This window comes from Anabrus simplex, chromosome 5 (assembly GCF_040414725.1).
Source record: "Anabrus simplex isolate iqAnaSimp1 chromosome 5, ASM4041472v1, whole genome shotgun sequence".
Lineage (NCBI taxonomy): Eukaryota > Metazoa > Arthropoda > Insecta > Orthoptera > Tettigoniidae > Anabrus > Anabrus simplex.
Genome location: NC_090269.1, coordinates 347,039,547 through 347,183,725, shown reverse-complemented (window position 1 = coordinate 347,183,725; position 144,179 = coordinate 347,039,547). Strand labels below are relative to the sequence as shown.

Here is a 144,179-nt window from a genome sequence, read left to right as displayed (position 1 = left end):
GAACTGATAATCAACTGTATATTTTCATTGAAAATGATCAGTTAAAGCTTGTGTAATTGCACAAAATTTTCAAAACCTGATGCAATATATGGTAGAAGAACGTATTTACACTTGGGTCCCTTGGACCCATGGGTGTAAGCAACGTAATACTTTTTCACCATGCAAGCTACAGGTTAACAATAGCACAGTAATATTAGCAGCATTGTCACTTACTACTGCTTGCTTGATGATGATACTTGTAGTTTAAAGGGGCGTAACATCGAAGGTCATCGGACCCTCACTTACTACTATCAACACTTTGTTACTTAAGCCCCATTCATCAACTACACATTTAATTTCCTGAGCTAAATTTACACTAGTATGTGGCGTATCGAATCCACAGCATTCAAGTAGTGCCGAATCAAGATAAAACTCCTCGTTACTTTAGTGAGGCGTTATAGAAGCCAAGAATAACGGCCGAGACGATTTTTCGTGCTGACCACACGACACCTCGTAATCTGCAGGTATTCGGGCTGAGTAGCGGTCGCTTGGTAGACCAAGGCCCTTCAAGGGCTGTAGTGCCATGGGGGTTGGTTTGGTTTGGTAGAGCGTTATGGTTCACTTTTCTACTTCTAGAAATGAATGATGATATGTTGGATTGCTGGAGGTGATAAGATGTGTGTACCGGTACTTTAGGTGAGGCAGCCTGGGTAACAATATCATGTCATGTAGGTGGATCTGAAACAGGTACCACCATACGTATTACTTTGCAATGACAGAAAGAAAGAAAGAAAGAAAGAAAGAAAGAAAGAAAGAAAGAAAGAAAGTGATGGGTGGGGGCAACGTGGTCTTTTAGTAAAATGTCTTCCTCTCACAATAAATAATACTAGAACTTATCTTCCATTGTAGCTTTAGGAATATCCACGTCATGGACTCGTGTTGATACGGGAACGTTATCTGCCTTAGGTACAACTGCAGGTTCCGACAAATTCATTGTTATAATCGGATGCTTTCTGTCCACGTGTTTCCTTAAATTAGAGGTTGATGTACTGTGCGAATTTTTTTGCTGGCACATATCGCACTTCGCCACATTTGCTTGTTTTAGTCTTCGCACTCTTTTACATGTTACACGAGTTTTACACCAATAAGCCACTTCAAAACCAATAACTAAGAGTTAAAACACCATGAAGTAAACTTTGAAAATGATCACAGAACTAAAATATTCAAAATATCCACTGTCAGTCACAAGAGTAATAACACGAGGGCACGCTTTCGTTGAGCGTGACGCGTGACAAAAACAGATCGGAATGTCGTGACCAAGCCGTGACTGCGAATACAGTGACAGCAAGAAACAAGAACCAGTGCTGCAACTCGTTCCAGTACCTAACACACCAAGTGAAATCGTTACTAGTTACATGTTCGCGACAAAATACTGAAAACTGTTACTTTCAGAATCCAGTCACTGCCCGTGACGGTGACAGCAGTGTCACCATGCTAGAGTAACAGTGCCATTTCTTTCTCCCCACCTGTATTTATGACAGTTAAGTCAAAGAGGATATATAATGGGACAGAGATGAAACCCTCTTTGTTACATTCCAATGTTCGGATACAGTTGCACATGGACCAAACCAAAACCAAACCAAATCCCATGGCACTACAGCCCTTGAAGGGCCTTGGCCTACCAAGCGACCGCTGCTCAGCCCGAAGGCCTGCAGATTACGAGGTGTCGTGCGGTCAGCACGGCGAATCCTCTCGGCCGTTATTCTTGGCTTTCTGGACCGGGGCCGCTATCTCACCGTCAGATAGCTCCTCAATTCTAATCACGTAGGCTGAGTGGACCTCGAACCAGCCCTCAGGTCCAGGTAAAAGTCCCTGACCTGGCCTGGAATCGAACCCGGGGCCTCCGGGTAAGAGGCAGGCACCGGACGTTCTGTAATTTACTTTACTGAAGGGTTGAAACGCTTGTAATAAAATACACCAATTTCAAATTTTCTTTTAATCAGCTACCAGTTCTCTTTTGTGGAAACTTCAAGAAAATTGAGCATTTTTGTCGTTCTTTTACCGAGCGTTTTTACCGTAAGAGCAGTGTCCGCTATCTGGATTAAGTAAAGTCATACTTCACAGTCAAATGCATCATTTTGTTGCAAGTGTTGGGGCTTCACATCATTGTTCAAATCGTTTTATCATCGTTGCTTCGGTCTGCCTCTTGTTCGCTGTCCGGTAACTTGGGAATGACAATCAGCACAAGCACGTATGAGGTAACCGTACCACTGGAAGCGTTTCTCATACGTTTTCTTAGTAACTGGAGAGGTGCAAACTCCTCGTCTGGTAACCGCATTTGGAATACGATCTTAACATTCTGATCAATACTGTATGTGAACAACACTCGCTACACAAGGCTTCTGAGTGAAATAATGTGGGGTAGATATTTGATTTATGACGTATCGGCATTCACCTGTCAGCTACAACCGCTGTGATTTCCCTCCAGGTAAATACATCCACCATTCACTCCTGTTCACACATCATCCTTGACATCTACACAGACCAGATTCCAAGTACTTGAAGATGAATTTTCACCGTTGATACGCACGTTTAGTACTGAACTAGGCACACGTTGGTTCTGTACCAAATACTTCAAAATGGATTAAATATCAGAAATAGGACTATATTGGTCATACTAAGTGAGGAAAAGAATACCATCCCTTACAACTTATAGTCTATTAACTGGAAAATCTAATATAACTGAGATGGGCGCAGAAGGAAGTTGTGGGTAGGTGAACAAGTATCCACAACGGACAAGGCATAAGAGAGAAAGACGTATGCGGTAGAGACCGCCAACGACTGGGAGACCATACGCGGCATGTAAATAGGAATAAGGAGGATGAGAAGAAGAGTACTAAATACTTTCATGCCTTATCATCCAACTAACATTGCCTGTCTAAAAGTTACTGGTTTCTTGTAGAAATAAATAATTGGATCAAGAACATTTTACAACATAATAGACTGCTATTTGGCCTTTGCTGGCAGGACCTAGTGTTTATAGTGCACTATGTCTTCTGGTATGGGCTAGAGCAATTTTGTTACTTTCATTGACCTGTCTCAGTCTTATCCTTGGCTTTGACAATATCAAAGTGACTGAGGTATGAACGATGCTAGCAATGCCTTTCCTTGTGCAGCCAGTCCTTGCTATGAATGGTGTGAAAATGTTGCTCGTAGAGTCGGTTGATACAAGCATTTCAGACTGATATAAAATAGAAACTTCTGGCTCGTTGAGGAAGGCAACGGGAAACTACCTCACTCATTTCCCTAGTACGCCTCTTCAGTGATGCCTAGGCCATCTATGACAGCTGATGCATCCAGCCTTAGGGCTGAGGACTGAACATACACACAGACTGCTATTAGTAAAATTTTTGGCTACCTGACGCTAAATGAAAATCTAGTTGTCGTTTCCCTTGTATCACAAATTCAAGTCATGCTGATATAATTGGACACGAGCTCATTGAGCAGTAACAGTTTAGGATACAATTATCTTCAGCGACCTTTCTGAGGTCATCAACTCACTCTAAATAACTTATTACATAAACCGCAAGAGCATATCTCTATAATATTGCCTACGGACACGAACAATAACACCATGAGACTGCAACCTGTATCTAACGGCTATCTACAGTAGTTCAGTACCACACGTGGTTCTTCTAAGAAAACATGGTAAATGTAAAGACATTCAGACATGTCAAGGAGTGGGATGGAATCGGCCGTGACCTTAATTAAGGTACATTTGCCTTGTGTGAAAATAGGAAACCCCGGAAAACCATCTTCAGGGTTGCTGACAGTGGGGTTCGTATCCACTATCCCCCGGATGCAAGTTCATAGCTGCACACCCCTAACCGCACGGCCAACTCGCTCGGTAATCCACCATGTTGAAAACGTTCACAACCTGCTAGATTTCTGTGTGAGAATTTCTTCCTGAACGCCGCACGTAACACTATGACCTGAAGTATAACAGGTTCTTGTCCAAACAAAATTGCTAGTTCTTCCTGCATAAACGTATCGGATCATCCGTCTCTAAAGTACTGTACACTGAGTATTTGAATAAGTAACTTAAGAACATGTACGCTGTCCAAAATGAAAGAAATAAACCATCACGTGTTGTGTAATAACTATGGGGGGTGGGGGGTAGAAAGAGTAACTATACGACCATCTTTCTTGTCAATAGAACCTTCGTCTGATGAGTTGAATGAATTTACCTTACAACCACATGGAAGATAGACTTGATTTCATGATACACCTGTCTTCAAAAGAGCTACCTTTAAAAATTTCGCTCTTTGTTACCACAGTGAGTTTCTTCTTCTTCTATCATAATAGCTATCAATGCGACGGTGGTGAATCGACCCCCTTCAATCCTTTGACACCATAAATTAAAAATTCCACACAACTATATATATATATATGAATTTAGAACCTGGCATACGGATAGTATTAATATATATCCATGACATCATAGTGGATGCTACATTTCTCATTACATGACGCTGTAAATTATGACGGTGTACTCGTGGGCTCATGGCTCCTTTATAAGTTACCAAACAAAATTTCATTCTAGCTGTTTCCAACAAATATTGTCTGAGCAGCCGAACAAATATGAAGAAATTCAAAGTACCGAGATTTCTGTATGTTAGACACTATTTAGCATGGAATATAATTAATTTATCTTGTCTTTGCTAGCCTTTTCTCTCTCTGTTCTAGTATAATCCAAAGTCAAACACATACAAGTTTATAATAATAATAATAATAATAATAATAATAATAATAATAATAATAATAATAATAATAATAATAATAATAACAGAAGTTCATAATCATCCTCTACTAAAGGCAGTGCCTTATTGCTGTAGCCACATCTGACGACCTTCTGTTAGCCTCTTCATGTTGGTATGTGAACCATACGCCAGTTCTTGATGTATGACGTCCTTGGTCGTACCCTGAGTCGCTTTCCCAGTAACTGACCTTCAATGATGGTTTTGAGAAGAGGGTCATGTTTCGGTACGTGTCCAAGAAACTTTGTTTTCCTCCTTTCTATAGTATTTAAAAACTTCGATACTCTTTTACGTTCTTTAAAACAAGGTCATTTTTTATCCATCCAACTTGTTTTTGTAATTCTTCTCCAAAACCACATTTCTGCAGCCTCAAGCTTTGTTTCTTCCTGTTTCCTTAATGACCAGGTTTCGCATCCATATAGTAGCACACTCCAAGGAAAGGTCTTGAGAAATGATTTCCTGGTTTCAAAACTGAGATGGTGTTTAGCAATAAGTTTTCCTTATTTCCGAAGGCTTGTTTTTCTACCACTATTGTTTTCTTGATTTCTGAAAGGGACCTTTTATCATAGGTAATTACACTACCCTAATAGGAGAATTCTGTGACGTGTTCTATTGGAGTGTTATTTAATTTGAAGTATTTTCTGCCTGAATACTTCATTTTGTCTACTATAATTAATTGTTATTCCTTTAAATTTTTTTTTATTTTAAAATTTTCTAAGGATTTGTTGAATGTTCTTAGCATCTCAGTCAAATCCTTTTCAGAATTGGCTAAGATAGCAATCTCTTCTGCAAAGCGAATACTGTGCACACGAATTCCATTAAAAATACCATTTAGTATGAAATTTCATTTCTCTAACTGTATTTTCTATGAACAGTTAAAGTGAAATGGTGACAGTGGGCAGCCTTGTCGTACTCCTCTTTTGATTAATACTAATTTCCCTGGTTTGAGATTTATATATATATATATAATCAGCATAAGGCGACGACTCCGTGGCTCCGGCTGTAGCGCATCGGCCTCTCACCGTTGGGTTCCGTGGTTCAAATCCCCGTCATTCCATGTCAGAATTGTGCTCGACAAGGCGGAGGCGGGACAGTTTTTTCTCCAAGAACTCTGGCTTTCCCTGCCATCTTTCATTCCAGCAACACTCTCTATTATCATTTCATTTCATCTGTTAGTCAATAATTGACCCAGAGGAGTGCTACAGGCCTCTGCAGCCGACACAATTCATATCTCACCGCAAGATGGGGGCTTCGTTCATTCCATCCCTGACCCATCAATGACTGGAAAACAGGTTGTAGGTTTTTCATTCAGAAAAAGACTACTGTATTTCCAGTCAAGTCCCATATTCAATTCCTCATCAATTTACAAAAATCCTGGAATAGTCTTTTCATTTCTGTATACCTAAAACTTAGTAAATTACCATGATATCTTTTGACTGATAACTTTAGTGGTAAGTGTGGCATTTTCAACGAGTAGCTTATTGAATAATAGTATCCTGTTATGTACTTACTAAGGATTTTTGGAATCAGTGATCTCCAAAATAATATGTACAGCAATATGTGTGAAATGCGAAGCACAGCTATTGAAGACTTCAGTGATATTGTATGTCAGTCACTGGTTTATATTCGAAGAGTAGTATGTTCTCTCCTTATTCAGGCCAGTGGCTTTCAAGGGGCTTTTAATACGACATCTCCATGCCACTGCTATCCAGGATATTAAACATTTCTATGAGAAATATAGCCGACACTCATTGCCTATGGAGGCTGTTAGCATTTAGAACAGTTGAACAAATATTTGGCAAGTAATATTATCAAAACTTTTCCTCAGCTACATTTTTTAAATCACTCGTCGTAACATACAATGCATAGTGGACTAGATACCCAAAAACCTTCACCAGAACCTCTCTACTTGTTTTAGTAAATTTCTTACGGTTTTCGGGGTAAGAATTGTTTAGAGTACTGCCCCACCCCCTTTTGCTCATCACACTTCTTTTTCTCATCACACTTTACATTAATTCAAAATAAACGTGAAGCAGTCCAAGAAAAAATCAATAGTTCTAACCTTCAGGCAAGCAACCCAATTTTGAAAACATCCTAAGGATATGATCTGGGAATTTTAGGTAATTAAAATATAATAAATTATGGGAACATATCATTTATCTATTCCTAAAACTTACAATACTTTTCTTAATCGCCGATATTCGGTCGATTAGATTAGCAGTTTGCTTTTTTCTACCACTACGAGCGCTAATGGGAGTCAATGCATTGTTTCACTTAAGCACCACTACGAGCGCTAAGTAAACTCGTGTCCTCATCCCGAGGTAGTGCAGCTCTTTTCAGGCACACCCCCATTGGAGGTGAGCTGCTTGTACCATTTCAACCACATACCAGCACCCCTGCCATTCTTAAATTTCTGGCAGTACCAGGAATCGAACTCGGGCCCCCGAGGACGGCAGCTAATAACACTAACCGTTACGCTACGGAGGCGGACCAATGCGGGTCAATGCATTGTTTCACTTAAGCACCGCTACGAGCGCTAATGCGAGTCAATGCATTGTTTCACTTAAGCACCACTACGACCGCTAATGTGAGTCAATGCATTGTTTCACTTAAGCACCGCTACGAGCGCTAATGCGAGTCAATGCATTGTTTCACTTAAGCACCACTACGACCGCTAATGTGAGTCAATGCATTGTTTCACTTAAGCACCGCTACGAGCGCTAATGCGAGTCAATGCATTGTTTCACTTAAGCACCAGTACGACCGCTAATGTGAGTCAATGCATTGTTTCACTTAAGGACCACTACGACCGCTAATGTGAGTCAATGCATTGTTTCAATTAAGCACCGCTACGAGCGCTAATGCGAGTCAATGCATTGTTTAACTTAAGCACCACTACGACCGCTAATGTGAGTCAATGCATTGTTTCAGTTAAGCAACGCTACGAGCGCTAATGCGAGTCAATGCATTGTTTAACTTAAGCACCACTACGACCGCTGATGTGAGTCCAGAGTTTCACTTAAATTCTTATAACTACATTCGGTGTGGATATCTATAAAATATCAGAAATCACCTAAGGGTATTTAACCAAGGTAAACATTACAGAAAAAATGTAAATAAGTTAATTTGGCTAGGATCTGAATTAAAAAGAAAAAGAGTGGAGAAACAAGCCATTTCAGGTTGTTTTATCCGGAACTGCATTTAGGGCCGGAAGTGATTTTCGAAATTTGTATTTTTAGTGTGATAGAGTTATCCAAGACTCACAATTTTAAACCTTTCCGGGTTTCGGCACAACTGAGAAAATTGATTAATTTTACGTTTTCCGTAGTATAGGGAGCCCTACAGTGCTAGGAAATGTTTGAACATTAGAAAGAAATGTGGCATACTGTCAGATAAATATAGAATTCCCTGAGCTGAATCTAGCATGTACATGGAGCACACTTAAATATTACATATTTTAAAAGATTACGAAATAAATTTCTCTGAAAGGAAAGACTCACGAAAGGCGTGAACAAGAAAGACCGATGGTGAGTTTTAAGAGGAAGGGGCGATAAAATGAAAGAATTCCCAGGACTCGCAAAGCAAATACTGACGGGTTGGAAAGAAAATATTAGTTGACCAACGGAGGTCGGATAGGAAAGATTAAAGAGAAGAGCTTAAGAAAAGTGGAAACAACGTAAGACTCAGCTATGGCTCCTTGGTTGCCACCCATACTTCCAATATGGCAACCCCTGAGGCCACTTTTATTTGCCTCTTACAACAGGCAGAGGACACCCTGGATTTATTCTACCACCCCCACCCACTCGGAGATATCTGGTTCATTCTCCGGTCTCTGAGAGGATATTCATCCTGGTCTGAGGATTGGAAAGTGGTTCATTCAGTTTCGTCAGAGCCAGGGCGGAACGATTGACGGGAGAGGCAATAGTCTGGTCAAGAAGTCAGGTGATACGGCTGAGGAAGTTGTCACACTGCAACATCTCCAGGTCGTCAGAATGAGCGGTAGTTGTTTTGGCAGGCCAAGGATCTCAATGAGCTGACTGTTCAGAAGATTTTTTTAAAGAAAACAAAATACTACCATGTCCAAAAGTGTGTCTTCCGATTGAGATAGCTGAATGAAATTAAGGAAACTCAATCGTCAAAAGTTACCAGTGTTTCGCCCCAGTGAGGTATGAGTTCATATTTTCCGTCATGCTAACCCGGGAGGGCACATATAGCAAGTGGAGATGCAGTTCTCCCCTAGTACGTCGACACTGCATTGTGCTTATCACATGCATTGCTTGCAGTGCTGTCACTACCGACATGCTAGCCGCCCAGTGTCTTCGGAAGGTGCGGTATCCAACTGATGAGCCCATGCCTCACTGGGGCAAAACATTGGTAATTTTTGACGATTGAGTTTCCTGAATTTTATTTAAATTACTACCATAACTTATTTAATTCAATTATGATGCAGTGTGTTCATTATTGACACACTGTAGTTCACTACTCTGACACTCTCTGGGTAGTGCAGATACATATAAATGCTGATTTCTGTCGCTTGGCTCCCTTCAATTTCCATGCGTTGATGGGATAACCTAGTCCGAGATCAAAATCACCAGAACAATTTCCTGTGAAGAGAACAATGTAAATGAAAATCAAGAGATTATCGACAATATTGTAGACGGCTCGTACAGTATTATCTCGTTTTACAGTTACCGCTGCCGATGACGGAATAAACACTGGTCAAGTGACAAATAATCGAAAACAACTCTCATGCCTAATAACTGGAATCCTGTCCTAATAATTTCTGAAAACACTCATTAGTTCCACAATCTGTGTGTCTATCACTTAGTCCCGTTTCTTGATCAGGTGATATGATATTTTGGCATTTTTACGGTTGGATACCCTTCCTGACATCAACCTCAGTTGAGAATCTAATGAAGATGAAATGAATGATTAAGAATGAAATTGGGTAAGGAAGTTGAAGGAATCAGCTGTGACCTATAAATGGGAAACTGTCCTGACGTTTTGCTGGAAGTGAAAAAGGAAAATCGCAGAACACCATCTTCAAGGCAGGGATTCGAATCCATTATCTCCCGAAGCAAGTTGATGGCTACGTGACCCAAACCAGGCAGCCATTTTCTCCGCCCATTATTTATGATCATTATTCTCCGTGTCTCGGGCAAGCGCGCAGGTCTCTCACCTTTCGGTTCCGTGGTTCAAATCCTGATGACTCCATGTGAGATTTGTGCTGGATAAAGCGGAGAAGGGACAGGTTTTTCTCCGGGTACTCCAATTTTCCCTGTCATCTTTCGTTCTAGCAACACTCTCCACTATCATTTCATTTTATTTGTTAGTCATTAATCATTGCCCCAGAGGAGCGCAACTGGCTTCGGCAGCTGGCACAATTCGCCCCTAGATGTGGGCTTCATCCTTTTCATTCCTGAACCGGTCGAATGACTGGAACAGGCTGTGGATAATAATAATAATAATAATAATAATAATAATAATAATAATAATAATAATAATAATAATAATAATAATAATAATAATAATTAGGTGGTATGTTTTTCCTTGCATTTCAGTGAACGTATCAGACTGTCGTGTAACAGCACCGAATCATTGCAAAAAGTAATTTCACTCTTGGGTTCCCTATTTCGTTTCTCGCTGAGTCTATCTGCGACAATTGCTGACGGAGTAGGTATTTAGGATCCAGTCAGCTTTCCGGCTAAAGAACTATTTTAAAAGTTTGCTGTTGAAGCACTAGGAGAAACTGCACTCAAAGTACTTATGGTCAGAGCCGGGATTCGAACTCCGAATCTTCGTAGACTTCAGATTTTCGGACATGTTTGGCATATGAGTTATATTTAGTATTGTCTTAACTTGTAATGTGATTTTTGAATTAATCTCGTATATATCAAGAGCTATTGTTTTTCACTTCAGCCTCGCTATTGAATACCTCTCTTGTAGCGACACAGTCCAATTAACTGCGCTCCCTTTGTAGGTTCGGTACGCTATTGGCTGACTGATCTTGCGTGTTGTGTATGTTTGTGTGTGCACAGAGCCAATCTGAACACATTTATAGCTAGTGTAAGTGAACTATCTGAAATACACTGTAATAATAATAATAATAATAATAATAATAATAATAATAATAATAATAATAATAATAATAATAATAATCAAAATCATCACCATCTGAAGATGTAGAAGACCAGTTTCAGTGGCTAAGCTCTTACAGAAAGTCACAACTTGAGAACATTGCTGGTGATCACGAGGTTTGAACTGAGTCTACATTGGTTTCTTAACAACCTGCACAAACTAACGCCGTACACCCGAGTGGTTCAGGTAGGCACTTTGCGGATAACTGACCTGGTCTGAGCATTTCGGCGGCAGAATAAACAGCGCTAGGCTTCAGCTCATACGAAACACATCGATATGGTTGTCATTGGAACGGAGGAATTTCCTTTCAAGGTCACAAAGCTCCCACTCCCCGGAAGAAATGAGCCCCATTACTAAAAGGAGCGCCGATTAATAGTAGTAATATTGAAAGATGCGTTATGACTGTTTTTGGAGGGAGGTGGGTTTACTGCCTGCCTGGGTGGGGAGAAGGGAGTATGGTTGACATGGAAGCGTGGGGGTCACTACAGTTACCATGGAGATAAGCCTGCTTGCCTCCTCGTCTTGCTTGGAGTTGCCAAACCTCTCACTTCTGAGTTACGTACATCAGAACAAAGCGGTTGAACGAACGAGTGAGCTGGAAGCGAAGGGAGGGAGAAAGGAATGTAGGAATGTGGCAACACCGTGCAATGGCGCGTACAATGCTCCTCCCTCCAGTCCTCCCTGTCATAACGCTTTTCTTCATACTACGGGATACAGAAATGCAGTAGGACATCAGAGAGCAACTTGCTTCCTGGCATACGCTTTCCATACTCCCAGTATAGAGCGTTCCCGATCAACTTCCCAATTTTTTCCCCTAACTCATTTTTTCGGTGTATCACATGCCTTACTAAAGCGTCAATAACCTGAAAGCATTTTCCGAATTGACTTTACCGACAATTATTTTCCAGAAAATGTTTTTCTTCGGAGCAGACCTTTTCCAGAACAGAGATTTTACTGGAAAATTTATTTTCCCGAATTGATTATAAAATATTGTGCTGTTTGAAACTATGTCATATAATTGCTTAGTTTCAAATTCATTCCATAATTGTAATTTTCAGTGGTTTAATGGCCTAACTATCTTTCGATGTAAGCAGAGGAGGACTAAAAGTACCGTATCACAGGTACGGCACTTGAAAAATAAATGCATATTAGATCAAATACTTATTGAGAATTTGCCTGGCTGCAGTCTAAAGTGTGCTTCGCTAGAACAATAACTACTGGTCGTGGAAACCTTATTCTGAGAAGTCACTATATTGACATCCTCCTAACAGAGAGGAGACCGAGAAAGTCAGATACAACTGAAAATAGATAGCAAGAAATCACCCACAAATGGGAGCAATACAGATGCTGACAGCGCAGCGAACTTCCTCAAATAGCCTCTGGCGTGTTCGCTTGTCTGCCGTAAAGCGGTCCATAAGGAGAGAGCGCCGTCAAGACCTGCCTACTGATACTTCAGCTGAAGATATTGCCGACTTACCAGAGAGGTACAAGAAGACAGTGACAGGAGAGATGTTACTCTCCTATCATGTATACGTAACACAAGGTAATTAGGACAGTCAGTGAGACAGTACAATGATAAAGTTCACTGAAATTATTGATATTAACGCCTTAAAATTACACTTTGTCTCCCATGTTCTCCGCACTGTAAACTTTTGTTTCCCTATTTGTTCCTTGCTATCACAAACATATCTCAACTACATAGAATGTGTATCTTTTTCACTTTCATTGTTAAGACTCGCAATCCTGTTTATAAGAACGAAACTAAATCTGCGATTTTGAACTAACTGGATATGCTTGCCCTGAGGAGCCGTTTACAATTCTCCGATCTATGTTGCCTTCATAAAATAATCCATGGATATACCAAATGTAATACTCTTCCTACGTACTTCTTTATACACGTAGACCTCCCGCGCCCAACGAGCAACCGGCATACTCACCATGTGTCCCGTCTGCGTCTAACCTTAGAAGATCGCTCTTACCTTCCACCGCACCGCTACCCTTGGCAACTGCCCGATATTGACATATTCACACCTTTCGCATCCTTCAAACACAAAATTAAAATATTCCTTCGAAGTCCTCTCCAGGTTTCCATTTTGTTTCGTCCATCCAACCCACGACCTTTTTTCCTCCTAACTCTGTAACGGAGCCCTGCCAGTTATCGTTGTCATTGTTGTTGTTGTTGTTTGAGTCATCAGTCCATAGACTGGTTTGATGCAGCTCTCCACCCTATCCTGTGCTAACCTTTTCATTTCTATGTAACTATTGCATCCTACATCTGCTCTAATCTGCTTGTCATATTCATACCTTGGTCTACCCCTACCGTTCTTACCACCTACACTTCCTTCAAAAACCAACTGAACAAGTCCTGGGTGTCTTAAGATGTGTCCTATCATTCTATCTCTTCTTCTCGTCAAATTTAGCCAAATCGATTTCCTCTCGCCAATTCGATTCAGTATCTCTCCATTCGTGATTCGATCTATCCATCTAACCTTCAGCATTCTTCTGTAACACCACATTTCAAAATATTATATTCTCTTTCTTTCTGAGCTAGTTATCGTCCATGTTTCATTTCCATACAATGCCACGCTCCACACGAAAGTCTTCAAAAACATCTTTCTAATTCCGACATCAATGTTCGAAGTGAGGAAATTTCTTTTCTTAAGAAAGCTCTTCCTTGCTTGTGCTAGTCTGCATTTTATGTCCTCCTTACTTCTGCCATCGTTAGTTATTTTACTACCCAAGAAACAATATTCATCTACTTCCTTTAAGACTTCATTTCCCAATCTAATATTTCCTACATCACCTGCCTTCGTTCGACTGCATTCCATTAATTTTGTTTTGGACTTGTTTATTTTCATCTTGTATTCCTTACCCAAGACTTCATCCGTACCATTCAGCAACTTCTCGAGATCTTCTGCAGTCTCAGATAAAATAACAATATCATCAGAAAATCTCAAGGTTTTGATTTCCTATCCTTGGACTGTGATTCCCTTTCCAAATTTCTCTTTGATTTCCTTTACTGCCTGTTCTATGTAAACAGTGAAAAGGAGAGGGGACAAACTGCACCCTTGCCTCACTCCTTTCTGGATTGTTGCTTCTTTTTCACAGCCCTCGATTCTTATCACTGCAGACTGATTTTATACAGATTGTAGATAATTCTTCGTTCTCGGTATCTGATCCCAATCATCTTCAGAATCATAAATAGCTTGGTCCAATCAACATTATCGAATGCCTTTTCTAGATCTACGAATGCCATGTACGTGGGCTTGTCCTTCTTGATTCGATCCTCTAAGATCAGACGTAAAGTCAGGATTGCTTCACGTGTTCCTACATTTCTTCTGAAGCCGAATTGATCTTCTCCCAACTCAGCTTCAACTTGTTTTTCCATTCTTCTGTAAATAATACGTGTTAAAATTTTGCAGGCATGAGATACTAAACTAATGGTGCGGTAGTTTTCACACCTGTCAGCACCGGCTTTCTTGGGAATAGGTATAACAACATTCTTCCGAACATCGGATGGGACTTCTCCTGTCTCATACATCTTGCACACTAAATGAAATAACCTTGCCATGCTGGTTTCTCCTAAGGCAGTCAGTAATTCAGAGGGAATGTCATCAATTCCAGGTGCCTTGTTCCTATTGAGGTCACTCACAGCTCTGTCAAACTCTGACCTCAAAATTGGGTCTCCTATTTCATCAGCATTAACAGCCTCTTCATGTTCCAGAACCAAATTATCTACATCTTTACCTTGATACAACTGTTGCATATGCTCCTGCCATCTTTCTGCTTTGTCTTCTTTCCCTAGAAGTGGCTTTCCATCTGAGCTCTTAATATTCATACACCTAGATTTCCTTTCTCCAAAGGCTTCCTTGATTTTCCTGTATGCAGCATCTACCTTTCCCAGGACCATACAGCCTTCGACATCCTTGCACTTCTCCTTCAGCCATTCTTCCTTAGCTACCTTGCACTTTCTATCCACTTCATTCTTTAATCGCCTGTATTCCCTTCTGCCCTCTTCATTTCTAGCATTCTTGTATTTTCGTCGTTCATCAATGAAGTATAGTATCTCCTGAGTTATCCACTGATTCTTAGTTGATCTTTTCTTCCTTCCTAACATTTCTTCAGCAGCCCTACTGACTTCATTTTTCATGACTCTGTTGTTAATAATTTATTAATATATTGATACTTAATATTGTTGTTCATACCTATTGCTATCTTTTATACTTATTTAAACTTTCTTTAATAAGTGTAAAATGACGCTTCATTGGACGTATCAACTAAAATAAATTTTAGGAAATACCAAACCCTTCTTCCTTGCCAGGAATATCGTAGTTCACTTGATGCCAATAAATAAAAAAGTGTGAGAATTTCAGGAGAAGAATATCCTCTATAAAATATCTTTAAATTAATTATAAAGATATATTTCATCAGTGAGTGACATTCTGAACTGTTTCAGTACTTGAAGAAGCCTCCATTCATTATATTTAAACTTACCTATGAACTGAAATTAATTTAAGAAATAATAATCGGCCATGTGCCACAGAATATTGGCGGCACTAGTACGTTGCATTATATAGGGTAGTAGAAAATACATACGTATGTTTTATGGACATTGGTCCGGAAACGCTTTATTTGTATGTTAGAATTCATTTTGGACAACGTTGCACAGTAAATTAATCATGGGAGACACACAGGAACAGAAAGTACCAGCATATCACAAGAAACTCTTTCCTAGATGTAATGTTCAAAATACCTGCCCTTGGCGGTGATACATGCTTTAACTCGCCATCAGCGCATCCGAGATTCAATTCAACGGCAGTTTGATGCAGTAAGCGGCTGCAGTAAAATACCTGCTAACTCTTGCTCAGTCAGTGTAAGTTAGAGTTTTAAGTTTGAAAAAAGGTAAGTCCCAGTACATTTCTGTGGAAACCTTGACTGTACGATCACCATCATCATGGTCTCTTAAGAACGGGGAGTCTGCTAGCATGACGTAGCTTCCAAATCAATCATCGTTAGTGCTCATGGATTCCGGAGCTTCTCTCCTGCATTGTAGCGGCTCTGAGGCTTGCTAGATATTGCATCCCTAGAGGCACAGCCGATATCCATCAGTTGCATATTAGCGTAATGATGGAACCCCGGCACTAATTGAATTGAATTGTTTTCCAAACTCGTGACCATTTGTGTTCCCTGCAGTTTGTTATATCAGTTCCACTCTAATTGGTTTGACCGAGCAGAAAACGAACTCGGAACAGAAAACAAGTGACAGCACAAATCAGCGCAGCATGTGTTTGCAATGAGCTGGAAATTATAACATGCTAACCAATCACTGTAATGTAAATACTCATAGATTTTTTCTTTCCTAGGGAACAAAGGGAATGAAATATTCGTTAACTCATGGGCGGTTTTGTAGAGACTCGGCGAAGGATCTCACGTCTACCGCTGAGTCAGGGGGAAAACCAATCCTGGAGTGTAAACATATTAAATAAATAATTAACTGGACTCTTATTGCATTCAAACATGAGGGTCAGCAGTGTTAATTAGTACAATGACTAGATGGTTATCTTGAAGTTAAAAACACGAGTTTCAAATCCAGTAGGCTTAAATTTATTTTATTTTTACTGTAAGAAAATTATTTCTGTGTACTATTGGCATAGACTCGTGGTAGGCCTGTTGCGCCATGTGGTATGGTTTGGTTTATTGGCATAGACTGAAAATAAGTTCAACAATTTTAATACGTAGGTAGGACAATTCTTCACGCTTAAAATTTCGAACACTTCCTGCTTGTCAGGAACATCATAGTTCACTTGATGCTAATAACCTCACGTAACTGCAATTTCTATTATGTACATACAACATTATAAATATCCTAGTAAATGTATTCTCTCTTCGCTACGGTATTCCACATTGTATACGGATCTGTACGTAAATTGCTGTACACGCAGTGAGTAAGATTATATTAAATTGCATGTCTCTTAGAGTTATATTAGAAACATCACTGGGAGAATCCCACAAGTTATTTGCGATTTACATTGTTGTGAGTGAAGGAGTACACAATCGTGGAGCGGCAGCGTTGCATCTTCGAGCATATTAAATACCGGTAATAAAATATTATTGCGACCAACAGACGAAAGGAGAAACGATCTGGTGAATTCCTTGACTGACAAGTGTGTCTTAATCACAATGCGTTCTTGTGCTGTGTGTGCAGTTACAGCTGTTTAATAAACGAACTCTGGATATTGCCTGAAGGAGACAAGGGCAATCCTGAGCGAGTCGAACGATGAAACTTGCGCATACGCGCGGAACGTAATCACTGTCTCTATAATATACCCCTATTCCCCACCCTCCTCCCAATCGCTTCCCTGATGCACGGTAGCGACTTTTGATCTGGCATAGCAAATACGGCGAGTTCGTCAATTAGAATAGCGCAGCTGGAAGGAACTAAGTAACTTCGTTTTCTCGAAAAGAGAAGTTTTATCCTCCATTCATAGGTCAGAACCCAACACGAAGAGCATCCCTGGTTTTTGTCGGTATAGTTATTTATTTATTTATTTATTTAATCGTGTCAGAAACATACATTATATCTTACAATAATATCAGGACAATAATAAATCTGGTAATATAACCATTAATTATTTCTGATGATGGCAGGGAACAATGTGATTAAGCTCTACATAAATACAAATTTATGATACACCATGTACACTCGACACGGCCTGGAAGTCTATTAAAAGAGACACGCAGTTTCCTTCCCAAAGCAAACGCTGCGCACACACTTGAAATTAGACGTAGAATACATCTATACTTTCGGTTCCGTACTTTGGGCGACGCACATTACAAAAACATGAAAATCTTAAGTTGAAATAATTTAGGAACAACACGGGCATACAATACATGTGTATCCAGCAACAAGTCTCTCTCCTGGGCATAACGTCATCGGCAATTCAATAGCGCCACCACCTTGATGGTAGCAATTAGTTGTTCCTGCCTATTAGCACGTCGTCTCGGGTGTCTACAAGAATACAGCAAAACGCATTTGTACAAAGACCCTCGAAATATTTTCCCCCATAAAATGTTGCCTAAAGTGGACAAGAAATGGATTCAAAATGATCTAAAGTACTGCTACCTACCAGCCCTGTGGTTATCCCTTTCGGTACTTCCTGGAAGGGGCTAGTTAGTTAGTATTTGACCATGTGAGCTGACCTGGAGGACGGGGCAAGACATTCCGTGCATTGTTCTCGTTGGCTGATTTATTTGCGAGTTTCTGGGAGATGCAATCAGAATGTTCCGCCTCTACCCACATCGTGAATATTCTGGTTCACTTCACCCGAGCTATAAAACGGTACGCTAGCCGCGGAGAGTCAGTCAATGTTGGTGCTGGGCTCGGAGTCAATATGGGACTCAGTGTTACAGTCAGTGTTGAGACTCAGTGTGTTGGGGTTCAGTGACTGGGTTGAGGGCGACAGAAGTGTTGGGTGTCGCTGGTGTCTTGCCAAGGGCTGAACGAGGAGTTATGGTTGTGGTGTCGGAGTGACCAGTGAGTAGCTGGACTAGAAACGGCTTGCGGGGCAGAAGAATGTGTACTGCCTTAGACTACTGGGTGTGTGTACTTCTGTGGACTGAGAGTCTTCGTAGAGTGAGTGTAATTGCAACAGCACTAATGGTCGTTTTGTGAGTACTACGCTGCTCGTTCAATTGTACTGTAGCTGTTTATTTGCTCGCTGTGTTAGACTGTGCGAATTACAGGACTGTATCTGGAGTCGAACCAAGGAACAGTCATGGCGTGTTCTGTAGGCAGTAACACTGTGTTCGAATTTAGCGGTCTGCACTTGCTGCTGCGTGGGTTGAATAGACTTGGAAATGTGAAAGTAAGGGGAATTTGTGAATGGGATTAAAGTCCTCTCAGGTAATTCCTACAAACGTGGACTCCCTGCTGTGAGTAAAGAAGAGAGACTTGTAAATAGACAGCAATTAGTAAGTGTGGTCATTCATGGCTGAATAGAATTGTGTGTATTTATTTGTGTGTTTATCCTGAAGGTACGTATTTTTTTAGAATTTAAAATGTCAAGCCCATACTGATAAAATATTTATTTAATTTCGACAATATCCACAACGCCGTACGTATTTCACGTGATTAATTTTAGGGGATTCGTGACTGAAATTCTGCGACTTTTGATCAAAAATGGAATTTTCAATTATAACCTTAAAAAATCCCGCAATTCCTTCTGTTACAAATCCAGTTATTAGTTTTAACTAACGCCATTAATAAAACTCTAAATGCTGGATTTCAAGGGGTACCTGCTCGGCGATAAATAACAAGCCCACGCCACTTTATCTCTCGCTGTCAGACAAAATTAGCCTCACAGTTCTTTCGGACTACCATTTCAATGAAATGTCGTATGGCTTTTTTAGTGCCGGGAGATCCCAGGGCGGGTTCGGCTCGCCAGGTGCAGGTCTTTCTATTTGACCCCCGTAGGCGACCTGCGCGTCTTGATGAGGATGAAATGATGATGAAGACAACACATACACCCAGCCCCCGTGCCATTGGAATTAACCAATTAAGGTTAAAATTCCCGACCCGGCCGGGTATCGAACCCGGGACCCTCTGAACCGAAGGTCAGTACGCTGACCGTTCAGCCAACGAGTCGGACTACCATTTCAATAATACCGTTGTAATGTAGTGTAAATATTATTTACGTTGTAGTAGGCCTACGCTGTGTGTAAAAGGAGAAAGACATATGAGGAAGTAATTTACAGTCCAGATAAAGTAAAGGGTAGTCTGAGAAGCCTTGGATTCGCTCCCGATGAAGAACCTTAGGTACAGACTCTTCGGAAGAAACTGAGAGATCAGCAGTTTGAATCACGGAAAAAGCTATCACACTGTGGAAAAGGTGTCTCACATTTTTCAGTATGGACAAAATCAAACACCTGGATTACGACAAAGAAAGGACTTTCAACTTCCCAATTAAATAATAATTTCGTGTGGCTATTTCTAGCCGAGTGCAGCCCTTGTAAGGCAGACCCTCCGATGAGGTTGGGCGGCATCTGCCATGTGTAGGTGATTGCGTGTTATTGTGGTGGAGGATAGTGTTATGTGTGGTGTGTGAGGTGCAGGGATGTCGGGGACAGCACAAACACCCAGCCCCCGGGCCATTTGAATTAACCAATGAAGGTTAAAATCCCCGACCCGGCCAGGATTCGAATCCGGGACCCTCTGAACCGAAGGCCAGTACGCTGACCATTCATCCAACGAGTCGGACAACTTCCCAATGGATTAATGCCATTAAAATGAACTGCAATGTGATAGCAGTCCGAAGCGTTCCGGTAGAACCCATGAAAACCGTTGCCTTCACTGCAGCGAGATAGAAACCCTTCCTCATGTTCTTGGTTTCTGCTCGAAAGGGGAACTATTGAGAAATAACAGGCACCATAGGTCAGGAGCAGTACTGCAGAACTTCTGAAAAAAACTGGCAGATTTGAAGTCTTTGAAGAAGTGCTCTGTATCTCTAGTGATGGATCCAGTAAACGTGCAGACATTGTCGCGATTGACAGGGAGAGAAACATCGGGCTTGTTATTGATTCAACAATAAGGTTTGAGCGTAACAGTTCACAGGCCAAAGAAGTTGATTCTGAAAAGAAGAGACACTCACCAGTTGCTGGTAATGATTGGGTTACTCTTCGGTGCGCGAGGATCTGTCAAAAAAATTTCAGTGAATTTCTTCATTCGTTTTCGTATTCCTGTTTCGTATCTAAAAGATATTTGTTTAGATGTTTTACGAGATTCATTGGCAATGGTAAATCATCATTGTACGGTATGTGTAATGAAAAATAAAGTGTTCCTGGTCGGGGATAGCTGCAGGGCTACAGCAGGGGAAATTCAAAATTTTGAAAGAAATTTATATAAGCTCATTTTATCCTAAGAGAAATAGTGCGAAAATTATTATCTATTTGATGCTGTTCCCGTACGTCACCCCTTGTTCTAGGGCAGCTATCCCCTCTGGATTTTCTCAATCACTCTCTCTTAAAACTTCCAATTGGTTTTTACCTACGCTGAAACGTTTTCATCCCTTTGCTATTCATAAAATGATCCTTGCGATAGAGTTCGTATCGGGTTCACCTGAAATTTTCAGATAATGTTTGAATATTACAGGAATATTACAGTTCTGAACTTTATTATCAGTTGAATATTGCCTCCATATTTTTACTCCTGAAATAGCACGAAACTAGAATTTTGCTTATTGAATATTTTTTTTTTAAATATCTCAAATAGTTTATACCTTACAGAAAAACCCGGAGCTGATCTTAAATATATGAATATTTTTGAATATTCTGCCAAATTATAGCCCAAACAAATGAAAATTGTGCACAAAAAGCATTTTCCATGCAACATATGCAAATAATATTTATTTGTCAATAACTTTACAACCAGTCAGCTAATCAGCTTCAAATTTTGTGTGCAGTTATATCTTATTTATATGCGAAAATTGTAGAAGTGCAACATTTTAGTTAGACTCCCCTTAAAAATCACGAGGTGTGAATATTTAAATTTGAAATTCCTGTTAGTCTCTTACATCAGGATGCGTGCATCTGGACGTATAATCCAATCACATTGTTCTCTTCTCTTTTAAATTTTGTTGTATTTAACGGTTTCCTTGGATCAGTTTACCAGTCTTAGACAGAACTTTGCTCCTCCTATATTCATGCCATGCAGCAGCAGACAGTAGGCGCTAAGTGGAGAAACGTAACGACTGACAGCCACGCAACGCTCGAACAATAGGCCTGCTTGTTGTCATCTGTAACAACTTCCGCTATTGTCCGGTGAGGTGCACAGAAATCTGTTACAAACTCTAGGGAAGTAAACAGAGTCATAGTTCTATCAGACAATTTCCAAGCTAATTTCTCTCAACAATAATGGCCATTTATGAGGCGAGTGGTCAAGTCAAAGGGCGTCCAAAACCGAATAATCGGAGATTCAATAAGAGTTACTTCGGTTGGGATTTGAAACGAGACCGGTGTACAATGACAGGAAGAGCATCCTGTCAGTTAAGTCTTGTAACATAGACGTGTGAACGTACCCCTGAAGAAGAAGAAAAAATGGCAATATATTATTATTATTATTATTATTATTATTATTATTATTATTATTATTATTATTGCTAGTTACTTTACCTCGCACTGACACAGATAGGTCTTATGGCGACGATGGGACAGGGAAGGCCCAGGAATGGGAAGGAAGCGGCCTTTAACCTTAATTAAGGTACAGCCCCAGCATTTCCCTGGTGTGAAAATGGGAAATAACGGAAAACCAACTTCAGGGCTGCCGACAGTGGGGTTAAAACCCACTATCCCCCGGATGTGAACTCACAGCGGCACGCTCCTAATCGCACGGCCAACTCGCCCGGTAATATGATATTATAGCAACTATAGAAAGTATACGCAAAAAATGAGAAAGTTTGACGTTTAGTTGCTGATTAAGTCCATCTCTGTAGTGTAGTGGTTAGTTTGATTAGCTGGCACTCCCGGAGAACCGGGTCCGATGCCCTTCTCAGTCATCCACGAAGTGGTTTGCCGTGGTTTCACACTTCTCTTCCAGGCAAATGTCGGGATGGTACTTAACTTAAGGCAATGGTTGCTTCCTTGCCCGTCCCTTCCAATGCTCCCATCCCCCATAAGGCCCCTGTTCATCACAGCAAGTCGAGTCATCTGGGTGAGTTACTGGTCCTCTTTTCTAGTTGTATTCACCCAACCAAATGGCTCACTCTCCACGACACTGCCCTTGAGGTGGTAGAGGTGCAATCCCTCGCTCTGTCCGCGTGAAAATCCAACCGTGGAGGATAAACGATCAAATAATAATAATAAAAAATCAAACAGGGGAAACGCAGGAGTTGGTTTAATAATGAATAAGAAAATAGGGCAGCGGGTAAGCTACTACGATCAGCATAGTGAAAGAATTATTGTCGTCAAGATAGACACCAAACCAATGCCCACCACAATAGTGCAGGTCTATATGCCTACTAGTTCAGCGGATGATGAAGAAATCGAAAGAATATATGAGGAGATAGAAGATTTAATACAATATGTAAAAGGTGACGAAAATCTAATTGTGATGGGAGACTGGAATGCAGTGGTAGGCCAAGGAAGAGAAGGTAGTACAGTAGGAGAATTTGCATTGGGACAAAGGAACGAAAGAGGAAGCCGGCTGGTTGAATTCTGCACTGATCATAATTTAGACCTTGCCAATACTTGGTTCAAACACCACAAACGACGGCTGTATACGTGGACGAGACCTGGAGACAATGGAAGGTATCAAATAGACTTCATTATGATTAGCAGAGATTCAGAAACCAGGTGTTGGATTGCAAAACTTCCCAGGAGCAGACGTGGACTCTGACCACAACTTGTTGGTTATGAAATGCCATTTGAAGCTGAAGAAATTGAAGAAAGGAAAGAATGCAAAAAGATGGGATATAGACAAGTTGAAAGAAAATAGTGTGAGGGATTGTTTCAAGGAACATGTTGCAAAAGGACTAAATGAAATGGCTGAAGGAAACACTATAGAGGAAGAGTGGAGAGTCATGAGAAATGAAGTCAGTAGGGCTGCTGAAGAGAGGTTAGGAAGGAAGAAAACATCAACTAAGAATCAGTGGATAACTCAGGATACACTAGACCTGATTGATGAACGACGAAAATACAAGAATGCTAGAAATGAAGAGGGCAGAAAAGAATATAGGCGATTAAAGAATCAAGTAGATAGAAAGTGCAAGGTAGCTAAGGAAGAATGGCTGAAGGAGAAGTGCAAGGATGTCGAAGGCTGTATGGCCCTGGTAAAGGTATATGCTGCATAAAGGAAAATCAAGGAAACCTTTGGAGAAAGGAAATCTAGGTGTATGAATATTAAGAGCTCAGATGGAAAGCCACTTCTATCGAAAGAAGACAAAGCAGAAAAATGGCAGGAGCATATCCAACAGTTGTATCAAGGTAAAGAGGTAAAGATGTAGATAATTTGGCTCTGGAATAAGAAGAGGCTGTTGATGCTGATGAAATGGGAGACCCAATTTTGAGGTCAGAGTTTGACAGAGCTGTGAGCGATCTACATAGGAACAATGCACCTGGAATTGATGACATTCCCTCTGAGTTACTGACCTCCTTAGGAGAAACCAGCATGGCAAGGTTATTTCATTTAGTGTGCAAGATATATGAGACAGGAGAAGTCCCATCTGATTTCGGTAGAATGTTGTTATACCTATTCCCAAGAAAGCCGGTGCTGACAGGTGTGAAAACTACCGCACCATTAGTTTAGTATCTCATGCCTGGAAAATTTTAACAAGTATTATTTACAGAAGAATGGAAAAACAAGTTGAAGCTGAGTTGGCAGAAGATCAAATTGGCTTCAGAAGAAATGTAGGAACACGTGAAGCAATCCTGACTTTACGTCTGATCTTAGAGGATCGAATCAAGGAGGACAAGTCCACGTACATGGCATTCGTAGATCTAGAAAAGGCATTCGATAATGTTGATTGGACCAAGCTATTTATGATTCTGAAGATGATAGGGATCAGATACCGAGAACGAAGAATTATCTACAATCTGTATAAAAATCAGTCTGCAGTGGTAAGAATCGAGGGCTTTGAAAAAGAAGCAGCAATCCAGAAAGGAGTGAGGCAAGGCTGCAGTTTGTCCCCTCTCCTTTTCAATGTTTACATAGAACAAGCAGTAAAGGAAATCAAAGAGAAATTTGGATAGGGAATCACAGTCCAAGAAGAGGAAATCAAAACCTTGAGATTTGCCGATGATATTGTTATTTTATCTGAGACTGCAGAAGATCTCGAGAAGTTGCTGAATGGTATGGATGAATTCTTGGGTAAGGAGTACAAGATGAAAATAAATAAGTCCAAAACAAAAGTAATGGAGTGCAGTCGAACGAAGGCAGGTGATGTAGGAAATATTAGATTAGGAAATGTCTTAAAGGAAGTGGATGAATATTGTTACTTGGGTAGTAAAATAACTAACAATGGCAGAAGTAAGGAGGACATAAAATGCAGACTAGCACAAGCAAGGGAGAGGTTTCTTAAGAAAAGAAATTTGCTCACTTTAAACATTGATATCGGAATTAGAAAGATGTTTTTGAAGACTTTCGTGTGGAGCGTGGCATTGTATGGAAGTGAAACATGAACGATAACTAGCTCAGAAAGAAAGAGAATAGAAGCTTTTGAAATGTGGTGTTACAGAAGAATGCTGAAAGTGAGATGGATAGATCGAATGACGAATGAAGAGATACTGAATCGAATTGGTGAGAGGAGATCGATTTGGCTAAATTTGACGAGAAGAAGAGATAGAATGATAGGACACATCTTAAGACTCCAGGACTTGTTCAGTTGGTTTTTGAAGGAAGTGTAGATGGTAAAAACGGTAGGGGTAGACCGGGGTGTGAATATGACAATCAGATTAGAACAGATGTAGGATGCAATAGTTATGTAGAAATGAAAAGTTTAGCACAGGATAGGGTGGCATGGAGAGCTGCATCAAACCAGTCTATGGACTGATGACTCAAACACAACACACAATAATAATAATAATAATAATAATAATAATAATAATAATAATAATAATAATAATAATAATAATAATAAGATGCTGATAAAGTTAAACAATAGCTTTTCCTAGCAGGCTTCCGAAATTCCGCAGTTCAAAGCTTCCCACTAAACCACATGTACTTGATCATTATAGATTAATTTTAGCATTACCGAGCTCGATAGCTGCAGTCGCTTAAGTGCGGCCAGTATCCAGTATTCGGGAGATAGTGGGTTCGAAACCCACTGTCGGCAGCCCTGAAGATGGTTTTCCGTGGTTTCCCATTTTCACACCAGGCAAATGCTGGGGCTGTACCTTAATTAAGGCCACGGCCGCTTCCTTCCCAGTCCTAGCCCTTTCCTGTCCCATCGTCGCCATAAGACCTATCTGTGTCGGTGCGACGTAAAGCCAATAGCGAAGGACTTTAGCATTAGGCTGTAAGTCTCTGCCGTGAGATTCCACGACTGAATCGTCTGCGTAGTGACCTTCGGTTCAGAAGGCCGCTGGTTCTATTTCCGAGCTTTCAGGGATTTTTTGAGTAAACAGTGTCATTAGGCCTGAAATGGGAATTAGTTCGCTCCAGCAATATTAAAAATTTTTTATTTCAAAATTTTCATTGCATAATAATTCATTAAACGTTTTTTAGAAAAATACAGTGAGATAAAATGAAAACATGAACTTCTAGAGCTTGGGGAAATTTCAATATCCTTTTATTGGTTTTACAACGAGGCGCAAGAATGTGGTCCCATAGGAGTTAATTTAAGTGCTGGTAAATCTAAGGACTCGAAAGTGGTGTATTTGAACATCTTTAACTATCTAGTTTAGCCGGTGTTGAACCAATGATCTTAAGCTCACTAATGCTTTTACCATCTGAGACACTAATACCTACAGGGAATGTTATTATGATCGGATGATAAAAATATATCCCTTCCTTCTATGTCTTTCACTTGCATCGTTGAGAGATTGACATTATGATACAAATCCTTACAGTACAGGCACAGGTATGGAGTTAGTCCCCATGATAGTGGTTGTTTCCCTGGCGTTATTTTCCACTGAGGTGAGTGGTATTTTATATTCACTTCATAATGCTCCAATTTAATATTTAATCTTCATTATGGGTATGATTACAAAATAAACTTACCGTACGTTCATATATCTTAATTCGAACTGTATATTTCTTCATCTTTTGTTGGGCCGATGACCTCGATGTTAGGCCCCTTTAAACTACAAGCATCACCATCATCATCATCTTTTGTTATCCCAGTTATCTTGTTTCTAGTAATCCGAAGTTCGAATTCTCCTTAAATCGGAAGAAATGTACGAATCCTAAGCTTCAGTACATGATTTCATATTTCCAGGTATTTCTGGGTTCATTGGAGTCACCTTGTTTTACAGTTCTTTTTCTGGGCGGGGGTCGACCAAATATCCTCCCGAACACCCCTTATTTAACAGGTTAAAATTCCAACCTTCAGTTTTTTCAATCCGGAATCGAATATCGAGATTTCGGATAGTAAGCCAGCACCAACCACTACGCTAATCACGCCGTCCTGAATCCTGAACTCCAGCGATCTCTAGTTCTTTCTCCTCTGTGGGTGGGGACGATTGAATGCATCAACGATATCCTCTGCCTGGCGTAAGAGGCGACTAAAAGGGGTTTCAGGGGCACTTCACTTGGGAGTTACCACGGGCTCCTTGGCTAAATCTTGGCATTGCTTCCACTTACTTGCGTCACGTTCCTCTCCTGGTCAACTCTTGTTCTTTTCCGAATCCGACGGTATATAGCATTTGAGGCCTAGAGTGACTCATTTTCACGCATTTCGTGGTCCTCGTATTTCTTCGTCCGATGCCTTTATTTTTCAAAGTGTTGGATCCTTTACATTTTCACCTCTGATTAGTGTTAATGGAGGAGCGTTGCCCAGTTGCACTTCCACTTAAAACAATAATCACCAAATCACTACCACCATCTAGTTCTTTCCAACCGAGATCTTGGCTTGTTAATTTTTAAGAACTGGTCTAGGAAATATAGCAAAGAATTGAATACAATTATTCTCCATAGCTCTGATTATTCTACAATAATATTATGATTCCGAAGAAAGTTCTTGTTGAAAATCTTCAACAGAGTTGTAATGTTGTTGCAGAACTTTAATTCCAGTAACCAATAGTGCACAACCTTTGGAAGTTGTGTCATGTAATCAGTTCGACTTAAGAAGATGCATCAGATAAACAAATGTTGCTTTTACAGTATAGTGATATCTTAATTACGGCGGAAGATAATATCATATGGCTGAGATGAACAAACATTTCTAGAGGTGCTCCTGATGGCTCCACCTTCCCCGTGTCCATAGTGCACGGTGCTTCATCTTGCTTCGTGTAATTGATTAATGGCTGTGCTCCTGTCACCACACAGCCGACCGCTGCGGTTGACCTGGGCTACCGGCTTATTAGGTATTCCTCATGCCTGGACACTGCACGACAGTCACAGTATACGGTCAAATGAAGCATGATCGATGGAAGGGAGGACTTCGAGTTGTGAAGGTTTTACAGTTTACCTCTGAGTGAATGTACATCTTTACGAGTCAAAACTTTTTATATATATTTTACTTATAGAACGTATTTTCTATGGGCGTACCCAGCGATGGGGTATTTATGGGATGTATCTCTCCCTCCTACGCAAAGAATGTACTTGAATTGAAACTTAAAGCAGAGAAATAGTCGATGGATTCTTTGTTGTTGGTTATGGAATGTGTGATAAACCTCCTCGATGATAACCGTTAATAAGAGTATAATGAACAACACATTGAATATATTTAATTCCTATGAGCTATAAAAATGAAATCCTATTAAAATAGCATGATAATATAAATTTAATCCCTGCTAAAGAGAAGCAATTTTAAACGAATTTCTTTTCTTTCTTTCTTTCTTTCTTTCTTTCTTTCATGCCTGGTCCAATGTGCGTTTGTCACAATATGTGATCAAATGAAGCGTGATCGACGGAATCTGTTTACCTTCCAGGATGGTTTTACTCTCGGAGTCAGCGTGGGGTCCCACCTCTACCACCTCAGGAGCAGTGTTCTGGAGCGTAAGACTTTGCGTGGTGGGATGGAACTGGGGAAGAGGACCAGTCTGCTTTTCTGAAGAGGGGCCTTGTTGGGGGGGGGGGGGGTATGGAAAGATTGGAAGTAATAGGCAAGGGAGGGGTGGAGGAAGCTGCCGCGGCCTTAAGTTAGGATCCATCCCGGTATTTGCCTGGAGGAGAAGTGGGGAAACACGGAAAAGCACTTCGAGGATGGTGGAGGAGAGAATCGAACCCTCCTCTACACAGTTGAACTCCCGAGGCTGAGTGGGCCCCGTTCAAGCCCTCGTAGTACTTTTCGAATTTTGTGGCAGAGCCGGGAATCGGACCCGATTCTCCGGGGGTATCAGCTAATCACACTAACCACTACCCCACAGTGGCGGACTTTAAATTACTTTTGTTGCAAAATCGGCTGAATTTAGGAGTAATCATGGCAGACTACCTTACCATGAAACGACGGATAATTTCGGAAGCTCTGGGTGTGCTTTATAAATTACTTGATCCATTTATGTATGAAATGTTACGAGTTTCATTTTCATTATCTGTTTCAGCTTCGTCTAGTGAGAATTTCTTCTGGGTTTAAGGAGATTAAAGGCCTATTTAAGGGACACAATACAAAATTATCGGTTCGAGAAATTGTAGTACCAGATACTTTAGGGTGGCAAACCACCAGTTTCCTTTCGTGTCACGTGAGTGATGCTTTTAATCAAATGCTGGCTCTTACTACTATACACATTGATTACTTGTATTAAAAGTGTTATAAATGTGTTCATTTTTTCATGTTTTCTGTTTACTTAAGGTGAGTTTCATGACATAATAAAATAGCCAATCACAAGAGGCAGTCTATGTTTATATTCACTGTCTCACCTCCGGAAATTATTTTGCAGATATGCCCCTCATATTTCCATCTCAACTTTCTAAAATACAGCGGTACATGCGCTGTTTGAACTTCGGCTACACTCCTGCACTGGAGAAGCCATTCTCCAGAAAGTTCTTTAAATGGTATCTGAAACAGAATCATGTAATTATTCAAATAATGTTATTATTTAGTGTGTAAACAGCATTAAATTGAAAAAGATATTAGATGTTTACAGTCAACAATTGGGCGTCTTAAAAAACCTTAACATTGTTTCTTAAACAGCAATAAATGTGTGTTGGACACGCAGAAATTTGTTTTTAAGTACAGTTTTTATTTGATGAACACCGAATAAATTTGTATTTCATTACATTTAAAATAGCGAAGATTTACCTTCCACTTGGCTAAGATTAATCCGAAGTGTTTGTTCCGTTTCAGTTATGTTTACTAAAAATGACAAAAACAAATTCAAGGAAGATTGCGTCATCTCAGTGTGTCTTTATGAATGAAAAATGTGTGAATCCCAGTAATGACAGAAGTTATTTTGAATGTATTCCCAATCGTTTCAACCACAGTTAAAAGAACATTCAGAATTAACGTGTCATAGAGAACCTATCCCACATTATTATTATTTTTTTTTTAGGATTTGCTTTACGGCACACCAACACAGTTACAGTAGGTCTTATGACGACGATGGGATAGGAAAAGCCTAGGTAGGTACAACTCCAGCATTTGCCTGACGTAGCACCTGCACTCTACGCAGTAGCATGCTCATCAACAGGGAACGCCATGGAAACTGTTGACAACGCCTCCCGACATTTGTCAAAACGAAATAGACTTTGCGGATGACTACAATGAAGGAATGCAATGTAATTGTTCACCTAGCTCATTAAATATTGCGTTTTCCGGCTCCGTGGCTAAATGGTTAGCGTACTGTCCTTTGGTCACAGAGGTCCCGGGTTCGATTTCCGGCCGGGTCGGGAATTTTAACCATCATTGGTTTATTTCACTGGCACGGGGGCTGGGTGTATGTGTTGACTTCATCATAATTTCATCCTCATCAGGAAGCGCAAATCGCCTATTTGAGTCAAATCAAAAGACCTGCACCTGGTGAGCCGAACATGTCCCCGAACACTCCCGGAACTAAAAACCCTACGCTATTTCATTTCTAAATTGCGTTCTATCAATATTTCCACTCTCTTACTTACAGCCCTCGCAGTACCCATCAAGAATGTGTCTTTCAACCATAATGTATCGTTTAGGCTAATGTTTATGTTATATATAGGCCTACAATTTAATTGACAATTTGAGAGGTTAGTATTACGTGATATGGTATGAAAAAGAAACAATGTTAGTGCTATCATTTAGACTTTTACGGCCCGGGTAACTATTCATGAAGTATATTTTTGGGTTTATGCCATGTAATTAATTATGAAAACACACTCAACGCGTTTCGAAAGGAACCTTGCCTTTCTTCATCAGGGGACACGGAGAAAATGAAACGACGCATAACAGGTTGCTAGGAGAAAGCAACAAGGAACTTGAAATGGTGCCCTAAGATGTAAACCGGACGCCATTTTAGCCCCAGATAGAGACAACGAATGGCTACAGTAAAGCATTACTCTCTAATGGTTCTGATAATAGGTAGCCATGATTCACTAAGGTTGTAGCCTGTATCGCGGTTGAAGTTATCTGGGTGTTTACGTATTTCAACCGCCTCCCTGATAATTCTTGGGCGATATTGCTTTATACGGGCAAGAACATCCACTTCTTGGAACAAAACATCATGACCAGGTGTTAAGGCATGATCAGCAACAGCTGATTTATCAGGTCGGTTGAGTCTGATACATCGGGTATGTTCTTTGCTGCGAGTACATACCGTTCTTGAAGTCTGCCCAATATAAACCTTGCCACAATTACAGGGAACTCTGTAGATACCAGGTTGTTGCAATTTAGGCAAACTATCCTTAGCTGGTCGCAGGAGTTGCCTAATCTTAATTGATGTTCCAAAAACAGTTCGTACATGGTACCTACGTAAGATTTTAGCAATACGATCCGTCGTGTTATGTATGTAAGGTAGGTAAGCAGTTCCTTTTACATCTTTCTTCTTAACAGACGTCCGATTATGTGTCGATTTAAGAGCCGTTGAGATCAAAGCTCTGCTGTAACCGTTGTTCTCAAAGGTGGTTCTCAAGGTGTTAATTTCCTCTTGTAGAGCTGACACTTCACAAATCCTTCTCGCCCTGGTAGTCAGAGTTTTAAGGATATCATGTTTCTGGGCAGGGTGATGGTGAGAATCTGCGAGGAGATATCTATTGGCGTGTGTAGGCTTACGATAAACGCTGTGTCCTAAAGATCCATCCTCTTTCTTGGTGACGAGAACATCTAAAAGTGGTATTTTGCCGTCATATTCCATTTCCATGGTGAAAAAAAATGGAAGGGTGCTGGCAATTAAGGTGATCCAGAAAGTGACTAAGATTGTATTCACCTTCCGTCCATACGACGAACGTATCATCCACAACAATGTCAATTTCGATCAATGTCTAAATTTAGTAGATTACGACGCAAGAACGTGTGTCTTATTTCCTCTCTCACTTTTCTCCTAAGATGCCGGGACCACGATATACTCCCAAATTTTGTTATGTTTAAGCATACCTTCAGAACACCATCTATCGTCGTGCAAGCAAGGCGTTATTGATAGAGAGGATACAGCAGACGCTTAAGGAGTGGGATTTAATCTCGAAGGAGTTGCTTCAGCTGCATCTACGCCTCTTAAACTTCGTAAATGAGGAATTATGGAAGGTCTTTGATCGTATTACTGCAGTGCAAGCCAACAGCACACTAGATCAGGTAAGGGGCAGGCATATTTCCAAATATGAAATGTTATGTCAGGTGCAGAAACCACATGCCATTAGACCTGATGCCAACAAAGTTGTCGTAAATTTGTCCAGTATGCCTTCGAATGAAACCCAACAGGCAGTTCTCGCTAAAGGTCTAAACTTTGCTGTAGCGCCTAGAAGAATTCCAATTGAGGAACTTATTACTTCTATAGAATCCTAGGTACATAACCTTACACCTGAAGAAGCTGAGGAAGTTAGACAAGAATGTTCCAGAGTTCTCAAGACCGCTAATCCACCTAAGTCTAACTTAAAACAAGGTGAAATCCAGGCGCTAAAAGATCTAAGGGACAATTCTGATATAATCGTTCTCGCCGCTGACAAGGCTAACGCGACAGTGGTGATGGATAAGGATGATTATGACAAGATCTTGTCTTTGTTAGCTGGTCCCATATACAGGATTAACAGTCGTGATCCCACAACTCGCTACTAAAATGCGACCCTCAAATTGGTCAAGCAATCTTCTATTCCAGAAGATACAGCAAAGAGTCTCCTTCCAGGGGATGCTATTCCTCCGAGACTATATGGGCTTCCTAAAATACATAAGAAGTTGTTCCTCTTTGGCCTATTGTGAGTACGATTGGTTCCCCGACATATACCCTTTCTAAATACTTAGGTGGTCTACTTCAACCACACCTGGGTAACACCCCTTCCTATTTTAAGGATTTTACACATTTCATTGAGAAGTTAAAAATTATATCACTTCAGCCAGACGATATCTTGGTGAGTCTCGACGTGGTGTCTCTGTTTACGAAAGTACCTGTTGATGGGGTTATGTCTCTCATTAACGATATTTTCACGGAAGAGATCGCAAGGCTTTTCTACCACTGCTAGACCTCTTCCTACTTTCTATGGAATGGGAAATATTATGAACAGACAGATGGCGTGGCCATGGGAAGTCCTCTCTCTCCTGTTTTGGCTAATTTCTTCATGGAAAACTTCGAAGAGAAAGCTTTGTCGACGGCACCTTGCAAACCGAAGATCTGGTGGCGTTATGTGGATGATACGTTCGTCGTATGGACGGAAGGTGAAGACAATCTTAGTCACTTTCTGGATCACCTTAATCGCCAGCACCCTTCCATTTGTTTCATCATGCAAATGGAATCTGAGGGCAAAATACAATTTTTAGATGTTCTCGTCACCAAGAAAGAGGATGGATCTTTAGGACACAGCGTTTATCGTAAGCCTACACACACCAATAGATATCTCCACGCAGATTCTCACCATCACCCTGCCCAGAAACAAGGTATCCTTAAAACTCTGACTACCAGGGCGAAGAGGATTTGTGAAGTGTCAGCTCTACAAGAGGAAATTAACACCTTGAGAACCACCTTTGAGAACAACGGTTACAGCAGAGCTTTGATCTCAACGGCTCTTAAATCGACACATAATCGGACGTCTGTTAAGAAAAAAGATGTAAAAGGAACTGCTTACCTACCTTACATACATAACACGACGGATCGTATTGCTAAAATCTTACGTAGGTACCATGTACGAACTGTTTTTGGAACATCAATTAAGATTAGGCAACTCCTGCGACCAACTAAGGATAGTTTGCCTAAATTGCAACAACCTGGTATCTACAGAGTTCCCTGTAATTGTGGCAAGGTTTATATTGGGCAGACTTCAAGAACGGTATGTACTCGCAGCAAAGAACATACCCGATGTATCAGACTCAACCAACCTGATAAATCAGCTGTTGCTGATCATGCCTTAACACCTGGTCATGATGTTTTGTTCCAAGAAGTGGATGTTCTTGCCCGTATAAAGCAATATCGCCCAAGAATTATCAGGGAGGCGGTTGAAATACGTAAACACCCAGATAATTTCAATCGCGATACAGGCTACAACCTCAGTGAATCATGGCTACCTATTATCAGAACCATTAGAGAGTAATGCTTTACTGTTGCCATCCGTTGTCTCTATCTGGGGCTAACATGGCGTCAGGTTTACATCTTAGGGCACCATTTCAAGTTCCTTGTTGCTTTCTCCTAGCAACCTGTTATGCGTCGTTTCATTTTGTCCGTGTCTCCTGATGAAGAAAGGCAAGGTTCCTTTCGGAACGCGTTGAGTGTGTTTTCATAATTAATTACATGGCATAAGCCCAAAAATCTACCTCATAAATAATGTTAATGCTGTGATCTCGTAATTGCGGTCAATGGAACTCTGTAAGGAGGAAGTGAGCATTAAAACGAAATCAACTTTGCATCGGTCTGTTTTCCGACGGACGTTGCAATACGGAAGTGAATGTTAAGTGGGCAAAGGATATCTAATTCATAAGTTGGAAATAACAGAAATGAACATAGCGAGATTGATCGCAGGTTAAATAAGAGGAGCGAACAAAGGCAGGAGAGTGCTCGGAATGAATGGATGCAGGCCGTTAGAAATTAACTTGAGTATATAATAATTTCGTGTAGCTATTTTTAGCCGAGTACATCCCTTGTAAGGCAGACCCCTCTGATGAGGGTGGGCGGATTCTGCCATATGTACGTAACTGCGTGTTGCTGTGTTGGAGGATAGTGTTATGTGTGGTGTGTGAGTTTCAGGGATGTTGGGGACAGCACGAACACCCAGCCCCCGGGCCATTGCAATTAACCAATGAAGGTTGAAATCCCCGACCCGGCCGGGAATCAAACCCGGGACCCTCTGAACCGAAGGCCAGTACACTGACCATTCAGCCAACGATTCGGGCATTAACTAGAGTGATGAAGCCAGAATGAATATTGAATATAGATACATAAGAACCACTACGAACGTTTATGAATCAAACATTACTTGTAAAACGTGTTCTAGTAAAATGTGTCACACTGCTGTAAATCATTCCCAGGAACGGTATGATATTCCATATCAATCAATGAAGAGGAGGCCACATAACATAAAATAAAGAATTCTGAATATAACAATGAAAATGTAATCCGCAAAAACAAATTAGCGTACTTCTCTTAAGGCAATATAATTTCAGCTAACAAGATGAACAGCGAAAGAATAGTATGCCCTAGCTTTTATAGCTGGTGCATCTCATGGATAAAGTGTGAACCTTAATGTGTAATCTTGAACAGTGTTATCCGAGTTAGCAACACTTTGACACACATCTATTTAGTAATTGCGGTTCCTTATTGATACGAATATGTTTGTTCTTTTGGTACATAGGAACTGTATTTCAGAGGGCGTCGTAACTTCGCTGGTACTCCAGGGAGCAGTCAGATGCTGGGCTATCCCACAGTGTGAGATCGATGTCGGAACTAACACAAAGAGTTTATAACAACTTGTTGGAAGAAGATGGGAGTGTAGCACAAACAACTCTCAACTTTATCCAAGTGTCATAAAATATTTCAAAAGAACATGCCACCAAGACATTGGCCACTTTAACTCGGGATCTTCACTAATGGTTTCCTTAGTTTCTTTTAGTCGTTTCTGCCGGAAAAGAGAGTAGGATGGAGCAAGGAGGGTGCAGAAGATGTATTTATTTTTTATGATTAGGGGACCAAGTGCTCATCTAATTACAATGTTGCAAATCATTACCAGGAACGATTTCAAATATCATATCGGTGAATAGGAATAGATCTGAAAGAATAAATTGATATCTCCCTTCGCGGAGTGGTAGAATACTGGTCTCTGGATCGAAAACCGCAGGTTCAAATCTGGAAAACCTTTTGTAGGGCGGAAAGAAGTCAATCCACAATCCATGTCGTAAGGTATAGGCATGTAAAAGATCTCCGACTACACATTCGGTGATTATCGGTATAAATTTACTAAAGTGCAGCACTAGGTATTCATGCGCTGAAGTTGTATGAGAGCAGATCTTAAACACCATTCCTACCCAGCATCTCAATTCTACAATCAGAAGATGCTAATTTTATATTGTGGTGTTTCTTACTTTTAAAAACACCATTTAATCATATTTGTCTACTAATATCATTCCACGCGATCTCTCTAACGTCATATCGGAACATACCGTTTATGTTTTCCTATCTTGCCTCTTTTTCTACCTTTTATTTATAAAGTTGCTTACGTCGCACCGGTATAGATAACTTTTATGGCGACGATGGGATAGAAAAGGGCAACGGGCGTGAAGGAAGCGGCCGTGGCCTTAATTAAGGAACAGATTCAACACTAACTGGTGTGAAAATGAAGAAGTTGGTGCCCCTGTACGGACAAAGCGAAAGAGGGTATAGGCTTCTCTTGATAAACATAAGCACGATAATTGTTTACTACCGTGTGAAATATGGCAAAACGGAGACACAGTCAAATAAAGGTAACGTAGGCAATATACGCTCGCGGAGCAACAGAGCAAAGTGTGAATTGAATTTCGTACAATTAATTTCTTCAAATTCAATGAAAGGGGTTCCCTAACCTTTGAAGGAATTACAAGGATAGATAGATAGATAAAGAATGGGTGAACCCTGCCTTCGCAGGGCTCCACACGTAGGTCTGTGAAGACCCTTTGTGTCCCTTAAACGGGTTTGCCTAGTCCAGACCTAGTGCTCCTATAAAGGATACCAGTGTCCGGATGATGGCATTCCTGATGTCTTCCAGGCTCACGAAATGTGAGCCAAGGTATCGATGTCTAGTGCTTGCAAGAGCCTCACACTGACATAACACATGCGCGGAGGTCTCCTCCTCCCTACCGCATCTTCTACACATCGGATCCTGACTGATTTTCATGATGTGTAGGTGTCTCTGTAAGGTATTGTGGCCTGTCAACAGTCCAACTACCATTCGCATTCTGGTCCTATTCAAATTTATCAGGACCTTTTTATAACTTTGGCTAGGCCCTTTGATAAGTTCACGTGCCTGCCTTGCTATAGTTAACCTCTTCCAAATGTCTAAGTGAGACTGGTTTGTCCACTGGGATATTACCAGTTTCACGCTTCGGAGTGACATTCCCAGGAAGGGCTCTGGTCCTATAAAAGGACCTTTTGAGCCTTGTTTCGCTAGTTTGTCAGCTTCTTCATTTCCACTGATACCTGTGTGCCCAGGGACCCATAATAGGGTAACTGAGCTAAATTCACACAGCTGATCTAACATCCTTTGGCATTCCCATACCATTTTTGATGTTGTTTTAACTGCACATAGTGCTTTTAACGCTGCCTGGCTATCGCTGCAAATAGTGATACATCTTCTGTGTCCAGGCATTTTCCATATATATACAGCACAGGCCAGTATTGCATATACTTCGGCCTGGAAAACAGTAGCGTATTTACCCATAGGTAGGGAGAGCCTTGTCTTAGGCCCCCAGACCCCGGCGCCTGTGCCCGTCTCTGTCCGCGAGCCATCTGTGTACCATGTACAGCCCCCAGACCTAAGACGGGCCCCAGCATCCGCGGCCCACTCCTCCCTTGTGGGTATCACCACTGTGAATTTATAGTTCAAATTAAAGCTAGGCTTCATCAGGTCCCCAATCATCATTGTCATAGGGCAAGTCTGGTGAAGCCTTGTGAGAATAGAGGCATGACCTCTATTCGGATTCTTGAAGGACCATCCTCCGAGTGACCAAAGGCGGTAGGCATTCATTCCCGCTATTTCCTTAACATATAGATGTAAGGGGGGAAGACCTAGGATGGCCTCCATTGCACATAATGGTGTAGTATCCAGTGCCCCTGTTATTCCTAGACACGCAAGTCTTTGGACACTGTTTAACTTGGTGGTCACAGTTTTACTCTCCGAGCCTGGCCACCAGACTAAAGATGCATAGGTGATCGTGGGCCGTACAATAGAAATATAGAGCCACTGGACCACCTTAGGTCCTAGGCCCCAAGTCTTTCCAACGGCCCTGCGACAGGCCCACATAATCTTGCGAGCCTTATCCACCTTATGGTCTATGTGTTTCTTCCAGCTCAGTCTTGCCTCAAGGATTACCCCTAGGTACTTAACTGAGGTTGTCTTAACTAATTTTTTCCCAAATAGGAAAGGCTCTGACAGTCCGTCTAGCCTCTTCCTCCTGGTAAATACCACGAGCTCCGTCTTGTCGGGATTAACCGACAAGTCCGTGTCGTGGCACCATCTTTCCACCCTACGTAGGGAGCTCTGTACGAGCTCTGAGACCGTACTGGGGAAATTTCCAACCGCCATCAGGCTAATGTCATCTGCATAGCCTTGGGCGTAAATTCCTCCAACATTTAACCTGGTAAGTAGTTCATCCACTACCAGACACCATAATGTTGGTGATAATACTCCTCCCTGTGGACACCCCCTGTCTATATTAGCTCTCAACATAACTGCGTTGAGGGTAAACAGAACTTGACGGCCCTGCAGCGAGGCCATAATCCATTTTATGAGCATCCTGCTCACTCCTCTTCTCTCTAGACTAAGTTCTATGGAGCCCAAAGATGTGTAGTTAAAGGCCCCTTCTATATCTAGGAATACAACCATAGCAAGTTGCTGCTGATCCAAGGCACTCTCCAGCCTAGAAACTAGCTGGTGTAGTGCCGTCTCAACCGACTTCCCTGGTTGATATGCATGCTGATGAGGATGCAGGGGACAGTCTCTTAAAACTTTCTCCCTGATATGTCTATCCACTAGTCTTTCCAAGGTCTTAAGAAGAAAAGACGTTAGACTGATGGGTCTATAATCCTTAGGTCTAGTACATGAAGACCTTCCGGGTTTAGGTATATATACTACCTTCGCCTGACGCCACAAGGAGTACACGTACCCCATAGTGAGACAGGCTCTAAAAATTCTGACCAGGTATGGTATAAGGACCTCACCCGCTTCCTGAAGAAGCGCCGGGAAGATCCCATCCATTCCTGGGCTTTTGTAAGGGGCAAAAGATTCTAATGCCCACTTCACCCTTCTGTGGGTAACAATCTCTGCGGCTTCCTTCCAGCCACTTCTATCGGGTCTGAAGGATCCGCTCGATTCTACTTCACTATTTGTGACTGCTGAACCTGGAAAGTGGGCATCAAGCAGTAGGTTTAGGGTCTCCCTCTCTGTGGATGTGTATCCGCCCGAAGGTGACTCCAGTGAGCCCAGCCTTGCCCTTCCATCCAAGGTTAGAATTTTATGAAGCCTTGCCGCTTCATGTTGAATTTCAATGGAGTCACAAAACTGTCTCCAAGATTTCCTAGAAGCCTTTTTGACTTCTGACTTATACCTTCTTTGTGATTCTTTATAAGAATCTAGGCTTTCTTGATCCTGAAGTTCCCTGTATTTATTCCAGAGCCTTCGTGTGTTTCTCCTCAGGTGTTCAAGATAACTATTCCACTTGAAACTTCCTGTTGCTCTTTTTGCCTTAACAACTGGGCAGTTTAATTCATAAGAGGTAACCAGTATTTGTGTGAGAAAGCTCACACTAAGCTCCAGCTCCTCTTTGTTCTTAATTATATTTGAGGGTCCTCCATCCAGTCCCCTCCTCACGTCCTCCCTAAAAGACGTCCAGTTGGTTCGTCTAGGGTTTCTATAAGGTGGGATCTCGAAGGAGCCCTCTATATGAAACACAATGTGTCTATGGTCTGACAAGGAAGGTTCTAAAGAAACTTTCCAGTCTTTAAATTCCTGTATAATTCCCATGGAACCCAGGGTAAGATCTATGATCCCTTCACTCCTGTTATTGATGAAGGTAAGGGTATCACCTATGTTCATGATCTCAAGATCAGTTGTACATAGAAATTCTATGAAATGCTCTCCCCTTCGGTTTGTGTGTTTGCTTCCCCAAATGCTGTGATGAGCATTGGCGTCGCATCCTACTATAAGGTTTAGTCCTTGTTTCTTACAATATATCACCAGTCTCTTGAACTCCTCCGGCGGGGGTGGAGATTCAGAGTCTCCTGGGAAATATGCAGAACAGACAACCAGATCTCTTGGCTGTCCGCCCTCTTCATATCTCACTAGAACTGCTACAAGGTCTCTAGTAATGAAGCCTGGTATAGCCCAAGCGTTATGATCCTTAACTAGTATACATGCTCTAGGCTTTTCCTCTGCTATTCCACTGAATAGAGTGAAGCCTGCACATCTTAGTCCCATGATACGCCCCTGTCTAAGCCAGGGTTCTTGTATCAGGGCGACCGAAAACCTGCCTTTCTGGATACTTCTAATAAGTACCCTGGAGGCCGCTATACAATGTTGTATGTTTGCCTGTATGAAAGTAATCATTCCTTACTTTCATGCAATACTTTACCTTATGCGGTCTCCGGAACGTGCTGCTCCGTCTCCCGCGATGAATCTTGAGGCTTGGCTGGCCCCGGTTCCTGTCCGGGCTCCCGCTCTTCGCCCCTGCTAATCTCAGTGTTGTCTGTGGTGGGGTTGGTCCTCTGCTTGTCACGCTTGCCCTCCACCAAGGTGAAGGTAGCAACATGCACCCCGCAGAAGATCTTCTTCCCCACCACTTTCTCCACATCTCTGGAGTCCATGCTGACCACAAGTCGGACACCTCTCTTCTCCTCCTTGCGGTCATAGACCCTCCAGCTGTTGGGATTTAAGCCATGGTTCTGGCGTGCCATTCTTCCCAAAAGGACGTTATTGTCCTTTGGTTGTCCTGGTATCCAGACCATGACTCTCTTATAGGAAAGGAGTTTATCCATGCCCACAATTGTGAGCCTGGCTCCTTCCCACGGTTGTAGACCTGTAACAAGACTAGAAAGCCATGCTACAGTCTCATCATTCTCTGCGATAATGACGGCCGCACCTCTCGACAGATAGCAATTCAGGAACTGAGGCTTAATGGGCCCCTGCTCTGGAAGCCTGTCTATCAGATCGGTGATAGCCTCCTCCACAGATTCTACTTGTTTCTCGGTTAGCTGCTGGTCAGGATATCCTACAGGTACAATGGCCATCCTGATCCCAGCTTTAGCTATCCTAGCATACTCCACCTTGGGTTTTTTGTGGGTCGGCCGATCTTCTTCTGGGGTTGCCCCCGACAGAAGTCGTTTCCCCACTGGTGTCTTGGTGGGTGGAGTCCTCTGTGCCCTAGAAGCAGAGCCCTTTTCAGGGTCCCGCCTCTTGTGCCCATTGGATCCACCCACAGTCGTCGCTGTCATGGCAGTAGAAGGCCTCTCAGCTCCAGGAGTTTGGCCATCTTTGGCCTGCTCCCGGGCCTTTAAGGCCTTCTTGTACCTCCTCTTCTCAGCGCCGGAGCGCTGTTTCTTCTTCTTCTTCTGGACTAGTAGATTGCCCACCTCTAGAGTGAGCTCTCTTACTGCCGAGGTCGTACTATCCGAGGGTATCTCCGAAGAGTCCCCATCGGTTGTTGAACTGGTGTTTCTCTCGGAGACCCCAGAAGAGCTCTCCGGTTTATGGGTAGCTACAGTACTCATTTAGGTCCCACGAGGAGCTAGGGAAATATATGTCCGCCCAGGCAGAGCCCCGCATACCCGGGTAAGGCTACTTACTTCGAGAGGGCGCCAAGTATCTCGAAGGCTCCGTTCAGGACACATCTCCCATGTGCCATGCACCCCATCGGCACGGGTCGCGTTACACCTTAGGGTTGGGTGGTGCTTTAGCTTCCTCCTCCTTGTATACCGAATGGTTACCCAACAGGGCTCCACTCGGCATCGCAAGAAAGGAGCTACTAGTCCCCCCCACCACGAAGAGGATCTTCAATTGAAGAGGGTAACCAAGGTTAATCCCCTACAATTGTAGAAGCACACACGAGGGGGGAATTACAAGGAGAATGGAACTCGTTGTCGATTAAATACTTACACATTCCTTCATTGATATTGTTTTTCGGGGAAGAAAATCAGAACAATTTCAACACCTTTCAGTTTGGAATGACTGCATCCGGATGTTAGAATCCATATAATCACTTTATCATTTTCGTTCATCAGATTATCTTCTCAGACAGATTTATGGTACTAACCACTGCAGTAATTTTTAATACTCTGACTACATTTTTGCACTTCGTTTTGACACGAATACGTCTAGTCTTTCGGTACAAGGTATGGACTGCAGTATGAAAACGGCACGAGATGATTTTCGACACGCCATGGTCAACAGTTATACTTGTAGAATCAATAAGTTCGTGTCCGGCTCCATGGCTAAATGGTTAGCGTGCTGGCCTTGGTCAGCGGTCCCGGATTCGATTTCGGGAGGGTAGGGAATTTTAAACATCATTGGTTGATTTCGCTGGCATGGGGGCTGAATGTATGTATCGTCTTCATCATCATTTCATTCTCATCATGACACGCAGGTCGCCTACGGGAGTCAAATTAAAATACCTGCATCTGGTGAGCAGAACATGTCCTCGAACACTCCCGGCACTTAAAGCCATATGCCATTTCATTTCAACAAGTTCGTGGACTAACGCCTACAGTATAGGCAACACACCGTAAAAATCCACTAGAGTGAAGAAGTTAACGGACTAGCGCCTACAGTGAAGGAACACCTAATCCTTTGACCTGCATTTTCGTGGCATTTTCCCGTCGTTGTGATTCGGGAAATTTCGACTTCGTCATCTCCAACTTTTCGCTAGCGGGTTTTGCCTAATTTTTGGCAGAATTTGAAATTTGCCCGTTGTTCAAATTACGACATTCTCAATTTCCGCCGCTGATATTCGACTACCCTTCACAAGAGAGACCGTAGTTCGTCTTATGTTGTATACACGCAACTGCCTCTTGTCGGAACTATCGAAGAACCATCACGGCGACATCCTGTGGATCGGGCGAGTTGGCCGTGCGCGTAGAGGCGCGCGGCTGTGAGCTTGCATCCGGGAGATAGTAGGTTCGAATCCCACTATCGGCAGCCCTGAAGATGGTTTTCCGTGGTTTCCCATTTTCACACCAGGCAAATGCTGGGGCTGTACCTTAATTAAGGCCAAGGCCGCTTCCTTCCAAACCCTAGGCCTTTCCTATCCCATCGTCGCCATAAGACCTATCTGTGTCGGTGCGACGTAAAGCCCCTAGCAAAAGACATCCTGTGGTGCAAACTCTCCACTGTGGTATACCACAGCGACACCAGGCGGCTTGTCCACGAACGTAATGACTCCTCTACGTACTCCGAAACTACAGAACCTACAGCTATGTGACATATAACATAGCGTAGGGGATATATGCATGAGATAACATAACAATTTCATCCAATGTAATTGCAATCACATCGTTTTGAGTGGAAGTATTTCATTTAAGAAGTAAATTAAGAGTTCTTGAAGTATCAGCAGATGGCCATGCAGAGACGTTTGAAAAGAAATCTTTTGGTGCTACTGCAAGATGAAATTTAACTACAGAATTTCAAGACGTCGAAGATTGTCATTCAGAAAGCCAAACCAAAATTGATGAAATGTCTGCAGGACGATAGAGAATATCGAGGCGAATCGATTGATTTGCTAATAAGCAATGCTGAACCTTGTAGAGAGTACTGGGCACGAATGTCAGAATGGATTAGATGCGTACGGCACGAGTGTGAACAGTATTTCTGGGTTTTTGTACCTCATATTGACATTGAAAAGCGTCCTAAAATACAAGAACAACCTGATGATAACATTCGTGTGCCAGAAAGTAATGTAGGAAATACAGGGTATACTTGAAAACTAAGGTTCAGAGTGACGACGCTTCTACATTCAGTATCAACAAGCTTTGAAGCTAGTATTAAGCCAGGATTTGAAGAAACGAATCTCAAAGGTGCGTAGCATTTTATTTCGCTAGAACATATTGACCTACTCACGCCTTAAACAAATGCAGTTTTATCCAACGCAACCTTACCCAGATTGTTTTAGTTTCCTTTTGCATCTCCGCTACTTTATGTTTAAATAACCGAATTAGAAACAGTGGTTATTTAATTTTAACAATGCATGAATTGGCGTTATAGACATTTGTTCATTCACAATGAACTCTTGTTCTTTTAGTAGAGTTTGTATTCGCGATATAAACATCTTTTGTTACTTCTAATACGGCGAAGAAAAAGGAAAGAAGTGCATTCTTTTAAGCCGGCGTCAGTTAACGATCGAAGGTTTAGCCGGCAGGTAATGCCTCATGGGTGCTAATAACCATATAACTGCGGATATTTTCAGCTGTAATCTCCTCAGCTACCACCATGAACATAACGACTCGTAAAACGTCAGTTATAAAGTATTGAAGTAATATCCAATCTCTCCTTCCGGAATACACTGATGTTAGTGACTGCAAAATAATTAGTATGAACTCTTCGTTGGATAATTTCTTACGCAATAGAGTGAACAATTTAAATAGAACAAAATTTCATTCTACAGTTCAAAAATTCTATAACCTCTGCCGTGTTTGATCCCGTGATTTATTAATTGAAGCCGACACTTGTCTGCACATAGTATTGCACATATTAACATTATATCTCATATGATGTTCTAATTATACGGAAATTGGGCTTTTTATATCTTGCCGAGTATACCAATCCCGAAAAATATATTAATTGCTTGTGAAGGATAACGATATTATCAGTTTTCCATGTTCACATCAGGCAAATATTCGGGTTATAACTTTCTTAAGGTCACGGTTACTTCCATCTCACTACGAGCCCTATACATTCCCACTGCAGCCATGAAACCTGTCTATGTCTGTGCGACGCAAAATAGATAGGAAGAAAATGTCTCCTGAAATATTCCTTGATATGTAACTTTGTTGTGCTGGTTTGTGTCGTTAATAGGATTGCTGACCAACTAATATTTTACCAGAAGGTCCAGTCATGTTGACGCCGTATTTGATAAGGTCCATTTTTAAACCTAGTTTCAGATTTTAGAGTGAATACATACCTCAGAGCTAGAGGCTCTAAGTGGCACCCATCTTACACGTAATGATTACTGCACTTCTGTCAAGTTTACACTGGTCAGAAAAAAAATAATGCATTTTTCACTTTGAAGCAAAGGACTTCCTTGAAGTAAATGAATCACACAGTCAACTAATTTTCGACTGCTTAGGGAAGACCACGATCATCACCACTATTTGCTCTGCGCATTGCTGAGCGTCGTGAACTCATTTTCCTTAATCGTTTACCGAGCAAGCGGCCGCGCTGATTGCGTTACGTAGCTATCAGCTTGCATTCGGCAGATAGTGAGTTCGATCTTCGCTGTCGGCAGGACTGAAGATAATTTTCCCCAGTTTCCCATTTTTACATCAGTCTGTACCTTAATATGAATATTGCCATATCGAAATCAACAATGAAATTTCGCTGAGAGGATGAGGGGACTATAAGAAATCAATTTATACAAGAATCTAGCTGCCATTTCTAGCTGTAAGATCCTGAAATTGACACAGAAATACCCAATAAGATTGCACATGTTAGCATAGCTAGACGTGAACAGCCCTGGTGACTAGCCAAGGCGAGCGAGTTACCTTGAGCTTTCTGTGCAGGGCTGTTAACACATGTTCCTTGGAGAGAGAGCAGCTATGAATCCAGCTAATGTTCTACAGTATACACTACGTTATTTATGTGAAAGAAGTTTCTCTTCTTCCCGTGAAATAACTTCGGAACAAAGGGAGATGGGTCGACATGTAATCGAACTTATAGAAAATCATTCCATGGTTGCCAGCATTGGCTCGGAGTCGCGTCTGGTGAGAAATAATGATAGCAAAAGGGACAGCAACACTTTCTTTGCATCAGTACACCATTGTCAGGTACGAAAGATGTTACGGTTCCGAGTTTGAGCCCCGAGTCTTATTCCCGCCAATCCAGTGAAGCAACATCGCAGTCACCTGGCACATCTACCCGTTCAAGCTATGCTTCCAATCCACAGAATAAAATGAAACCTACTGGAGATCTTGAGTTCAAGAGGAAATATATGCATTTATGATTAAGAAGGGAGGGGGTGTTAAGAAGTGACTTTCATTAACCACTGTTCGGCAAAATTGTGTGGGGACATCACTATGACAACTGTACATGTAGAAGAACCAATTAGAATATACCTCAGTAAGTAACGTTGAAAACAGGAAATTGATGTGAAAACAATTCCTCTATTTGCAAAAAAAAAGAAGTTTCAAGCTGAAGACCTGTGAATGTGGGCCCTGGACATTTCAAGAGAGATTTCAATGGGACAAATTAATTTCAGCGCATCTACTGGTTGTTTGAGTTGCTTCAAGGAAATGTACCGAATCAGATTTTCCGAAATTTGTATCCCGTGCATAGCTGCATGAAGAGGAGGAAAAAAGTTAAAGTCGCAAGGAAATTTGTGGAAGCTGCTACAGTACGATTTTTCGATTACACCCCTTCTTGAATATACCATACAGATCAGAGCGGTTTCGTGAACGAACTGAAAGTGAAAAGGACTCTTTTGCTTGTTGCTAAGAAACATAGAGAAGTAGTTGCTCAATCAGTTAGTGCATTCACCCATTCGTGCACTTTTAGTACGGCCGGTACACTTTTTCCCGAAATTATTAATTGTACCACAGGAGGCAACTGGGAGTTTTGGTCCAAGAGTTTTCAGAGAAATGTTTCATGCCTAAAATATAATTGTAACGGTCGCAAATTCAGTGAAAATGGGAGAAAAATAATTAAATTTTTATGATGGAAAAGCCTCTTTCCCATTTCTGGAACACAAGTGTTCGCCACTGTTAGATACCTGGATTAATTACAAAGATAAATGCTGCCATGAAGACATTCCTCGCAGCAAAATTGTATAAAGTCTCCAGATTCCTCCAGGCACTAGAGGGAAAATTCAGTCCTTCAATAAGTTTTTTGCCGTTATGCCGCCTTGTGGAGACTTACGGTTTGATGTTTATCACAGAAAGAGCATAATTTATAGAAAATGCAATAATCCATTTTCAATTTTCTTCCCCGAGGTTCAGAATATGATTAAAAATTTATGGCTTGCAACCAATTACACAACGGAGAAACTAATTGAATTCGAAATGCCTTTAAACAAGTACGGAAAGCTATGAAGAATAATGTTTCTTTAAAGTGAATATTCGTTGTGCATGGTGCTAAATATATTCGTGTTTTTGTCATGCGAATAACATGCCTCGTTTCTGTTTCACATTCGTTCACTAACATTAAAGTAACCTTGGTGCACGGTAACGTGCCAGCTCGTCCTGTCCGTCTTCACAACTAAAACTCCACTCCGATGTACGCTGCGCTAGTAAGATGCAAGTGTTGTCCAGTAGCTGCATTATCACAAGGAATTTGAATGTCAGTTTCGACACCTTCCAGTCTTAAATGGCGGGTATACTTTAGTATATAGCTATTTTATGCCCCCCCCAACCCCTCAGCAAAATTGCGTCATCGGTTTCGATATGACCTTGTCTATAGTTCCCTTGTTAATGTAACTTGAAGCGATACAAAAGAGCTCTTCTTCACTTTATCTAACCATCTACTTCACTTAATTATCATTAACTAAAATATGAAAAAATATATAAACTATGCTGCATTACTCTAGTCCTAGTTTTGTCTTTCATTGCAGATTTTGCTTGATAACATTTACAGTGTTCATTGCACAATTCACACACACAATTTTCATTCGGGTGATGAAATCTCTTATTTTGGCAAAACTTGTGATGAAAACCACCTCTTGCATGTCGTGTTATTATGTGTCGAAGCTCGTAATTTGCTTGTTTCCAATCTCCCATCATTATGGCGTCTATTGAATGAAAGTCGTTCCAGATATAGGTGCGTTATTCTATGAGAATTTGGAATGCGTTCTCGGAGGCTTTAGTGTTGCCAGGTGTATCTGCATTCCGATGTATTCTATGAAGAAAGTTTCTGTTAGGAAGACATAGGTCAGTCTCGATGCTGGTGTCTTCCCTATACCCAGGATTAGTTTCATATAACGAGCTTTAACATTCTGTAAGAATATCATGTCATTAATTTTAAGTTTATCCCAGATAATAAGGATCAGATACGTTGCTATTGGTGCTATCGCTATTTCAAATAGTATATTTGCTGCTTTAGTTGAAAGTTTTTGTGATTGATGAATATTGAAATTTGCTTTCATTGCTGATGTTGCAATTTCTTTGATATAATTGTTGAAATATCGTATGTTGTTTGAAAGGAAACTCCGAGATGTTTGAATTTTGGTGCTACTTCTAGAAGTTTATTATGAAGGGCCAATGTATCTTTTTGAGAGATTTTACCACCTATTCTGGAAGTCATTTGTTTAGCTATGTCGTAATTTATTTTTAAGCCATCCTTAGGGCCCTTGAATTGAGTCTGTTTAGTACCTTCTGGAGCTCTTCTCCGTTTCTGAACCTATTACCATATCATCTGCATATAGTAGAAGTATTGCTGAACTGCTCTTAATGATATTTGTAACATCTGCTCTCATGACGTTGAACAGTGATGGGCTAATCGGATCTCCTAGTAGAACAACATTAGTTTGAACTAAACTCTTGTGTAAGGTGATATCATCGGAAATTTGGATGAAATTGTATCTTAAGATATCTGAAAGTACTGTCATTATTTGGTGTGCTTCGCCAATCAACAGACTGAGTTTCGGATGAATGTTTCCCTATTTATAAAATCGATGGCTTTTCTGTGATCTATGAAGACTACAAAATAGCTTCTCCCTAGGTGCCCTACTGAAGAGCATGTTCTAGTAAGCAGTTCACAACATAGAAAGTGTTTCTTCCCTTTCTGAGACCAAATTGGTTTTCTGGTATTAGGACATCTCCTTCAACACTAGACCTGCTGTTTACGATTTTCAGGAATATGTTGAAAGAAGCGTTTTCGAAGGCTATCCCTCTGCATGAGTCTGCGTTACAGGTTTCCACTTTCCCTTTGAAAAGAACTTTCATTGTTCATGTTCTCCATTGTTCAGGTACTTTTCGGTTACTCAAATATATTTTGAACAATTCTATCCAATAGTCTCCCATCAGATTGTCATATTCTTTGTATATATGCCGTCTGGTCATGAAGCCTTGTTGTTTTTATATTTCCTGTCTCATAATGGAGGTGATATTTTCTGTTGTTTTCGTACCATAATATGCATGTGCTGTGTCCTTATGTTCGATGTTTAGAATGGTTGCAAAATTATTTTACCATGTGTCCATTGGACATTCCTTTTTCTGTAGGTGCTCTTGGTTTCCTGTGTGCTATCAAAGGATCTTTTTGAACAAGTTCTGCTTGTCTTCTGGCATCTAGATCTATGCGGTCTGCGTTTTTCTGTTTATTTAAAATTCTGTATACATTTCTTTTTTGCATGTATAATGATAAATCTTGTTTCTGCATTGTGGTTTCGGCTTGATGTAGTGCTGACGGGGTCTTCTTCCGTTTATCATAGCATTTATTGTCAAACCATCGTTACGATTTCCTATCCTTTAATGCAAAGTTGTTGTGCATAGTTCTACAGCTTCTGTTATTTGATATTGCTGTATTAGACGTGTTGTTTCTTCTATTTTCCCCAAATGTTCTTTCAATGTTTCCACATTTAACTTCCTTGATATTCTGGTTACCACAAGGTTTATTGAAGATAATGGTTGACTAAAACAAAAAGTTGTTATAACTGGTATACACTGAATGGCCATACGTCATGGGAAGACATTGAATGTGATGTTAATAACGAGTTGCTCCTCTGCGAGCACTCAAAACGGCAGAAATACGCAGAGGCATCGACTCTATAAAGTATTGGAATCGTGAATTGCTACCCACAATCGGTCTTGTGAAATTGGTGCGGGGTTCATGGAGCGTACCCCAGCATCGGCAGCATCTCATAAGTGCTCGACTGGATTAAGATTGGGGAATCTGGAGGATTAATCCATGACCTAGAGTGCTCCTCCAACTACCTGCGTGCCACTGTAGAGCGGTGACATGGCGCATTATCCTGTTGAAACATGACTTCTCCATCAGGGTACTCTAGGACCAGAAAGAGATGCAGGTGGTTTGAAAGAATGTCCACATAACGTGCAACTGACAGCGCTCCCAGCAGCCGGACGATGGGGCCTAAATGCGACCATGAGAACGCCACACACTGACGCGCCTATCAACTGGATACAACTGGAACCGGAATTCATCGGACCATATCACACGCCACCACTGTTCCATGATCCATTGCCGATGTTCGCGGGCCCATGCATGTCGTTGAGCTCTATGTCGCGGTGTCAAGCAAACGTACACGCGTTGGTTGTCGGCTGGTGAAGCCTAAGCGAGTGCCCAGAACGATTCTGCGGAGTCGATACGATGTCCGTTCGTTAATCAACTGTGGTCTTCCCTTGCGGCAGGTTATGCGGACGGTAACATTCTCCCTGCAATATTGAAGATCCACCCTCGACACTGTCGACCTCGGAAACCCGAATTCGCGTATAATCTCCGCAATGCTATGACCCATGCGCCGTGCGCCGGTGATCATCCCACCTTCATAGTCTGTTAACTGGCGACTTGTTGTCATCTTCACGACACTGGTGTTTGTGGCAGACTGCTCAGCTACGCCGCGCCGCAGCTAGCCGCAACGCTCAGGAGTCATACACGGCACATTTCCTAATGGGACACCCCTTCCCTTGACTTTTGGCCACTCATTGGTGTTATTGATAATGTCCAAAATGCTTTCTCTTTAACTACTTCTCTGCCTTCTCCTCTGAATAATACAAGGTCTTTACGCTAGTGCCATTCCGCGCTATGTATGTTAACACGTCAGATTTTTAATGAGATTATATCCTCTTTCTTCGGGTGTATCCACGTTAAGATATTTTATGACAAGGCTCGTCTCACAAATTTGATCGATATTGATTCCACATGCGAAAGAAATAACGTGCACTTATCCATCTTTTTCTTCTTCTCAATGATTGACTAGATAATACTTAAATATTGTCAAGGTTGTCCAAGAGCAGTAAAATGGCATAACTGACAGGCCAGGGCAAGAGGCATATGTATGCATATCCTGATGCCCCTCTAATTTGAATTATTTTATTGATTTTGCAATTCATTGTGTTTACTTTCGGGAAATTAATTTCAGTATCATTCATACTCATTTAGTTCTTCTGCCGGGCTGAACCGTGTTGTTCCTTTATGTACCTTACGTACAGTTTACCGATGTTTCGAATTCGCTGCAGTACTCTTAAACAAGGCGACTGATGTTTTCCTACTCCATCCGAGGTAATTAACCTCCCCGATGAGCTAAAATTATTTATATTTTAAAAATTCGTTTTAGTAAAGGAGTCAGGAAGTTTCAAATATATATCCTTGTGCTTTCGGGAAAATGGGTTTGAGGAGACCGTATAGGGGAAAATGGTTGGGAACCTGAAAAACGTGATTTACGAATAGTTAACAATATGTTAACGTGCTTAAAAATGAAAGTAGTTTATAAGATGAGGTGTTATCCTATAACGTTTTTAAATATAATGGGTCATGGTAACAATCATTAAGCAATACGGAATTTAGATGTCAAATATGGAGACAGGGTTATGGTATCAGATGTTGCAGATCGAAATAGTTAATGCATTTCAGGTCACACATTGTTTTCAAAGCGACAATTAGAAGGAAGTATTCTGCATACCTCAATATGTATCACTTTTCCCAGACCGAAAGACTCAGATTCGTTCATCCATCTGCATAGATAAGTCCTTTAAGTTACTGGTACCACACTAGTAAGTGATACTCTGGGAACTCTCTGGGCATTTAAAAATGATTTGCCCAAAAACTGCGTGCAATTTGAAACGTCAGTTGACTTAATATAAATATAATAATAATAATCGTGATAATTTTGAATGTCCGTAATTTAGATGCCAGAATTCACCAAAGTAGATCCTTTCAGTTTAGACAGACCATGGTACATTTTCTCTTCACTTGCAGAGCATGTACATGAGGCTGTGTGCTGGTACAGTAACTATATGCTTACCTAATGCTCTCACATTGATTTAACGGATGGGAACTACGCCTACGTTCTGAAATGATGTCACGACACTAATTTGAAATAAACTATCTATATTCTGATATTAAAATGATCTGCAAAGCACACACATACAGCAAGGAAATATACCACCCTTCCAATCATTGATACATGACGAAGATTATCTCTGTATAAAACAAGAACTATATATGAACCCGACAGTCCAAGAATTGAGTCTGTGAGACCCATTTGCGTCTGTTTTATTGATTTTCTCGGATATGGAAGTAGTTGGTTCTTGGTGGTTTCTGCTAAATTATTGTCTAAACAAGTTCACCAGAAGGACACACTTGTGACAAAGTGCTTGCCTTCGCTCATGTTCTTTGGGATATTTTAGTACTCTGTGGGCCTGTCAGACGCGATCCATGGAGTGAAGTTAGTTTTTCATGTGATTCTGTTCTTTCTCTATCTGCGTGCATAATAGCATTTTATATTAGTTCTTGTAGCGAATGTGGACTGAAGAAAGAAGTAGAACATGGATATATTGGGAAGTAAAGAGGACGACGTGCGTACTGCTAATACAGAAAGATCCGTTTCTCATGCTGCCAGTGGGAAAAGTACCTATGTTTGGAGCACGCTGTATTTCTGGATAATGACTGGAAACAGGGCATGTAAATGTTCTGTTGGATTGAAATGATAGATACGATTAGATTGTATAGTGTTCAAACTTTTTGAATTCATTAGTTTTGTGTCAAATATAATATGAATATGCAAAAATTCAGCACTGAAAAGAATGAAATGGCGTATGGCGGTTAGTGCCGGGAGTATGCGAAGGCAAGTTCGGCTCGCCAGATGTAGGTCTTTTGATTTGACTCTCGTAGACGACCTGCGCGTCGCGATGAGGATGAAATGATGATGAAGACGACACATACACCCAGCCCCCGTGCCAGCGGAATTCACCAATTATGGTTAACATTCCCGACCCTGTCGGGAATCAAACCCGGGACCCTTGTGATCAAAGGCCAGCACGATAACCATTTAGCCATGGAGCCGGACAATTCAACACTAACAAAATTGCGTTGTAATATAGTATAACGGTGATTACATTTGTTGGTTTTTTGATAATAGTATGATGACAGCGCTTCATTCATAGTATAATAAGATTGACGGGAATGGAGTATTATAAAGGTATTTAGGATGGGTCTGTAAAAATCAACCTGTGCTCTCACGCAAGATATTGTGGCCTATTCACTGGCGGGTTAAACACTGTAAAAATACTTATACAACAAAAAATCAGCCAGCATTTGTTGCGAGAACTTGGGCAACGGAAAATCTGTATATCTAGAGTACCGATCATTTGTTTTTTGTATACCGAGCAAGTGGACGCGCGTCGTGGGTCACGTAGCTATCAGTTTATATTCGGGAGATAGAGGGTTCGAACCCCACTGTCGGCAGCCTTGAAGATAGATTTCCGTGGTTTCAGATTTTCACCCCAAGCAAATGGTGGGGCTGTACCTTAATTAAGGCGACGGTCCCTTCATTTTCAATCCTATCCCTTTCATATCCCATCGTCGCCATAGGATCTACCTGTGTCAGTGCGACGTAAAGCAAATAATACTTACAGCAAATAATAATAAATATTTTATGTATAATCACAAGTTCCAGAATTTAACCATCGAACTCAACATTGCATCTTGTAATTCTCACTTATTTCATCGTTGAAAAAGCCTTGGGTTAGAAAGCACGCTGATTATGGGTATATGGCTTGCAAACAGGCCATAATTATTCGAGCATACGTGTTACTGAGCATGATGTGCATGCCGTCATAGGTAACATACTGTCCACCCATGTAAGCGCGCAGTAGAAAGTTCTGCAGTAATACACATCATCTTGGAAAACGAGATATATCAGGCTCGATCTGATTACCATGCCTGTCAAGATCAGCCAAGACGAAAGACAGTCCAGATAGCATTAGACTACAAAAGGTAAAACAAATGGAGCAACAATAAGATACGCAGACTCTCATCCCCACGTACTATAGCAGGATAAGTAGGTAGATTGACATCAATCAACGATTTTAAAGTGCATGAGGTACGTTACGAGAATATGGTGGCCAAAGAAAATTTCAAAGATATTTAGGACGCCAAAAGTCAAAGTCCCGTAAAGAAACAGATAATGGGAAGAAAATAGAGTTTGATCGGCACACCCTCAGAAGACCACAAGGAAGTATCCCAAGGAAGGTATTGAGTTGGAAATAGCAAGGTAGTCGCAAGCTAGGCAGACCGACGAATATCTGGAAGAGAACAGTAGACAGGGAGGTAACTGGGGTCAACAAGACTTGGAGAGAGGTGAATGCATTGGCGGTTTGTAGTACTAGTCGAAGAAATTTCGTCGAGGCCCTATGTTCCACCTAATAATGAAAGGGAAAAAGTTTGGTCATTATGCTTAACAACCGGCATCTCAAAGCACTGCCTAGAAGCGAGTGGGTGCAGTACCGTGTTTATTTGATTCAAGTTGCTGCTCACTTCATATTTACTTTATGGTTTGATAAAATGAGTTTTACATTGAGTTCCTTCGTACACAAATCACTTCCGAACCTGTGAGAGATGCAACAACAGTACGACAAGTTATCGCAACCCCCCGCGCCACTCCACGTGGACTTGACAAGAAACTGTCATCCAGCATTTTCAGTTTTCCACTGGAAACTGCAGAGCTCTTATTGGTACGGCTTGAGTCGAAGATAATTTCCTCCTAGTCTACTGAAGCTGTTATTGGCGCGGCACAAGGCAAGGAATATCAAAGATGCACCGCATAGTAACATACTTGTGGTTCACGTCTCAAAGCCGGTGATGCCATTCCATGCCCTGCCTTGCCTCTTATAGATACACTCCCCTTCCCGGTTGTCAAGCCATACATGCTGTCCCGTTTCATGAAATGACTCTTGCGCACTTTCTGCAGAGATTACTATGAGGACAATTGTACAGACTTGCCAAACTGAAGAACTGGTGAGCAGTTGCATCCATCTGGATGCACCATGCAAATTTCCACTGTTTTAAATAAATTTGCTATCCCAAGCACTGTGCAATATATTGTATAATGTACAAAATACAATATGGCGATCTTCCAGTTGATGCACTTCAATATAAAAATAATGTATTGGCTGAATAAATGTATTAACAAATGTAATGCGGTTGTCAGTATTATCACAATGAGGAGGGAAAATGTTAGAACATCAGGAGATCGAGTACAGTACTCCCAACAACCTACTCTAGCTAAATTATAACTTACCTTCGAAGAGAACAGGATTGAACCCAGCAACTTGTGCTGAAGTGAACAGTGGTCTATCGTCTCGGCCAATCAAACTTGAGGTTGTAATTTATATTGTAAGTTACGCGATGCACAAAATGCACCAAGCTCAAGTCGGGAGAATTACCGGCACGTTGATGAACGCCTGTAGGACAAGATATCGGCACTTTAGTGCCTCTAAATACAGTAAAAGAAGTTAGTGGGACATCCATAACATTAGCTCTCGCTGTGAATCAGTGATTAGAGTATCGGCTTGCGGATCCCAAGATAATGACTTTGAATCCGGCACAGGTAGTCGGATTTTTGAAGGGTGGAAAAATGTCCATTCGACACTCCATGTGATATGACATCGGCAAGAAAAAGACCTCTGGTGACACACTTGGTCTGAATCAGAAGAAAAAAGACATTATAACTCAGCCGTGAACACCCGAGGGACATTCGGTTTACGCTGCCATATATTAAGCCTAGAGCAAAACGGAGCATCGAAGTTGACGAGCACGCAGCCAGAAGGCGTGAAATGCGCACGGTAGCTGAGGCCATTCGATTATTATTATTATTATTATTATTATTATTATTATTATTATTATTATTTACAAATAACTGTATCGATTGATATCGTATGGCCTCCAGAGAGACCTGTTAAAGGCCTTTTAAGTTCACGCTATGAGCAACTTAGGCATCTTGCTGTGTGTGTGTGTGTGTGTGTGTGTGTGTGTGTGTGTGTGTGTGTGTGTGTGTGTGTGTTAATGAGGCAAGGAGAAGGTGAGAGCCGGTGTCGGCACACGTAACCTACTCTAATCGAATAACACCAAGAGGTCTGCTCAAGGTTTTGTGGCCACGGCTGGACCGTGGCTCCACAGGTCTTTATTTGGGACACGGAGAGGGGCTGGTACCCATCGCCGGTTGTCCTGAGAACGGTTTTCCACTCTCCTGCACTAAGGCGAATTCCGGGACAGTTCCTGGTATAGGCCGCCAACCCACTCACCATATCCGAACATTTTCTTCACTCTAGGAAACTTGTGTAGTAGTTGTTGTCGTCACGGTGTCTCCATCCGACGGATGAATCGCTACCAACAGCGTCATATTACCATTACGCCTAGATAAACAGCTATATGAAATTATTTCAGCTTAGGACTCTGACCAGAAAGGTTCTGTAATCTAAGATTCAGTATTGCGTGAAATATATTGAGGAATTTTCGGTTTAAGTGATACACGTGGGGAGGGTCAGTATTTATCCCCTAAGCAATGTTACACAACGGCATGTCAAGTACACTGTGGAGAGATTTGAAATATTGAATTCAAGCTATTGGCATGCAATCCAGTGATTAGTTCCGGCCTACCAACATCCTGGTGGTGAACATGTTTCCACCAATGGGACTCGAACTGGCTATTCACAGAGTCAGACTATAGAGACTCAACGCACATTAACATATTTCGTAAACACAGCTGCAAGTCTATATTTTATAATGTTTTGTTTTTTATTTTAGAAACACGAAGATGTCCACTTGATTGGAGAAACAGGCTATTCTGGATTTAATAATGTTCAGTGCCTGACAAAAAATGAAGCACCGAAAAGGGGAGGAGGAGACGGAATGAAACTTCACGAGTTGAGAGGTTATGTGATATTATTTCAGTTAGTATAAAATCAAGTCAAATTTACAAAGTAAGAGCCCACTCATTAGTATGATGTTTCACTCCCTCTGGCCTGGATGCACACATTGATTTGGTTGGGAAATATGTCATAAAGCTGTTGTAACTGGTCTATGTATCCTGGATACCAGCACTGGGATGAAGTTGATGTCCGAACTGATCCCAAGCATGATCTATCGGGGACAGATCTGGGGATCTTGATGTCCACGGGAGTACCTCAACATTACGCAGACAATTTCTAGAGGCATCTGCCGTGTGTGGAAGAGCATTGCCATGTTTAAAAATGGCACTACAGTACTGTCACATGAGATGTAGCAGATGAGGACACAGGATGTCCGGTCCGTGACGTACCGTTTTGGCATCGGAGTTCCTTCAATCACTATCAGGCGTTATTGGGAGTCATACCCGATGACTCACCACACCACGACGCCAGGAGAAACACCAGCATGCCTCTCCAAAACTTTGGAAGATCGGGACCTTCCCCCAGGTCGCCGCCATACTCACAGACAATGGTCATCCGGGATAGTGCAGAACCGCGATTCATCGCTGAACACAGTGCGACGCCACTCATCAGCAATACATGCTTCGCGGTCACGGCACCATTCCAAACGCAGCAATTTGTGTTGTGGTGTTAATAGTAGCCTATAGAAGGGATGGTAATTCCCCAGTCCGACTGCTGATAGTCTCGGCTAATGGTGCGGGATGACACATAATGTTGCAGGGAGTCCATTACTTGTTCTTGAATGGCAGGTGTAGGAATGCTTAGAACACAATATGGCGATCCCCCTTTATGGTGGTTAGACGTAGTCGACCGGAACCTTGACGACGAGTCATGCAGTATAGTCCGCACACTTTATGTTGGTGCATTTGTGTACGGGGGTGAGGAGTAAGGAGGGAGGTGTCCCGGTATCGATAGTGCTACCAACCGAAGGAAAATGAAATCTGAATTGAATCGAGAATATGATCGATCGATACGAAGTTTCTAAACCGTTATCATCTTAAGCCAACAACTATGTTACATACACATTATATAACATTATAAAACATTTCTCGATGCGAGTCTTGTTCCTAGCATGAATTCTATACTTTGGCTTTGTTGTGTAAACAACAACAGTACTAGTACGTAAAGTGTACGCCAGATGTCGCACAACGATGCTTAAGCGATTCATAGTTTGTGTTTCAAAGGTTGCCAGTACGAATCTCGAAGATCGTCGAGGTCGACCGATTCAGCACTAGCGTGTAAATGCACCAACATAAAGTGTGCGGATAATACACACCTTGGGCTACTGTCACATCTGAATGCCCCACAAATCTGGATATTGCACGATCTGACCAGCTGAGCAAATGGAGACCCACTATGAGGCCCCTTTCAAACCAAGGTTAATAGAGAACAGTAAGGTTAGTCATTCCGCGTTACGGGCTGCCATTGGCTGTCGCTGTGACGTCACCATGGAACATCGCTGGTAGCCGCTGACGGCAGACTGTATTAGCACGCGGGTAATGTTTCTCATTTTAATAATATACCGAAGTGATATTTTAGAATTTTTGAACGTCATACAATATATTCTATAGAAACATACATTCTGTACAAGATAAAGTACGTATAACATCGTAGCGCTACAAAATAAGAGGTACTTAGAAGTGCGCGATATGTTAGGTTTAAATCAACAGATTTGGGACAAATAAGACTATTTTTATTTACTGTTATTCACTCTTACCTCAGTGAAGATGATGTTGACGAAATGCATGGAATCTGCACCTCACTCTGACTGACAGATGGGTTTTGTTTTATATCACAAACACTGTTAATTTGTTCAACACTTCACGGTGAAAACTTACAGGATACATTGCGATAGGTAATAACTTCAAGTCTTTGAACACTAGCACCAAATAAACGGGTTGTCTTTCTTTCCATTAACATACGTCTAGAAGAGTATCACAGTCTAGTATATTCACTATCTATCCGATTTTCATAAAAAGGGCTACAGTTCGAATCGTAGTCAATGAAAGCGAGACAGGGTATGAAATAAGTTCTTTTCCGAGTTCTGCGCATAAGGCAAAGGTCCCGTGGCTTTGCACGAAGTTTAAAAGAACAAATACAACGGTAACGAACATTTCTTGACATTTACTTTGTTGATAAATGCCACATTCTCGTTTTTCGCTTACGGGCAGCCTCTTTGCCGGCTGAGTGGCTCAGACGGTTGAGGCGCTGGCCTTTGACCCCAACTTGGCAGGTTCGATCCTGGCTCAGTTCGGTGGTATTTGAAGGTGTTCAAATACGTCAGCCTCGTGTCGGCAGATTTACTGGCACGTAAAAGAACTCCTGCGGGACAAAATTCGGCACCTCGGCGTCTCCGAAAACCATAAAAGTAGTTAGTGGGACGTAAGGCAAATAACATTAATTAATTAATTATTACGGGAAGCCTCTATTTTTTTTATTTCTGTTTTGCAGCCAACCAACGCAAACGGAGTAAGGTTCGGATCTTAGCACATGATTTCAAGACTTGTGGATGGACGTCAGGAAAACGGCTTTTCAACTTCACAAACATATTGTTCACAACTTCTGGTTCCCTGTTCAAATCTGTTCGTCCGTGAACTTCAGCAGCAAATATCAGTTCGAATTTAGTGATAATTTCCATAAAACTATCGGAAGGGACGAGCAAACCTCCCCGAAACAGCACGTGTACCCACCCCAGACTTGGGTCATCAGGTGGTATCAACAACTCTCCTGTAGGCGTGCCCAGGGACCTGTGAAATTTTCGGCAGCGATATGCGATGAACCCTGCAACGTATTTGAATCCCCCCACACTACAGTCAGTATTTTCCTGTAAGGATAGATCATCACTATCAACAGCTGGCAATTCAATGTCATTAATATCCTTGTCACCCTCAGTCATCGTCAGAGCTTGTCATATCAGGCAGGATGTTGCCAAACATAGCCGATGTAACAAATTCTCTTCCTTCGGCAGGAGCTACAGGTGACTCATTGGAATGAGGAATATCGCTGGAATTGGCTTCTAACAACAATAGTCTGGTGCTATTTTTCACATCAGGTGGAGATGAATGATCGTAAAAATGCCCAAAACCTCTTAGGCGCGAAAAGAAATTTTCCAGGCAATCTTGATTCAAACTTGCTGTGAGAATGTATTTAATATAATTAATGTTATTTGTTTTACGTCCCACTAACTACTCTTTTACGGTTTTCGGAGACGCCGAGGTGCCGGAATTTAGTCCCGCAGGAGTTCTTTTACGTGCCAGTAAATCTACCGACACGAGGCTGACGTATTTGAGCACCTTCAAATACCACCGGACTGAGCCAGGATCGAACCTGCCAAGTTGGGGGAGAATGTATTTAACGCCGAAAGATTTCATGTATTTGAACAGCACAAACGAAAAAAGAAACTAGGTCCTCTGACACTCTTGTAAACACCCACGAACTTTAAAGGTAAACAAATACATCCGATACATGTGATAACTGAAGAATTTGTCTCGATCTACCCTGGTTCCGCGTGGCTAGCTGTTCCACCGTGACGTCATGCGCTAAGCGAGGAAAATGCAACACCTTCTGCGCACGGCTGAGTGCACCCCCCTGTTTCAAACTATGTCAGGTACTGGTAATGCTGTCTCAGACCAGTACGTGGCATCTTCGTGTCCTTCACAGTGATTACTCAACATCTGACGCTGTTCACACTCCTTATATACCCTACTACGCCTGGTAACAACACTAAACACGAACTACACTAATGAACTCCGTTGGACGTTCTACAAGTTACAGAGAATTGCAACTGGAATAATTTACATACCCGCCAATGGTGTGTTTGTGTATGAAGTTATATTGACTCCTAGCCATTTCTTCTGAGTGCTTAATAGTTTTTCTCAGGCGGTGCATCTTACTGCAACTACACACTTCTGTGGATCAGTCATAGAAAGTCTGTCTCAAAACCCGACTATATCGGGTTCAAACCTGGTAGATGTATCGAGGCTGGGGAAAAGTCCTTTCCGCAATGTACGCCGTCCAATGTCGCCATGTCACGTAGTGTCTGTCACCTTCAGTGCTTTCCCGACATATCGTCCTACGGAAATCGCGATTATCTGTAATTTTGTGGTGTAGAAACGAACGTAAGAAAGGCTCACAGGATGCCTAAATGGCATCAGACCAAAATTTCTGCACACGGTAAATGAGACCACATGATTGTTCTTCTTAACCTCCTGTAATTATTATTATTCTCTACACAGTTTAAGTCACACAAACTCAGACAGTCCTCATAGCGACGATAGGATAGGACAGGGAAGGTAGTCACCATGATGATGGTGATTAATTTTATTATTTCCTAATCTGTTTACCGTCCAGGGCTGGTTTTCCTCTCGGACTCAGCGACGGATTCCACCTCAACCGCCTCAAGGGCAGTGTCCTGGGGCGTGAGTCTTCGAGTCAGGGGTTAAAACTGGGAAGGAGGACCAGTACCTTGTACAGGTGGCCTCACCTGCTATGCTGAACAGGAATCTTGTGGGGGATGTGAAGATTGGAAGGGATAGACAAGTAAGAGGGAAGGAAGTGGCAGTGGCTGTAGCCTTAAGTTAGGCACCATCCCGTCATTTGCCTGGAGGAGAAGTGGGAAACCACGGAAAACCACTTCGAGGATGGCTCAGGAGGGAATCGAACCTCCCTCTACTCCGCTGACATCCCAAGGCTGAGTGAACCCCGTTCCAGCCCTCCTACCAATTTTGAAATTCCATCGCAGAGTCGGGAATCGAACCCGGGCATGCAGGGGTGGCAGCTTATCATATTATTATTATTATTATTATTATCATCGAAACCGACTTTCAACCTATTAGGTCGTGTTACGTACATTCAGAATGTGTTGAAGGGATGTTAAGTACAGAACAAAAATGACCAACCAGACACCAATGGGACCCGAACCCACAACCTCCCGATTTCGCATCGGTTGCTTTACCAATTGAGCTATAGTGGCCTGGGCACTCTACGATGTGATGGCAGTTGTGCCAGACCTGTAGCTTAGATCTTTTCCAACAGAGCAAAGGTGGCCTAGGCCACCTTAGCGCAATTGGGAGAGCAACCGACGCGAAATCGGAAGGTTGTGAGTTCTGGTCCCACTGGTGTCTGGTTGTCCATTTCTGTTCTGTACTTAACATCTCTTCAACACGTACTGAATGTACGTAACACGACCTAATAGGTTGAAAGTCGGTTTTGATTACAATGCGGTCGTGAAAATTCAATATTCATTATTATTATTCTTTTAAATCCAAGTTTGGCTAACTATGGACAGCTTAGAAGCCTAAGGCTTCGTAGTCAATCTCTTCTTCTCTTCCCAGAACCTCTTCATTCATACACTTCTGATCTTTCTCGGGTCCTCGGATATTATCATTTCGGGTCTACATTTTGGTGGCTTTAATTGTAATGTTAGTTAACTTTTCGTTTATAAGGTAAATAATGCTCAACCGACAAGCGATTTTGTCTCATGGGTTGAATTTATAAGTATTAGGTCCCACTTGAAATTCTACTCTAGAACATGAATTCACTGTTTGAATAATATATCTAGATTCTTGTACCAGTACACATAGTAATACCTCTAAGTAGAGTAGTGTGAATTAAAAATATTTAATGTGCAATGGCAGTAGTTTCCGGCCATTTGAAGGGGACTCACTTTATATCAAACGAGGTTCAGTTCCCTTGTATAGAAGAAGTATGATGGGCAATATACTTTGAAAGGTGGAACATTCCACCATGTTACAAAATGTGTCTTTTATGACAGTAGTTTGAGTCTGTGGTGTTATTGTCGGTGTACTTCATATCTCTGAAGTAGTAGGTTTTATCTCTTTTTCCAATCCCCTTTACAGACGGCTGTAATTCAAGCGTAAAGCGTGAAAGACTGCGATAAGGATATCAAAGCAGCCAGTCGTAATATGAACAACAGTGCTGTACGTGCGGGACCGAAATGCTTTAGGCTTCATATACTGTGCAGCAGACTGTCATCTAATTCTGTGCAACAGTATACATTATTAAATTAATTTTGGGGCCCACGAAGATAAACTTTCGAATAATTATAAATATAATTTTACATTCGAAGTTAGTAAACACATGTCATGCTCTCTAATTAGGAAATCCAACTTCAACGGTAGGCTTTAGCTCACTCACACCTTAAAACATGTCTTCGAATAAATATTTAATTGAGAAAACAAAGACTATTGCAATGTCTAAGAGACAGTGTATACAACAGAATAACATAACATTAAATATTCATTAGATAAAATGAATTAAAATGCTATTAAGATAACTTGTAGTACAATAATAACGCTTGAAGGGTGGAAATTCATTAAGTGTAGCCTAAGATTTATAGCATTATAATAGATTTGGAGTAGTACAAATATAATGTGGAATACCTTGTAAAGGAGAGATGTGTTCACTGCGACAGCCAGGGACACGTCCACCAGCCTCAAGGAGTACATCTACTTTTATAACCTAATTTAGCACGCGCCATTCTCCATTGCTGAAGCACGCACTAGCATTGCCACTGGCTGAGATATAATCGGATATGACGTCGTTCCCAACAATCAAAACAAATACATTTTGTTTCCGCCCCGCGCACAATGAACACAGATACATTCAACCTGTAGTTGCCCCTACGAAATGCTACCACGGTAGAAACCTAAAGCCGCTTCGCGGCCCCTGCCTGGGAGCTTACGCGTTCAGACTCTCTGATTTTCTCACTTATGTATTTATTTATTGTATGATGAATCAAGTTTATTTACATATATACAAAGTTCGTGGACAAATGTGCACAGTCACAAGCTCGTACTGAACCATATGATAATATGCTTCAATTTATTTATATTAACAATGTGGAATAATTTTATTTAGCTCGCCATATAGTCGCGGAGAATGAAGGAAGGAACCCTGGATGGCCGTGCTATAGGCCGTGAGAACCCCGTATTGCTCCGGAAGGAACGAATCTCCCGAATTGAGCCGCAAGCCTTGACATCAATAAGGTAGACCCCTCCTATGCCACCTGATCCAAGCGCAGCAACCTGGAGTGGGTGAGATTTAAATGTGGGGATGTAGAGAACAATTATCACAGGTTGACAAAATTCCCTTTCCCAGTGCTGGAATCATCCGAATTTCAACAATTAATCAGCCAGTATGCTAATTTCCACACATCTGACACCGCACATAAGATCAGAATTATCTAGTACCAGGAGCCGATAATATTATTTACTTGTGCTGGACTGAGAGAGGTGTGTATTTATAGCAGCGGCTGTTGACATCTGGATGGCTGTTACAAAGGCGAACGGTTTGTTAGACGGGGTTTTACCTCGAAGCTAGCGTCCTCTTGAGGCTATAAATTCTGCGGCAAAAAAGGAAGCGCTCTCGCTTGATTGCTCACTAGTGTCTGAGTCGGCTCAATCAGTTGATACTCACTAGACGTTCGTTCATCGAGTCTCAGTAAGTCGCGCACTCAATGTCTCATTGTCTTATTAACCCACTGTTTTGAAACGCCAAGTGCGACGTGGCGTAATTCGCGAGCAAATTAGAAAGTTTATTTGTGAAGTTGTTGTCAGACTAATGTACAATTACCGCGAGTTAGCTCACAAGAGATAGTGACGATGTAAAATACTATAGATATTTTTTAACGCTTACGCGCATTGTGGTGATAACATGTGCGAGTCGTGTAAGATATAACCGCTGTCAAGGACTGACTACAACCGGGCTGGTTCCCTTTAATTAGTGCCGAACAGATAGGACTAATTTCTGCGTGGAGGTTATAGTAAATAGTAGCCAAACACTAATTTACAGTCGTGTGTACGATCACGCTAAGCGGTGAAGGAGATGTTCTGACATAACTCCACAATTCCAGACACGACCAGGATAAAGTACGTGGCAACCATGAAGTATCCAGGAGTCGAGCAGAGAATCTTCATCCCTGTGCTGTGTGCCGTCATCATGGACTAGGCACGCAGACATACCGGTCATGTGATTCGTTGCTGATGGAGAAGTTGCTGCTAAGTTCTTTTGTTCCATAAGCATGTGAAGTAATATTTTGATGACTAGTTTAGGTCACTCTTAAACAAGTAAAGCAATTTTTAAAAGTACGCCAGAGTGGCATTTGTTTTGCTGATTTTAGTAAAAGTAAATACGTTCAGGGCTGTATGCATGCTAAGGCAGTGGCCTAAGTGTTGCATATAAATTAAATGGGAACATGAGTAGAATAGGTTAGATAGAGGTTTGAGCATTAGTTATTAATATTTTATTCCTGTATGAGTTGATTTTAGATAGAGTTGTTGGGAAGATTCTTCATAATACATAATGGGCTGTACGCCATCAGCGTCGCGATATTGAACGGATTAGACTATATAAAGCATAGAATATGATGTTTCAATGCATGACGCTTGAATTTTCAGTTGCGAGGAGATGGAACGGGAGAGATTTCAACATCGAAAGTAGAATAGGGTCTTCAAATGTGGTGGCAAGCAAATTCATGAATGTAGCGGTCATCGAACCAAGGATCCTTTATATGTGAGACTAGAATCGGCGTTAGATATTTACGGGACTGAGATGATAAGAGAAAGGCAGTGAAAGATATGATGCCTTATTTGGACCCATGAGTTATATTGAAAAGCCAGCGTGTTTTCCTGCGAGAGAATGTGCTTGGCCATGAGCTATGTTTGTCAGTAAGAATTTCGTGCCGTTTTGTAGCACCAACAATTTCGGACAAGCCTCGATGAGATCATTGTTTCCCAGGTAAGAAGGATCCCTCCAATGAGCTGTAGGCTGAGGAATGAGCGTAGAGAGTGAAGGTATTTGCAATGGATACCCTTACTTGCGTAAAATTCCAACCACAAAGCCCAATTATTTAGATTATTGTTGCTAACCCGCTGATCTCTCCTGTCGTGTCGAGCTTTGTTGTAACGTTGTGTATATGTGAGACATGCAATCTTTGGAGCTTGGATATGCTGGGATCGAGTCTGACGCCTCTAGCAATATCAGTGCATATTCTGTGTGTGTTTAATTTTGCAGGTGTGATTTTTATTTTGTGCTGTTTATTATTGTGTCCACGGGGCGAGTTGGCCGTGCGGTTGGTAGCGCGCCGCTGTGAGCTTGCATCCGGGAGATAGTGGGTTCGAACCCCACCGTCGGCATCTCTGAAGAGGATTTTCCGTGGTTTCCCATTCTCATACCAGGTAAATGCTGGAGCTGTATCTTAATTAAGGCCACGGTCACTTCCTTGCTACTCCTAAGCCTATCCCATCCCGTTGTCGCCATAAGACCTATCTGTGTCGGTGCGACGTAGAGCAAATAGCAAGAAAAGTATGTTAATGTCCAGTGAAGTTATTTCTGTATTGTAATGGTGTCCTGTGTTAATTAACGGGGAGACTTTGCCCGATGGCTAATTTTGCGAAGTAAGGTCATGTCCTTATCCATTGCTCAAGGATACTGACCCATGTGATTAAAATCTGTGTTGTTTTGGACGAGTAATTTAGATGCAATCCTGAACAAGTGTTTTAAATATATTTGTGTCCGAGTGATCGGAATGTACGTATGTAAATTAGGCCAATTGCTAGTGTATCGGATAGTACTATAGCATCTCATGAGCGGTTTCAGATCGAGCCTTCGGGCAAAGAACTATGTGCTTAACGAGGCAGTCAACATAATGAAATACCCATACGTATCCCATGTAAACATGTTCCCTATCTTCTCGGGTTCATCACCCGTTTCTGTAATTTGCAAACGTTTGTTAACGATGTCATTTCATGTAATGTGCGTGTCAATTTTTTCAACCAACATAATGGTCGGTTCTTCTTTTTGTTTGATCAATTTTTTATTAATATGATTTCAATTCATGTTTTTGATTTAATAAATCTATTCTACGCGATAACCTGCGTTCTCATTCACTAGATTTTTGTGTACGTATTTCCTGTCCATATATTTTAGTATATTTTAGTAAGCAGAGATTTTATTGCCCACGTCCGGACGTACCACGCGATTTCTACACTGAGCTAGGCCGAATTTATGACAGGATACGGTACAGTACCATCTTACAATTCTAGATCTAGTTATCTGACCCATTCTATTGCTTCAAATGATGTATGATATATGTCCGTTATCGTTCATCTGAAATCACGTTGAGGACAGTCAGCGACAATGTGGTGGACAGTCTGCAAGGAGACACCACAGTCTCGATTTTCAGAGGTAGCCCATCCCCATTTGTGTAGCAGATATCCACATCTGCCTTGTCTAGTTTGAATTCTTCTGATGACGTCTGGGAAGGTTGAATCCTTGTATTCGCTTAGAAGGGTCTTCAACTAGACGTATGCTGATTACGGAAGACTGCTTACACTGGCTTATCCATGAACTGGTAACTTTGAAGGAGGATCTTTCAAGTTTAACTGATGTGCGCCACGGTGGTTTCCTTGATTTCAAGCGCTGATATTCTGTTTGTGCAATATATTGGTTAATGAGTAGCTCTGGATTTTATTGAATGATTTTCCATAATTTTGGAAGTGCTACTGATCTCCTTAGGGATGGAGGTGGAGTATTGCTGAGAATAGGTGGCCATAGTGTGTTCGTATTCCGAATACATCCCGATCGAGGTGGAATATTGCTGAGAATAGGTGGCCATAGTGTGTTCGTATTCCGAATTCGCATAGCTTGGTTGAGTTGAACATCTACTTTCTTAATGCGAGCAATATTGATCCAAGTTGGACAGCGGTATTCAACAACAGAATATAATACGGTTAAGGTTGTGGATAGTAAGATGTGAGTATTAATCAATCCATACCAAAGGTTTGGTGACTAGCCGGACCTAACCAACCCAGACCAATGATTTTGCCACCATCCAGACCTAACCTATCCAGACCAACGAATTTATCACCAACCGGACATAAGTAATCCAGATCAATGGTTTTGTCACTAGCCTAATCTAACCTATCCAGATCAATAGTTTGGTCACTATCCGGACCTAACAAATCCAGACCAATGGTTTTGTCACTGGCCCGACGTAACCAATCCAGACCAAAGTCTTTTTCTCTAGCCCGACGTAAACCAATCCGGACCAATGGCTTGGTCACTATCCGGACCTAACCAATCCAGTCCAATGGCTTGGTCACTAACCGGCATGCTTTCTCCTCACAATGTACCACTAGTTCGTAACTTCAAAAGTTGGCAGCCTTGTGCACCGTTCGGTCACGTCAACCGCGAGAAGTCCGCGAGGAAGAAACAAACAACAGTGAAATCGCGCCTAGATACTATTATAGAGTGGCATAGCAAAATTGAAGGGGTCAAACAGAAAATGTCACATTTATCCGTTAATATTAGTTTCACTAGCTCCCTCTGTGGTTCGGTGGTATTGTGTAAACCCCCGGGTCCAAGATAGCAGGTTCAAACCCGCCAGAGACCTTTAAAGGACCATTCGACATTCCATGTCGTACGATGGCGGCATGTAAAAGATCTCTGGCGACACATTTCGTGTTTTCCCGACGAAATGCATAAACACTCAGCCATAGAAACCCCAGAGAGGTGCGGTTTCCTCTGCCATCTGTGGAGCGTAGCACTGTATGGAAATGAAACATGTACGATAACTAGTTCAGATAAAAAGAGAATAAAAGCTTTTAAAATGTGGTGTTACAGAAGAATGCTGCAGATGAGATGGATAGATTGAATCACGAATGGAGACATACTGAATCGAAATGTTGAGAGAGAAGGATTTGGCCAAGAAGAAGTGTTCAAATGGTAGGGCACATCTTAAGGCATTCAGGTCTTGTTCAATTAGTTTTTGAGGGAAGTGTAGGCGGTAAGAACGGCAGAGATAGACCAAGGTATGAATTTGACAAGCAGATTAGAGCAGATGTATGATGTAATAGTTACGTAGAAATGAAAAGGTTAGCAAATGATAATTATGCTAGCATGCAGAGCTGCATCAAATCAGTCTATGAACTGATGACCCAACAGCACATTAGTTTTACGTCCCACTAACTACTTTTTGATGGTTTTGGAGACGCCGTGGTGCCGGAATTTAGTCTCGCAGGAGTTCTTTTACGTGCCTTTAAACATACCGACACGAGGCTGACGTATTCGAGCGCCTTCAAATACCACTGAACTGGGTCAGGACTGCACCTGTCAAGTTGGGGTCAGAAGGCCAGTGCTTCAACCGTCTGAGCCGCTCAGCCTGAGTCTTGTTGTTATTTGTTTTACGTCGCACCGACACAGATAGGTCTTATGGCGACGAAGGAGCAGGAAGGGGCTAGGCGTGGGAAGGAAGCGGCCGTGGCCTTAATTAAGGTACATCCCCAGCATTTCTCTGGTGTGAAAATGGGATACCACGGAAATCCATCTTCAGGGCTGCCGACAGTGGGGTTTGAACCCACGATCTCCCGAATACTCGATACTGGCCGCACTTAAGTGACAGCCTGACTCTTGGGCAAGACAGAAAAAGCATAAGCATGGAATGTATGTCACAGAGAAGAGGATGTTGCTATGGTCGCCGGGCGTCACCCTGCATAGTAAAGTGCATAATATGTATGTGCGAGGATCTTTAGAATTTGTGCCGATCAGTGACAACATGAAGGAGAAAAACAGCTCCGCTGGTATGGTGAGAACGTGATGAGCTCAATCTAGGTCAGAAAGCTCTTTCCATGGAAGAGGTGTAGAGAGGAAGAGGGCGTACTAAGACAACGTGTAAATGAAGTGCTGAGGCTGCTTTAAGGAAAGCCACTAGATTATTTCAAGAAAATTCGACTCATTGTCTGAACGGTCAGCGTACTGGCCTTCGGTTCAGAGGGTCCCGGGTTCGATTCCCGGCCGGGTCGGGGATTTTAACCTTAATTGGTTGATTCCAATGGCACGGGGGCTGGGTTTATGTGTTGTCTTCATCATCATTTCATTTCATCCTCATCAAGACGTGCAGGTCGCCTACGGGAGTCAAATAGAAAGACCTGCACCTGGCGAGCCGAACCCTTCCTGGGATCTCCCGGCACTGAAAGCCATACGACATTTCATTTCATTGCAAGAAATTCGTACATACTCCCTCCGAGTCAGACCAGCCGACCCTGAGTCAGCTCGAGTGTGTCCATTTTATTAGTACATACAGGCCTGGAAAGAGTAAGAAAAATAACAATAATAATAAGAAGTCCATCAATGCCGAACATCAATGACATAGAAATAATCTTCAATCGTCATGGTGATGAGTTTTGGCAATGATGGTCGTTATTATCGCTGTTGCATTTATAAGATTCATCAGCCAATTAAATCAGGAAGATATTTAATGTACTGTATGTATGGTCAATCCTCAGCCCGAAGGCTAGTTGGATCCTCAACATCTCCAATATTACCTGTCATATACGGCCTAGGCATGACTGAAGAGGGGTAATTGGAAAATGTGGAGTGAGGTAGTTTCCCGTTGCTTTCATCTCTGAGCTAGAAGATGCTATTAAATATTAGTCTGCAAAGCCCACAAAAAGGAATGCACCAACCGACCCTATGACAAACATTTTCACACCATTCATAGCAGGAAGTGTCTGCATAAGGAATGACATTACTAGCATAGTTTATACCCCAGTCACTAACAGGTTAATGCTGACACAGATCAATGAAAGTAAAAAATATCTCTATCCCATAATAGAAGACATAGTGCACTCTAAACACTAGGTCTCGCCAGCAAAGGCCTAGATAAGGAATATGATAAATAATCAAAATGTGAAAGAAAACGCCAAAAAGAGGAAGCACAGGAAGAAGGAAAGGGAGAGAAAATGTGGTCATGAAAGGAGGTAAAACGGAAGACTCCCATCACCTAACCGGATGAAAACTAATAATATCTTAAGCCATTGTAAAGATTACTCACACAAAGGGGGCAAAGAGTAATAATAAAAAGCGATGTTGTAAGCCTAGGCATCGAGTAGGTAATATCACTGCACCGGAAGAAAACGTTATGTGGTGACCTTCAGAACCTTAAGCCCCTAAAACTTTTCAACAATAACATTGCACCGACTGACTATTGTTGTTGTTGGTTGAAAATTGCTCTGTCCCTTCTGTTGCTACTCATATTTGCTAGATGGCATTACTGCTAGAAAGCTAGAAAAGTCGTTGCGCCTCGAAATACCGTTATTCGGGCAGAAATACCGACCCGCAGCGCACATCACTTCGAACGAAAACTCATGGATGTTCCTCATGCAATACTGAGCCTTAGATGACAGAACCTTTCTGCTCAGAGGTCTATGCTGAAATATTACCACAAAGAGACTTTTCTAGGCGCAACGACGACATCATATCCGCACCGTCTGCTGTACCTTCTTCACTGAAGCTAACCTGCGGATGCAGCTACATGAAATCCCGATTATAGTCCATACATAGGACAGGACGTTTGCAAATTCCACTGCCATTCACACCATACTTTCTACACTGACTCTACAAAAGCGAAGTTATTGTTTGTATGATGCCATATCTTGTTGACTTTAGATACATAATTTGCTTTACCTTGCACTGACGCAGATAGTTCTCACGGAGAAGGGATAGGAGCGGGAAGGTGTGAAAATGGGAATCCAAGTAAAGTCATCCTCAGGGCTGCCGACAATGGGGTCCGAGCCCACTATCTCCTGAATGCAAGTTGACAGCCCGGCACGTAAAAGAAATCCGGTTATCTTGTCTTAGTTGTATTCCTTTGCTTTGCGTAACTCTAAAACAGTTCTACGTCATTTTGGTCTCGTAATTCATCCAGGATCTCCTGCCTGGCCAAGTAACATTGCGAAACCATTGCTCGTGTGTTCTGGGATTTGCGATCACTTAAGAATATGAAATTACTATCTGCTGTAATTTCGTAGTAGCCACATTCAGGTCACCTTCTTTTATTTATTCATTATCAGTTAGAACTACTTCCCTTGTTCTGCTCCCATGATTATTCATTAATGTGCCTGGAATATCGTGCTGTACTTACTACATCTTGCATGGTGTGTTTCTTGCGTTTCCTTTCGAACTATTGGGACTCTTTCAAGACTCGTAAATGTTTCCTAATATGTGTACTGAGGGCTAGGTACTCTTTTTCTTTTGTAGATCATTACCTGCTTGCTAAGGAAATCCAGGGCAATTGCACTTTTCCCATTGGCGTGCTCGTCTTCACTGTTCACCAGTTGCAGGTTTAATTCTGGCAGGAAGTAAACTACGTTATGAGTCTTTTAGTTCTTTCCGCTAATACGGTAGTTGAAAACTCCTGCAGACATCAGGAGTTTATCTTCTTCAAACATTTCCATGACTTCTCCAAGGCTGTTAATTACACATTGTATTCTTATGTGAAGCTTAACGGATGAATCGAGTGGTTTGTGCGAATGCATTCTGAGATTTCTTAACTAGTTTTATGGGTTCAAAGTAAGTTTTAACGAAGCAGCTCAGCTAACACATTCATTCGGATATTCTCTGCCTACTTGTCTAGTAAGAATATCGACGCTCTATTTTACTCCTTTTCTTTGATTTAGAATTTTACTTTACGTCGCACCGACACAGATAGGTTCCATGGCGACGATGGGATAGGAAAGGCTTAGGGCTGGCAAGGAATCGGTCGTGGCCTTAATGAAGATACAGCCCCAGCATTTGCCAGGTATGAAAATGGGAAACTACGAAAAAACATCTTCAGGGCTGCCGACAGTGGGGTTCAAACCCATTATCTCCCGGATGCAAGCTCACAGCTTGCGAGGCTCCTAACCGCAAGGCCAACTCGCCCGCATTTTCACTTGTCCTTTGTGTTATATGCACACTGTGCCCGTTAAGTATTAGAGCAAGCCAAGCTCAGATAGATGCTAGGTGTAAAAGTATGCTCAAGTTATTCAACATTTAGTGAGTTTTGAGATTTTTGTTATATTGGAAGATTTTCCTTTTATTTTTCGACTCAGTCAATTTATAACTGTTAGTTTCTTCAGTCTATCAAAATTAAAAACCAAACCACATGGTGCAAAAGTCATGAACCGCCGTGAGGTACTGAACGACCGCTGCTCATCCCGAAGGCCTCTCTTCAGCACGACGAATCCTCTCAGCCGTTAATCAAGGTTTGTTAAACCGAGGCCGCCCTCTCACCGTCAGATAGCTCCTAAATTGTAATAACGTAGGCTGAGTGGACATCGAACCAGCCCTCAGATCCAGGTAGAAGTCCCTGACCTGGTCCGGAATCGAACCCGCGGCCTCCCGGTAAGAGACAGGCACGCTACCCGTACACCACGTGGCTGGCATGTCGAAACTAATTTATGAATAAATACAATTCAGAAAATCCCCCCCTCCCCCCAACCGAGCTCGATAGCTGCACTCGCTTAAGTGCGGCCAGTATCCAGTATTCGGGGGATAGTAGGTTCAAACCCCAATGTCGGCAGCCCTGAAGATGGTTTTCCGTGGTTTCCCATTTTCACACCAGGAAAATACTTGGGCTGTACCTTAATTAAGGCTTCGGCAGCTTTCTTCCCACTCCTACTGTAGCCATTCCCTGTCCTATCGTCGCCATAAGACCTATCTCTGTCAGTGCGACGTAAAGCCACTAGCAAGAAAAAAAAAGAAAATGCCCTCAAAAGAAAACATATAATAACAGACTGTTCGTAAAAAAACCACACAATTATTAAAGTAGAATGACGTTTCGTTCTTGAAAGAACATCATCATATTCTATCAAATTATAACCCCTTACCTCCTTTAAAACCTGTGTCCAATCTTCCAATATTTTTTAAAACTGTATCTTTTATTTTTCAGGTATTTTCTACTACAACTACTACTACTACTATTATTATTATTATTATTATTAATAATAATAATAATAATAATAATAATATTATTATTGGATTAACGTCCCACTAACGACTTTTATGGTTTTTGGAGACGCCGAGGTGCCGGAATTTTCTCCCGCACGAGTTCTTTTACGTGCCAGTAAATCTATCCTCATGCGGATGACGCACTTGACTTTCAAATACCACCGGGCTCGGCCATGTTGGGGTCAGAATGCCAGCGCTCAATCGTCCGAGCCACTCAGCCCGACTATTCACAAATTAGCTTCGACAGACTGAAGAACCCAGCAGTTGTAAATGAATTTTGAGAACAAATAATCAATTTGGCAACATCGCACCCGACCTGTATGTGGCAGTTTTGTAAACAGTCTTAGAAAATGGAAGGAGGAAAGCTACTCAGCTGCTAAATTTTTATGGACCGGGCGAGTTGGCCGTGCGTGTAGAGGCGCGCGGCTGTGAGCTTGCATCAGGGAGATAGTAGGTTCGAATCCCACTATCGGCAGCCCCGAACATGGTTTTCCGTGGTTTCCGATTTTCACACCAGGCAAATGCTGGGGCTGTACCTTAATTAAGGCCACGGCAGCTTCCTTCAAACTCCTAGGCCTTTCCTATCCCATCGTCGCCATAAGACCTATCTGTGTCCGTGCGACGTAAAGCCCCTAGCAAAAAAAAAAAAAAAAAAAAAAAGGAAAAATTATGGAATTCCAGAGATACTGTTTGGGATTGCGTGATTATTTCCTTCACTTCAAACCTCACACGATTAAGTGAGGTCAATTTGTTATCTGGAGAATATCCTATACATACGAATTTACGTACATACTATTGCTTGTCAATATTTGTTCTTACAGAATATCGTTGAAAACAATTGCGAGCTATTTGCAGTCTTCTTCTTCTTCCTCTTCTTTTTCTACCGCTTTTCCCACACCCGTGGGATCGCGGGTGCGAACTGCGACGCACATGTGGATTTGGACGTGTTTTACGGCCGGATGTCCTTCGTGACGCCAATCCTATATGGATAATATAATAATAATAATAATAATAATAATAATAATCGTATGGCCTCAGCTACCCTTTTGCAGACATTTCGATTTGACGCCATCTGGCTGTCTGCTCGTCAATTTCGACGTTCCGGTTTACTCTGTCTGCCATCTAGCGGACCTAGAGTAAACTGAATCTCTCTTGGGCGTCTATGGCTGAGATTGAATTAATTTTGCCGGGTAAATACCAAATGTATCACCAGAGATCTTTTACATGCCGACATCGTACGACATGGAGTGTCGAATGGATTTTTTTCCGCCCTTCAAAAATCCGACTACCTCTGCCGGGTTCGAACCCGCTATCTTGGGATCCGGAGGCCGACACTCTACCACAGATCCACAGAGGCAGAGATGTAATCACTATTGCGTGTTTCTGTGGTGCTTGGTTGTGTAGTGTGTTGTCTGAATATGAAGAAGAAAGTCTTGGGACAAACACAAACAACCAGTCCCCGGGCGAGAAGAAAAAATCCGAGGTGATTAAAACCCCCGACCCGTCCGGAAATCGAACCCGGGTCCCTCTGAACCTAAGGCCACAAGCTGGCCATTCAGCCAATGCGCGAGGTCATTGCAATAACTTTGAAAAATCTTGATTCGATTTAATTTAATACAATGCCATTCTCGAATATACGTATCCTAAACACGTGAAATAATCACCTCTTCCAGTTTTCTATTTTTAAATTGACATTCAATCCCGTTAAGTTTCTTCTCAATTGACATCACTTCAGTCCCTATTATGTTTGCTGCATCTATTCCCAATCTCTGAGATATTTGATTGCAGTCCTTCAGCACAGTTTGCCCAGTAATATTTATAGCATAGGACAAAAGGCTTAATAAAGTAAATTTCTAGCCATGTGAATACCATTTTATACCAATAATTAAATAATCCATATAAACGTATTTTCTTTTATTGTTTCCCTTACGTCGCACCGATACAGATAAGTCTTCTGGTGACGATGAGATGTGAAAGTTCTAGGAGTGGGAAGCAAATGTCCGTGGCTTTAATTAACGTACAGTTTCATAATTTGTCTGGTGTGGGAATAGGTAATTTAAGACTGAATAGGTCGTAACTGAGAAAAAGAACGTATGAAACCCTGGTTAGCCCACAGTTGGTAATCTTTGAGGTAGTACCTAACATATAAAATCAGAGGTTTATTTCTAAATTTTAATCCCTTCACACAACGAAATATACTTCTTCTCAGTGCCTACACAACAATAACTCAGGTTGCCATAGAGCTGGGAACTATCCTCAACCTATTGAATTACTTAACGACACGAGTGACAGGATATAATATTAATTCACTCATTAACACACTCTGACCGAGTGAGATGGCCGTGCGGTTAGGGCCGCGCAGGTGTGAGCTTGCATTCCGGAGATAGTGGGTTCGCACCCTACGGTAGGCAGCCCAAAATATGGTTGAATAGTATGGTTTTCCGTTGTTTCCCATTTGCATACCAGGAAAATTCTGGGCTGTACCTTATTTAATGCCTCGGCCACTTCCTATCTACTCATAGGCCTTTCCTATCCCATCGTCACCGTAAGACATTGTCGGTGCGACGTAAAGCACATTGTTAAAAAATCTCCCGACAGTAAGTAATTCTTAATGACGACAAATAAGTAGTTTCTGCAGAGAAGTAGCTTTTTGTGTGCTTTTTAGTGCATTTTACGTCGAAGTTTTCTAATGCCTATAATTTTCTGAACCAGCATTTCCGAACTTCTTTTATATTAGGTTCGTTGAATAAGTAACGGCGTAAGAGAAACATAGGAAATACCAGGGCAAAATGGTTCCCCGCGGCAAAACTATCATCTTTAATATCTGCTCGATTGTGTGGGCCATCGTGTTGATAATTCGACGGCTTAGTCTCCAGTTCACATCTGTGTTGTGAGAGAGATTCGTTGTGCTTTGTTTTTGAAATGCTTATACACGAAAACGTTTTTCCAAATCATCTTGATCTAAGGTTAATGATTGCTTCGCTTTCCTTTGTGTTCCACAGGCTATAACTGAATTTATTCAAGGGTATGTAAGTCTCTTGAATATTAAATTCAGATGCTTGCTGACGCTTCAATTCGTCCACACTAGATAGCATTTAGGCCTTGCATTGTGTTTTCTCTGATAGGAGCACATGGGGCAAAACGATCAGTGAAAAGGAAAATTACACACCAAGGCGATCATAATGCCACCTTATATTATTATTTTACAATTTGTTATACGTCGCATCGAAACAGATAGGTCTTATGGCGACGATAGGATAGGAAAGGCCTAGGGGTAGATAGGAAGCAGCCGCGGCTTTAATTAAGGTACAGCCCCAGCATTTACCTGGTGTGAAAATGGCTAAAACCGACAAACTCCGACAAAAGAGTAGCGTTACAAAAATGATGCAAAGTTTGGGCTGGGAAGACTTGGGAGAAAGGAGACGAGCTGCTCGATTAAGTGGTATGTTCCGAGCTGTTGGTGGAGAGATGGCGTGGGAGGACATCAGTAGACTAATAAGTTTGAGTGGTGTCTTTAAATGTAGGAAAGATCACAATATGAAGATATAGTTGGAATTTAAGAGGACAAATTGGGGCAAATATTCGTTTATAGGAAGGGGATTTAGGGATTGGAATAACTTGCCAAAGGAAATGTTCAATAACTTTCCAGTTTCTTTGCGATCATTTAAGAAAAGGCTAGGAAAACAACAGATAGGGAATCTGCCACGTGGGCGACTGCCCTAAATGCAGATCAGTAGTGACTGATTGATTTTAGGTGACCGACCAATTAATATATCCGAGAATTAGTCAGTAAGGATGAATTTAATTTTAAGCAGATGTGTTATACTCGTATAGTACTAATAGGAAAGTTCTCAGGAAGAAATCAGAATTTGGCTATGCATTCTAATCAGTGTTTAATTTTATTTACACACTGTAAAAGAAAAGTTCTCCAATTTTTGATTAGATAATAGTGTAAAATTCTCCACAATACATTTCTTTTCTCAAACCACTAGTTCTTGCTCGCAGAAGAAAGCGTAGTTGTTACGACAGTCGATGTCATCCAGAAGGCCTTCTCTGGAAATCGAACCACAGTCCTCTCCAGGGTCGATGTTACTTTTACCTGCATTGTTGGGTGCACCACGTCTCCAATTGTTGTACCCCTGTACAGCCAAAGGCTCTCCTGGAACAAGTCCACAATTTCCTGAACGTCAGTTAGTCTTTGTAATGATTTGATATTAACATCGTATTACCTCGTCCATTGAAATACAGGTCTCTTGAATTGACGCCACCTGATGACTTAATGGACTCAGCCGTGGAGAGTAAGTAAAGTGTAGTTGGAGGCAAAGGCGTCGATGATTTGACTCAGTTTTTAAAGGTTTAGAGACGAGAGGTATGGAACTAAGTTAAGCCACAGAGCTGGTATCAAATGAAGGATAATGAAGCCGTGTAGTTAAAACACGGAGTCTTGCAGACCGAACGCTATGAGGCATAATAGTCTGCATTTATGTTAACCTGTTAACCCTTTGCTGGGAACATCCGAAAATTTGTACTTGGATCTTTTCAAGACCTGCCTAGTTTACTTTAGAAAAAGAAGCATCATTCTCTATTTTGACTAAATTCACAATTAAGATTTGGAAGGATTAAACCTTGAAATTTAAATTAAACAATTAATAATTAATCCCTTTTACACGCACAAAAGTTTTTATATACCATAAGTTGGAGAATTAAAATAAACAGTTATTTTTTATCCTCTTTAGTCGGGCATAGAAAATGAAATAAGTAACAACAAAAGCATTGCTTCGTTGACCTTCAGCTGGTTTTATTTATTTATTTATTTATTTATTTATTTATTTATTTTCTAGTTATTTAGCGATGCACTATCGCGTACTCATGAAGAGGTATAGCACGATAGTGTTTGCACGACCATGGGCAGTATGAACGAGGAAATTCCCAATTGAAGGTCATAGCAACCCGTGGAAAATACGAGGGCCCACCAAGGTCAGGTGGATAAAGAATAAATAAATTACTACTAAGTAAAATAAGTTACTACTGACTAAAATAAAAACAAAGATTTAAAGGAAATTAAGAATTTAATAGAAAATGAAATTTTTAAAAGTTTTTCACTAGTATAATCCTTTTGGTCCGCCTCTGTGGTATAGTGGTTAGCGTGATTAGCTGCCACCCCCGGAGGCCCGGGTTCGATTCCCGGCTCTGCCACGAAAATTTGAAAAGTGGTACGAGGGCTGGAACGGGGTCCACTCAGCCTCGGGAGGTCAACTGAGTAGAGGTGGGTTCGATTCCCACCTCAGCCATCCTCGAAGTGGTTTTCCGTGGTTTCCCACTTCTCCTCCAGGCGAATGCCGGGATGGTACCTAACTTAAGGCCACGGCCGCTTCCTTCCCTCCTCCTTGCCTATCCCTTCCAATCTTCCCATCCCTTCACAAGGCCCCTGTTCAGCATAGCAGGTGAGGCCGCCTGGGCGAGGTACTGGCCATACTCCCCAGTTGTATCCCCCGACCAAGAGTCTGAAGCTCCAGGACACTGCCCTTGAGGCGGTAGAGGTGGGATCCCTTGCTAAGTCCGAGGGAAAAACCAAACCTGGAGGGTAAACAGATGATGATGATGATGATAATCCTTTTGGAATAATAAAAGGTAAAATGTGCTAGATCTCGTTTTAAAAAAGTAAATAAAACCCTTATTCAGACTTTGGGATCCCATAACTAAGCTAAGCAAATTACATAAAGTTAATGAATCACGAAGTAAAACTCGACTGTAGCACACGAGGAGAAAACGGTTTCTTCCGAGACTATCTCTGGTTACTTAAAGAGATAACTCCATACATTATTTCACCAGAAGAAGTTCCATACAGGATAATACTCAGAAATTAAATTAATTCAGAAATTAAGAATAAGCAATAGAGAAACATATAAGGAAATAAACATTAAACCCTTAACACAAATCTCTCGGTTGACTCAACAGTTTTCGCATTCGCATAACAAATCAACATCATATCCTTGACAACTACAAATAATGTTCACAACACAGAGAACGCCCGTCAGCTGTCAGCTCATAACAGAGAGCTCCCATCACAGCAATGTTTAGAAGTGCTGTCATGGTAACAGGGTCACATGACCCGAGAAAGAAAATGGCTGCGCATCAACAACTGAGGTAGTCAAAATAACCGCTCTCAACTCACCAACTAACTTTTCCCCATGATGAATCATTGACACACTCAAAAAATCAAAAGACATTAAGAATAAACTCACCCTTAATATAATGATTGAAAAAATGCCTTTTAGATGCCACAGTCAATGAATAACATCGGTTTTCACAATTACATCTGATTTGAATTTTAAGATGAAAAGCACAATATAACATGTTTGGAATCATTAAATAGGCTTGAACATTGCCAAAATCTTACTTTAAAGAAACCCCAATTACATAAATCATAATGTTATTACGAAGTGATAATCTGTAACATCATGTCGAAACATATCCAAATGTAAATCGTTTGATTAGAGAAAGATCATGCACAATATAATTTGGAATATTGTTTCCGCACCAAACGATCAAAAACAGTTCCACTTTCAGTTAGCATGCATTTCTTCAAGTTAATCCAGTACCCAGATCAAAATTTTGGGTTATCAGTACTTACAGACTCGCCGAACATAGAATAAGAGGGGGAAAAAGGAAACCAAGACATTTTGGCTCTCGCCGGTTGGCGAGTAATTCATCAGGTGTCGAAGACCATGACTCCTGCTTCTCCTTTACTCAATTTTCAATATATTTTTCAACAGCAGTGATGAGCTGGAATCTTTTCACGGCGACAACCTTCGCCAATCACAATAATCAAAACAAACCGGTCGGCCTATATACATAGGCACGGAGATCACGAGAACAAGTTGAGTACTGTGAATGCCGCTAGATGGCAGTCCAATGCGGATGGCGAGTTTCGCACAAGGCTAGGGCTCGCGTGAATCATGCAAACTACAAGGAGTTTGCGGGTAAATGCAAAATCTTAAGTGGCATTCCAATACAATCAACGGAGTATGACGTTGTTGGAAAGTTGACTTTGATTAGATGAGCCAATCTCCAGGTACTCAGATACCTTTAAACTCTTCAAATCTTGTCAGAGCACTAACGCATCGAATGTTTTGGAGACACTCCATAAAACATTGCTTTATGCTCAGAATCACCAAAACTATTGAAGATCTAGAAAACAATATTCTAAATAAAGACAACTCTTCCGATCAACTAATTAGAGGAACATTCCAACCATATTAAAACAGTTTCTGAGTGAACATTACAAATATATTTTCCACACTTGTTGCATTTTGTTCTTATATCTTTGTCTAAACTTCTTGACATATGGCGCTCCTTTTACTCTTCTTTTGTTCTTTTGTCTAGGAGGAATTACACGTGACAGTTCATAGTCATATCTATGGGCAAGAAGACCAATCGTCGTCACACACACCCTTCTGATTTTTTCCCAGAAGCTGACTGCCTATGTGGCAATGAACTAGTTGTCACCTAATTGCAGCATAAACCTATTACTCTTCTGGTTGGAATGCCCTGGACTTTTTGGATAGTGATAAAACCACACTATTATATCGGAAATTGCTGCCACAACTAGCAATTTTACAACGAAACAAGGGGCCAACGTTTATTATAGCACATTACACTGTATGAGTCTGCCTTCTGATTAATTATGTCAACACTTCCTTTGTTACATTGCTTGATAGATTCCATTCCGGTATCAAAACGTTCAAGGAGTATATTAGTACTAGTTTAACGTGAAAAGTAAAAGTTTTAAATGTCGGACACAAAATTTGTGATATTTTGTTGGATTTTGAATGTTAAACTAGTAGTATTTATCGTAACATTTCCTTTCCATTGGATTGCTTGCTGTGCTCATGTTGTTGTAATTGTTTTTGTTGTTGTTGGGTAATTTTTTTAACTCTACTGTATTATCACTTGTAATGTTAAGCTATTGGTAAGCTCAACCTATAGCATTGCAAGCTGTAGTGTTAAGCACTGGAAATACTTAAGTTGTGTGTGAATTTGTATATGATGATGATGGATTTAAAATGTTAAAGTAGGTAGTAGTATTTCTTGTAATATTTCCTTTCCATGGAATTGCTTGTTGTACTGTTGTTGTCTTTGTTGTTGTTGTTGAGTAATTAGATTTATTTATTTTCTCCAGTACTTACAGTTTTCCAACGTATTGATTACTACGGAGAAAATCGAAAAAAAAAACAAATAAAGAAAGCAAAACTACGAAAATAAAAACACTATAAGGATACAAATAATAATCAACGCTAATAAACAAAACTAAACTCTAACACGAAACACAAAAGCAAAAAATGTCATACATGTCAAACCCTGGTTGAATCAGCGGATCTAATCATCCAACTAAACTCGCAGGCCATGACGTAGAACAATGCATTACCTCGTCCATGAATCACATTTCACTGATTCTCGACAAGGCTGTATGCTCCAGGCCCTGACCTGCCTCTCTACCATGCTCAGATGTCCATCGTTATCTAAGACCGTTTACTGATTCAACACTCTTCCCTCCAGTGTACTTGCTGAGCCTCACTGTCATATATTTCTCATTTCATATTACTATCTTTACCCAGAACCCAAGATATCGATCAAAACCAAAAGTTATCTAAAAACACAAAACAAACATACCAAACTCCTACATACACTACCATTGTACCTAATGTTATGTCCAAGTGTCTCTTGCGCATTAATCACACGTCCACTTCCTTTATTTTATTTATGCATAATTTTCTCCTTGCACTTAAATGCAAAATTAAATTACCTACCCCCTTTCACTATTTTTGTAACGCCCATCCAATAATTTTCTGATCATTAGCAGTCTGCTTTAACAAATTCCTTTGACTCTCACTCAATATTTTCAATCTCATATTTTTCGTTTCTTTACAACTTACTATGAAATGCAGGTCTTCCTTTTTAGGGATCCATCCATTGTTCTTGTATAAGCCCAAAATCTACCGCAATAAACCTCTTCTCGCACCTCTATCTATATTAATAATACTTATTCTCGATACTTGCCTTATCCCATTAAGCATACTTAGAGTCGCTCTCCCCCGACATTCCTCCATCTGACGTTGCACTTGGATATTCTTTACCCTCTTCATAATCGGTCTCCAAAACATACTTCCCCTTTTATCCTAATCCTCATACCATATGCATGTATTCTACGTTCATTTTGACCATCACCAGCCAGCTCTCCCCATACATATTTTTGATCTGGTGCTGATAAGCAGTTTGTAGCAATATGTCACCTTCTTCTCTTTTTAATCTCATCCAGTAAGTGAGTACTCTCTCCACAATTTCCACTTCCAAATCCTCTGCACAAATTACTGTGACCCCCGCGTTCGCTGTGCACTCGGGGAGTCACATCAACGTCTTACTAAATTTACTAGTAATCTGATTTAGAGTATCCCATCCTTTCTCCAGACCCCACACTTCAGCCCCATATCGTACTCGGCTTAACACCAATGTTTTGTAAACCATCCTTTGTATACTATAATTTATTCCGGATATTTGTTCCCCAAAATCGTGACAACAGAAGGACCCGCCTTTATCTTCCATTTGCCTCTCTTAATATGACCTTCCCACCCCCGTTTCTTGTTTATAAGAAACCCCAGATATTCCAACTCAGTGTCATATATTTCTCATTTCATATTACTTTCTTTACCCAGAACCCCTTGACCGCCAATTTCCTCCTTTCCTTTCTCGTTCTCTTTTTAGGACATACCATTATCTCCGTCTTATTACAATTAATTTTCAGGGACCACTTACTTGCATACTCCGAGACTGCATATAAACTTCGCTGTAAACCCCACCATGTTAGAGTCATTAATAACACATCGTCATCAAAAATCAATTCTGGGATCTCTTGATCGCCTAAAACCTGGCATGCAGAATTATCCCCCCTGTGACCTTGGAAAATATCATTGATAAATAATAAAATTAGAATCGGAGATATTTTACAACCCTGCTTCAAGCCAGTCTTCCATTCAGGTCGCTTACTGTACCTTCTTCTAGTTTAACACAACAATAGACTTTATCATATATGGCCTCATTCAACCGGTTCACTTTACCTGAAACCCCCAACGTTCCTAATTTTGCCGTTAACGCGCTGCTACTCACAGTGTCGAAAGCTTTTTCAAAATAAATGGCAACTATATATATTTTTTACCTCCTTCCTTATTCAGATATTTCTCCAAGATCAACTTAATTATCATTATAGAGTCTGTAGTCCTTCTGCCCTTTTTAAAACCACCCTGTAAAATTGACAGTATCGACTGCTCTTTAGCCCAGTCTCTAAGTCTCTTCGCTAATATACTTGTATAAATCTTACTCAAGGAGTCCAGTAAAGTTATTCCTCTACAATTACTCTGGTGATTCCCCTCACCTTTCTTCTTGTAGATTGGGCATATACTTCCAGTTTGCCACTCTTTTTGAAACCTACCACAGTTGAAAATCTTGTTTAACAACTGTACTATGTCCACTATAATCTGTCTTTATTTCCCTATTTCTGTCCAAAATAAATTACTGATTCCATTTCTTCCTCCTGCCGACCTGGTCCTCAATTTTCCTATCATCTCCATCACCTCGTCCCATGATATATCTTTAAACAGCTCATAAATATGTACTATATCTACTCCCCCTCTGTATGACCTTCTTCCACCTGTTTCATTCCATTTATCCCTCCCTCCTAATAGTTTACGAAAGTCATCCACCCATAAAACATAGTCAATTTTCGGTTCGTTAAACCTCGTCCCCCTTTACTAGCTTTATTCACTTGGTCCCACACCTTTTCAGGTTGCTTCATTATACACTCCCTGTTTATCGCCTCTACTTGCTCCTTCAGCCATTATTTCTTCCTCTCTGCAATTTTATTACATTTTCTGAATTTACAAAGATATTATCTTTTCGCACTCCCTCGCCTCCTATAATCTTGTAGAGTCCTCATGACGACTTTCCTCATTTCCTTACACTCTTTATTTTACCACCCGTCTTCCCCTCTCTTATTTCCTTTCTTAAATCTATCTATCTCAGCTACCCGCTTTATTGGATATTCAGTTAACTCCAGTACCCTATAAACATTATCCTCCGTTAAAGTTTCTTCCCATCCGCACTTTATTAATTGTAATTCATTTTCTATAAGAGCGTCTAATTTTAATTTTCCTTCCTCTGACCACATACTATTCAATATATATTACCCTTCTCTATACCCCACATTTTCTCTCCTTTGTCATCTTCCCTACCACTCCTTCCCGACTTAATACATACCGGGGAATGATGGGATTCAACCCAGTCCCGTATTTCTATCCTATTTTCTCTCTCCAACATGTCATTCGAGCTTACTACCTAGTCTATAACACTGAGATGTAATGTACGTCAGTTTCCCTTTCCTATCTCCGTCCCACCAGCCGTTCTAAATATTTAGGTTAGCTGCCGCACATAATTCTAGTAAATTTAACCCATTACTATTCCTTTCCTTATTTTTACTACGCCTCATTCCCCTCATCATCATCCTCCCCTCTTGCTATATGTTGGAGATAGGTCGCCTATTCTGACATTCCAGTCACCCAACAACATCCCGTCTTCCTCATATTTCTCTACAGTGACACTTATTTCCAACTATAGATCCTCGAAACATTTTTCAGTAGCGTGCGGCGAGCCCTCAGTGTGACAGTATGGGAGAGCCAAGCACACGTTCTCTCTAGCTATTTCCCCCTCCCCATATTAAACCTGATCCAGACCACCTCTTCCATCTCATTTTCAATGTCATCAAATAAGTCACTAATTCCTACCTTTATTAAAATAACTAAAACTTCAGGCGTCCTGCCCTTTATCCTTTCTTTCCTTTTGGTTTTATTCTTGACCACAAATCCCCTCCACGTTAACACTTTCCCTACTTCTAACCAGGTCTCTAACAGCGCCACTTGACCATGCGGTTAGAGGCGCGCCGCTGTGAGTTTGCATGTGGGAGATAGTGGATTCGAATCCCACTGTTAGCAGCCTCAAGATGGTTTCCGTGGTTTCCCCATTTTTACACCAGGCAAATGCTGGGTCTGTACCTTAATTAAAGTCACGGCCACTTCCTTCCAACCTCCTAGGCCTTTCCTATCCCATCGTCGCCATAAATCCTATCTGGGTCGGTGCAACGTAAAGCCACTAGCAAAAAAGAAAACAACGCCACAATATCGAAACTCTCTACTAGTTTTATCACTTCATCATTCCCCATATTACTTAGCAAGCCTTCAATATTTACAAAACCTGTCTTCCAATCCAGTTATACAATTTCCTACCCTGCTTCTCCCGTTCTTCCCTTATTTTACCTCCCCACCCCCTCTGCCATAATATTTGATGTACTTCTTGTTATTATCGCCCTCTCACATTCCACTTCCATTCCGTCTGTTTTAGGAATTCTATGACGCTCTTTAGCCACCTATTCCTCCTGGCCTTTATTTTTAATTCCCCACAGGTCATTTAAACTCAAACGTCCTCTTCTGCCAAAGGTATCGCTTCATTTTCTCTCTTCTCACGCTCCCTCACCTTTTCCATTCACGTGTGCACTGTCGACGACACTCGCTGATTCATCGTTTTCCTATGCCACTAATGACTGCTGACCTCTCGTATCCGCTCTTATGCGGTCAACTTCCATGCCACCGCCTCCTGCCTCGTTATGACCATCCGCTCGCTCTGCACCCTTCCTTTCACCTTGTCTCGTCGTGAGACACCCTTCCAGTTTAAGCTTTTCATCTATTTCTTCTCTAGCCTAGCCACTGACCAAGTTCTAGACCATCTTCCATTATCCCCCACAAGCTGTGGCTCCTGATGTATGCTCTCAGTCGTTGATTTCTGGCTATCACCAGGTGCTTCCTTACATTCTAATGCTCTTACTTACTTTACTCTCCATGTCTCTTTTCGCCCATACTTTCTCACCTTGTAGATTCCCTACGTTTTTCACCACAATATCGGCCATCAACGTAGATAATAAACTGGCCTTTAGTGGCCTATTCTTTCTCACTTTTCCTACAATTTCCAAATCGTCAATGTCCACTTCACCGAAGTTAATTTTCATTTCCACCATCTCATACACTAATTCCACTTTATTCTCTTTCGCTCTCTCCTGAACATCATAAATAAATATACATTTCCTCGTACGTTCCTGACTACTAATTGCTTCACCTTTCTCCAACTCAGCCACCTTCTCTTCCAAATTTTTCATCTTCTTCCTCAATAGCACTATTTCTTCCACATTACTTTTCACTTTGGTCATTGTCTTGCTAATTTTTCTTGAATCCACCTCTTCTTATAATTTAGGTCCTTCGATTGTTCCCTTACCAATTCCTTAACCTGGTCCTTTTGGCACGCCTATTTAAGCACCTTTTTCACCACCTCCTTTATCGTTTCAATTTCCTCCCGACCGATGGCACCACTTGGACTAGGATCTAGATTCAGTTCTACGCCTCCAATGATTAGTATAACTCCCATCACTGCTGCCACCAATGCCTCTTCTCTCATACTTTCCACATCACCCTTGCTCAAAATTAGCCTTGTTACTTTTCTCTTCATACATCTCTGCCACCTTCCAATTACTGCTTGATATTGTTTGACTGAAAAACTCCTATCTCGGCACTAACCACACAGCACATCCGCTGTCACTGCTTGCTTAAGCTCAACTGTGTTCCTGAGTAATTATGTTTTAACTTTATTACCATACTGCTGTAAGTGACCCTTGAAACCTGTACGATAAAGAGTAGAGATAGTAGCAGACTTCAAGCAGCAGAAATGAAGTTCCTGAGGTCAGTGTTACAGAAAACAAGAAGAAATAAGATCCGGAATGATGAGATTCGTCGTAATGCACAAGTAAAGCAGTCACTGAGTGAAATGTAAGAACATCAAGACTCAAAAGGTATGGCCATTTAAAAAGGATGGATCAAATGAGAACAGCAAAAAATGGCTAGAAAAGGAACTGGAAGACAAAAGGCCTAGAGGAAGACCAAGGAATCGTTGGATCAGTCAAGTAAAGCAGGACCTGTAAGGAAGAGGAGTGTAACAATATGAAGATAAAGTTGGAATTCAAGAGGACAAACTGGGGCAAATATTCATTTATAGGAAGGGGAGTTAGGGATTGGAATAACTTACCAAGAGAGATGTTCAATAAATTTCCAATTTCTTTGAAATCATTTCGGAAAAGGCTAGGAAAGCAACAGATAGGGAATCTGCCACCTGGGCGACTGCCCTAAATGCAGATCAGTATTGATTGATTGATTGAATGCCACCAAGTTCAGAAGGAAGAAATGTACCTGAATAGACAAGGATTTAGAGCGCTCTTTTACTGCACCCGGGCGATTGCAGACGGTTAAAGGATGATGATGTATATTTATTGGCGTCTCTGACTGGAGTGATATCAAATACGTTTAAGCAAAATACTCACCGTAGATGGTGCGGAAGTCTCCCTCTACATAGAGGTCATGAAAGCCAATGAGGGCGAAGTTGTTGTTTTTGACCATCTTGAGGTGAGGTACTCTCTTGAATATACTCGTCAGGATCATCGCCTCGGCCGGAGAATTGATAATGGCTAAGTGACCTCCTTCCAAGTGACAGATGTGACGAGCATTCTCCCAGGTTGTGCCTGTAGTATGGAACTTGTAGTAGCCAACCTTATCGAACAGCTCGTAGCCTGGTCCAGGCCGCTGTCTAGGTCCTGTAAAACATAAAACTCGATGTCTTACTTGAGCATTAATATAAATGTATTTTGAATATCTTCTAGAAAAGATAAAACCACTTGTCAACAAACAGACACTTAGCCTATATTATAACAGCGATGGGAAATCCCTAGAGTTTTACTGATTTCCAAAGTATCTTCTAAGATTGTATAAGGATGCCTAAGTGTGCTGTCAAACCTCGGATAACACTTACAGTTACTATGTAAAGTATCTTGTGGCCGCGGGTCACAGAGACATCGAGCAAAATGAAAAAGCTGGCGAACTTGCCCGACAATGGTAGCATCAAATTTAATAAATAAATAAATAAATACACTTTTTATGTTGCACCGACACAGGTAAGTCTTATGGTGACAGTTGAACAGGAATAGGCTAGGAGTGACAAGGAATTAACTGTTGCCATGATATGTACAGCTCCAGCATTTACCCTATTTGTAAAATAAATAAATAAATAAATATTAAACATAAATAAACATTTATTTACGTCGCACCGACATAAATAGGTCCTATGGCGACTGTTGGACCGACAAGGTTTAGGAGTAGCAAGGAATTAACCGTGGCCTCGATTAAAGTACAGCTCCAACATTTGACTAATGTGAAAAATAAATAAATAAATAAATAAATAAATAAATAAATAAATAAATAAATAAATAAATAAATAAATAAATAAATAAGTAAATAAATAAATACATAAATAAATAAATAAATAAATAAATAAATAAATAAATAAATAAATCCATCTATCTATATATGCATAATACTGCAGTTTTATCTCTACATTGCACATAATTTAAGAATGGTATTTCTGTATCGTACATGTCCACAGTAACAAGCAAATGCACTTTATAATTTTGCATCATTTCTGTTTTGTCTATTTGTATGTCTATCTGTATGTATGTATGTTCGTACGTGCATCACGAGAAAACGGCTGAAGAAAATTTAATAAAAATGGGTATATAAAGTCAAGGAATGATCCACTATCATCTGGACTATACATTACTTCATTCACACTATGTCCAATGGTAGTTTAGGGGAAGACCTAACACTTAATTCTCAAATATTTGTTATTAATGGTCCTATCGGTAAAAACTACATAACTAAAGTTTACAGAATAAAATTTCCGATCAATTATATCTTATACATTTTTACCGTACCAGCTATGATAACAGAGATACTTCTGAATTTGTATTTTTGTTTCCAGTTCCATTTCAAAGCCAATGCACGAGAAAATGGGTAAACAGAATTTAATTAACATCGTATGTAGAGTCGGGGAATAAAAATCTACAGTCTAAGCTATAAATAATTTAATTCAGCCTGGATGAAATGGTAGTTTAGGGGAAGGCGCCTAAAATTTAGTTTTTAAATACCTATTTTATTGGTTCTATCGAAAAGTACTGCATGACAAACGTTATAGAGAATACAATTTTGGACCATTTATGTTTTCTTCAGTTTTGCTGTACCGATTATGATAACAGTGGTATTTCAGTGTCGGAAGAAAACTGAATGTGAAGGCCTACAATATCGAAAGCTCATACAATTGATCAACAATAACATATCATTGGCCATTGTTTGTTGTAATGTTCTTCGTCTCTTATACTGCCACTCATCTCCGATAGATGGGATTATTACTCCATTCCCGAGTAAAACAACCTTCCTGATTATTGGTGGGAAATAGCTGGGGAGTTATATAAATTTCTTCCTTAGCATGTCATTCCTCTGGTTCCTACATTTTCTAATAATGCTGGTACGTTACACACTGGTTCATCACAGTATTCACGCTATTCGATCCCTACTCTAACGGGCGGATTGGAATTATCAGTGTGCTCACTTAGGCAGAAGCTCACTTACGACGTGGTCCAGAATTACAATCTGGGGCTATTCCAAATTACAGCACCACAATTCACTAAATAAATCAAAATTCAACCCTTAAAAGAGTAGTTTCTTAAGAAAAGCTTCTTCATCTTCACTTTAATTAAATTATACACTCATTTAATCCAAAGTAGCAGCGAAGAGGGGATGTCTATTCTGGCTTGGAGGAAAGAATTGTCTCCATGTCAGATAGTTTTTCCGCCGCCAGTGTGGTAAATTGAAGTTTTCCGACTGCTGGGGTACTCGTTGGGAACAAATAAGTAAAATAGCACATTTTTTGCCCTGGGACTCTCCACTATTCGCCCCCTACCAAAAAACAAAAACAAATAGTTTTCACGTCACTCTGCGGCCTGGAACTTTGGACTGTTAGATCAGCAGCGTAGTACTATTAGTTAAAAGTGAGAAAATGCACGGTTCTTCATTTTATCGGGTATTTCATATGATAGCATTGCTTTTAATCGCGACATTCCTACTGACGTCATTGCAATGACCCATGTCAAATTCAGTTGGGAAACAACAGTCTTTCTGAGGATGTAAAAAGGCAGCTGGAGATTAAGTGTCTGTCATCATAATGAAAACTCCCCAACTTGATAGTCACTGATGGTAGGCAAGAGGGCCTAATATAACAATGAAAATTCCCTACCCCAGTATTCACATGAGGAAAGACTTTGATGACTATCCCGTCGCGTTTCTACGGTAAAGTTAAGAGCTATGCAATTTAATAAAATCTTACTCGCAACGTGTATACACCTAACCTAGAATTCTGTACACAATTTGGAAGTCCGTAGCGAAGCACGGGTACATCAGCTAGTAAATAAATAAATAATAGAACTCAGTTACAATTCATAGTAGCAGTCCTTACAGATCACACACCCCAGAAGCACTTAAATAAGATAGGAATTATAAAGAGAAACCTACAACGCAGAGTGCAGAGGGCAGAAATAGGAACTAACCATCATGTAATCTGCCCATAAGAGGCTCTAACCCACAACAGGTACAGTATATTTGTGGAATCGTCGAACCACATGAATTTAACACAGACTCATCGCTGCGACTGTATAGTTTTGTTAAGTACACAGAATGGTGTTAGTTTCAAAGATTCTTTTTGTTAAAGAGGAAGTCACTTGTCAGCTTTGAAGCCGAGACTGGTTATTGAAAGAAGAAAACCACTCTACCCCATATTAGAAGATACAGTGAACTGTCAGCACTATATTTCACTGCGGATAGATTAGGGCACGTAGTTTCGAACTTCTTGTCACAGCCATTGCATTTTAAGGTTTGTAAATTTTTGTTGGAGGCTTCCCAATATTTTGATGTGAAATTTCTTTACGATCGGAGCTTTCTTCGTCAAACAAAGCTTTCTATCTCTCAGAAGTAATTGCAGTAACTTTTTTGTGAGTTTTGTAAGAAGCAACGTCCAAGGGTACAGATTTCGGATTCTCCTTGCCACTAACTTCCCCGTAAAGTTATTTAATAACGTTCGAGGCAACTTAAGGATCTTTTAACTGAGCCAGGAAGCTCCAATGAGCACACATAAATGTCAGCAGATGACATTGAAAATATACAAAGTTTTATCAGGTGTTTTAAATTATTACAAGTGCATTATCAGTGAATCACTCAGAAACCTATCCAAGCAAAAGAAAACATGCAATTTTGACTGTTTTTATTGGGAGAGAAGACACAATACTTGTTATATCATCTTTTGGTTTTTCTTAATAAGTTTGAAGCATGCATCACAGTAAATACAAATTTCAGTGCAGAATCCTGAATTGTGTGTGGTAGATAACAATTGAATTGGTCGATCACAAGTCAGATTATTACAATATTTGAATATGCATAGGCCTAATTAGCATTCTAAAATAATATTGCTAGTCTTGAAATCCTGGTTAAGTCTACGTCGTAATAATGTTGTCGCAACCAACAACAGCTAAACGATTGCGTTGGTAGTGACGATCCGTTTCGACAGCTTCGAGCTGAAAGTTATAGATAAAATAGCCTCAATTTCTAAAATGAATTTAAGAATAGGCCTATATACAAATCCTTACATGATTAATGACGACAAAAAAGGTGAAACGGTGCAGAAGGATCTACACTTATCGAAGATGGCTAATATAAATTTGATGCTCTACGTGGTTGCTCGTCAATATTGTACAAAAATAACGGTAGGAATAAAATAGACAAACATTATACTCTCTAAAAATAGGTAAACATATGGCCTTCGTCTACATTATAAAAGAGGATAGGTAAATAATTATTTACAAGGTCTTAGTGAGATCAATACTAACTTGCACTTCTGAAACATATCTGTCACGATCTGTCAAATGACAGCTCGGTATCTCGAAGCGGAGAATTCTGAGACATCCTTGAGGGGCTATTAGAAGGAATAGAGTATAGTGAAGAAGATACTACTGTAGTGTTCTCTTACCTCCACCGTCAATTCACTATGCCACACATTTATAACCTTACTTTCTTTCCCGGATCTCTACACTTCTATTTACACTACACGCGTCATCATCTACTTCTATGTTCTTGAACGTTCCAGACTCCCCTTCTTCTCTCGCCCCTACCATTACATCTGTTTACGTCTCACTCCGCCGATTATAAATTTTCGGCCGTCAATTCATTTTTGGTCAGTATGCATCGGATCACCTCAGGACTGGAACCTATTTCCACTTCGTCCACGTGACGGCTCTTTGCTTCATTCTACCTGAAGACTCAACATTGAACCAGGTAGGGTATAGACCTTTTAACTCTATGGGTAAGCTGGTTCTTCTCAGTTCAGTTCTTTCTTATAAAGTTTTTTCTACATTGTCACTTTTTCTGAAGTGTTAGATGATCCTGGGAACCCTAATCCATGGACTGGTAAAGTTTTCTGCTTTCCTTTAGTTTTTAAATCTTCGATTTGTGCCTTCAACACAAAATGCATAATATAGAACTCTTAAGACTTTGTATGTCGTGCCGTTGCGCCGAACTTGTGTGCTCCGTTCTTCTTCTTTTGTTCTTTGAACTGTTCGAACATCTGTATTGTGTATGGTTAAGTTGCTTGGACTGGTGTGTCATGGCTACTATTATGAACAGTGTGAAACATTTCTCTTTTGAATATGTTTGGATTTTACTGTAATATCCTTAATTCTCCGTTATTTATTCACTGTGAATATTGAACTTGACAGTTCTTTTCTATTATTTGAAGAAGGAAACCTTACTCCTCTGGTTATCGATATTTTGTGTTGTCTGGTACCTAGGCCTCGTTATTCTATCATTGTTATTGTCATATTTTTAATTCGTAAATTGTCTTTAAAGATGTGCTAGCCTTTGGATTATTACTTCTTATTACCTTTGGTTGATCGTATTTATCCTCCCGGTGAGATTTTTGTAATCATTTATGTATCACCGTTCCGACTGTTCATAATGTCCTTAATTTCTGCTTTTAAAAATTATTGTTCCAAGTTAAAAACTCGTATGATTGTTATTTATTTAATTTAATACTCGTTGAAACATTTATTTCATTCCTTTGTACATTAACTTATCTCTCTCTGATACCAAACATCCCTAGAAATAGTTATATGCTTCCACTCCCTTCTCTTGAAAATTCCTGCAATTTTCCGTCTATTTTATCCTATATCAAATCCTACCACGCACCTCAATTATTGGTAGCAGAGCACCCAATTCAGTTTTGTACGTCGACGGCAGTAACATATTTCTTTTTCTTACCTCCTTTACGTACGAAAGAAATTGAGGTTAGGTTACTTTACATTTCATAGATTGTTAATTATGGCTACGTTTTCGCGTGCCTTTCCTTTCTTGGACACGAACCTACCTATTCAGGATTTACTACGTGGAAATCTTACTTTACCAGCGATGCACATAAGCGTGCACAGTCCTACTACTTCCGAATCATCTGGTCCACCTCACTTTGACGTTCCTGCTAAAGACCAGGTGAAACCTACCCCACAAAATGAGGATCCTATCAGAAAATTCTCGGATTTACTACCTGAAAATCGTAAAGAACTTCCTGTGATCCGTCCACCGCAGCGTAACGATCATTTACCGTCTCAAAATCAGAAACGGTTGCCTCCATCTTTGTCTGTATTTGAGCCTTCATCTTCTGTTAGTACTTTAAATCATTCAATTAATGTCCATTCAAGTACCCCAACTCGTCGCTACAGACACCCAGTTATTAGTTAATTAGTTATTTCATATTAGACGGTTTCTAGAAACTGAATTATCGCCCTTTCAGCAACTTATTAGTCTTCTCTATTCAAAAGCATCTTCTCATTTAAGTTGTTTTTATTAGAACATACAGTACATGCATAAAATTCCAAATTGGACTCAATTTCGCACTGTACTACATTTTCTACCATATGAAGTTCGTTTCAATCTCAGTCATTAATTAGACGACACCAACGTCCTGATGAATCGCCCCATGATTACTTTGATTCAATCATTACTTATAGTGACGTTCTAGCTATTGTTGACCATCCCCAAGTACTAATTACAAAAGTTCAATTTTATGCTTCACCATCTCTTAAACATTTAATCAATCCTTTTTCACCCCAACCTCTATTGCTCAAATATATAACATTGCTCGGGCAGATACTCTTAATACATACAGTAATCTCTCATATTATTCCGCCATGCGTCCACCGAATTCTAATATGACAAATGTTTCCTCATCGCCACAACCATCCTTTAAACCTTCCCGTCAAATTTCACATCACCCTACCCCAAATCGCATGGGTCGCACTACGATTTGATGCTTTCGCAGTAACGGACTGAGTCATATTGCTAAGAATTGCCCTACACCACGCCAGGGGAAACAACACTTTCTTCCCTCGTCACTAGGCAGTGGACGGCATTTTCGGTTAAATCTGACAGTTTTTCCTCCAGAGTTTCAGACTACTTCCGTGCAACCACCCCATATATCTTAGACCTTTGTTCAATTAAATAACGTTCCTACTATTGCTTTTAGATCCTGGAGCTTCACTTTCCTTAATTAATAATTACTATTTAATGATCTCAAACAAATATTTCCAACATTAACACCTCGTTCATCTATGATACAATGTGCTTCTATTTCTGATCATGTTCTAGAAATATGTGGAATAATTCAACTTTATTTAAAAGTAAACCAGTTTTCTTGGCCTTATTCATTCCCGATCATTCAAGACCTTCCCATTATTCTTGGTTTTCATTTTTTTCATCATACTACCTTAATATATAATTGTCTTACTTCTTCTAGTTTCTTTCAGTCTCAACCAACCACAATGATACCCCTAATAAGCTGCTCTGATTTTCTCATTTCTACAACCTATTGTACATCTCAACAAAATATTTATTGTATTTCTCGTCACACCGATTCTGTTAATCGGTTACTAACTACCTTTTCTGATGTAATTACTTCTAAATTTGGTACTGTTTTAAACTATAATACCCATATCGATCTTACTGATTCTATTCCGGTTCGTTGTCCCCCCTCATATCATTTAAAACCTCTTCGCTTAAAGACTATGCACCAAGTCGTTGATAAATTGTTGAACCATCAACATCAAATTATGCTTCACCTGCCTTTATGATGGATAAACCAGACAGTTACCCACGTTTGGTAGTGGATTACCGTAAGTTGAACCGTAAAATTGTCTATGATGCATATCCAGTTCCTAAACTTCAAAATGTATTCCACAACATTTCTAACGCAAAGTATTTTTCTGTTCTCCATTTCATCTCTTCATTTCATCAAATATCGCTGGATCCTGCTAGTCGTAAATGAACGGCCTTCATTACACCTACTGGGTTATACCAATTTACTAAGGTGCCTTTTGGCCTTTATTATACTCTCAAATCATGCAACGCCTGGTTGATCATTTGTTTGCTGATATGAGATTAAACTTGTTTATCCGTATATTGATGACCTTTTAATTTACAGTCCCGATTTTGAATCTCACATGCAATATCTCACTGAAGTTTTGACTCGTTTACGCACTGCTAACCTCACTGTGAACCCTTGTAATGTTTTGGCTAGAACTTCTCTTAAGTTTCTTGGTATCATACCTGGAGATTATATTTCTGTATATACGGCTGCTATTCACTAAATGTTTGGTCCTAAGAATCTAAAGCAATTACGTTCATTTCCGGGAATAGTCACCTTTTACAATAAATGTATTCCCAAATTCTATCAAATCACTTAGCTTTTAAATCTTTTAAAACGCAAAGGCGTTAAATTTCATTTGTCTGAATACCAACAACATGCATTTGATTAATTAAAATCTTTATTGGTCCAGGCTCCTATTCTCTAGTTACCGGATTTCTCTTTGCCATTCCTGGTATATACTCTGATATAGCCGTTGCTAGAATCTTACATCAGGTTAAAGATGCAGTACCTCTACCTATTACATATTTCAGTCGCCTTTTGTCAACCTCTGAGCGTATTTATTCTACATTTGAACCAGAAGCACTAGCTCTTCTTCTTAGTCTTGAGAATTTCTCCGACTACCTACAGCATAAGGCGTTTATTGTTAAGACTGACAACCCAGCACTATCATGGTTAGTACACAATGCGCCTAAGATCGGTCGTACTGGACATTGGCTTCTGAGACTATCTCATTTCACATTTTCCCTTTCCTTTGTTCCTGGCCATGACAACCCTGTAGCTGATGCTCCTTCATGCCTTTTTGATTTAAATTCTGATCCTTCGTATCCTCCAGCAAATGCCCCTTCTACAACTCTAGTCAATAACGTGAATGCAATCCCTTCTTTAGTCCAGATTCCTTTGTTCTTCACTTCTTGTAAGGACAACCAACTCGCTGATCCTTACTGCACCCAAATTTTTCAAGCATTGTCTGACCTGACCATAATTACAAAGGACCATTTAAGGTACCTAAGGACATTTTAATATACAAGTCAACACCCAAATCTACTCCCAAAGTCGTGTTGCCTGATGCACTTCGTATCCCCTACTGGAGTCCGTTTAGGATTTACCAAAACATATTTTAAAATATCTTCTCTCTCTTCTGGCCTCATATGCGTCAATGTGTTTATAATTATGTCAAGAACCGTGAATTATGCCAAAAAACTAAGTCTCTTAATACTCTACCTCAAGGTACTTATTCTGCTTCTCCTTCCACCTATCCTTCAGAAACCTATTATATGGACGTGGTAGGCCCGATTACCAGTTCCGCGTGAGGTAATATTTACATTTTTACCTTATTGAATAGCTTTCCTAAATTTTTAATTCCTCGTCCTTTAAATCATCTACCTCTACTTCACTTGTTACCCTTTTGCAAATATTCCCTATAATTGATATTCCAAAATATTTGGTCTCAGATATCGCTACCATTTTCACCTCTAAAATCTTCTACAATATGTGTTTTTCACTCGGGATAAAGACATTTTTTACTACACCTTACCATCCTCAGAGTAATGTTGTCGAGCTTTATCACCGTAACTTGAAAATTGTATGATCTATTTTCCATTCTGACCAGCAAAAATACTGGGATACGGAACTATCATCTTTTGCTCTTGCCTTTAATTCCAGCATTCCTACTGAAGGTTTTTAGGCAAACCCCTCTTTCTCTTTCGTCGGATCTTACTCCTTTGTTTTCTATCCCCCAGTAATAATACTAAACACTTATGGCACTTCTCTTTACTGCAGTTGTATCGTGCACAACAGGCATGCAAGTCCACTCATAATAGAAAGCATACCCCTGTTAAATTTAAAGTCGCTGATTTGGTTCTCTTGTATAATCATCCCGCTAGTTCCTCTTTGCAACACATATCTGCTAAACTATGCTATTCATAGATTGAGCCCTACAGGATTATTTCCCGTTCATCCCCAGTAAATGTTTTTCTTCAAGGAGTCTCTGACCTTTATAATATCAGACGCCTCCATGTGGATCAGTTAAAGAAATTTCATAAATCGCTTTGAATCACTCCCGTCTCACAATTTCCTATCTTGCTTATTAACATGGTTCCAGTTTCGTTCTGACTCGTTATCACTGACCATCCCATTAATTTGTGAGGGAGTCTTAGCTTGTTTCCTTCTTCAAATTGTTATATAAACCTTTCTTTTCATTTCGGGGCACTCCAAACCCTGTGCATCGTCACCCCTTTTTTTCCTTCTTGCTTTCTCTCTTTTCTGTGTTATCTCCTTGTTGCACAAATTCAGCGCCACTTTATTTATGTTGTAGCCATGCCACACACTGACGACTTCTGTCTACTTGTGGGAGTTCATCGACTCTGGATATTCCATCTTCTGCTACATGTTCTCCTGCGTAAGGCACCAACGTGGAACTACCCACTGCTGAATCAACTCCAGACTTCATCTCTCCACCATACGCTCTTCTACGTTGGAAAGAAGACGTCTCGCAAGATATTCTTATCTGTGATATCTGCTAAAGAGAAAATCAAGAATTTTTTCTGTACGGGTGGCGGACGAAGTAATGTTCTGCTACCTCCCGCCGTCAATTCACTATGGCACACATTTCTAACCTTACTTTCTTCACAGGATCTCTACACTTCTACTTAAGCTACACGCATTATAAACTACTTGTATGTTCTTGAACGTTCCAGTCTCTCTTTCCTATCTCGCCCCTACCATTACATCTGTTTACGTCACACTCTGCCGACTATAAATTTTCGGCCGTCACTTCATTCTTGGTCCGTGTACATCGGATCACCTCGGGACTGGAATCTATTTCCACTCCGTCTACATGACGGCTCTTTGCTTCATTCTACCTGAAGACTAAACATTGAACCAGGTAGGGGGAGAGACCTTTTAACTCTATGTGTAAGCTGGTTCTTCCCAGTTCAGTTCTTTCTTATAAAGTTTTACTCTGCATTGTCACTTTTCCTGAAGTGTTAGATGATCCTGGGGACCCTAATCCATGGACTGGTAAAGTTTTCTGCTATCCTTTATTTTTTTTAAATCTCCGATTGTGCCTTCAACCCAAAATGCACATTATAGAACTCCAAGACTTTGCCTGTCGTGCCGATGCGCCGAACTTGTGTGCTCCATTCTTCTTCTTTTGTTTTTTGAACTGTTCGAACATCTGTATTGTGTGTGGTTAAGTTGCCTGGACTCTTGTGTCATGGCTACTCTTATAAACAGTGTGTGACTTTTCTTTTTTGAATATGTTCGGATTTTACTGTAATATCCTTAATTCTCCGTTATATATTCACTGTGAGTATTGAACTTGTCAGTTCTTTTCTATTATTTGAAGAAGGAAACCATACTCCTCTGGTTATCGATCTTTCGTTTTGTCTGGTACCTAGGCCTTGTTATTCTATCATTGTTATTGACATATTTTTAAATAGTAATTTTTAAAAAAGATGTGCTAGCCTTTAGATCATTACTCCTTACTACCTATTGTTGATCGCATTTATCCTCCCAGTGAGGTTATTTTTCAATCGTTTATGTATCATCGTTCCGACTGTTCGTATTGTCCTTATTTTTGGCTTAAAAATGATTGTTCCATGTAAAAAACACTTAGGATTATTATTAATTAAATTTAATTCTCGTTGAAACATTTCTTTCATTCCTTTGAACATTCACTGAACCCTCTCTGATACCAAATGGCCCTAGAAATAGTTATATGCTTCCACTCCTTTCTCTTGAAAATTCCTGCAATTATCCGTCTATTTTATCCTATAGCCCTCTGTATCACATATAAAATCCTACCATGCACCTCACAACTATGAGCTGAACAGGTTATATCATGAACCGGACATTGTTAAGGTCAATAAGATCAAGAGGATAAAGTGGGTTGGAAATTTACTGCGTGAAAGTGATAACAGGGTAATGGAGAAGACATTCGATAAGTTGCAGAAGGATTTCAAAAAATTATAGACCGAAGATGATTTGGGAGGAATGTGTGCATCCGGACATCAGGATCTTCGAGAATTAAGAACTAGTTCTGAACAGAACTTAACAAGGAAGAGAAGAAAAATTGTTTCATGATGAGAAGTGTCCTTACTAGTGCCTTCCCGTGGTTTTATCTCGTCCTGCAAGCTCCGGAAGGCTCCTGCACTGTAGTCTACATCAGAAGGTGGAGGGTAAGGTCTGTAACAAGAATATATTTCATAAATAAAAGCAAATTCTTTACTCGAAATAGTAGAAATTACTTGAAACTTGCTAACTTCCGGAGTTCCATAAACAATATTATTACTATTGAACTATACATTTTTTTACCCAGAAACCTAGAAAGTAATTTCAGCTTCTATGTGCTGTCTGTGTCAACAATATTACCAGATATTGAACTAAAAAGTAACTAGAATTATATGATAATTTTGTTTAAAACATGAAATATTTACGAGGGCCACTTAAAAGTCTTCGGCGGGCCAGATGTGGTCCGAGGGCCGTAGTTTGGCCGGTCCTCCTTAAGCGTTTAATGAACATTAATTACTTTGTCACGTAATAACTTGCATGGTTGCAACATTGCTAGGCGAAATATCATGAACGGTTTACGTGTAAAATTGAATACGTAAAGTGAAAATAGATTATTACTTGATATGTTGAAAGAAGATTCCTAGATATTTGCGAAGTCCCTATTTTTAGGGATATCATCGCTCAACTTTTTAAATTACCTTTTATAATGTAAAATCCAAATGAATGAACTTGTTTCTATTTTTTGAACTTTATGACTGCTGTAGATTTTTTGAATGTTGACTATTTTCATATTAAAAACGATAACAGTCTGTAACTAAAATGTGAGTGTGATGCGTGTTATGTCCCACTGTATATGTTTTTATGGTTTTTGTAACAGCTGACCTATCAGAATTCTGTGCTGAAGGAGTTTTCTTTTGCCTGTTTGCAATGGAAAACCTTAAGAATTGTTAAATATTACTGTCAGTGTAACTCGGTTCTTTAGATTTTATAACTATATCACTTCTATACATCAATAGCAAATTTCTCTACGATGGTACTATACATCACGAACCTCCCGATGACAACACGAGAGCCTTGTGTCCACCTTGATCGGCAGGACCAGCGAGAGGCGACGAGAAAATGCCGAGCTTATTGGCCATTGCAAGAAAACAATTGCAAAAAATGTGTAATTACACACTTGACACCCATGTACACCACTAATCTACACACTGTCTGTAGGTTAAATTAGGTGAAATTGTAGATATCTTGTAAAATTCTGGCAAGAAAAAAATGATACCGGGTAGATATTACGTAACTATCGTATAAAGAACGATCAAAATTGAATATGTATAATTACTCCAGTTCCTTCTCGCAGAAGAATGATTGTAGCCCATCACACCAGAGGTCGTCTAATCCACCGTTTCTGCTGATTGCACCACAGTCTTCTCCTGAGTACACATCGTTCTGACCTAAATTATTGAAATCGCCATGGGCCCAGATGCGTCCAAAGCCCAGAGTATGCAACGGTTCTCCTGAAAGAAAGAATTGTTGAAAGAATCATATCTCGATTATTATTATTATTATTATTATTATTATTATTATTATTATTATTATTATTATTATTAAGTAAAATGGCGTTCTCGCTTTCTTCGAGAAGGTTCAGCTCTTTAGGAGTACACTCCCAATAAAAGTAAAATGTATGTTACCTGCCATTTTAACCTCCTGAGGCCCCAAACATTTCTCTATTGGTCAAATATCATAAGAGTGTATACTTCTTTAACGGTGTCTTGGTGGGAGACAGTGAAGTGAGAAGCATATCACACCAAGGTAAATGAATTCCCCAAAACATGGAACACCAACAAAAGATCAATTTTTATTTATTTTATTTTTTAAATATTTCTTTTACGGGATATCCCATTTTTAAACTGTGTCCTTTTAAAAGGACACCAGGCCTCAGGAGGTTAAAACACATATCAGTCAGGTAACGGTCAATGTCGCTGCCGCACATGGCTTACATGCATTGTATTTGGAATTTTTGGCATATAGCAGAGGCATTGTAAGTAAATATCTTGAAGCATACTCTTCATTCCTAAATAGGGTTGCAAGATTTCCGGATCTCAAATAAGGAACACTTCCATTTCCTTTCCGTATAGCGCTAAATTAAGGCACAATAGCCATGATTAAGAGAATAATAAATAATAATAATCGTATGGCCTCAGCTACCGTTTGCAGTCATTTCAATTTGACGCCATCTGGCTGTCTGCTCGTCAATTTCGACGTTCCGGTTTACTCTGTCTGCCATCTAGTGGACCTAGAGTAAACCGGATCTCTCTTGGGCGTCTATGGCTGAGATTGAATTAATTTTGTCGGGTAAATACCAAATGTATCACCAGAGATCTTTTACATGCCGACATCGTACGACATGGAGTGTCGAATGGACTTTTTTCCGCCCTTCAAAAATCCGACTACCTCTGCCGGGTTTGAACCCGCTATCTTGGGATCCGGAGGCCGACACTCTACCACGGATCCACAGAGGCAGCATTAAGAGAAGAGACCAGGGTTATATTAACAAATAAATATCGGTAATAATACTGTATAACAGCGTCAGCGTGAAATATGAAGGTACTTAATTGATTACAAACTAGTTAGTCTTTACATTGAAATGAACATTTCACAACTACTTGTCATTTCAAGATGCAATTTGTAACAGTTTCAAATTCAACAAAAACTTTTTTGAGACATTCCTTGCAATTCTCATCATAGTTGAAGTACACAAAAGTTCATTTTTATTAAATCTACTGAGAATCTGTTTCTCTCATCTCTCCATTTTATTGCCATTACTGAAAATACTGTTTCAGTATATGTATTCGATGGAAATACACTTAAGATGAACTTAATTACCATCAAAATTTCTTCAGTTTTTCTGGGCCAATATGCCCACCTATCTGGTATTGTTTTAATTATGAGAGCTAGTTTTAGCTTTTCACCAGCACCGCTCTGACTAGAAAACAAACTGACTATTTCTACAACTTCTGAACACATGTCATCAATATTCAGCTTTTCCTGTAAACCTAGTGTATCCACTAACTGTAAAATACTGCTGAACCGTGGTGAGTTTTCTAGAGTTATACAATTCATCAGTGAAAACATCGTCAAAATAATCAAAAAAATCAAACTATTTACGTAGATGATTAACACAAACCTCATAGATATGTATAAAATCATTTTCTCAGGCCTTAACTTACCCAGTAAATATATCATTCAATTTATTTAAAATGCAAGTCACTTTGTAACCAAAAAATGATTCCCTTATTCCCTGTTCCAGTTGCATTTTTAAAATTTGCATAACGGTATAATATACCTCACAGACTGTCAGATCACTCTTTTCTGCTATTATTTTCCTTTGCTTTACGTCGCACCGATACAGATAGGTCTTACGGCGACGATGGGATAGGAAAGGCCTAGGTAAGGGAAGGAAGTGACCGTGGTCTTAAATAAGGTACAGCCCCAGCATTTGCCTGGTGTGAAAATGGGAAAAAAACGGAAAACCCTCTTCAGGTCTACCGAGAGTGGGATTCGAACCCACTACCTCCCGAATGCAAGCTCAAAGCTGCGCTCTCCTAACCCTACGGCCAACTCGCCCGGTGACTACTCTTTTTAAGACTAAGAACTGCCTAATGGAAAACATTTGCTAAATATAATGATATATATAGATACAATTCTACTAGAAGTGTTTGCTTACCAGAATCTGATTCTGAGCTAGCTAATAAATATTTCTTAATGAATACTATCAGAAATCAAGACTTGAAAATATAAGACACTGTAGCTCTGAGGTTTCTCAGCAGTCTTTCAATAGCAGGCTTTATAGAATGCCATCTTGTTGGCACACGTCATAACAAATTAGTGTATTCAATATCAAGAAACTGAAATAATTCTTTTAAGTGTGAAACTCCTTTTTGCTGAATTTGAAAAGTAATTAAATAATTTAACCATCAAGATTTCAATATCAATTGACGTAGAATTCACCCCAGCTTTACATGAATTGTGAACAACATGCGCACAACAATTAGACTTAACCAAGGTTGGATATTCTGCCTTTAGGTGTACATATACCGTACATACTTTTTTTCTCAAAATTAGAATTTGTGTTGTCAGCAGTATAACTTGAAATCTGAGAAAACATTAAACCAAACCAAACCCCGTGGCAGTACAGCCCTTGAAGGGCCTTGGCCTACCAAGCGACCGCTGCTCAGCCCGAATGTCTGCAGATTACGAGGTGTCACGTGGTCAGTACGACGAATTCTCTCGGCCGTTATTCTTGGCTTTCTAGACCGGGGCCGCTATCTTACCGTCAGATAGCTCCTCAATTCTAATGACGTAGGCTGAGTGGACCTCGAACCAGCCCTCAGGTCCAGATGTAATGTAATGTCGTATGGCTTTTAGTGCCGGGATATCCCAGGACGGGTTCGGCTCGCCAGGTGCAGGTCTTTCTATTTGACTCCCGTAGGCGACCTGCGTGTCGTGATGAAGATGAAATGATGATGAAGACAACACATACACCCAGCCCCCGTGCCATTGGAATTAACCAATGAAGGTTAAAATACCCGTCAGGTCCAGATAAAAATCCCTGACCTGGCCGGGAATCGAACCCGGGGCCTCCGATTGAGAGGCAGGCGCCCTACACCTACACTACGGGGCCGGCGACAACATTAAACCATGTTCCGAATTTATGTTATAAATTTTTTGATACATTTGTATAGCACTTTCGTCCGCATCTTCGTAAAGTCTATGGTTCTGTTACAAATACATTGTTTTACATCGAAATACCTCGTAGCTTTTGGGGGAAAATGTTTGGTTTCCTTTATTTGAAGCCTCAAAATCCACACCAAAAAAGACATTTTCTCTTAATTGTTTTGTTAAACATTCCACACTATATGGACCTAATACAGCTTTCACTAGAGCCTCACACTTTGTCTTCCCACAAGATATTTTATTTGGTAGGGAAGAATCCGGAAAGAGTTCTGACAGAAGCTTGACATTGCAGTCTGTGCTGGCGTAACTTAGGTGGTATTTTACAGCATGGTATACAACATCCGATGCACTTTTCTGCAGAAAAGATAGGCTTACATTAGAGTCTACTCGTTTAAAATATGTACGCTGGTCCATCTCTTACAATGAAAATATTGACATATTTTCTGACTCGGAAGAATTCTTCCAAAAGTAGCTCTTCAATACAGTTACATGCCGTGCTGAATTCTTCCTCTCCGTATGCGAAGCACTGTTGAAATGTTGCCGTAACCCGTTATTCCGCCATGACTAATAGAAAAGCCTTCTCCAGCTATTTCAGTACAAACTCTGCATCTCGGTTTGTACTCATTACCCACGACGTGCTGTAATTAGGCCTATGGGAAATCTTTTTCCCAGATGGAACGATACTGCTGCAACCTCCTTTTCTCCTTTGTGTCTTTCTATTCAGCTTCATCGATCTCTGCCCGTTCTCGTTTATTTCATGTTGTTAACGTAGCTATGCGGAAGCAATTTCTTGTTTACGGCACACGTCCTGCGTCCGCTCACAATCCAACCCAAGAATAAAATGGAGGAGACTCATGCTCTACACGCCCACTAGTACCGCCAACACACTGCCAGAGGCGCTGTTCTCAACTGTGATAACTGATCATTGGTCAGAATACAGAGTATTTTGATCATAACCGCTCACTTTTACGATACCATACTATTGTCTAAACCGCGATATTTAAAAAAAAAACGGGACTTTGGGCGCGCGGTTTAAAGGGTGCACCGTACGCGGAACAAAACGAGGAAAAGCCGTACTGTTCCGGACAAAACCGTACATCATATCAGTCCTCTTGCCATTTATATATCTATGACAGTACCGAGATTGGAACTCGGGCCTTCAAGAATGGCAGATAATACTGCTAAGGGTTATATAACGGATGTGTATTCCTATAAAATAGTTATAAAAAGAATATAATCAGCTATTTGTGTAGAAAATTTGTTTTGAATCTTCTAGTCAAATAATGTGCTAATTCTGACATTCGTATGTTCTCAACAAGATTACAGTGAAACCGGCTTCCTGTTGGCTGATCTATTGCAGATTTATTTTTTCTCGAATGAATGTAGGAATGAATGCGAAATCAGACATCAATACACGCCCCCATCGTATGTCATACATAGCATTTCTAACTGACATTTTTCACCATTATAAACCTGCCAACTTGGATTCCTGAAGACATAAATTTACTGTTGATCAATATTCCCACTCCTCTGACACATAGTGACCAACGTGTGCAGCAAACCAGTCGTTATGCCCATTTCAGCTCGCGAAGACCGATCATGCGATTTGTCTCAAACGGTTGTAATAGCACAACATGGACATGTATGCCTAATCGTCTGCGAAGCATGGCTTTAGCTTGACTGCTATACACGTATACAACATTGTCTCCTAAGGGTACACAGCCAGATGCGTAGCTGGACACGGCGCAACGAAGTGAACGGTACCAAATACTCTGTTCTAACATTTATCTACATTCCTCCAACATGCAACAACAGTATTGTATTACGTTCAAATAGGCATTACTCGTTTGAGTGTTGACATTGCTTATTTTTATAATTATATTAGCACCCGGATATTTAGACAATGAATAGTAATAAGTATATAGCCACAGGTAGTCCCTACTAGGCTGCAGATCTTCCCTATTAATGCCATTAAGACACTCGGCAAACGAATTTAGAAGTTCTACTTCTGCTGGTGTGTATAAGCGATTGCAAAACACTTCTGAAAAGTTCCAACGCCTAAGTTAACTTGTCAGATAACAACGAGTGCACCATTATAGTTCTATTCAAACAACGTGCGTATCCTGACAGCTCAAAGCACGTGGCGCCGAGCAAAGGAGCGGGAGCACTGTGTTGCCACATGTTCCGGCTGGAGTTACTACAGTTGGGCCCACGAAAGTTGGAGTCGGACATTTGAGCGGTGAAATCAGTAACTACGAAGTAGGCTTTATCTTCATCCGCGGCATATCACCCTTAAATACCGCCTGAATGTTTACTAAACCTGTAGGCTTAATGTAATTCAATAAACTTTGACCCGTTCCTACGATCGTGGTAAAAATTACAGCATTTAAGAAAGAACACGTAATTGACGGTAAATATGAGATTCCTTAATCATCAACAAAATCAACAGTTTCCTACAATAACCTCAAAAACCATCACTTGTTCAAAACAGAATAGAACTGTTCAACTACACACTGATTAACTTTCAAAAAGAATTGACAACGAAAATAATATTCAGAAAACTATCACAGATATTTTCATGCATTTAAGAAATTGCGTTACGAGAAACTTCTATTACCCTCTCTCACAAGACTCTTACAGACACTTGAAGTGCGCCTGCGCTGTGAGTCGAGTGTATTGTTTCTACATTGGTTGTTCCCCCTCCTGTCCCTTCCCCTTCCCTTCTCAAACGTAGTATTGGTGGCTGGTTGCATCCAGCGTTATATTCTCACTAATTATTTGTCGCTCTCTTGAGCAACTACTGGGAGGTTCCTTTCGAACCCAAGGCTTCTGGGCTGCGAACATCGGAGCGTAAGTCGTGAGTGAATGATGTATGTGTGTGTATTGAGTGAGAGGTTAATGCTTGTGGCCGCGAATGTGTGTGTAAGTGGATTTGAGTTGTGCTTCTGTGTGTGCTGTGCTGTTTGGATGGGCCGGGTTCGTAGTCCAGGGGCCTATGGCCAGTTGAAGGCCGTTTCTTTTTCTTTAATGTTAACGTTTAATATTACTTTCTAGTACTACTTGTTTCCATTATATTTTCTGGAGATAATAGATCTCCTGTTCTTTCTTGTACGTAAGAGGCAATAGGAGTTTATTGGTTTACTTTTGAAAGAGTGCTTCAGTTATAATGTTGTACATATGTTGTTTTCAGTGAATAAAAGATGGATGGATTTACAGATGGAAAGCTTCCTCACCTCGGTCCACCTAGCTTCCTCTCTGGGAATGTTCCTACTTTCCTAGGCCCTAATGTTAGCACCTTCTCAAAACAAACACGTAAATACATGAAGCAGCAGCAAGTAACACAACTAACACAGTACCACTCTGAATAATATCACAAAAGTGATTGAGAGCAAGCCAACCCACGAGGCGATAAGTTCCTTAAATGCGGCATCGCTGTTATCGTTGCCATAGGAACAGGTCATTTTCGAGCACCGTTAGTCAACTTTCCTTCACCGGAGGCACTAAACGTCAGACTTCAATTCTCGTGGGCCTTAGTACATGATCACAATCAAAGCCTCTCGGTCTGCACTACGCGCTCCGGAAAACAATGTCCATGTACGGGAATCATGAGAGCGTTAGAATAATATTAAATGTTATTGCCATTATTCCAAGGTGGTTCAGCAGCAGTATCTACGCAAACATCAAAAGACGTACTCCCCATTCCCATCCCTCAGTGGCTTTTATTAGTCTATCTCCGGACGATTGATTTCATTTTGTGGTATATTTCAGCATCAGAGTGGCACTTTGACTGGCCTGTTCAACATTCAGGGTTCTAATTGGTTTGAGGATAGATGAAATGTCAAAGGGGATTTTTGTACATAAAGAGGAGACATCAGGCGCACCCTGCCATAGGCTTATGCAGAACTGAGGACCAAAGATAGAAAAGAGTGAAAGTGCCAGAAACATAATTTGGAGTAAACGCCAATAATAGAGTTCCCTAGCACAATGGCACTAACACCCTTCTCTACCAAAGGAAACCAGGAATTAATGATTACCTACGGCCTTTGAAGTCCAAGTACAGTATACTACATCCAATATATTTTATATAAATACATAACAATATTTAGCTTATATAAATTTCATTTCTTTAATTAAGTGGCTCAGAAATTAGAAAATACATGAATGATAGCACACTGACACAATGGACAGCACAGAAGAATTGCAGCGCGAGACGTTGGCACATTCACCCTTCCCCACCAAACTCAGCTAGACACATTGGACTGTGGCTCTACCTATTGAACTTCTACCAACTGAACTAGACTAGTGTCCAAAAGTGAAACATAATCACTAAACGGGGACATACCAACTCATAGGAATATCATACGGATTGCTGAACAAACGAAAGCTGACTCACATACAATATATAACACAACTTGTCCAAAAAAAGAAAACAGTGTCAGAAAGGTTCTGATAGCTAAGGTACACTTTTGACAACAACTAATAAAACTTGGCAATGTCTTCCACAACAAAATATGCTGTTAATATGGTGTATGGTTATCCCCAACAGCCACACATGCTTCGCAGCGACGTGGCATGCTCTCTATCATATGGTCCAAGAGCTCTTGTGGCAATCGATCCCATTCCTCCGGAAGGGCAATGCAAAGGTCTTGGAGGGTCCTTGGTGGAGGCTGACGGAATGCAATTCGCCTCCCCAATGCATCCCAGGCATATTCTCTAGGATTCATATCCGCAGACCTCGCTGGTCAGTCCATGCTATGAACGTCTTCTCCAGCCAGAAATTCATCCAACAGAGCAGCGCGGTGCGGTCGGGCATTATCGTCCATTAATAGGAAGTCTGGACCAACTGCACCTCTGAAGAGTCGAACATGTGGTCTCAGTACCACATCCCTGTATCTCCGAGCGTTAACAGTGTTCCTCGAACCACCCATGAAGATGCGCAGGTCCGTACGGCCATTCAACATTATGCCGCTCCACACCATGAAGCCACCACCACCATACTGGCCCCATTCCACGATGTTCCTGTGGTTGTATCGGCTACCCAGTTCTCTCCAGATTAATGGGCGACGTGAATCGTTCTGCAAACTGAAGCGGGATTCATCTGTGAAGAGCACATGCCTCCATTCATTCATGGTCCAGTTTCGATGTTGACGGCTCCACAGTAAACGGGCACGTCTCTGTGCTGGAATGAGCGGGACGCACACCGCAGGACGCCGGACAAACAGCTCTGCTGTTCTAAGCCTCCGGTACACAGTTTACCGGGAAACGGCAACCCCTGAGACGGCTGCAAGCTCCGCCGACAATTGTCTTGCAGGTGCACTCCCTTTCTCGTCGGGCGGTTAAGGCCATGTATCGGCCCTGCTATAGGGTGGTTACCCTTGGACGACCTCATACAGGCCTACAACTAACATCTCCTGTGTCTCAAAATCGTCTCCAAAGCCTGAAAATGACACTTTTTGGTACATTCAAGGATATGGCGACTTCGGTCTGTGTCTGGCCTGCTTCCAGGCGGCCGAGTATTCTACCCTGCAAAACAAGGTCCAAATGGCTCGTTGTCATGTTCACCACCAGGCTACACTCCGCACAATATAACAGGGCAAACACGACTGAGGTAATATAGGGCGCAGACACTGGCTGTGTTTACCTTGCGGTTACGCCGCTATTCAAAGCAGGGAACACTCTTTTCCTATACAGAGCGAACACGTAAGGTTGATAGTTGCATATGTCGTGCGATTTGCGGTCTCTTTCCTGTTGTTCTGCTTACTCATAACGTATGCTTAACGTTTGGACGCTAGTGTATTTTAACTGGTTTCAAAACCTTCTCAACATTCTACTTATCCTCGTAATCTTGTTGCATCTCATTTATCAAATCTTTTTTTCAATTTCTCTTTCCCTTTTTCTACAAAGATTCTTAGCTTCCCTTCTGCATTCCACATATGTTTGGTGAGTAGGTATTGTTGCCCTTTGCATACACACCATCCTTGCTTTATTTCTTTTCTCCAAGGCTAGCTTTACTTCCACCCTACTTTGGCTGGAATTTCAGGGGAAGGTATGAATATATTTCCCGAATATCTCCGTTAATACCGGTCTTATTGATAGATGCTAGATAATAAAAGTTGTGGAAAATAAAAGTTTCCATCTTGTGGGTAGTACAAATGGATTCTACGACGAAAAATGACGAAAATTTTGACGACTGTAACTTTTTCTTTCCAGTGCCCTACCATCCTTATTAGACTTACCAAAATTATTCTCTAACGAAGAGAGGAGGAATACAATTATATAGCAGTAGAAAGGTTACTATTTCCGATTCTGAGTGTATTGTTTCTCGCATACCGGACTGATCTCTTATCGAAGGATACAACGGTGCACTAAAGCATCGATGGAAGAAATCTGCGTCCAGTGCCTGAAGGCACGTCATGACAGCATGCTGAGTAGGCTGGACATCTCAATTTCATTATCAACAAACAAAGAAACCATATCCAACAACGCGTATTGTCTTGTCTTCCTTTTAGTCATGTACTGCTGAACAGTTGCGATTTGATTTTAGAAGTGTAGGCGGCTGATGATAAGACAATCACGTTACAGTGAGGAAAATTAATTTTCGTATATACTCACTTCACTAAAATAAACGGGCGCGATGTAATACAATAATGAAAGAGACTACTAGATTTACCAGGGTTTCAATATGGTTCATTAAATCATACAAGCAAAACGAGTTACAGGAAATAATCATAAATAGGGGTTTAAATATAAGTCCAGCGAGACTTCAAAGCGAGACATTCAAATTGGTACTGTTCTGCTTATATATATTTTTTTTGAAATTAGACCTGAAATGGTGAAGTATAGTGGGGAGGCAGGGATGAAATGGCTTCATAGAGTAGTAAAATTAGCGTGGAGTGTTGGTAAGGTACCTTCAGATTGGACAAAAGCAGTAATTGCACCTATGTATAAGCAAGGGAACAGGAAGGATTGCAACAACTATCGAGGTATTTCATTGATTAGTATACCAGGCAAAGTATTCACAGGCATCTTGGAAGGGAGGGTGCGATCAGTCGTTGAGAGGAAGTTGGATGAAAACCAGTGTGGTTTCAGACCACAGAGAGGCTGTCAGGATCAGATTTTCAGTATGCGCCAGGTAATTGAAAAATGCTACGAGAGGAATAGGCAGTTGTGTTTATGTTTCGTAGATCTAGAGAAAGCATATGACAGGGTACCGAGGGAAAAGATGTTCGCTATACTGGGGGACTATGGAATTAAAGGTAGATTATTAAAATCAATCAAAGGCATTTATGTTGACAATTGGGCTTCAGTGAGAATTGATGGTAGAATGAGTTCTTGGTTCAGGGTACTTACAGGAGTTAGACAAGGCTGTAATCTTTCACCTTTGCTGTTCGTAGTTTACATGGATCATATGCTGAAAGGTATAAAATGGCAGGGAGGGATTCAGTTAGGTGGAAATGTAGTAAGCAGCCTGGCCTATGCTGACGACTTGGTCTTAATGGCAGACTGTGCCGAAAGCCTGCAGTCTAACATCTTGGAACTTGAAAATAGGTGCAATGAGTATGGTATGAAAATTAGCCTCTCGAAGACTAAATTGATGTCAGTAGGTAAGAAATCCAACAGCATTGAATGTCAGATTGGTGATACAAAGCTAGAACAGGTCGATAATTTCAAGTATTTAGGTTGTGTGTTTTCCCAGGATGGTAATATAGTAAATGAGATTGAATCAAGGTGTAGTAAAGCTAATGCAGTGAGCTCGCAGTTGCGATCAGCAGTATTCTGTAAGAAGGAAGTCAGCTCCCAGACGAAACTATCTTTACATCGGTCTGTTTTCAGACCAACTTTGCTTTATGGGAGCGAAAGCTGGGTGGACTCAGGATATCTTATTCATAAGTTAGAAGTAACAGACATGAAAGTAGCAAGAATGATTGCTGGTACAAACAGGTGGGAACAATGGAAGGAGGGAACTCGGAATGAGGAGATAAAGGCTAATTTAGGAATGAACTCGATGGATGAAGCTGTACGCATAAACCGGCTTCGGTGGTGGGGTCATGTGAGGCGAATGGAGGAGGATAGGTTACCTAGGAGAATAATGGACTCTGTTATGGAGGGTAAGAGAAGTAGAGGGAGACCAAGACGACGATGGTTAGACTCTGTTTCTAACGATTTAAAGATAAGAGGTATAGAACTAAATGAGGCCACAACACTAGTTTCAAATCGAGGATTGTGGCGACGTTTAGTAAATTCTCAGAGGCTTGCAGACTGAACGCTGAAAGGCATAACAGTCTATAATGATAATGTATGTAATGTATGTATGTATGTTTATTTTGGTCTTTAGGTCTTCGGCAGTGGTAAAGTTGGGGTTCGAGCCCTCTCTTACACTTAATCACATAATTACAATATAATAAAGAAATACTATCTTTGAATTAGATAAGTAAAAAAATAAGTAGAAAAATACCTAATAAGCAAAGTTAGCATAGCGCATCAAACAAAGAAAAAATAATGCAGTTATGAGAAATAAGACATACATCCTAGGCCTCTACATAATATGTCATAAAACAAGTATGGTGGTAAACAGTGACTACTTAAATTTACTGTACACGAATTAAAAGATTAAATATTACACACAAACTATTGTTTGTAATAATAAAAATAATAATAATAATAATAATAATAATAATAATAATAATAATAATAATAATAATAATAATAATAATAATAATAATTGTAATAATAATATTAACAAGAAGATGAAGAAGAAGTGATAATATTAGTTCTGAAAATCACTGCGTATTTTAATTTCGAAATTGCGAAGTCACTTTCATACTATAATGGACCAACCACGCAGTCTATCATACATCGTCAGTCACATGAATCAGTCAGTGGCGTTCAGAACGAAGGAAATCCCTGCAAACATACTTAAATTTTGTATATGTCTTACAGTTCCTAACATCAGCTGGAAATGCACTCCAAAGTCGCGACCCAGCCAGAACGAAGGATTTAATTTACTTAGAAGAGCGGATAACAGAAATAGCGAGGGAATAATCAGATATAGTATTAAGATTTGGTTAATGAAGACAGAAAATGAAATTTCGAAGAAATATATAAGGGGAGATTTTCATCTAGAGTTCGATATACCGATGTCGCCCTTCAGGTTTCAGCCAGGAAAGACATTTGTAGCTAGGTGTTATATCGGGACGTCAGGGATCCAAAGTTGATGTGATATTCAGTATTGTATAAGAATGTATCCGGACTATTCGGAATACAGGAAACACGATAGTACTGTTCATAAGAAGACCAGAGGTTTCATTTTCTATTGTGCTATTCCGATAATGGTTTTAAGTCGCAATGTGATGTGAGTGATCTCGTATGGCCTCCGCAAAAGCCTGGTGCAGTTCTTGATAGTTGACGTACATGGGTGACCTAGGCGTCGGGATGATAATGAAGTAAGGAGAGGCTGAAACTCGGTGTCGGCACATAGCCTCATCCTGTCAAATAACACTTCAAGACTTGATGGACGAATCGCCATCAAGAATGTGCTATGCTATTCCGAGGTTTGGAATTGAATCTAGGCTTTTGGCAAGCAATCTAATGAATGGAAACTGTACACCACAACATCTTCTTCTCTACCGGTTATACGGGTAACATCTTGATGGTGACAATTCTTTCCATCGACGGAACTCAAACCGTCAACCACGGTGGTAAGGTAAGGGTTATTCTGCCCGAAGGCAGGTCCGAACCTCCGCAGAGGTGTTCCTGAGCCGAGGTTTACGTGCAGTAGAGTGGCCAGTTCCTTTCCGCTCCTCCATTCCCTTACCTCCCACCAACAGCGCGTGGCAACCCATTCAACTCCTGACCACGCCCAATGTTGCTTAACGTCGGAGATCTCACGGGATCCGGTGTTTCAACACGGCTACGGCCGTTGGCAACTACGGTGTAAGATCACTAATATATGGTGACTTAATGATCTTGTCCACCATGTGGGTTAGTGGCAAGACTATGCTTTCATTCACACTTATCATACGGTACCATATTATGGGGAAATTCGACAGGCGCACAAGATGTGCGTAAGTTTAAAATAAGGCAATTAGATGTATAAAAGGCAAGGCCAATAGGGAGTAATGAAGGCCTACGTTTCAAGAACTCGCTATTATGACTCTCCTGTCACCGTACATATTTCATTAAAGAAAATCTCTATGATATGACATCTCGTAGAAAAGTACACTCATACGACACATGGAGAAGGAATGTTTTGGATTTACCACACGTTATATTGAAAATGACACAAGAAATTTATAGATATAATGGGATTATATTATTCAATGAGTTACCTAATCTATGGAAAGATAGACCCTTGAATAACTTAAAAACGTACCTCAAAAATGGCTGATATTGTACATTTACACACTACCTTAATTTGGAGAAAATAATAATAATAATAATAATAATAATAATAATAATAATAATAATAATAATAATAATAATAATAATAATAATAATAGTAATAATAATAATAATAATGTTATTTGCTTTACGTCCCACTAACTACTTTTTAAGGTCTTCGGAGACGCCGAGGTGCCGGAATTTAGTCCCGCAGGAGTTCTTTTACGTGCCAGTAAATCTACCGACACGGGGCTGTCGTATTTGAGCACCTTCAGATACCACCGGACTGAGTCAGGATCGAACCTGCCAAGTTGGGGTTAGAAGGCCAGCGCCTTAACCGTCTGAGCCACTCAGCCCGGTAATTTTGAGAAAATGTTGCGCCAATATTAAGAGGCGAATATAATAGTTAGGTATACCGGGCGAGTTGGCCGTGCGCGTAGAGGCGCGTGGCTGTGAGCTTGCATCCGGGAGATAGTAGGTTCGAATCCCACTATCGGCAGCCCTGAAAATGGTTTTCCCTGGTTTCCCATTTTCACACCAGGCAAATGCTGGGGCTGTACCTTAATTAAGGCCACGGCCGCTTCCTTCCAACTCCTTGTCCTTTCCTATCCCATCGTCGCCATAAGACCTATCTGTGTCGGTGCGACGTAAAGCCCCTAGCAAAAAAAAAAAAAAAAAAAAATAGTTAGGTAACACTGGCAGTTTTGATCACCTCCACGGTTAATATTCAATAGACAAACAGTCCAAAGTGTCATGAAAAGATTTCATTTTATTCTTCAGTGTATATAAACCTTATACTGGCCTATGTGGTGTTCTTTTAATGACATTTAGATGTATTTATACGTTCTAAACTGTAATTTATATATTATATTCAACCCTCTACCCTTCCTGCCTTTGAAATGTGGCACCGGCTTGAGACATCACAGGGTCGCTGACTGGGTACTACCCACAGAAACCTCTTCGAATATTATAAAACTAACCTTAAATTAATTATACAGGAAGGATAAAAGAGAAGAAAAAAAATAAATAAAATCTGAATGAGAACCTTTACGAACACAAAATTTATTAAACTAGACTTTGGCAAAGCAAAATATTTCTGTACAAATCAATAAACCCTTCGGACCAAATATCGTTTTTAACCTTCGTCCACTACGACAATACATTTTAACATCATGACTCAAAACTTTAAATTTTCTCCCAAATGACATTCTTCAAATTTGACCACTATTTCCTTTATCTTATTTTCCAACTCTACACCAATACCTCAAATTTAACTCAATTCCATTCTACTCACATTTGGTCATCACCATATTTCAAATTTTCAACCATAAAACAAATAATCATTATAATAATTTACCATCATATTTTTCGTGAATTCGTCATAGTGACCCTTGAAATATTAATATACAACCATACTTCTTCATTCATTTCTGAGTATACAAATTCAATTACTCTCTCTCTCCTTAAAATTTTAACATCACTATTGTAAACCTTGTAATTGCAATTACTAAATACCAAATTATCTACTTGATTACAACCTTCCATTTTAAATGCATGAAGCTATGTAAATTCATTAAGCACAACATCCGCCGTGTTATCCATGAACTCGTCATTTTAAATTAATTAATTCATTAAATTCATTATAATTCACTAAATCCGTGACCATCACGTCAGTAGAATTTGTTACCTCTAAAATCAAAAATTTTTCCGGTTACGTTTGTAATATTTGGTAAATTAATCAAGAATTCGATATATCTTAAAATTATTCATCACAAAAATTTATATAAACAATCCCAATTATTATTTGAGTCCGAAACTATTTACTTATTCTTTCTCAATACCATCCTCCACTCATATGAATGCCGATAATATGGAACGTACGCACGAAATCGATAGTAACCCTGACATAACTAAATTAAGTTAATTCACCAATTCATCTAAAATTATAAATATCTCGCATATGCTTAATTAGCTGTTTATTAACACAAAAACATATCCTACCCTGTAGCAAGACCTACACAACAATGATAGTACACCTTAACCTACACTGAATTTACAGACAAGGGTTAGAACCTCATTGTCACAAGTACATACAACCTCATGAACTGAATTCAACATCAAAACAAAACAAAAAATATATTGCAACTGCAAAACAGAATTTGCATTGCTCATACACTGAAGAACATATAATATAACAAACACAACATAATACAATCATATAGTCACAGGGGAAATCCTTATCCACTGACTCGGCCGGGCAACGAACTCCGACCCTCAACATGGCATCATTACAGTGACCTATCATTACACTTGCCGCAATGATCTGTCACGAAGTCTAGCTATCATTATTTAATCTAATTGTGCTGTCCTGAGTTCCACAAACAGAATTTTTCTTACGGATGAATGCGATATTTTGTTACTTATAAGACCTTACCAACGTTACAAGGCTCTCTCTCTAATACACAACGCGCCGACCCGGTCTGTAGCCTTATCTCTCGCCCCGACTCATTTCGTCAACACGGCATTTAACTTTGTCCGCACCCACTTAAATTCTCTCTCTCTCTACTCTAAATGAAGCCATATGTTCCTCCACAATATCATGCGTCTGTGCGAACAGTTACTAATTATATAATACTCTCAATATATTTTATTCATTTCATATTTCACGTATTATTCTACATTTCTCACTCCATTATCAGGACCACGTATATCATTATGCCGGTATTTACACACATGTGGCGCTACACAATCATTGGTTCGACTCTTGCGGTCGGCATTTTGTGTCTTAGAGGTCCCTACTTCAACACTAGCTAACTACTTCTCGGAAAAATTTTAGGATGACAATTATTCCCTACAGCACAAAATTTTCTCATTGATTAACGGTGCACGTTACTTACTGATGACATATATTTTCCAAAATCCCACTGTAATGTGCCAGACAGTCCGGGTTCGAATCTTGGGTCAGTGAAAATTTTCTTGACGAACTTTTCATGCGACATGCCAATTAAACTATCTGCTCCCTCTGACTAATATCTTACTGATGCCTCCTAACTCATTAAATATTTACACACACACACACGTTAGTATTTATTAGAAGATCGCGCACTAAGAAAACTCATTATTTCACACACGTGATAGAAGATCATTATTTACACACATTATTTCCTCACTCGCGAAGACCATCTCAACACACGCTGTAATATCACAAGATTTATTCCCCCCTAGGCATCAGTATAAATTACCTAAAAATCTGACTATCCTTGCTACAGTACTAAAAAGAAAATAAACGAATAACCATGCATTAATTTATTTACACATTAACAGCTAATCATGCACATGCCAGATATAATGAATCAGGGTACTTATCGACTCGGCGACGCTCCATACTCAGCTCCACGGCCTCATGGTTTCAGGTCGGCCCCATGATGTGCTTAAGCCATCATTCTAACGGCCTCAATACCTGAACCAATACCATTCTTCATCACCATGGTCTTCATTTGTAACTTAAATGACTTTACACAACTTCACTTCTGAATACACTAAAACACATATGAAGAAAAAAAACACAGATATAATTAAGTTATTCTAACACACAAACACTTATTCACAATTGTAGTAAACACTTTGTCTCTGCTCTGTTTTCCGCGAGTTTCACGTGGCACTGAAAAGCGTCCTTGTTTTCGACCTCGCTCCGATCCTATTTTCGGATAATATCGTAAAAATCACTTTCTTGAGTTTTACCAGATTCTGGTCGTTATTGAATTAACAACGTAGTCTATTTTGCCCGTAGTATGCTATCGACTACCAATTAGCGGACTAAAGAATGCTCCAGATTAGGGTTCCTCATGAACCACATATACGATGCGTCCGACCCGTCCAAATTTCCGTAGCAGAGTGACTGTTCTTAGCGGCTCGCGTCCTCTTCAGGCACGCCGGATCCTAGATAGGGAGCTCGGGGAACCCCATTAACAATGATATAACGTCCCGTCACATATGCCTGCAATTATTTATTCCAATAGGTTGTTGCAAATATGCCGTCTTTAATTATTATCCTCAAAATAGTTCAATATTGTTTTCACCTTATCCCCTGGTGGATTTAATTATTTTTAAAGGTCATTTAGACAGCATCCATCTTTAATTTACTCCCACCATTCCAAACTTGCTATACTGCTATTTGCTGCCTGAAAGTGTTGCCAACTTAAAATTTTGTGACCTTGGTCACACGTCTCATGGAATATTCCAGTACTTCCCATTTCATCATCAAATGACCCTGACACGTGGAACTCGTCTTTAAACTTGTGCAAGCGAAATGGCGCCACACATCCGGCCTATAATGTAACTGTGTTTCATTCCCTTGTATGCCATATTAAATTATCATATTCTAAAGACAATGCTATGAGCCAATTGGGCTCAATATTTGACTTTGTCTATTGCAACTGTATGTTGTCTAATGGCAATACACTATTATTTATTATTATTATTATTATTATTATTATTATTATTATTATTATTATTATTATTATTATTATTATTATTATGTATTAAGAAATACAATATAAATAAAATAAAATGACATGAGAATTGTGGACTAATTTCTCACCAAATATAGTCACATGGGACCCTTCGTCGTAAAGGTCATGGAATCCAATGAAAGCAAAATCCCAAAAGGCATTGCGGATTGCTGGAGAACGTTTGTATATCTCGGCCAGAGTTCTTGCTTCCTCCTCTGAGTTGATTATGGCAAGGTGTGCTCCTTCTTGCTCACATGTATAGCGAGCATCCTCCCATGTCCTGGTTATTGTATGATGCTTGTAGAAGGAGCCGACCGTAGGGAACAGCTCGTAGCCAAAAGCCGGAGGCTCGTCTAGAACAGTTCGAACTACATGACTCATTTAGTATGAATTCCATTCGTATTTTAAACCTGAAGAATTATCCCAGATTATTTCCTGACTTGCAATCCTTAGAATTAGTAACAAGTGCTGTCTTTAACACTGACATTGTAATTTATTTTTAACCTTACAAATTTGAATATCCTAACATTAATTCAAGTCATTTCTCCTATTAGATTTTGTATTAAAAACTAATTCAAATTCAGTTTTCTTGCAAGTTCAGAATAATTTGTAACCTGCCCTCAAAGAAGATTGCATACAACATTTCGCAACTTTACAGGAATAAAGAAATACAGGTATTTCGATATATGTAATGGAGGTATGGGCTTAATTCTTTCTGCAAATAAAACTTTCACTTACTCCGTCTTAGTTCAATAATATATTTACATGTATATGGCATCTTAGAAGGATTACAGTGAGAAAGCAGAAAACTCCATGGAATAAAGTTGTATATCAACAGATAGTTCTTGTAGCGGTTTAAGTGGCTTAATAAAGCAATAACAAAAAGGAAAAATACATTTGAAACATTAAAAAAGTAGAATTGTTAAAAACATGTCATAAAATCAAACTTAAGGAAGATAAAATACACGAAAACTAACGACAGGATGTGGACTGAGGAAAAAACCCTACGGGGATGTGGATCGAAGAACTTTTATGGCTGAAACTTCAACAAAGAAAAATGTAGTTTATACCTACTTATAGTTAATACTTATTTATTATCAAAATCATTAAAGAAGTGGAAATAAGGAACCCTACTTGTAACATAACCACAAAAAAAGAAAACAAACTCTGATGAAATGAAGTTGCGTCAAAGAAAATTAAACTTTAATATTTCAAGCGACCACCTTCACCAAAGAAATAAAAATAGGAAAACATTTTAAAATGAATCAGGATTACTAAGGTCAAACTTAATGAAAAATTAATTTAAGTTACAAAAGCGTTAGAAAAATCTTGCCTCGTGGCAACGTGGAGGTGGATGTAAGACAACATTACACCATCATAAATTACAATTGATTTCTGATGGAATGATCGACGGTTAAACTCCTGTGACAAACTAAAACGTGAAATGAAATGAAATTAAGTTACATTAGGAAATTTCAAATTTGCTTACTCCAAGAGAAGGCAGAGCCCCCATGGAGCACAGAGCTCACGGGCAACACGTCCGCTCTACATGATGCCGAAGACAGAATTTAACCCTGCGAGGAGCTTCCCGAAAGCAGCCCGCGCTGGGTGGAGCAACAGGAAATGGCAAAGCCAAGTTAATGACCAATGATCGCAATGGAGTTACTTTTCGATTAATTTTTAACCAATCAAATTTAAATTTTTAATTTCACCCTTGAATTGTCTCGTCCTTGGAAACATCTCGAAGGTTTTATCTTGTGCAAGGCCCAGAAATATTGACGCGCGTGGTACAGAATGTCCCACAAATTTCGATGAAAACATTAAATACAATTTTAAATGATGCATAATTTACTTGAAGAAGGCTAAATATATGAACTCCTGCAGCACACGTCACAGTTACAACGTTTTATACCACATCATGAATGCTGTGGTTCTTTTGTGTTTTAAATACATGACAACTCGAAATATACACTGTTTTGTAAATAATACAGTATCAAGAAAGAAACATTTGTACTGTAGTAACTCAAATGGCCTCGAAATACAGATATAGCTCTCCTTCCAAAATCTTCGAACATACGAACCTAAAAGGAAACACACAATTCAGTATTAAACTAGTTTGTTAAAGATTAAACATATTATCTGACATATTGTTATAAAAAGCACATTATGTGATTATATTGCATAAACAACCGGTAATGTGATATACAACGTTTTCCCCTTATCTGCGTTGGATGTTATTTTTCTTCCACTACAAGCCCTGATATTGATGTATAGATTCATTCGCTATTCCTCAATCGTTTGTGTACCTTGTTCTTCCAGTTTATTTGATTAATCCTTCTCTTCCTGATTTTATTCAGTGTTAAAAACGATCGAGGGGATACACTCAAAATACTGGGCCATGTTTGTTGATGTACAAAGTTCTTGCACGGAAGGTAATTTTCAGACAGAAATTCCTCTCTCATTTAATTCAGTATACTGGATAACCTTCTGGTGCAAAGATATTCCACAGGTGATATACAACACTATTCCATGAAAATCTCAACTTGTACAAATACTGACATACAAAGTTCTTTGAGGCTTCTTTTGTTAGACACTTTAATACATATGTACGTGTGATGTATGATCTTTTATTATTCAATCTCGGTCACTATTTTCTATGAAGTACTTTTCAACGTCATAGCATTTTCATATAAAGATGTCCACATATTTCAGGTTTATGGATTAATTCTTTGTAATTAGTTTCAAATTTTCAGATTGTAGTCTACTTACTTAAATTGTGAGTCTTGGATAGCTCTATCAAACAAAACAAAATTCGAAAATCATTTCCGGCCTATATACAGTACCGGAAAAACGGACTAAAATGGCTTGTTCCTTTCCTCGTTTTCTCGTCGATTCAAATCCAAGCCAAATTAATTCATTTACAAAATTCTTTCTGTAATGTGTTCCCTGGTTCAATACCCTCAGGCATTTTCTGAGGTTTTGAAGAATATACACACCGAATATAGTTATAACGACTTAAGTGAAACTCTGGACTGATTCACATTAGCGCTCGTAGTGGTGCTTAAGTGAAACAATGCACAGACTCACATCAGCGTTCGTAGTGATAGAGAAAAAGGGCAAACTGCTAACCTAATTGACCGGATAATGATGATTAAGAAAAAGATTGTCATTTTTAGGAATAATTAAGAAGTATATTCTCATACTTTATTATGTTTTTATTTACTTAAAATTCGTGGCTCATTGCGTTGCTTGCCTGAAGGTCTAGAACTGTTTACATAGTATTTTTAAAATCCCTGGAACACAAATAAATATGTATTGAGTGCTGAAGTGACTATACAATATTATTATTAATAAATTTTCCGTAAAGAGAACAATAGATTTTAAGGAAAAAATTAAGAAAATGCTCCTGTACTAAGGATGATCTTATATAAGGGTGAAGGAATTGGCCTTAAATAAGAACAGAGTTGATGACTACAAAAGAAATCATAAAGCTCGTTCATTCCTGTGCCATGCAGTATTGCAGTCTCTTCCGCTAAGGAGAAGTTGTTGCATACGGTTTGGCAGTACGCTGTTTGACGTTTCAAAGTGAACCTTCTAAATAAGCAGGATAACTGGTTGTTATTAATATTCCTTTGCCTACTTTAAGTCCCATATGATACAGCGTCAATCCAAAAAATCAGAACTAAAACATCTACCGAAATTCTTCTCAATTGTGGATCTGTTGATGAGGACTAGAAACATCATCAATAGGATGCGAATTTCAGATGGAAGATGATGACAACGATAATAAAGATGATGAAAATGAATCTAAGCTTCATTAACAGAGGAAAATTTAGCTTACAGTGTTCAGTAACTTTACATCTCATAACTCAGGAATGCAAAAAATTCTTTCAGTTTTGTTTTCACTAATTGTACAATGCATTGCATTGATAGACACAAATTATCAATTTGGAAGTCTTACAGTAACCGTAAATTCGGACATATTAATACATATTTACAACTGTTGCAGTATTACATAACTCAATAACGTGAAACAATGAGGTTCAAGCTAATTAGTACACAATCAAACTACATGCACGCAGTGGAATCATACTGTAAGTTAATAAGTTGCGGGAATGTACAAGCTTTTCTCATTTGCTCTGGAAATAATTTAATGTCACTTGATTCTCCTTATTTTTAGACAATCCGAACAATAATATTGGTAAGTTCATGTCAATCATCTTCGTAACATCAACGTTCAAATCTATTATTGAAAACAATGTCTGATATCAGGAAACATACCCTTAATTTAGAAAGAAAAAATATTTCCAATTAATCGTAAAAGTTTTAACCTTATTCAAAATATCACCCTCTATTAGATACGGGCCCCGACGTAATTTTAATTGACTCAGTGAAACTGTTCATCATGTTACCTCTGTCTGTAGTGATCGGAGGGATCCTTCTGGTGGTCTGAGGGGGAGTGCAGTCTGTATGATCATCTCGACTGCAAGTTCTTCTCTCGTAATCGATCTAAAACACCAAATAATTACATTAGAACTATTGAAGTTATTTTAGATACTTTCAGTGAGAATATATTAGAGTATGGTTGGATTGTATGAGATCCGCACCAGGATTGCTTGATTCGAAAACTGGACAAAGTCCAAAGAGAAGCACCACGATTTGTCTGGGTGACTTCCAACTGAGCAGTGTTACGAAAAGTTTGCAAACTTTGGTCTGGGAAGACTTGGCAGTAAGGAGACGAGGTGTTCAAGAAAGAGGATTGTTCCTAACAGTCAGTTGAGAGTTGGCGTGGAATGAAATTAGTAGACGAACAAGATTGACTGTTTTCTTTTATAAAAGTAGGAAAGATGGCAATATGAAAATAAAGTTGTAATTCAAGAGGAACAATTGGGACAAATTCTCATTTATATGAAGAGGCATTAGGGATTGGAACAATTTACAACAGAATATGTTAGATATATTTCTAACTTCTTAGACATTATTTAAAGAAACAGGTAAACCATTGATAGGAAATCTGCTACCTAGGTGAGTGCATTAATGCTGATGATTGATTGATTGATTGATTGATTGATTGATTGATTGATTGATTGATTGATTGATTGATTGATTGATTGATTGATTGATTGATTGATTGATTGATTGATTGATTGATTGATTGATTTGAACTAGTGAATTAGTTATTAACTTTTGCCACCTGCATAGTGTAATAGTTAGCACTGTTAACTGTCATCCTCAGTGGCCCGAGTTCGATTCCCGGCACTGCGAGAAACTTAAGAATGGCAGGAGTACTGGCATGTGGGTAAAATGACATATGCCACTTGCCTCCATTGTAAGCATGCCCAAAAGAGCTGCATCACCTCGGGACGACGGAACGAGTTTACTTAATTTATCAATCTTGATACTTCGTTTCGAAGTTCAACATGCAAAAATGATTGTTAGAATCTGTGATATAAACTATACATATCATGAGATATCGTCCTTGGTAGGTGCATGAGACATTAATCTACAACAAATTAAGTCTGAGCAGTGGTGGTTTTTGTGAAGTAAGTCAAATAAAACACTCTGTTGTACTAGTTTACGCTACCTAAATGGTAATGATAGACCGCGAGTATGTGTGGAATAATTTTTGAACATTAAATACTCTACAAAAGGGTCCCCGACGGTATATATCTGCAGAATCTGTGAAAGAGAGCACTCATTAAGCGTTTTTAAGCTACGGTTTTTCAGTAAACAATGGAAATTAAAATTAAACACCATATTTTGAGTGCTGGGGATGTACAATTAGGGACACGGCCGCTTCCTTCCAACTCCTAACCCTTTCCTATCCCATCGTCTTCTTAAGATCTGTGTCGATGCGACGTAAAGCAACTCCTAAAACATATCCTTATTCAAGTTAATAACTTTATTAATATAACAATATCCTCTACAATGCATACATTGTATGTGTTATGATATGTGTCATTTTAGTGAAGATGCAGGAGTAGTTGAGATATCACGTAAAGGGAAAGGAGCGAGCTAATTGGCAGGCGGTCGAAAGGGCTGTGGATAAACAACATACTAAGCTACGTGCTTGCATCAGGAGGAAAATAACTAATTTTTCCTACAGGGAAATATTATAAGGACTATCACAATAAGTTCAAAACTACTCCCGTGCGACGCCAGTGGGGATCGATATTAGGTCGATGTTATAACGTCGTTGGGCTTCCGAAAACCTCTTGTGTACGTCTTTAATTTTCGGAATTACTACCCGCATCCCAAAGCATGTACTCAAAATCGTCATATTTCAAAGCCCTTCTCACCATCCAGCGAATGTATATGAGGTTCACCAAGTTTTCTTACATGTCTTTATTTTCAATTATTTGGTACCACTATTTTGTATAGTGTATTGTGCCCTATCAGAGGTCTGAACCAGTGATCCAGGCACGTAAAATTCATATTTTAATGTCACACCTTTGTGCTGATCACGGGTCATAGAAGCGAGGGACGCGAAGAGTGAGAATCAGTGGAAATTTCTCTCTCGTTGGGTCAGTGTTATAGCCCGAGATTGTACGAAATGGATGGAAAATGTCAAAGTCGTGAATGGCAATGGACAACGTGACTTTGTCGCGAGCTGTGTTACTGAAATGAACCAATATCCCAAACAGATATTTCCAGGCTCGCCAACCCAGCTTTTAACGAAAAAAGGTAATTAGCCCCCAGATATGCACATTAATAGGAAAATAGAAAGCTTTACTATTTATCTACATAATTTAGGAAAAAAATTGACCGAGAGATATGCGCTAGATAATCCCGATTTATGCAAATTACGCAGTAGGAACCTTAGCCTACAAAGGAAGCTTCGCTATACCATTCTATCTAGATGGCCCGTGAGGGGTCTCCCCCACTTGGCTACAATGCTCGAGGGGTGCCTGGCAGATTACGGGAAAATATACGATCGAATTCACTTCTGAATATGATCAAAAATCCTCAAATCATACTAGCCACTTGTGGAACATACTGTCTCACTGATACTCGCGATACCAACGCAATGAGCTGTTACCCTCAGTCGAGAAGTTACGCGATCAGCCATCTTGCACCCTTTGTTAATACCTGCACCTCATAGCCACGAGTCTGTCCGCACGTCAGGTGGCGCGAAACATTTTCGTGGTGAATGTCATAAACTTTGTCAATCATGTAACAGCTCCCAGGCTGTCTTCGCCTAACGCGGCGCGAAACATTTTCGTGGTGAATGTCAGAAACTTTGTCAATCATGTAACAGCTCCCAGGCTGTCTTCGCCTAACGCGGCGCGAAACATTTTCGTGGTGAATGTCATAAACTTTGTCAATCATGTAACAGCTCCCAGGCTGTCTTCGCCTAACGCGGCGCGAAACATTTTCGTGGTGAATGTCATAAACTTTGTCAATCATGTAACAGCTCCCAGGCTGTCTTCGCCTAACGCGGCGCGAAACATTTTCGTGGTGAATGTCATAAACTTTGTCAATCATGTAACAGCTCCCAGGCTGTCTTCGCCTAACGCGGCGCGAAACATTTTCGTGGTGAATGTCATAAACTTTGTCAATCATGTAACAGCTCCCAGGCTGTCTCGCCTAACGCGGCGCGAAACATTTTCGTGGTGAATGTCATAAACTTTGTCAATCATGTAACAGCTCCCAGGCTGTCTTCGCCTAACGCGGCGCGAAACATTTTCGTGGTGAATGTCATAAACTTTGTCAATCATGTAACAGCTCCCAGGCTGTCTTCGCCTAACGCGGCGCGAAACATTTTCGTGGTGAATGTCATAAACTTTGTCAATCATGTAACAGCTCCCAGGCTGTCTTCGCCTGACGCGGCGCGAAATATTTTCTGCACTATGTCTTTAGACGTTGACACGAACGTAACTAAATTACGCTAAGCCGCTAATGTTAAAAATTCGCAATTTAGTAACTTACAGCAGTGAAAGGGCAAAACTATGTTCAAAAAAGTGCGCGTATTTTATTCTGTACCGATAAACTACCGTGACAGTGACTGTGTGCAGTAGGAAATCCGGGACCACTGCTCCAGGATTGTGAAGACAATGAGATGCATGTATGACCTATCTACAGAACCCGAGACCATGGATATGGGGCACTAAACCTACCAGACAATGGAACCTAGGAGGTTCGAACCACCACCCGAGAAGGAGTCATCTCTTAACTAATATAAACCTCATGCATTAACACATTCTTAATTCATGTCAATAGTGTGTATACCGTTAGAACTAAAGATGAGCTGTGAACATATAACATACCAGTTTGCACGCGTTGAGGAGAAGGTCCTCTAAGTGGATTTTAAAATAAATTTGTGTGGTATTTTTGTGTTTTATTTTATTCTAATTGTTTTTTCACAACTGACTTTATGTCGCACCGACACATATAGGTCTTATGGCGACGATGGGATATGAAAGAGCTAAAAGTGGGAGGAAAGAAGCAGCTGTGGGCTTAATTAAGGTACAGCCCAATGATTTTCCCGATGTGAAAATGGAAAAAAAAACAACAACAGGAAACCACCTTCATCGCTGCCGACAGTGGGGTTCGAAACCACTATCTTCTGGATGTTAGCTCACAGCTGTGCGCTTGTAACCGCATGACTAACTCGCCAGGAAATATAATTTTAATTGGGTATTAGTAAATCTATATAAAGGGATGTAAAGTAAATCCAGTAGGCTTTACGAGTTTGCTGGATTGTAGCGGCTGGGTGATAAGTTAATGAGGGATAAACAGACATCAACTTAATGTTTAATGATGGGGGAGGGGTGTATTTCTGAAGACGCCCGGCTCCATCGCTAAATGCTTAGCGTGCTGGCCTTTGGTCAGAGGGGTTTCGGGTTGGATTCCTAGCAGTGTTGGGAATTTCAATCATCAGTGGTTAATGTATGAGTCGTCTTCATCATCATTTCATCCTCATCACGACGTGCAGGTCGCCTCCGGGAGTCAAATCAAAGGACCTGCACTTCGCGACCGAACATGTCCTCGGACACTCCCGGTACTGAAAACCAATACGCCATTTCTGAAGATTGTTCGTGGATAAAGTAATAGAATCGTCTATCCCTTACCCGAGTGTCCAGGACTACTGTTTGGATAAAGCCGGGCTGAGTGGCTCAGACAGTTGAGGCGCTGGTCTTCTGACCCTAACTTGGGAGGTTCGATCCCGGCTCAGTCCCGTGGTATTTGAAGGTGCACAATTACGTCAGCTTGGCCGGTAGATTTACCGGCACGTAAAAGAACTCCTGCGGGACGAAATTCCGGCACCTCGGCTCCTCCGAAAACCGAAACAGTAGTTAGGCCTAGTGCGACATAAATTCAATGACACTGTTATTAATATTTGGATGGGCTGATTAAAGCGTCACTCTTTATCTGTTAACGAAGTTTCCTTTTATGAATTATCTAAATTAAAGGTAATTATTATTGTATTCTACTTGTATGAATATCGGCCGACGAAATTCGAAGCAATGCCCACGGGACAATAGCTAGTGAATTCTTTGTGAGGGAAAATAGGTTCTCCAGATGACTAGAAATCCTCAAGACTTTAGCCTTGTAAATTGTTTCTAATTTGCTTTACGTCGCACCGACAGACAAGTCTCATAGCGACAATTGGATGGGAAGGGCTAGGAATGGGAAGAAAGCGGCCTTGGCCTTGGTTAACGTTCAGTCCCAGCGTTTGCCTGGTGTGAAAATGAGAAACCACGTAAACCCATCTTCAGTTCTGCCAACAGTGGGGTTCGAACCCACTATCCCCGAATGCAAGTTCAGAGCTGCCCGCCCCCAACCGCACGGCCAACTCTCCCGATAACCTTGTTAATGGTAGAGTAGTGCATTGTTAGATTGTGTGTGTTTTTGGAATAAGAGTGAACAGCTATGGCATCACGACGAAATATGAAAAAAATATAAGGATTGAGACTGCCGCGCAAAATGAGAATTGAGAGAATTTAATGAAAAGATTTTGGAAAGAGAAAGACTTTTAAGAATCCAGGTTGTTACGGAGTTATCCGTGGTAGTTAGAGGTGAAAGAAGGTGCGGGCGGGAATAGGTCTCAACTACTAAATTAAAGTTAATTTAAAACTTTAACAAAGGTTATATTTTCTTTTCAAAATCAACAAATAACAACAACAGAGAAACGGGTACCAAGTAGCAGGAAAACAAGTTAATAAATTACATTTGCTGAGGTTCAAGCCCCGGGTGAATAATTAATGAACTCTAAGCTCCACTTTACCAATATTCAACCAGACCACCTGGGGCAGAATTCCCCTGAAATCAAAGAGCACTTGCTCTCACCAAATACATTGCGGCCTTCAAGAGGAACTCAAAACCTAATCTGAAACGAGCGAACCAGCTCCCAGTTACTCACGCCTATTTAAGGCATCCTCGACTTTTACAATCGCTTGCCTGCAGGCACAACTTACAAATTTACACAGGGGTATCATGTACCCAACCTATTGGGCCTACTCAGGAAAGAAACAGGTTAATTACATGGCCCAAAATATCAAATTTACTGGAGGCGTAGTTTGCACTCCTAATACACTTTTTAAAACCTAAGTGGCTCTAGGCCGATATACAGGGGCTAATCCCAAGCTAGGAAGGTGACACGTATGAGAAAACTTTAATGCATAAGGAAGAGAAGAAACGGTTATGAAAACGTAGTCACCTCAATTTCAAAATGAAGGGGAGTTCGAGAGGGTGAAGCACTCTCTATCCCCGCTTTACAGTAAAAGAGATATGAAGTTTTTTACATACACAGAAAGTTAATTTACATTTTAAAGGAATTGGTTACATATTAAAGGTTTCGAACCCTCCCCGAGAGTAGACTGCTGAGCTAGGAAGAAATAAAGATGTTAACAGGCCATTACCTTGTAGATGAGCTGCTGCTTGAAGAAAGAGGCGCTTCCCGCTCCCTGCTATATATTCACACACTGAGAAAGATGTTACTGAAGTGGCACCGAGACAAGAAAATCAGCAGTTTATATACCCTCGTGGAACATTCGAGAACTTTCATGAATGATAACAACCCGCCCACAAACTTTTATTGGCTACCAGCAAAATCTAATACACAAGACGATGAAGAAACACCTTATTGGTGGGAAATTAATTACAGAAATTTATGATTGGCTAATTTCAAAACTGGCGGAAGGAAAGGATTTATATTGCCAACCCACAAACCACAGAATAAAATTTAGTAAAAATAAAACTTAGGAATACAATATTTCTTCAAGAAAGTTCATTCCATTGCACCAGAGTGTGTTACCATAGTTTTGGGTAGCGACATCTGTTAGAGAATGTTCAAACTTCTTGATACGGAGCAAACAAACACAAATCAAAATAGACACAGTTCAGAACACTTCAAGATTACCAAATTTACAGTAGTGACATCTTCCGAGAAACCGTTGAGTTAATACAGTTTGTTAAAGTTCAGACTTTCTCCTGTAGAGAGGTTTCAACTGGCGCAATATTTGAATTCGCGGCATGGAGGTGTACCGCCCGGTACACAGGTTATTGACAGAGTTTGTGCCAAAACGGGCTAGAATGCTTAGCCAGCCGGTGAAGAATATGTGGCCTGGTTTAAAAGGAAATAGGCAGGCCGGGCACAAGGAAGTGTTCCTTTAAATGCATACAAGAAAACGGAGTCTTAGTTCTGAAAAAAAAACCGCACAATTATATTTGGTACTAGGCTAAGAAATAGAAATCATTTAGAAATTTCCAACGAGAATTATATGAGAGGATATGTCTGTCCGTAATAGGCCCTGGCAACTAACCTAGGAGAGTCTCTGCGGCCATCTTAAGACTCTGGCTAAATGGAGGTGTGATCGGAATATAAGAACTCAACAAGAGAGTTCTCTTAGCTACTCTCACCTCAATTCTCCATTTCCTCTTTTAAGCCGAGCAACCCAGTGGAAGATAGGGTACCCAACCCAACAGACTGAAATTGGGGGTGAGTGGAAGGCAATCGGAAACTACCACTGTTTAATTTTACCCAAGACAATCTCATGGCGTTACTCAATCATAAATCAGTGTGCGGAGTAAGTCTCCTAACTGGATCTCCGGGTTGGGGGAGCGGAGGGTACATGGTTGAGAGGAACATCAGAACGTGCAAATCAATCCATACATCTGTGGGCGTAGTTAGAAAGATCGCAATCTGGAATGCACGAGGTCTCTTACGGACAGATAAGCTTGCTAATGTTGAAAAAACAACATTACATGATCTGAACATTCTTAGACACGGCAAGACACATTAAAAAGTTCGTAACCACTTTGTCACCCACTCGGATAACACCGTATAATTTTCTGAAAATGAGGATCTGAGGCAGAATGGTGTCGCTGTAGTAATTCCTAAAATTTTAGCCAGTGCTGTCGTGGGATATGACCAAGTCTCTGACACAATAATCCCCATTATGTTGAATGCTTCTCCATTAAGGATCAACATCATTCAGGTTTATGCTCTTTATTCTGTCTCTTTGAATGAAGAAATCGGTGCATTGTACACATTTCTGGAACACACCATCAGAAAGATGCCTCAGAAGTAAATATTAGTCTTTCAGGAAGATAGGTCATATTACCAAAGACAGTCACTTGAGATATGTGGTTGGAGGGCACCGTTTACTGTGTGGGAAACGAACGTGATGAGAGTCTGCTGGAATTCTACGTTGGCAATAACCTATCTGCAATACGCTCTTCCAGCATCACTCATGGCGTCGATACACAAGGATTTCTCCTGGAGACAGGGTTCGAAATCACATTGATTTCATTTTGGTGAAGTGACGTTGGCGGACTTCTGTACTGGATTGCAAGATCTGTCCTGGAGCAGACTGTGGTATTGACCGTATTATGCTATCCATGAAATTTGCGGATCAAATTGAAATTGATCAAGAAGGAGAAAGTGAGGCTGGTTCGCATTACTGACAAAAATGTCCTCCAAGATTTTGGGGAAAGAATAAGACCAAAATTTCAGCTCGTACAGGAAGAAGAGCCAGACTCCCAAACATGGGACAACCTCAAGATAATCTTTAACTCATCTACCCCTGAACCAATTACTACGTCTCCCCAAGCTAAGTATCCCTGGATATCGAACACTACTCTAGGCTACTGCTGATAGAAGAGAGGCGCATACTGAAAAAATGTGGCATTCGAACCAAGCAAGACAAAGAAGCATACAGTGCTCTTTGCCGTGAAATGCAGCGCAATTACAGAACTGACAAGACACGGTTCCTCACTAGTATTTGTGATGAACTAGAACACCATCAAAAGTTCAATCAAACACGTGATCTTTTTAAATAGGTTAACAGCATTAACCAAGAGTTCAAACCACGCACGTGGGTGATTGATGTTGAAGATGGCAACCTCATTACTGAAATGAAATGGCGTTTGGCTTTTAGTGCCGGGAGTTTCCGAGGACATGTTCGGCTCGCCAGGTACAGGTCTTTTGATTTGACACTCGTAGGTGACCTGCGCGTCGTGATGAGGATGAAATGATGATGAAGACGACACATACGCCCAGCCCAAGGGCCAGCGAAATTAACCAATGATGGTTAAAATTCCCGACCCTGCCGGGAATCGAACCCGGGACCCCTGTGACCAAAGACCAGCACGCTAACCATTTAGCCATGGAGCCGGACACCTTATTACTGATAAGAACAAAGTAATAGAACGACGGAAACAATAGTGTGAAATGCTGTATTGTAAAGGAAAACGTTCTACTGAACAAGAAATTTCTATGAGGTATGACAAAGAACCTAATGTTCTTTTCAGTGAAATCGTGAATGCCGTCAGTCATCTGAAAAACAACAACGCTGCAGGTATTGATGATTTTTCGGCAGAAATGGTGAAAGTGATGTGGGAGGACGCCATGCGGTGTTTTAAATTCAGTATGTAAAATAGTGTGGAAAACTGGCGAATGGCCCTAGGACTGGACAACTTCTGTACCAATCCCTCTTTACAAAATGGGTTCCGTAAGGGATTGTTAAATTATTGTATTATTGCATTAATATCTCATGCAAGCAAAATCCTACTCTACATACTAAATCAACGTCTAAAACCATTCCTGCAACCTCCGATATCCGCGGGACATGCAGGCTTCGTCGGAGGTAAAGGAACACGAGAGTCAGTCCTGAACATGAGGCAGATAATAGAGAAAAGTCGTCAGTTTTGTGACCCTGTAACTTTTTTGCTTCCTTGACTACAAAAAAGGCCTGTGATTGTGTTATGTAGGACACGTTGTGGCAGGTGATAAAGGAACTTGGGGTTCCATTACATTTAATATTGCTAATGAATGGTCTCTATAAATAACTTAACATGCAGCAATCATAAAGGTGGATGGTGATATCTCACACATTTTAAATGTGACAAATAGAGTAAAGCAAAGTTGTATATTATAACCTCAAATCTACGAAATCTATGCAGAGTGTGACTTCAGGAGTACTCTCGATGCCTGGAATGGTGGAATATCGAATGGCAGCAGAACAATTACCAACCTGCGCTTTGCAGATGACACTTCCCTTATAGCTGGAAGTGAAGAAAAACTTAATGACCTATTTACAAGAGTGAAGAATATTAGCCTTCACTATAGTCTAGAGATAAACATGAAAAAGACCAAACTAATGGTAGTTCATCGGCAAGGTCATATCCTACTTACAGGATGTCTAAAAGCCCTGGAGATAGTAAAGGAATTCGCATACCTTGGGTCTGCATCAATGATACGGGAATCTGTGAAAAAGAGATCACAAGACGTATGGTTCTAGGTCGAACTGCAATAGTTAAACTCCCTAAGATCTGGCAGAACCGGACAATATCAAAAGCTACGAAGATGCGCTTGGTGGAATCACTAATGTGCTCAGTCTTTTTTGTTCGGCTTTGAGACCTGTACCGTGAATGTTGAAAGGCAAATGTCAAATTGATGACTTTGGGATGTGGTATTGGCGAACAATGCTGCGTTTACTATGGCCAAAAAGAAGAACTAATGTTTACATTCTGAACAAACTGAGGATCAAGAAATATTTATCTTCCCGTGTGAGTGAGTGTTACCTCCAGTTCTTTGGCCACATCTTCAGAAGAGAAGGAGAGGACTAGGAAAAGACCATTTTGTAAGGCAAAGTTGAAGGCAGTAGACAACGAGGAAGAACAGCAAGTAGATGGTTAGATCAGGCGAAGATCAGTGACCCGCCTCTTGAGATCATGTTAAGGAAAGCTGAAAACCGCTCTGGATGGAAGAATCTCGTCAAGGCTACAACGCAGATGTGTTAGAGTTATGAGGTGTCGACGCTCAGTAATGATCAAAACGACTAATGATGATGATAATGTCAATAATACCATGTCAAGTTACAAATATAATGTTTTAGTGAGTGACCAGGAGGTCGTATGTTCAAATCCCGCCCTATATGGGAAGTTCTGATACGCATCAATGCTCCATATGGATGTGTGGTATCTTCATCGAGTGTTGTACAGTGCTTATTGTATTTGAGATATGTGTTGGGGTGTTGTTGACTTGTATTAATTCCTTGTGTTTATTGCGAGTACTGTGTTCGGCTCATTCGGCACAGTGATGCCGAAAATTGTCGTTGTATTATTACACTAGCGGAAATGGAAAGTGTTACAGCATAAAGTACCACTCCAATATTTATCAAACTTTGTGGGGATGTTCATCACATAACACGTACTAGATGATTAAACTTTCATCCCATTCGGAATTGTCCATCACCATCGTCAGTATGAGGTATGACCCCCACGGTCACGTATACACTCTTGTACTCTGTGTGGCATGGAAGGAATCGGCCTCCGAATGTCATCTTGAGGGTTTCTTATTATGCCTGAAACACACGCTGTGTCAGTTCATGATGATTGCTGGCTGGAAGCTGGTATGTCGTATACGTCTTCCCATTACATCCACGACATGCTCTATGGGTGACAAATCAGGGAACCAGGCAGGTCAGTCAAGGATCCGTACATACCTCAAGGCATTTCTGGTGTGATCTTCAGTGTGGGCTCTTGCATTACCCTGCAGGAATATGCCATTTGGTACCCTCGTCATGAAGGGTATGACAACAGGGTTTACGATTCTTGCCACATACTGGCGGGTATTTAATCCCCCTTAAACAAGTACTAAGTCCTTCTTGTTGTCATATCCATTTGCTCCCCACACCATAATTTCAGGAGTTGGAGATGTTTGTGCCTCGATAATTACTTCTTCCTGTGACCTTTCACCAGGTCGTCTAAGGACATAATCACGTCGATCTGACCTCCACAAACAGAAGCGATACTCATCGCTGAACACCACAGAATGCCATTCGATGTCCCAGTTGGCTCTGGCTCTATACCATGCAAGTCTGTGGTTTGGTGTCAGCGGTAAACAACACATGGCTACTCAAGATCTCAATCCAGCTCGCAGTAATCTGTTACTGACTGTTCGTGGTAACACTGCCTGTAACCTCTGCACGGATATTAGCTGTTGTCATCCAACTGCTCGTTACAGCCAGCCGACGAATCCTGCGATCTTCTGGTCGTGTAGTCCTTCTGGAAGGACCCGTGCCTGCTCTTTGTGCCACATTATTGTCCTGAATCCATCTCGTCACTACTCGTTCTGTAGTCATTGCACTACAGCCAACTGTCTGCGCAATCTGTCGGTGTGATGACCCCATTACCCTCATACCAATGATTTGATCTTTCACTAAGTCCGAAAGTTGGCGATAAGCCGCTCGTGTACGTCCTCTAGGCATGCTGTGTTGCGATCTCTACTTGAAAAGAGACAATAACGTTAGACACATCCAACTGCCATCTTGTACACACACCAGCCTCCGTCTTTAGGAATGGCGTTTTCCTGTACCAACAATTACGTCGTATGAGGATGAAATTTTAATCAACATATCTCACAGGCATGGAAATAGTGGGGTACCAGTCTGGTGGCATTCGCTCAAGGTATTCATGTTGTAGCACTTCCTATTTCCACTAGTGTATTTCATGCTGGTGCATTTTGGAGGGAACTAGGCTTTCAGGAAAATTTTTCAACTGAATTCCGGTGCGTACTTCATGAATCTTTTATCTCAGTATCGTTGGGATTTTTCATAATGTAAAGTGCGTGCGTAGCGTTTTATATAATTGATATCACCTCAGCGGAAGTTAGCTGGTGGAAAGCGTTACTTATGATTACATTAGACACGTTCGTGAAATTACTAAGTGGTTTGAGAGAAGGAAGTTCAGGTCTATGAAAGTTTATTCCAGTGAGGCTCAACTTGTAGGATTCCACCAAGTATAACAGATATTTTATATTCAGAAGATCAAATTGACTGTATCGCTATCAACCTATCGAAGCCTTTTGATAGGGTAGATCATGGGAGAAAACTCACTAGTGTCCCCTATCACCTACCCCTTTATGATGCTCCGGCGGTATTCAGGGGTGGACGGTTCGAGAGGGCAATATTAAATTGATTCGCACAAAGGGAAGGGAGGCAGTTAACAACTAAACAACGTCGAACGAGAAGCGGACAACAACATCTGTTAAAAGGAGTTTGATTTCACCCCTTACGGATGCTATTTTAGGCAAAAAAACATCGCATCTTACTATTATACAGATTCTTCAGGGTCGAACCCCTGGCCAAAATTTTTAAAATTTTAAAATTTCTAATTTCTCGTAGGCGATAAAAGCACCCCTTAAACGATTGTCATCAGCAACAAGGTTCACATATTCATCTTCAATCACGTTGCAAACAATTTTCCCCCACTCTCAGAGGGGAAAGTGAAAGAAGGGATCTTTGTAGGGCCACAGATCAGGAAACCATAATTATGATAGAAATGTTTTCGTTTGAGGGACCTGCTACAGCGGACATGCTACATTGCGCAACTCCGATGCGGGTATATAAGCAGGGATATGCAGGCAAAGGGATTTGTGTGGCGATCGTGTCGTGCCGAGGTGCGTGCGTTAAATTGGGGCATGTGAACTATGGCGACATTATTAATAAGTGCGTCCAAACAGGACCAACGTGCTGTTATTCTGCTCTTAGCTGTCGAAGGACGAATGCCTGTGTACATCCATCGGAGAATGAATATTGTGTAAGGGTCAGCATGTGTGTCGAAAACCACCATTGTGGAAAGGTGTACCAAGTTCCGTGCGGGTCCCGTTTCGACACAAGACGCCGGTCAATCTGGGAGGCCAGCCTCATCCATTACGGACAACAAGCGGGCGGTGAATAAGGCTATTAGGGTGGACCGGTGAATAACCTATAGTCCTGATCTATCTCCATGCGATTATCACGCCTTCGATCCCTTCAAGAAGGCCTTGAAGTGTCGTCGCTTCCTGTCGGAAGAGGATGTGCAGCAGGCGGTTACGAAATTCTTCATGCACCAAGATACGGTGTTTTACCGCACGGGGATTTTCCACCTGGTCCGGTGGTGAGATGAGTGCCTCAATATTCACGGCGATTTTGCCTGATTGGCATCCCGATTCGAGTCTGAACGGCCGTCGAACGGAATCTTTTTGGTTGCCCCTTATATTTAAATATGAACATCCTGAAAGAAGTATGATTTCTGCAGAAAGGGAAGCTTGGATTGGTTCCAAAGAACTTGTTCATAATTTCTTAATAAATGTCCAAACTATGTACATTATGTAAGCAATATGCTAAAAAAGTATGAAGCCTTGGGGTGTAACATGACACTGAAAGTACATTTTCTTCACCCATATTTAGACCACTTTTCAGAAAAACCTTGGAGCAGTGAGTGAATAACAGGTTGAGGGGAATCACCAAGACGTTAAGGACACTGAAATACGGTACCAGGGACGATGGAATACATCCATGTTGATTGCTAAAACGTGATGATCTTACTAATGTGAACAAGAGGTATTTTCACTTTCTAATTTCTTTCTTTATTCATTCTGACATCAGTACGTATTTGCCAAAGGATGCTGAATAACTTGTTGGTTTCTTAAAAGAAATGTAAATGTACTCAAGAATATGAACATATTTTGATGCTACCGGGAGGAAATTAAAACTTACGTTTTCCATAAAAATGGTTCCTCATTCTTGCCACAGAGAATTTTATAATCGTGGTAACAATTTTGTCTTGAATATGTCTCTCCAGTCTGTACGATTGCCGCTCTTCGACAACATTTCTGGCAAAGGTCCCGCTAACACCCAGAAGCAGTCCTCTTACTCGCATGTTCCTGACTCTGTAGTCTCTCTGGAAGTAGGGTACTGTAAGGGCATTCATATCCTGTTTTTCGTTACCATTATCCAAGCAACAACGATTATATTGACCTGTCATATGCGTGAACACAAACTGGTTTTAAATCCTTTCTCCTTCGAAATGTATTCATTAGAATATATCTTAAGTTAATGTGCTTTTTTTTATTTTCATGAAATTTTTTTACAGCTTGCTTTACGTCATACCGAAACAGATAGGTCTTATGGCGACGATGGAAAAATAATGTTTTAGGAGTGGAAAGGAAGCGGCTATGGCGTTAATTAAGGTACAACCCCAGCATTTGCCTGGTGTGAAAATGGGAAATCACGGAAAACCATCTTCAGTACTGCCGACAGTGTGGTTCGAATCCACTAACGTCCGGGCGCAAGCTCACAGCTGCAAGCCTCTTACCGCACGGCCAACTCGCTCGTTATTTTCACGAAGTAAACTGTCTGCTATAAAAAGTGCAATTCAATGTGTATTTCATTACTGATTTTTATATACTACTTTCATCATATTATGGTTCGTTCGACTCGTTGGCTGAATGGTCAGCGTACTGGCCTTCGGTTCAGAGGGTCCAGGGATCGATTCCCGGCCGGGTCGGGGAATTTAACCTTCATTGGTTAATTCCAATGGCCTGGGGGCTGGGTGTTTGTGCTGTCCCCAACACCCCTGCAATTCACATACCACACCTAACACTATCCTCCACCACAATAACACGCAGTTACCTACACATGGCAGATACCGCCCACCCTCATCGGAGGGTCTGCCTTACAAGGGCTGCACTCGGCTAGAAATAGCCATACGAAATTATTATTATCATATGGTTGACGTGTAAACCATATTGTAAAGATATCCTTCATATACAGTAGTCTAAAACAACTGACATGATGCAGGAATATGGAAGCCATTTCTGTAATTAGTACACTTTGAATATACAGAATCAGTTATTAAATCCAACAAAGATCTCAAAACAAGTTTTGTTTGTACACCTGTGTTATTAAGAAGGTTAGACAAAAAGGCAATTTTTGATATACCGGTAGGTTATGTTCTACCGACTATAATGTTATTTTACTAACATTTCCTTCAACTAAGCTTTTCCCCTTAATAATGAAATCACTTACCTCACTATACCACAACCCAGACGCATTTCTATTATGAAGTGTCGAAAAACTGAATACGTTTGTTGACTCACAATAACATGTCATTCCTAGTTCAACAGTCTGAAGTTCGAGCGCAGATACCCACTCACAGAGTAACAGTAGTAGCGGAACCCTCCTCATCTGGAACAGAGAAATTGCTAACGATTAATTTATTTGCATCTAACGAAGAGTTTTCGAGAGACATGAGCATGGTATTTGGAGTCGACAAGTGTAGAATTCAACGCATCGAAATTGATAAACTGACTCAGGACCTAGGAAACTACCTTGAATGAAATAATCATTTCATTTACGTGAACGAATCGTATTCACGAAATTTCATTCAATTTTTGCCCTAAATGGAGGATAATAATTGTTTTCACACAAATCAAAAATAAAATTAGCGGTAAATTAATAAATACCATTATTGCTAGAGAATATATCCGACTCGTTGTTTGAATGGTCAGCGTACTGGCGTTCGGTTCAGAGGGTCTCGGGTACGATTTCCGACTGGGTCGTAGATTTTAACCTTCACTGGTTAATTCCAATGGCCCAGGGGCTGGGTGTTTGTGCTGTTCCACACATCCCTGCAACTCACACACGACACATAACACTATCCTCCACCACAGTAACACTCAGTTACCTACACATGGCAGATGCCGTCCACCCTCATTGGAGGGTCTGCCTTTCAAGGGCTGCACTCGGCTAGAAACAGCCACACCAAATTAGGTTGCTGGCTAGACCGGTACGGGGGCGCCAACTATAAGGACGTTCGAAGAACTGGTATACCCACTAAGAATGGTAGGTTCGGACACCTTCGCCGGGAAATTTTTGACTTAAATGATATCTAAAAATACGATTTTACACTACATAATGGCATCGTTTTACAATGTTTAATTTTAAAATCTGGCTGTAAAATTTTGGTTAAACAATTGAATATACAGAGGGTTATAGTTACCTCATTCGGATTTCCCTCCCCCGTATGTTAAAGTTATTTTCACAGCATAGTCAGAATTTTCGACATAGTCCTCGGATTTCTCCAATTGCCTATGGTAAAATTATTAGCCTTACACTAACTCAGCCAACGGACGTAGCCGTGTTGAAACACCAGATCCCGTGAGATCTCCGAAGTTAAGCAACATTGGGCGTGGTCAGGAGTTGGATGGGTTGCCACGCGCTGTTGGTGGGGGTAAGGGAATGGAGGAGCGGAAAGGAACTGGCCACCCTACCGCACGTAAACTCCGGCTCAGGAACACCTCTCCCGAGGTTCGGACCTACCTTCGGGCAGAATAACCCTTACCTACCTACACTAATTCAATATATAATATAATAAGGGAATCACAATCGAAGGAGAGGAAATCAAAACTCTGAGATTTGCCGATTATATTGTTACTTTATCTGAGTCTGCAGATAATCTGAAGGAATTCCTGAATGGTATGGACAGAGTCTTCGAGATAAATGAAATGCCGTATGGCTTTTAGAGCTACGAGTGTTCGAGGACAGTTTCGGAGAAATAGTACAAGACGAACATAAATAAGTCCAAAACAAAAGTAGTAGAGTGAAATCGAACGAAGTCAGGAAATGTCAGATCAGGAAATAAATTCTTAAAGAAAGTAGATGAATATTTTTATTTTGCTTGTAAAATAACTAACGATGACAGAAGTAAGGAAGACATAAAATACAGACTAGCACAAGCAAGGCCGCCCTTTCTTAGGAATAGAAATCTGCTCACTTGGAACACTGGTATATAATTCGAAAAGATGTTTTTGAGGATTTTCGTCTGAAGCGTAGCATTGTATGGAAGTGAAACCTGCACGATAACTAGCTTAAAAAAAGAGAATAGATGTTTTTGAAATGTGGTGTTACAGAAGGATCGAATGACGATTGAAGAGATACTAGAACGAATTGGTGAGAGGAGGTCGATTTAGCTAAACTTGTCTATAAGAAGTCATAGAATTATAGGACACTTCTTAAGACATCCAGCACTTGGTTAGTTGGTTTGTGAGGGAATTCTAGGCGGTAACAACAGGGCATATATATGATGTAAGATGTAATATTTACGTAAAAATGAAAAGTTTAACGCAATATAGGGTGGAATGGATGGCTGCATCAAACCTCTCTATGGACTGATAGCTCAAACAACAGCATATAATTAATTTGCTTTTTAATACGTAAGCGGTCTGAGCGACAATTTCGTACCATTTATCTCAAATATTTGGTCTTATTTTCCTAATCTAATAACTTCTGCAATATGAATACTTTACATTACAAGGTCGACGGCGAGAGGGCACCAAGGGCTCCATGAGAGGAGGGCGCACCGCACCATGAGCGGGGTCCTGTGGGCCAGCACGCCCATGATATTAGAGTACTCAAAACATGAGCGCGGGCATTGTCTTATGCATATGTATAAATCTCCAGCACGGAGCAAGTTAGCTAAGCAATTTACATTCGCTATATAGTGAGTTCCAACCCCGCTGTCGGCAGGCATTTAGTCTCCCATTTTCCCACCAGAAAAATCCTTGGGCTGTGCCTTAAGGTTACGGTTGCTAACTTCTCAGTTTTAGCTCTTTCCAATCTCATCGCTCATAAGAGCTGTCTCCCTTGGTGGGATGTATCATTCAATTAATCACCACTGATCTGCATTTAAGGCCATCGCCCAGGTGGCAGATTCCCTACCTGTTGTTTAGCTAGTCATGTCTTAAAAGTTGCAAAAAGAAATGGAAATTTATTGAATATCTCCCTAGGTAAATTATTTCAATCCCTAACTCCTCTTCTTATAAACTAATATAAACGAATATTTAACCCAATTTGTCCTCTAGAATTTCAAGTTTATCTTCATATTTATATGGTTACTACTTTTTAAAATACCACTCAGACTTATTCGTCTAATACTGTCTAATACAGCTCGGAACATACCATTTAGCCGAGAAGCTTTTCTGCATATTTGTAACGCTATTCTTTTGTCGGAAATCAGCCAGAACAATACGAGCTGCTTTCCTGTGGATTTTTTCCAGTTTTCCAAAAACAGGAAATTAATATCTCCAGCAGGCGACTGTTACTCCTTATTCATCTTTCCAATAACCAGTTCAATAACTGAACGCATATCTCCTTGAATAACTTGCTACTATTGTTGTAAAATCAACCGTACTCTAGTTAAATCTGGCATAATTGAAAAATCAGCTAATGTGAGATAATGTCATAGTGGCATATTTATCGGTTTAGTAGTAGTTATTTTTTTGACGTCAAGCCGAAAGCTGTACTTCTATGTATAAATATTATAAAATTTTGGACTTATCTTTCCACTTTTAACTAAACTCATCAAGAGTTTTTGAATTACAATTGTGTACCTAAATTAATCATTCCTATTTTACAAATTACTTAAGGAAAGGCTACATACACGTGAAATGCACTATTAGCCTATAGTAGCAGTTCGTAAACTGTTTTCTTTCACGGAGCACTTTTCCGCGTTGAGAATGTTGCGGCACTTCCAGCCTGCATTGGAAGGATTTCAAACGATAGGTAAAAATCTCGATAGATTACGAATCCTATCGAATAGTACGCAAGCCTCTGGAACGCTCGAGAATCACTCTGTATGTTTAGATTTTTAACAACGAGCCTGTGCAGCTACGGACTTTTGGCACTGACTAACGTTAAAATAAGGAACACGAGGTTTCTTCTGTAAATTAAGAACTACGGGTGTGCTTATCTGTTATTCTTTCTTGTATCGAGCAATTATTTTTGAAATTTCTGTAAATCATTTTAAAATTTAATTGTCTTATCTTGAAATTTAATTACTTTATTGTCAAATTTAAATAAATTATTTAATTTAGTTCACAATATTCACAATACAATAGTTCAGTTATCATATTAGTAAATTCCGCATAATGAAGGTTGTGTGTGGGCTTGTATACTTTAGGTACATTACATAAACTGTATCATAAAGTAATTTCCAAGACAAATGGCAAAAAGTTGTATAATGGGAGTAAAAGTATGGCACCCGATCAGTCTTATATTATTTAACT

General features: G+C 40.5%; 1 protein-coding gene across 2 annotated transcripts; it reads right to left on the bottom strand.

Annotated features, from left to right (window-relative positions):
* Positions 1 to 77,629: 77,629 nt before the first annotated feature.
* On the bottom strand, positions 77,630 to 140,297 carry LOC136874894 (C-type mannose receptor 2). 2 transcript variants are annotated; one of them, XM_067148599.2, is made up of 7 exons: positions 140,143 to 140,297; positions 124,258 to 124,354; positions 119,935 to 120,213; positions 101,560 to 101,734; positions 100,312 to 100,397; positions 88,186 to 88,455; positions 77,630 to 77,877 (listed from the first exon to the last, which is right to left on the bottom strand). In XM_067148599.2, exons 1-7 carry the CDS (start codon positions 140,224 to 140,226, stop codon positions 77,699 to 77,701), a joined length of 1,170 nt encoding a protein of 389 aa, XP_067004700.2. In that variant the 5' UTR covers positions 140,227 to 140,297; the 3' UTR covers positions 77,630 to 77,698. The 2 variants fall into 2 exon arrangements, with proteins under 2 accessions (XP_067004700.2, XP_067004701.2); XM_067148600.2 differs by having other exon boundaries at positions 119,935 to 120,198.
* Between the last annotated feature and the right edge of the window lie 3,882 nt (positions 140,298 to 144,179).

Coding starts and splice junctions, on each gene's coding strand:
- LOC136874894 (XM_067148599.2), bottom strand. CDS start 140,226: ATGACATGTTATTGTGAGTCAACAAACGTATTCAGTTTTTCGACACTT. Junction 101,735..119,934: donor GTCCCATGTGACTATATTTG/GTGAGAAATTAG, acceptor TCTTTCTTTCAG/GAGAACCGTTGCATACTCTG. Junction 88,456..100,311: donor AAAACCACGGGAAGGCACTA/GTAAGGACACTT, acceptor TATGTTTTACAG/GACCTAGACAGCGGCCTGGA.